We start from the raw sequence: 144,179 nt of genomic DNA, 5'->3' as shown, positions 1-144,179 counted from the left end.
AATTTATTCAATTATAAAAGAGGGTAAGCTGAATTTTTCGAGTGAGGAGTGGTATGATCAGAACAATGAATTGGAAAGATTATTCAGATAACAGGATGAAGAATGGGCAAGATAAGGGATATATTGAAGTCTGGAAGACCAGTTTGGAGTCCAAGTGAAAAGAAATGAAGGCCCAAACTAAGACAATTATTAAGGAAATGTAAACAAGGAAATGAATTCATGGGATATTGTGAAAGTAAAATCAACAAGATATGAAAAATAACCAGATGGAAGGGATGACTCTAAAAAGAAAAAAATCCCATAATAACTGCAAGCAAAGTCGCAAATAAAATAGAATTTTCTTCAAAGAATAAATGAATGTCTAGAAGAAATTAATTAAAAAATTTAAAAAGGAGTAAAAACTCTTGAGGAAAGATTTGGAAGGAGAATAAGTAGTTTAGAAGAGAAAGTTGTAAACCTTACCAAAGGTAACTGACTCCCTGAAAACTAGAATAGCCCAAACAGAAATCAAAGTATCTATGAGACAGCAAGGAATATTAGAAATCAAAAGTCAAAATATTGAAAAATAGAAGGAAATAATGGTATGTCTGATATTAAAAAAACTTATTTGGAAAACAGGTCAAATGGAGACATCATTAGACTAATCATTAGATTAAGAATTATTAGACTCTCTGAAAATCATGATTACAAAAAAACCTGGATACTATATTTCAGGAAATCATAAATTAAAACTGCCCAGATCTACTAGAACCAGAAAGCAATATGAAATTGGAAAGAATCCATAGATTACTTCCAGAAAGGAATTTCAAAAGGAAAAGTTCCAAATCATAGTCAAAATCCAGAGCTCTTACTTTAAAGAAAAGATACTACAAGCATGCAGAAAGAACCAATTCAAATACTAAGGAATCACAATCAAGATCACACAAGACCTGGCATCTTCTATCAAAAAATGAGAAGAAATTTGGAATGAAATATTCCGAATGGCAAAATATGTAGGCATATAACCAAGAATATTTTACCTTGCAAACTGAGTATAATCCTCTAGGGAGGGAAAAATAGACCCTTAAATCAAAAGAGGGCTTTCAAGCATTTTTGATGATAAGACAAGAGTCAAATAGAAGCTTAGAAATGCAAACATGAAAGTTAAGGGAAACCTAGAAAGATGAATAAGTATCCAGAGCCAGAATGAACCAGGTTTCAACCCGCGAGCTCTGAAATATCAGAAGTCATCAGAGATCTAGAAAATGGAAACAATAGGAATCTCTGCTGGTAGCTGCCATATCCACCAAGTCCAATAAAGAGCAAACCCTAACTGCTCATCCAGGCTTATCCTGGATGCTTGTCCAACCTATTTGATCAAGACCCGTCATGAATCTTCAAAGCTGCTGAGACACCATCTCTTTCATGCATCAAAGCAACTCATGTAGCAACTGACTATGCTATACTCAGAAATAAACTTAGTAGGGACTCTATGAAGGAAGGACTCCCAAAACCAGGAAATAGCCCCCTGGGTTGGGGGTTGAGGGAATGTTTAAAGTTTGAACCTATTCTTCCAAGGAGTGAATGAGTTCCCCAGTTTGGGTGAATGTTTTTGTACTTCTGTCCTTAATCTACTTCCTCAGTAAATATCCCTTTGTAAGGGCTTTTTTAAAAAAGTTAGAGGGGAAGGGAAAATTTTATAGGAAATTTTAGACACATTAAATTTGAGATGCAAATAGGATCTCCATGTATAGCTATCTAAGCAAACAATTTGAATATCTAATAGTGGATCTGGGAGAGGTTGGAGGTCTTGGGAATCATCTATACAGAAGTGACAACTACAGTCATGGGAGCAGATGAGTTCACCAATGAAGAATATGTAAAAATGGAAGAGAAGAGGCCCAAGTACAAAATCCTAAGGAACATATACCCTGAAGGACTGAAAAGAGATCAAGAAGACAGAAAACCTGCCCTCTAAAGTCTTATATTTTAACATATACCAAAATGATTATGGTAAGAATTTTCATTTGTTGTTTTGTTTGGAGTAAAAAATTGTTTGACTTTGCTTTTTTGGTTTGGTAGAAAGTATGCATTCAATATTCATTTTTATTAATACCACATAACTTTCAGGCAGATGACTTGAGTGACATCTACCAACCTTTAAACAAACTGAGTTTTGCCAATTCAGGCAATGAGAATAAGGTCAGAAATGTTCTCCTCTTATTTTGCTTTTGTTTAAGTTGAAAATCCATCATCCCTAAGCTAAAAATCAGTATTAGTCAAGAAATTAACTTGAGCATGGTCAACCTTGTAAGTAATGGCAACCTTGTAAGTTATTTTCTTTTTAAATTTCTGACAAGTGTATGAAATGAGTATTTTTGCAATATTGTGTCTGGGGAAGGCATTGTGATATAGTTGTATATATAGTACTGTATGGCAAAGAGGGAAAGCTAGATTCTAATACAAGTTCTGCTGCTGTCTGACCTTGGGCAAATTGCTTAACACCACCCCTTCTAACTTTCAAAAACAAAATTCTAATAATTGAGAATCCACTAAGAAACTTTCCTGGAGAAAGAACTATAACAAAGCCCAAAAGCAGCAACCATAATTCTCCTTCATTCTTAATTTACATGTTGTTGTATCATCATTTAACACTAACTATAAAAAATACATTGTTGTCATAGTAACTACCACATGGCAAGATGCTAAATCATTTTCTGAAAAGTTCATTCTCAACATACATAGAAGCACTCATACACATATACATAGACTTTCACCTTTTCTGAAAAGAGCATAAACAGGTTTCTGCTTTCCCGATAAGCAGTGCTTTCAACAAATACAAACAAGTTATTTTTTAAAATGTTTAGAGTTCTTGGAGTTGGGCCATGTCCAATGTCATCAGTGCTATCTTACATGCTTTTGGAAATGATTTTCTTTTGTTGCCAGGTCAGCCCTAAGGCAAAATTGTAATATAAGCGAAGGGTTTTTTTGTTATTGTTAATCATTATTTTATATTGGGAGATGAGGCATTTCATTGTAAAGAATACATACTACATTTTTTTAAAATAGTGCCCACATTCCAAACAAATCGAGATCAAAATCAATAAATAAGGCTTAAGATGGAATGGTCCAATTTATCTCAGTAGTGGTAAGTGGTAACAGAAAGCAGCAGTTAGTCATAATTGCTACTTTGGGTACAAAGATATAGCAAAGTATAACAAAATTGTTAGTACTTCCTCTTTTCTAAACTACCTTTAAAAGAAATTATAAATAGGATCATACCAAAGTCATGGAAATCTAATACTAACAATCATAATATTTATATAACACATATGTGCCACGTACTGTGCTAAATGCTTTATAATTATTATCTGTTTCATTTGATCCTCATGATAACCTGAAAAGTAGATGCTATTATTATTCTTATTTTGTAGATGAGGAAACTGAGGCAAAGAGAGTAGTTATAGGACTGGCCCATGATTACAAATCTAGGAAGGGTCTGAGGCCACATTGGAACTCAGGTCCAGGTATTCTAACCACTGTGCCATCTACCTGCCACTATGCTATCTGAATGCCTGTTTTATCTATAAACTGATAAGTATTTTGTTTTGGTTTTGTTGCTATGGCTCTTTTAATTAGCAGAGGTACATTTAATTTCTTTTCCAGTTTCACTCTCTGGTTTCTGTTTTTTAAGTATGCCACTGATTGAGTTCATGTCATCTTTGATATATTTTCTGTCATGTTTTTTCTAAGCTAGTTTCCTGGAGATAATGGTTCACTACTATGCCAATGCCAGTATTCCAGGTTATTCATTCCTTCACTCTCAGCAGAATTATGTCCTCTAACAAGTGAACTACCAATAGTACCCTCTGTCCTGCTAGTCATCTTTCCTTTCCCTCCAAGGGGACTATTCACTATCCTCCCCCCACTTCAATCTTACATCTCTCATCATGCTGGTGATGTCCTTGTAGATGATCATGGGAGCAGAGGAAGCGGACCAGAAGCTCTAAGGGTACATCAAGGACCTAAAACTTCACTTGGGCACAAAGGAGTCAAGCCCGCCTCAGAGGCAGAATGGGGAACTGGTGAAAAAGCACAGTTAATCTCTGACCCCTTCTGTATTTCTGCTAGTGGCCCTTTCCTTCATCTTAGTTTTCCAACACCAAACCCATAATTCAACTTTAAGAATCCACATCCTATGTTCCATTTCTATTATACCCATTAAGATGTTAACAGATAGCTAATCTAGCACTGAGCGTAGTTCAAGGAACAACCTCATCTCTAAATATGTCCTTTTTAATAAGGACCCTTGAAGAATGACAGGGGTCAAAGGAATAAAGTTATGATGGAAAGATGACAGATGGCAATGTCTATATTTTAGGGCCCATAGACTCATAGAGTGTTAAAGCTGGATGGGAACTTAAGAGACTGTATTGACCACCTCTTCATTTCGTGTTGTTATTGTTCAGTCATTTCAATCGTGTTCGACTCTTCATGAACCCATTTGGGTTTTTCTTGGTAAAGGTACTGGTGTGGTTTGTCATTTCCTTCTCCAGCTCATTTTACAGATCAGGAAACTGAGGCAATCAGAGTTAAGTGACTTGCCCAGAGTCAAATAGCTACTTAGTGTCTGAGGCCAGATTTGAACTCAGGAAGATGAGTTCTCCTGACTTTAAGCCTGGCACTGCACCATCTAGCTGCTTTTCATTTTGTGTATGTGGAAATCATGGCCCAGAGAGGTGAAATTATTGCTCAGAGTTACAGATTTAGTTAGTAGGAGAGCAGAGACTAGAATCTAGATCTACTGATTCTCATCAGTATTTATTCCATTATTGTATGCTGCCAGCAGGCTTTTCCTGGTGACCCGATCAAATTCAATCAAATTTAGCATTTCCTAAGTCTTCTTCCAATGTCTCAGCATGGTCCATAGAAGCCTCTGTATTGACCAAAGCTACACCCATGTCTTTACAAGCTGGAAAGACTGGGTATGGGTTCCACAAGAGAGTGCTATACAAGTACCTTAGATACAACTGAAACAGTGGAGAGCTATACTTTTAAGAGGCTTCCCTGTTTTAATCCTTAGGCTAATGCTTGCTAGCGACCCTGTCCCAGGATTGTAAATGCAAAAATCATTAACTCATTCCTGAACAATGTTTCCTAGATGAAGAACATACCGAGAATAAGGAGCCAACTTAATTTAAAAAGCCTACTTACCTAAGAACTAAAAAGTTGTGTAAGCTTTCACTTCAGCCATTCTCCAAAGTGCCCTTTCTGCTGGCATCTATCATGTGTGTCCTTATTCTGTTGGAGAGATGAAAAGACCATAGTGTTATCTGCACTACTGCCAGACCCTAGATGCTCTGTTATGGTTCAATCAAATAACTAGAGTTAAAAATCAAGCATAAGAGAAGGTTTCTCTCAGCATCAAAGACACAAGAGTATAGCCAGGATTGATTTTCTTTCTTTCCTCCTACTCATGCTCTTCCTGCAGAGCAAAGAGCCAGGCAGAGTCAATGACACTGCTACATGCTCAGATTAGCAAAGGAAAAAGTAAAAATGAAAAGGAGTCAGAAATGTGGAAGGACTTTTCAAGGCAAAAGAAACGATCCATGATAAAACTGGGAACTAAAAGAAAATGTAGAAAAAGCAGAGAACTCCAAAAATTTTCCTTAAAAGTCTGCAAATTTGGAAATGATAAAAAGAGATAGTATGTCATTTGAAATACAAGGTGCTTTGGAAATGGCATTGGTCTAGATGGGTACAGCTCAAGAGACCTGCCCTTGGTCATTAAGACAAGATTTCTGTGGTCTACATGCTCATCCATTCAGGATCATAGCTTATTGTGCTTGAATTCCCATGACATAAAATTATGTGCATCCATAAAAAAAAATAGTACTAGAACATTCCCTTTGTTGGGCCTCCAATCACACTCCCCTTCTTCCCTCCCCCAGCTATAGCCTAGGGAGATCCTTAATTTGTTTAATCCTCCCAATTTCCAACTTTATTGGAAAAAGGAAAAGCATAAGATTTCTAACTTCCAGTCCAAAATCCAAACACTAGACCACACTGCTGGTGATGTCAGAAATTTTCCATTACCTCTTCATTTAATTATTCAGTGAGTACTTGACTTTATAGCACGTAAGCTAAAAGAATACACCAAATAATTGAGGGGAACAGAGGTTAGTGGAAAAATTGCCTTTGGCTCTTGTGAGAAATCTTAGCAAAGTTATGTCTAACTCTTTTCTACAGAACTGAACCTAAATACCTCTGGCAACATGAGAACTCATGTGAATTCTATGATGCTTTTTCTTCAATGTTAAGGACGTCTTCTTACCTACACATTCATCATCCAGTGTTTTCACTTAGTACATTTTGTTATTCAACCTTTGGAGATAGAAGAGTCTCCTTTGTCATGGACTCCTCACACACACACACACACACACACACACACACACACACACACACACACACACACACACACACACACACACTACTCCCTACCCCCCAAAAAAAAAATCTGTTATGGAGGAAGGAATTAACTGAACCATCTGCTTTTGGCAAACATAGATCTCCAGAAAAGTACTGTGCTCAGAAGGATTTAAAGTGCCTAACTACAGAAAGAATTAAATTAATTTTATACCAAATCATTTCCCCATGTAAAGCTGAAGGGAAGTTTATTATGTAATTCATGCTACTCATTTTTGAGTCAGTTTCTCTCAGGGCCTGTTTTACTCATGGATCATAAGTCAGACACCTTTGGAAACTGCAGTAACAATTTCAGGCATCTAAACAATATCTCAGTGCCCCAAAAGTACTTTGCTTCAGTTGAAAGATAAGCAGAGCATGGCCTTCCTGTGAGGGCTTTACTACATATCTACTGCCACAAATAGACCCACCTGAATTATCATGTAGAGAGGGAGTGGTCCTCATTGTCACACTTGCATAATTTTTTCCCAAGAAGAGTACATTAAGCTTGTTACTAAACTTTCCATTTTTAAGGATTATGTCAAGACACACTGGAGAATTGAAAGAGAACACGAAACGAGGCATTTTTTTTCTCCCTTGTGTCCGAAACAATCCAGAGCCAGCCTACTCAGAATACTAGGTAAAATTAGTTAAAGAGCTATAACTGGTTCCATTTACTCAAAATAAATCGCTTTGTAACCATAAAGGAAGTCATTGTTATAGAAAGTATGCTGAAAGACAGGAAGTAATTCTTTCAAACGCTCTGATCAAGACTTCCAAGCAAAGCATGGGAGAGTATCGTTTCTCCTGGAGTCCCCTATTGCTTCAGGTTCAACGTGTCAGCAGTAACACTGGGAGTATAATGAATTTTTCCTTTCTTCCTCCAACATCTCCTGTCCCACTCAGCTGCTCCTCATTTCTGAATTAAAAGGAGAAGGGAGTGAAATAACATAAATAATTATGGTGACCTCAGAGTTAGGTAGACAGTAAATGTTACTAGTTCATTCCACTAAATCAGGTAGGATTTCAAGAGGCAGAATATTTAGAAGATACTGCAGTTACAGGAAGCAGTTTGAGAATAAGTACAAGGATGAAAGTGGTAGAATCTGACAAAGGAAGTAGCAAGGTTTGCCTAAAAGGAATGGAGGAAATAAAGACAAAATAGATAACTAGGCTGAGTGAGGCTAATGGATGACCCTAAAGCTAAAATTGGCAAGTTTCACTTTATGCAGATAGTGATGTAGGAAACTGTAAGATTTCATAAGTTCATAAGCCCAAACTTCTGTCTCATTCAATTTGGAAAACAGATTTAACAAAATTACTTATCTATTCCTCTTTAGTCTCCAGAACTGAAAATTATATCATTTCAGCTATAGAATGCTCTCAAAAGGAAGGCCCCCTAACAGGTTGTGGCAGACAAAGTTCCACTTGAGGGGACAATATTAATCAGTAAATTGAAAAATACTTAAGGACTAAGATTCACATCAAATTTATGCTTGTTCCCATTAGACCCTAATTATGTAAATGCATTCATAGAGTTCAGTAATGTTATTACTCAAATACACACAATTGCTCAAAAGAAACATTAAAGGCAGACTGAACTATAAATATATGAAACTAAGAAAAAAGCAGGAACCTTGTCTCATATCCAATTGCAGCAGAAGGGAGCTTGGTCTAGAAACTAGCACACCTGAGTCAATTCACATCCTTTTGCATCCCTCCAGATCGGTGGTACCTGATTTTTTTTTTCTTCAACACTAAATTGGATGATAATAAGACTTTTAAGCCCTATGATCTTTGAGTCCTTAAACTAAAGGACCTTAAATAAAATAGGAGTGAGCATTTTCTCAAAATAAAATCCCCCTATCACCTTCATGATCATCATGGGCCCAGTGCAGCATCAGAGGAATAGCCAAAGCACTAGACTTGGACGTTAACACAAAACAAACAAATCTGAGTCCTAATCCAACTTTACTCCTTACTAGTTAGGTGATTTAGATTGATTTATTTAATCTCTCTGTGTCTCAGACTCCTTGACTATAAAATGGGGACAACCAATGCATAACTGAAAGAATCAGACGAGAGAATACAAGACAGTTTGTGTACTTTAAAGTATTGTACAAACATAAAGAATTATTTTTGTTGTTCTAATGTTATTATCCTCAAAACTCATATTTCTGTATATAGTGCTTTAAGATTTGGAAAGCAACTTTCCTCAAAACAATCCTTTGAAGTTGTTAGTGTAAGTGCCCATAGGATCACAGATTAGAGCTGTAAGGGATCATAGAGGTCACTGAGACCAACTGCCCATTTTAAACATGAGGAAACTGAGACAGTTCATTTCCCCTCATCACAAAGTGTCAGGCATGAGTTGAACCCAGACCCTCCTGACTCCAGATCTAGTACCCTAACCACTCTTCCACACTGACTTTCTTTACAGAGGCAGTTAAGTGGGATAATGGATAGAGTCTTGGACTTGGAGTCAGAAAGACTTGAGTTCCAACTTGGCTTCAGACACTAACTAGCTGTGTGCCCTTGAGCACTTAGCCTCTTTCAGTCTCAGTACCCTCATCTTTACAACGTGAATAATAATAACACATGTCTCCCAGGGTTGTTGTGAGGATCAAATGAGATAATAGGAAGGAAGGAAGAAAGAGATGGAAAAGAGAGGGAAAGGGAGGGAGAGAAGAAGGAAGGAAGTACTTGTTAAGTGCCCACTATGTGTCACTGTCACTGTGCTAAGTTCTTTACAAATACTATCTCATTTGGTCCTCAAAACAACCCTGTGAAGTACATGTTATTATTATCCCCACTGTACAGATGAGGGAATTGATACAAACAGAGGTTAAATGACTTGCCCAGGGTCACACAGCTAGTCAGTATCTGAATCTACATTTGAACTCAGGTCTTCCTGACTCCAGGCCTGGCACTCTATTTACTGTGCCACCAAGCTGTCTAGTGTGCTCCCCTTTGTAAGGGGTGAGGGAGAGATAATATTTCTTGTCATTTAATTTAATAAAGACATACAAGTTCACCATACTGAACCTCTTCCCATAGAAGGAAGTAAGGGACAGATCAATAAAAACGTTGCAATGACTGATGAATCCCTAATTGTGATCCTAAAGGAATTCTACTAAACCCTCTTGTGTCAGTCCTTCTCTGACCTATTGGTATATTTAAAGGTACTTGGGGTCTGCTGATCCTTCTTATATTTGTAAACGAATCCAGCCTCCCTTTGTCTACTTATTATTCACCCCTGTCTATTCTGATTTGGTCTATCATTCTGGACGCAGTCAATTTCCTGAGTTGCACTTACATATACCCTTAATTTCCCCAGAACCAGAACAAGAGTAGGGCCAAAGGATGGTGGTGAGTCAGAATCTCATGACTCTTTGTATACTTTTTAAGGAATAAATGATCTTTTGACAGTTTGCGTACAATTAATAAACACTAGAGTTACATTAGAAATGGGTATGGTTATATTTCTGTTCTTTGAATTTCAGAACCAAACTAGTGCAGAGACTATAAGTACTAAACTTGAGTTTTAAAAAAAATATTTTACAAGTAGAGGATGAGAAAGATGTGTCAAGACATTAGTTCCTATGAAAAAGATGAAGGAGTTTTAGTAGACTGTAAGCTCAGTATGAGTCAACATGATGTAAGGTACTGAAAAGGAACTTTAGGTCCTTTTCATACAAAATATTTAGTGCTGGAAAAGGCAGGGGAAAAGTACTTTTATATAAAAGAAAATCATTTGATAAAGGATGTAAGATATTATCACTGTGGAATATGAACATTTTGTTTCATGAAATGAGTAGGAAAATAATTTTTACATTGTTAAAATATATATATGAAAAAGTATGGATTTTGAGTGAATTTTGAAGTCTAGGAGAAAAGATGAACTGTTTATAAAAATAAAGACAAATCACTTTGTGCAAGACATAAGATGATGCCTTTTGGATGAAAACAGTTTGATAGTTTAAAGGGAAAGGAAAAAAAACTTTTATTTAATGAAGTTGGAAAAATTGAGCACCAAAGTGAAAGTGTACTCGCTCAGTTTATTTGCATAGAAGTGTTTTAAGATCAGAGAGTCACATAAAAACATGTAAAATCACATATCTATTTGGAGACAGTTATTATTTTAAAAGGACTATCATTTTATTAGGAAGAATTTGTGAATTGTTACTTTTTCAGTGAAAGATGAGTCACTGAGATAGGAGGCTCTGAGTTAAGCTGTTGAAAAATATATAGGAAGTATAAGAGACAAAGGCTGAGGTTGAAGAAATTGATGGAAAAGAAAATAGACAGCAAGGGGTCATAAAAAAAAGTTCTTTTGGATCTGCGTGTTTGAACAAAAACAGTCATAGGAGCAGTCAGTTGACAGAAGGCTCCAATTGTGTGATACCTGAATGGCGAAGAAAGGCTTAATCTCACTGGACAAGAGTTTCAGTCTGAAATGTTACTCTTCTGGGTTCCTTAGATGAAACCTCTCAAAACTCATGTTGCTATTTGCTGCTCCCTCTGCTTTAGAAGGGAATTGCAGTGAGGGAAAAAAATTTGCAGCTTATTTGCTAATGCTAGATATAATTGGTCAATACTCCAAATCCTGGTCAGTAAAGAGCTAATTATGCTTGTTTGCCTTTTTTGAAGAACTCTGCCATGAGTTCCTGGTAACTGAAGAGTTGGCTGGACTGGGCTGAACAGAAGCACTCACTCTTTTAAGGATAACCACAAACTGAAAGAATTTCAAATACAGAAGAGAAGAGGATTTGTTAAGCCAGAGAATGGTGAGTATAAGGGACAAGAAGCTAACAGAGAAATAATTTTGTTTGGTGAAGATATTCCTGGATGAATCAATGGCATCAAAACCTGAAGAGCAGGGTTGTGGGTTATCCCAAGCACATTGGATTTTCTCCTTCAAATGCCTTGCTGCCAGGTTCCTGCAAGTATGCCCACATATGACTACCTGTGATATTATTTCTTTTGCCTTATTACTAATTAAATGATTATGTCTAAAATCTAAAAGTGTCATTATTCTGAGTGAGTTGTTTGAGTAGGCAGAAACTCAAAACCTAAGATTCTGAGTAGGGAGTGTGTCTTGCACCTCAACAGCCTTATCCCCTAGAACCTTGAAAGAATTTTAATGAAACTGCATGGAAGTAGCTTGTTTCTAGAAACCTAGATCTGCTAGTGTAGAAACAAGTCAAAGTAAGCAAGCAAACCCTGAGAGTGGGTACAGTGTGAAGCACTTCTGTTGAGAGGGTAGCCATCACATGCACCTTGTTATCACATAATTTGGACTGCTCATCTGGGACGTTTTTTCTCAACCCTATCTGTTACATTTTGGAAGCTTTGTTTGCAAGCAATTTATTTTTCCCACTACATAGTCCTTACTGTGGCATGGCAAACAACATAACTATCCTATACTTATCAACTTATCAACATTATCATCCTAGACATTAATTATTAAGAGGGTCAGAGTGTCCAGAGTAAGGGAGCTAACTGTTCCATTATACTCTGACCTGGTCAGATCTTCTCTAAATATTATGTTAAAGGTGGGCATTTAAAAAAAAAACAGAATAGCTATAGCACGTCCAGAAGAGAGCAACCAAAAATGATTGAAGAAACTAGGGATGGAGTGAAGAGAAAATTTGGCGGTGGGGAAAGGCAAACATAACAGCTGTCTTTAAGTATTTAAGAAGCTGTCATGTAGTACAGGGATTAAACCCATTCTATGTGACCCCAGAAATCTCAGGAGCTGCTGCGGCTGGTATCTGGGTCTCAGCGACTGTCACACGCTCTGCTCTTTTGTTCTCTCACCCTGAGCTGCCTCTCCACTGGTTCTGCCTGCTGCTGCCTCAGGTCTCCCCATGGCCCTCCTGCTCTGCTCTACTAGACCTGTGGCACTGTTCACTGCAGGCTAACCTTGCGGAACAGATCCTTTCTGTTGACCTTTCAGTCTGTCCTGGGCTGTGAATCTTCCACAGTCTGTCTATTGGATTCTGCATCTCCAAAATTTGGTCAGATTCTCTTTTTAGAGGTATCTGAAGGAGTTTGTCTAAGAGCTTAGGTAAGTGGTTGCTCTCACTCCACCACCCTGACTTTGCCCTGGCCTGGATTAGGTTTTTTAATCTATTCTCCTATTAGTTTCTGTTTTATAGAAAAGTTCATCCCATTCAAACTAACAGTTATGATTACTATCTGTGCCTTTCTCTCCATCCTGTTTCCCCCTATGTATGCTTTAGTTCTCCTTTCTCCTTTCCCATGCACATTGGAGTTTTAAATTTTGACCCACCACCTCCCTCAGTCTTCCTGCCTTTTGTTAGCCTCTTCTTTTTTATTCTCTTTTTCCCTTACTGCTTCTTCCCTCTATTTTACCCTGCCCAGCCTTTTCTTTCCCCTTTTCTCTCCTACTGCCTATAAGGCAATTTAAATTTCTATACTTTAATGAGTTTGATGTTCCCTCCTTGAGCCAAATCAGATAAAAGTAAATATCAAACTGTGCTCATCTCCCTCCCCTCTTTTTCTCTAATATAGTGTTTGTGTGCCTCTTTATGTGATGTAATTTATCTTTTTCTGCATCTTTCTTTTCACAACTCCCATTACAATCGCTTAGCATACTTTTCCTTAGACACCAAAGGAGAAGCTTTGGAGTTACTATGAATTGTAAAAGTTTTGAGTTAAAAAGTAAAGTTTTCTTGTAATAAGTATGAAGAGGCTCACAACTGATTGTTCAACAGATTAGGCATGAACTCACTGTCCTAAACACCTTGTTAATGTCTTTTTAAAAATATGGTTGGTTGGTTGGTTGCTGTCCTTCATCTTCAAAAGGACCAAAATGACATCACCATGATAAAATGAAATTTCAGTGTGTCTGACTGTGGCTGATCAGATCAATATGAGCTCAAAATGCTCTGCCACAGGTTGGGCACAGATGGTCTGTGTGATTATTTGAGGCGGATATCCCAAATTTCATCATCCTGCATATATTTTGTGCTGTCTTCATTTTGCTTGCTTCAAAGAGAACAGCCCTATTTCTGATGTGGACATGTCATGCTGAGTGGTCTTGTGCCAATGTCTCCTGTGTTGCATAATCAAATCCAAAATTCTTGAAAAAGACCTCCTTTTATCCCTTCTTCTGAACACCATGTGATTGCAAATCCAGTCAAGAGTAAGGTTCACTCATTTCCTCTGACCTCCCCCTTCTTTCCCTCCAAAGTAAAAGCTTTTGATTGCATGGTTTGCCTAATTCACCCCATTCTACATCTCCCTTTCTCCTTCACCTAGTACATTCCTCTCTCACACTTTAATTTTATTTTTAGGTATCATTTCTTCATATTCATCACACATTTTGTTGTCGTATATGCATATGTCTACATATATATGTCATACATATAATATCTACATATATGTCATAATATACATATTTATGTCTACATATGTCTATATGCCATACATATATGTCTGCATATGTCATACATGTGTCCATATATCATACATGTCTATATATAGGTCTACATGTGTCCACATATCGCACACACGCACAACACACATGTCTACACGTGTCCATACATGTCGTACATATATGTCTACATATATGTCATGCACATGCATGTGTGTCTACATGTGTCTATACATGTCACACGTGCATGCCTGCATACATGCCATGCATGCACATATACAGCTACATGTGTTCCTATATAACTTATAGGTGTGACATGTTTTTCTACATGGGTCCACATATGTCATGCATATATGTTTATATATGTCATGCATATACATATATCTCCACGTGTGTTTATGCATGACACATGCATGCATGACATGTTGTCTACATGTGTCTATGCATGTCATGCATGTATGTCGTGTGTGCATGCATGCCATACACACATATGTGTCTACATTGTAGACATATGTAGCGTGTATGTATGGCATGTGGACACGTGTAGATGTGTGTCATGTGTGCGCCATACATGTATGTCATAATACACATGTATGTCTGCATTGCCGTGTGTACATATATGTCGCGCATATGCATGCATGTCTACATGTGTATATGTCTACATATACTCCCACCAGTTTTCTTTGGGATTTCTTACAAGAAGAGATAAGGGAATATTTACAATCACCATTTTATCAACTGGTTCTACACTTTTAGGGCTTTTTTCCTGATTCTTTCCTGAAAGACGATACCTAGGCTCTTTTTGTAATTATGGCTTTTACATAGTCCAATAATTTTTAAATAATAATACACATATACGTCTACATGTGTCTGTGCATGTCACACACGTGTCGTGCTCGCATGTCTTCATACATATGTCATGCATACACATATATGTCTGCATGTGTCTGTGCGTGCAACACATGTATGTCTACATGCATGTCATGCATATACATATATGTCTACGTGTGTCTGTGCGTGCGATACATACGTGTCAGCACTCGTGTGTCATGCATATACATACATGTCTGCATGTGTCTGTGTATGCCGCATATATGTCTACATGCATATGTCACGAATGTGCATATGTGTCTATGCATGCCTTCTTACATATGTCATGTATACACATATATGTATACACATGCGTGTCTGCCTGCATATGTCATGCACGCACATACGTGTCTAGGCATGTAGAGCATGCCTGTCCTCATACATAATACACGCACATATGTCTACATATGTCTATGCATGCAACAATGCATGTCTACATGCATGTGGCATGCGTATACATATGTCTACATGCGTATGGCACGCATGCACATACGTGTCTTGCATGTCTTTCTTACATATGTCGTGTGTGCACATGTGTATACACATGCAACACATGTGTGTCTACATGCATATGTCATGCGCACACATACTTGTCTGGCCATGCCGTGAGTGCATGTCTTCATACATGTGTCATACGTGCACATACATGTCTGCACGTGTCTGTGCATGCAACAATGCGTATCTACATGCAAATGTCGTGTGTATACATGTGTGTCTACATGTGTCTATACATGCAACACACGTGTCTACATGCATATGCCATGCACGCACATACGTGTCTGGGCATGTCAAGCGTGCATGTCTTCATACATGTGTCATACGTGCACATACATGTCTGCACGTGTCTGTGCATGCAACAATGCGTATCTACATGCAAATGTCGTGTGTATACATGTGTGTCTACATGTGTCTATACATGCAACACACGTGTCTACATGCATATGCCATGCACGCACATACGTGTCTGGGCATGTCAAGCGTGCGTGTCTTCATACATGTGTCATACGTGCACATACATGTCTGCACGTGTCTGTGCATGCAACAATGCGTATCTACATGCAAATGTCGTGTGTATGCATGTGTGTCTACATGTGTCTATACATGCAACACACGTGTCTACATGCATATGCCATGCACGCACATGCGTGTCTGGGCATGTCAAGCGTGCGTGTCTTCACACATGTGTCATACGTGCACATATGTGTCCATATGTGCCACGTGTATGTCTACATGCATGTGTCATGCGTGTACATATGTGTCTATGCATGCAGCGCATACGTGGCTCCATTCATATGTCATGCATACACCTCACCAACCTTTGGGGCCCGTGGGTGGAAGGTTCTGCTTGGCCACTGAAGATTCAGTCTCTGAAGCCTGCTTGGAACTTCTCCTCTCGGCACTGCGAGGCCAAAGCAGGGCTGGGCTCAACTGCGGGGTCCACAGTGGGAAGGCCCTTTTGTGAGAGGTTTTCAGGTCCCTCTGGAACAGAAATCTTGTCTTCTCCGTTGTTCTGTGGCTTCTGCTGCTCTGGAATTTTTTGGGAGTTCTTTTTTATAGATATTTTATGGGCTGTGGGTTTGGAGCTAGCGTATGTGTGTCTTTCAACTCCACCATCATGGCTCTGCTCCCCCCCCCCCCCGACCTTTTAAGTAGTCTTTGGCATTTGTGTGTTGAGAAGTCTAGAAGCCCACACAACTGCCAGCGATTTAGTCCCCTGAGGCCTTCTCTAATCCCATCTGTGCCAGCACAGACAGCATTGGTTTGTGTTCCTGTCCCAGACCAGTGAATAGACCTTTCCTGTCAACTTTCCAGGTTGTCTTGGTTTGGAAATTTGTTTCACTTTGTCATTTTGTGGGTTCTATAGCTCTACAATTTGTTTAGAGTCATTTTTACAGGTACTTGGAAGGGTTTGGGGGAGAACTCAAGGAAGTCTCTGCTTTTACTTTAACATTTTGGCTCCACCTCCACAGGTGTCTCTAAATTGTTGAAAACTGTGCCAGTTGAATACAGGCTCTGGTAGACTTTATCATGTTAGAAAGGTAATTATGGTGAAAATAATACTATTACTGTGAAAATCTGAGGCTACTAAACATCAGTCAAACTCATCAACAATAGACTGGCCAGTGGGTGATGAATCCTTTAACATTAAAATTCATGAAATAAAAGCAAGGCAAGACTTCCTAACAATGAAGGTTGTCCAGAAGTTGAATGGACTGCCTCAAGAGGTAAAAGGTTTTCCCTCATTGAAGGTATTCAGTTAGGTAAAATGTTTTCATTGCTTCAATGAGAAATAACCAGCTGAGTCCTAATTAAAGAGCTCAGTGTTTGCCAATCAACAAGTTACTCAGCCATAATTTGGTCTGTGTTTCCATTATTTGAGGCCCTCTTCACTTAAAACTCCCCTTTCAGGTTCCCTTGATATTCTCAGGAAAGTATATTTGTTTAGCTGCATATTTACTCATCCATAAAAGCCTCTACCCACTAAATGCTACATCAGTTTCCGCTACAAACGTACCACAAGTGTTGTTTATAACCATTTTTCCTCTGCTAAGAACACCTTAACCAAAAAAAGCTTTTAAAGGTCTGGATTTAAAAATAAAGAAGACATCTTTAAAAGAAAGTAATGTGAAAGGAATTTTTTTTTCTTAAATTCCTTTTGATAGCTTGGGAAAATAGAAGGACTTTTATATTTTTCCACTCTAAATTTATGTTATATTTTCTGAATTTTTAAGAAGTTTCTTTTTCAAAAGGAAAGATGTTTCAATATATATGCTGGTGTGGCATTGTTTGCAACTCCAGAATCATAATGTCAAGAAAAAAGAAAAGAATATCATTTCTCCTTAACTATTCTCTATGCCTGTCCATCTATCTCACTGTGTCACACATATACATACACACACATACACACATACACACACACACAAACACATACTTACTACATAACTCCAAAATAACCAGTCATAAAGATTTTTTTTTAAATTAATAATCACATATATTTGGATTCTACAGCACCAAATATTCAAATATTTAACATCAATCTACAAATGTCATGAATCACAATCAAGTAAAACCTCATGAAACAATCCAGTTTTACCAATATTACCCAATATGTATCATTCTTGATTGATTAGAAATGTTTCCCCTTGATGCAAAGAGAAATTTTTAAAAGCAAATTTGTCTGGAGTTTTCAGGATCCAAAAAGATTTTGACAAACTAGAACAATAAGTCAATAACAATAAATTTATAGCAATGTATCACAAAGATTACACACTATGACCAGGTGAGTTTTGTACCAGGAATGCAGGGATGTTTCAGTATTAGAAAAATTATTAGCATAATTGACTATATTAATAATAATTAAAAACAATGTAACAATAGATGCAGAAAAAAAGCTTTTGACAAAATATAACACTCATTTCTACTAAAAACATTAGAAAGCACAGGAATAAATGGAGTTTTCCTTAAAAGGATATGTAGCATTTATCTAAAACCAGCATCAAGCAGTATTTGTAATGGAGATAAACAAGAAGCCTTCCGAATAAGATCAGGGGTGAAGTAAGGATACCCATTATCACCACTATTATTCAATTTTGTACTAAAAGTGCTAGCTATAACATTAAGAAAAGAAAAAGAAATTGAAGGCATAAAAATGGGGCAATGAAGAAATAAAACTATCACTCTTCACAGATGATATGATGATAGACTTAGAGAATCCTAGAGAATCAACTTCAAAAACTAGTTGAAGTAATTAACAACTTTATCAAAGTTTCAGGATATAAAGTAAACCTATATAAATCACCAGTGTTTCAATATATTACCAACAAAGTTTAACAGCAAGAGATAGAAAGAGAAATTCCATTTAAAAGAAGTGTAGACAACATAAAATACTTGGGAGTATACCTGCCAAGACAAGCCCAAGAACTATATAAACCCAATAACAAAACACTTTTCACATGAATAACAATTGGAAAAATATTAATTGCTCATAGGTGGGCTGAACCAATATAATAAAAATGCCAATTCTACCTAAATTAATTTATTTATTCAGTGCTATACCAATCAATTTACCAAAAAAGTATTTTACAGAGCTAGGAAAAATAAGAACAAAATTTATCTAAAAGAACAAAAGGTCAAGAATATCAAGGGAATTCATGGGTGTAAAAAAAATGTGAAGGAAGGCAGCCTAGCAAAACCAGGTCGAAACTGTATTACAGAGTCATAATCATCAAAATAATCTGCTACTGGCTATAAAGTAGAGTAGTGAAGAAAAGAAAAAGAAATAGAGTGGTAGATCAGTAGGCTAGATTAGGTAACAAATACATAGCAGGTAATGATCAAAGTATCTGATGTTTAATAAAGACAAAGATCCCAACTTTTAGGTGAAGAACTCACCTTTTAACAAAAGCTGCTGGGAAAATGGAAAGCAGTTTGGCAGACACTATGTATAGACCTACATATGACATAATATACCAAGATCATGTCAAAACGAGCACACAATTAAGACATAAAGAGTGATACCATAAGCAAATTAGGTGACCATGGAATAGTTTACCTGTCAGATCTATGGACAAGGGAAGAAGTTATGACTAAACAAGAGACAGAGAATATTACAGGATAAAAAATAGATAATTTTGGTTTCATTAAATTAAAAAGGGTTTGTATAAACAAAACCAATGCAGCCAAGATTAGAATAGAAGCAGACAACTGGGAGGGGAGAATTTTTAGAACAAGATTCTCTGATAAAGGCCTCATTTCTCAAATATATAGAAAATTAATTCAAATTTATAAGACTACAAGTCATTCTCTAAGGGATAAATGGTGAAAGGATATAAACAGGCAGGTTGTTTTTAATAATATATGGTTTTTTCTCCCAATTACATGTAAAAACAATTTTCAACACTTGTTGAATTCCAAATTCTATCCCTCCCTCTCTCTTCTCATCCCCTCTGAGAAGGTAAGCAATCTGATATGTTATACATATGCAATCATGTAAAACATTTTGTACAAGAAGAATAGGAAAGGAAGGGGGAAGGAAGAAAGGAAGGAAGGAAAGAAGGAGGAAGGAAGGAAGGAAAGGAGGGAGGGAGGAAAAGAAAGAAAGAAAGCTTCAGTCTGTAGTCAGACAATATCAGCTTTTTCTCTAGAGGTGGATAGCATTTTTCATCATGGGTCCTTAGAAATTAACTTAAATCACTGTATTGTTGAAAATAGCCAAGTCAGGGGGCGGAGTCAAGATGGCAGAGTAGAAAGATGCATATACTCTAGTGCTTCCCCCACAGCCCACAGAATACCTGTAAAAAATGACTCTCAACAAATTCTAGAGCAGCAGAAGCCACAGAACAACAGAGTGAAAGAGGTTTCCAGCCAAAGGTAACCTGGAAGGCCAACAAGAAAGGTCTATCTCATGGGATGCTGAGCAGAGCAGAGTCCAGCCCTGGCCATGCAGCACTGGGAGGAAAAGGACCTGAACAGACCTCCAGGGCAGAGCTCCCAGCAAGTAGGGTCCCAGATACCTCAACCCACAAGCAACAAAGAAAGCTCCAAAGGTCAGTGTGGGAAGGCTTTCCCAGCAGGGCCAGAGGGAAATGGAGTTTCTGATGGCAGCAACAGCAGCAACAGACTGCAGGCAGTTATGGTGGCCAGAAAACAACCTGGGTCCATAGTCCAGGCAGTCCAGGCTTAAAGCCTCTGGCGGTAGGAAGCAACAGATCTGAACCTCAGCCCTCCCTGATGGCCCCGCCCCCACCCAAAGCCCCTGGGGAATTGAGCAGCTGAGTCCAATCTCAGCCTTGAACATGATACTGGGAAGAGAAGGGGAAATAGGACCTTCCTCTTGACAAAGGATTTAGAAATCAAGTAACTGGCAGGGGAAATGCCCAAAAAAGGGAAAAAAAAAAATAAGACCATAGAAGGTTACTTTCTTGGTGAATAGGTATGTCCTCCCATCCTTTCTGATGAGGAATAACAAGGCAAACTGAGCTCAGACAGTAGAAGAGTTCAAAAAGAGAGTTAGCAGCTTGCTAAAGGAGCACCAAAAAAATGCTGAAGAAAATAACACCTTTAAAAAGAGGCTAACTCAAATGGAAAAAGAGGTCCAAAAAGTCAGTGAGGAGAAGGAGGCTTTTAAAAAGCAGAATTAGCCAAATGGAGGAGAAGGTTCAAAAGCTCACTGAACAAAATAGTTCTTTAAAAGAGAGAATTGAGTTCAGGGAAGCTAATAACTCTGACATAAATCAAGCAATTAAAAAACAAAACCAAAAGTTTGAAAAAATAGAAGATAATGTGAAACATCTCACTAGAAAAACAACCGACCTGGAAAATAGATTCAGGAGAAACAATTTAAAAATTATGGGACTACCTGAAAGCCATGATCAAAAAAAGAGCCTAGATATTATCTTCCATGAAATTATCAAGGAAAACTGCCCTGATATTTTAGAACCAGAGGGCAAAATAAATATTGAAAGAATCCACCCATCACCTCCTGAAAAGAGACCTGAAAAAAGAAACTCCTAGGAATATTGTGGCCAAAATTCAGAGTTCTCAGGTCAAGGGGAAAATATTGCAAACACCTAGAAAGAAGCAATTCGAGTACTGTGGAAATGCAATCAGGATAACACAGGATCTGGAAGCTTCAACATTAAGGGATCAAAGGGCATGGAACAGGATATTCCAGAAGTCAAAGGAACTGGGATTAAAACCAAGAATCACCTACCCAGAAAAACTGAGTATAATACTTCAAGGGAATAAATGGCCATTCAATGATACAGAGGTCTTTCAAGCATTCATGATGAAAAGGCCAGAACTGAAGAAAAAATTTGACTTTCAAACACAAGAATCAAGAGAAACATGAAAAGGTAAACAGGAAATAGAAATCATAAAAGACTGTCTAAAGCTGAATTGTTTACATTCCTACATGGAAAGAAAATATTAGTAACTCAACACTTTTCTCAGTATTTGGGTAGGTGGAGGGATTAACACACACACACACACACACACACACACACACACACACACACACACACACACACACACATATATATAGACAGAGAGTATAGGTTGTTTTGAATTAGAAGAGATGATATCCACACAAAAAAATAAAAATTAAGGGGTGGGGGAGGAAAATACTGGGAGGAGAAAGGGAGAAATGGAATGGGGAAGGCTATAACTCATAAAAGAGATAAAGAAAAATCGTGTTCAGTGGAGGAGAAGGGAGAAGGGGGGAGGGAAAAATGAAGCCACTCTCTCCACATATGGCTTAAGGAAGGAATAACATGCTTACTAAATTTGGTATGAACATCTATCTTACACTACAGGAGAGTAGGGGAGGAGGAGACAAGTGGGGTGAGGGGAATGATAGAAGGGAGGGCAAATGGGAGAAGGGAGTAACTAATCATTCCCCTCACCCCACTTGTCACCTCCTCCCCTTTTGGGAAGGGACAAGGTCAAATGAGGGAATGAAAATACAAGGGGGGATAGTGTAGGATAGAGGGCAATATAGTTAGTATTACACAACATGATTATTATGGAAGTTTTTTGCAAAATGACACATATTTAGTCTGTATTGAATTGCTCGCCTTCTTAGTGGGAATAGGGAGGGAGGGAGAGAAGTTGGAATTCAAAGTATTAGAAACTGAATATTGAGAATTATCATTGTATATAACCGGGAAATAAGAAACACAGGTAATGGAGTATAGAAATTTATCTTACCCTACAAGAAAAGAGAGAAGATGGGGATAAGGGAAGGGTAGGGTGTGATAGAAGGGAGGGTACATTGAGGGAAGGGGTAATCAGAATGCAAGGTATTAGAGGGTGAGGGGAGGGGAGAGATGGGGAGAAAAATTGGACTTGTTACAAAGTGATGTAAAAGCAATTAGTATTAAAACAATTGACTGAATTAATTACTGAGACTAAATCAGAGACATCTTTAGTTTGGGGAAAAGAATTTTAGTCTAAGTTTCCTAGAGGCAGGTAACCTCAGGTAAAATTTGGCATTGATGGAAAAGTTAAGGTTTTAATGGTAAATTTGATTTTATGATTGTTATTTAATCAGGAACTAGAGCAAGTATAGAAAGGCATGTAAGCCACTTAAGACTTGCCTCAAAAGATGTTCCTTAGCCAATGTGAAATTATAGTCATATCTGAAACCTGGTTATTGAAACTTGCTATTTTAAGATTCCATGGGACTATTAACTGACTGTTCTTCTGAGTCTAACTCCAGGTATGGATAGCAAGAAAGGTGGTCTGAGCCTTCAATCCATGATGCCAGTAAGCCTGTGAGTTGCTGGTATGAACTGCAAAAGGTGATCTCATGGGAAGGGTGGGAGAGTGGCTGTTCAGCCTGGGCTGAGGTAGGATTCTCCTGATCTAGTTTCCCCACTGACACCTGGCAGACTTTAAGCCTGACTGATTGCAAGTTGACAATCTACTCCTGCCTGGAATTGACATGAAGTTGGGGAGATATTGTTTCCCTGCAATGTCCCTACTCTTGGTGGCAATTTCCTATAGTCAAAAAGTTTGTCAAAATAGTCAAATAGGAGGCAAAGCCAAGATGGCAGAGTAGAAAGACACACATATGGAGGCTGCCCCACACAGCCCATAAAATACCTGTAGAGAGGGACTCTCAACAAATTTTGGAGCAGCAGAAGTGGAGAACAACAGAGAGGAGGCGATTTCCAGCCCAAGGTGACCTGAAAGGCCCACAGAAAATATCAGTTGCACCAGATGCAGAGTGGAGCTCAGAACGTGGAGCCCAGCCCAGGCTTGGCAGCACGCACAGCTCATGAACAACTCTCCAGGGCAGACTCTCCAGTCGAGGAATCCCCAGTCCCAGCAGCAGAGGGTCCACAGATCCCTCAACCCACAGGCACCAAAGATCAGTGACAGGGTTTATTCAGCTGGCCAGGAAGGGAGAAGGGCCTTCACAATGGGCAGGCAGCAGGAGTTCTCAGGGCAGCCCCTACAGCAGCCTGAGATCATAGTTGGATTGTAAAAAACCCCTGGGGGCACTGAAGAGCTGAGTCATACCTCAACCCTTTGTAGATGCCCTGAGGCAGCTGGTCTTTGTCTCGCACTGAATGGAGGCCCTGCACCCACAGCTTGACTGAATCCCACCTCCCCAGTGCTAGCTTGATGGAACTGGAGGTCAGGTGCCTGTGGAGAGCAAAGACTCCTAAGATTCTGGGCACAAAAATCCTTCCCTGCACCCAGACCAGTACACACTTGATCAGCAACACAACAATCCAAGACAAATACAAAGGATTCACCAAGGAAAATGCTACCCATGGCCAGATAAAAAAGTGATGCACTCAGTGCAGATTGAAGCACATTCTTTTCACTTACTTTATTTTTTCATGTTTTTTTCCTTTTGATCTGTTTCTTCTTTCACAACTATGAGTAATATGGAAATATGTTTTACATGATAGCACATGTATAACGTACATCAAATTATGTACCATTTTGTGAAGATGGGAGGGGAGTGAGAGAGGGAGAAAAATTTAGAACTTGTATGTGTTTATATGTGTGTGTGTGTATGTATGAGTATATATACACATATATTTACACATTTATATTTACATTTTGCATGTATATGTATGTTATTCCATGTATGTTGCATGTATATATACATATATATACACACATGCACATACACACACACCTTCCACTCTCCCTTTTAATTTGGTTGCATGGTTTGTCCCAATGAATAACTGACTGTTTTACTTCTTCTTCCTTTACCCTCATCCCCATACCATAAGTAGTCAATTTATAAAATTTGTTCTTGTTTCCCTATTCCTCCCACCCCAAAAAAGGTGATCACTTCTTTGATCCAAAGAAGTGAAAGCTTGGAGTTCAATCCTGAACTGAATCTGGCTTCTGTAGAAGCAGAATCTTTCCCCTTAAAGCTGCTATGGCTTTTGACTAATTGAAGAGCTATCAGAGGTACAGAGATCCCACAAGACTGAAAAATAGGATAGATTTTTACCATTAGGTTAAGTACATAAAACCATAGTTATTTATAGGAGACACTGTTTAAAAATTGTTGGAATATTGTTTCCCTTAATTGAATCTCATAAATATATGTCTATGTATTTATTGTTGATCAATTTAGTTAGCTGTGTTGGTTGGTGTACCCAGCCATTAATCCCTGAAAACCAGATGTTCAGAAAGAGAAATGCTCAAGTTTTAATCTCATATTTTCTGTCTAAAATATCCTTTATAAGAATTATGCCCTGTAGGTATTTAATAATGTAACTTCACCATTTTGAAATAATTGTATTAGAATATGCACTTGCCTTCTGGACTTATTTTAATTACAAATATATAATGCATAAAATATTCCAAATTATTTCAAAATATTTATCATCCAATGCCTCAACTTGCAATTCAATTCACAAGGCAAGTTTAATTGTTTATCTGTATATTTATACAATTGTTTAATGGCATATTTCTCTCTCCTTCTTTAGACCTCAGATTTCAATATGACATTATTTCAGAGGAATTTTCTAGAAAGAAGACCTCTGACAGGTTGCCCTGGCTTAGGTTCCACTTAAAAAGACAGTACTAATCAGTGTGTTGGAAAACCCCTAAGCGCTAGGGCCCACATTAAATCCAGCCTTGGTCCCCTAAGGTTCTAATTATGAAAATAAGTTCATATCTTTCACTGATACTATTAACATTTGCAGCGCTTCCTCAGAAGAAACACTAAAGCAATGATGCAGATTGGCACAGGTCTGGAAATGAAGCACACAAACACATTAGAATAGCACACAGACAAAAATTCAAGGAATGGGGAGAGGAAGACTGGCATCAAATTCCAGACACCCAGATTTGCCCTTTACTATGTGTGACCTTAGGTAGTCATTGCCTCTCTGGATTGAAGCTTTCTCATCTGTATGGAAGGAAAGGAGTAAAAGACCTCTAGAGTCCCCTTCCATCTCTGAATCTTATGATCTTGGGCTAGTGACAGGTAGAGATGTATTGGTCATGTCCACAACATAAAAGAGAAATCATGAGAAAATATTTGAACCTCAAGGCCAGTGTGCATTTTCAATCTGGGAATACCATGAAGAAAGGGAAGAAAAGCACATGACATTCATCATATGGACATGGGGAAGGTCGAAGGAGTCTGGAGATCACTGGTGAAACAAAAATAAATGGCAGAATTTACATCATACACAATGGCTAATAGGAATACTCTAATGGATCTGTAACTTGATGGGGATAGGTAGTCCCTCCACAGATACAGGTCTTGGCCTCATTACAATTTAGTAAATGAGTTTTGAGAGGTGTGCTGACTAAAAAAAAAAAAATCACTCTAGGGTCAACCAGGTGATAAGCCTCCTCCAACTCAGACTGGTTCATAAACAACAAATACACAGGCTATCACATACTAGAAGTCTTTCCAACTTGGAGGAATAGATTGGAGTTTGTTTAATCACTAATGCCAGTTCTCTATCTCTACTTGATTACCAAGCATCCCTTCTTCTGAAAGGAAGTCACTTCCCCAATGAAAGATCTCTACCTGCATGAGGCAAAGAAGGGAAAAAGGAGAATATTCACTGGGCAACAAGTGACCAAAGGACTTTAGGCCTAAGAAGAGAAAGGGAAAAAATAAAGGGAATAAATAAATGCAATAAACAACCTAGTCACTTAGTCCTTTGGGAATTACATGCCTGGTAACAGAAATAAAGTCCCTTGGAAGTACGTACACCTAGCAATACTTCAGAAGCACAAGGAAAGGCAGCCAAGTATCATACCTTGTTCCTCTGCCTGCCTAAAATCCAAATTAAATCTTCATTGTCAGATTATAGGATAAAATGAGGGAGAAAAGAATCCCAAGGGGGAAAGATCAGCAAAAAATAGAATATAAATTCTTTGAAGGCAAGGACAGTTTTCATTTTGTCTAGAAGAATGCCTTAAATATAATGATACTAAATAAATGCTTGTTGAATTGTCACACTCCAGAATAGAAGCACAATTCCAAGAATAATAACTACCATTTATATCTTCATTGTTCAGCTGTTTTGGTCAAGTCTGATGGTGATCCCATTTGGAGTTTTCCTGGCAAAGATACTGGAGTGGTTTGCCATTTCCTTTTCCAGTTCATTTTACAGATGAGGAACTAAAACCAATAGGGTTGAGTGACCTGTACAGAGTTACACAGCTAGCAATATCTGAGGCCGGTTTTGAACTCACAAAAAGGAGTCTTCCTGACTCCAGGTCTATCCACTGTATCACCTAACTGCTTTAACATCTACATAGTGCTTACAATTATCATTTCATTTGATTCTCACAACAACCCTGGGAAGCAGATGCTATTATTAGCCCATTTTATAAATAAGGAAACTGAGGCAAATAGCGGTTAAATAACTTGCCCAAAGTCACATAGCTAATGACTGAGGTTAGATTTGAACTCAGGTCCTCCTGGCTCCTCTATGCACTATGGCACCACCTAGCTGCCAACTAGGGAACGATATGAAAACTTAGAAAATCTGATCTTTGATATCATCGGTATATGAAACTCCCAAATGAGGAAACATCTTTTACATCATTTTTTCCTCTTGCAGTCTTAGAGAGATATCCAGACCAGAGGTGTCAAATACATGTCCCACAACACTCCAAGGGATGCTGAACCAAATTAAAATATAATTGGGAAATACTTAAAGTAAGTTTTTGTTGTTCAATCATTTCAGTCTTATCCAACTCTTAGTGACTCCATTTGGGGTTTTCTTGGCAAAGATACTGGGATGGTTTGCCATTTCCTTCTCCACCTCATTTTACAGATGAGGAAACTGAGGCAAACAGGATTAAGTGATTTGCCCAGGTTCACACAGCTAGTTAGTGTCTGAAGCCTTATTTGAACTCAGGAAGATGAGTCTTCCTGACTCCAGGCCATGCCAGGAGTCAGTCTATCCACTGTGCCACCTAGCTATCCACAACAAAATAAAATTTATATTGGGGACAACAAAAGAGATAAAAAATACAGTAAAACAAAGATAATGTGATGTGTGGTTTTCCAAATCAATATGTTCCCTTAAGGATTGTTATGTAAAGATTAGTGGCCCTCCCTTCTATTTTAGTCTGATACCAGTTTTCTAGAGCACTGAGTGGTTACACTATTTGCCTAAGGTCAAAAAGTCAGTATATGTCAGAAGTTGAACTTGAACCCAGGACTTCTTAGATCTGAGGCCATCTCTCCATCTACTACCATCGTGTCTCCTAAAAGTTAAGAAAACATAGTTTCAAGAAACGGCAGATATGAATACAAAAAAAGCATAGAAAGCGATGAAAAGTGAATGATAACTAGAATTATGTGCAACAGCTACAACAACGTAAAAAGAAAGAACAAGAAAAAGAAATCAGAACAGAATGCCGTGTAATTATAATGATGAAGCTCAGCTGGGAAGAAGAGAAATGAGAATGCACCTTCACCCTTGGTACCCAGGAAGATCTGAGTTTGAATGTTTGCCTCAGATACTTAATATCTGTGCAATTCTAGAGAAGTCACTCCAGCTTTCTGGAGCTCAGTTTCCTCTTCTGTAAAATGAAGCAGTTGGAATGAATGACCTCCAAAGTCTATTCCAGCTCTAAATCTTTAAGCCTATGACTTTTTCACAGGGGTGAAAGACCAGGATTATATGTACTATCTAACTCAATTGATGTGTTGGTTAGTTTAGCTGAATTGTTCCATAACCCCCCTCTTTTTTATTCTGTTATAAAAGATAGTTCTCTCAATCAAGGATGGGAGAAGGATGTGCTGGGAAATGAAGGTGATGTAAAAACATTACTAACATTTCTATTTCTATTTCTAGTACTAACATTCTTGGGCAAGTTTTATTCCTCAGTTTCTACTCTGAGTCTCTGAGAGAGGACAAAAGTCTTTGTCCGGTATCTGGTACTGTGAACTCCAACTCTCGTCACCTCAGTTTGTCAACTGGAGGAGACAGTAGAATTCCAAAAAGTAGAAGGTATCTTCAGTCATACCATGCCTGAAAAGCATGAATTATGCATGCTTACCCCTCCTTGAGAGGAAAGCTGGCCAGTGAGCCACTGTACCATAAGTGTTCATGACCAGGTAGGGCTTCCACTCTTGAAGGGAACTGCTAAAAGTCTGAATTACCCTTGTGATGTTGCAATAAATCCATACTACTATGAGTGGTCTTTGTCCTCCGTACAGACAGGCCTTGACCAATGCCCATAAATCTGATGTGAAGATGAGAGCCACTGACTAAGAAAATCTATTACACAAAATTGTTGGAGGAGAACGTGTTTGATACCTTTTCAAAGGTTATCAGAGAAGTTTAGGTATCCCAGGACACTTTTGCCTGTGTGTCTATAAGTATATTTTTCCTGTGTCTCTGTGTTCTCTGGGGATAGCTTATGTCATCTGATCATGATAAATGATTCTGTCCCAAAGTCAGCTACAAGTGTGTCCTTGAGAGTATGCTCTGTGCTATCTCTCTATGAAAGAATCACAAATTACAGAGCCATTACCAGTTGGTCCTTCCAGATGGGGAAAAGGGATACAAAACAGAATAGCTGCTCACACCCCTCAACAGGGGAGAATAGAAATGAGAGAGAAAAGACCAGGAGGTCAACTCATAACATGAGATTCAGTCCTAGGCCAGGTCATTCAGAAGGGACTTGAGGGAAATGGAAAGAAATGGTGAACTCCAGCTATTAGAGAGCTGGATCCAAATCCTCTGTCTTTTATAGACTACATTAATTAATTTTCAGAATATATTAATAATAATTATAATTTAATGGATGCATATTTGGGAAAAAGAAAAAACAAACAACGCTGAGGTTAAACTGTATAAGGCATAAAGTGAAAGCTATTGACCCTGACTCTTTTTAAGTACTAAAAATCTAATAGAAAAGAGACCTGAAAAAATTGTGATTTGGTGGGGCAAAATCCTTGATCAAACATCCACTGGCTTAGATGGCCAGAGGTTAGCTTTCTGACACTAAGATTATGTGAATGTGGAAAATAATACTAATTATATTCATTTATGTGAACTGCATGCCATTTTTCCCTAATTGCCATGAAGCATAATAAATATATTATCATTAGTATACATCAAGTTACCTTGATTATAGCAAGTTTATTATCAATAACAACTTTTTATGTTTAGTTGTATTTTATTACAAAGAAAAAAAAAAGAAATCCTCATTGTCTAGCATGAGGAAAGAAATTCTGTCCAATGCATTTTGTCTCCTGTTGTTATCTTACATGCCTTTGAGCACAAGACTTGAAAGAATAAAGGATATTTCCCAGAGAACTACTCCTTCATTGGTTCAGCTGTTGGGCACTTCAAGGTACCTTCAACAAACTCACATTTCCAACACCAGGGAACCAAAACACCTTCCCACAGATTCAATAGTCTCACAACCTTCTAATATAAAATAAGGAAATCAGAGTAAGGGGGAAAAACTTTGGTTTTGGAAAAAGTTGTTCAGTATATAAAAATAAAATGTTGGCAACTGCTGAGATTGATTTTTCTGATCTTGGTCTGAGAAAACTAAACTGTAAAGCATAACAAGTATGATTTTTCTTGTAACTTTCTCATTTCACATCTCAGAAATCTTGCTTCATAACAATTAACATGTTATTTATTAAATGCCAGTTATGTGCTAGGCACTATATTAGACACTGAGAATACAAAGACAAAAATGAAAAAGAATCTGACTTCAAGAAGTTTAGTCTATTAGCTATTCTCTCCAAGACAATTCTGAAGGACCTATAATGAAAAATGCTGCCCTCCTCCAGAGAAAGAACTGATGGAATGTAAATGCAGATTGAAGCATACTGTTTTTTTATTTCCTTTATTTCTCTTGGACTTTTTTTGTCTATGTTTTCTTTCCCAACATGACTAAAATAGAAATATGTTTTACATAACTAAACATATATAACTTTTATCGAATTGCTTGCCTCCTCAATGAGGGGTCAGGGAAGGAGGGTGGAAGAGAATTTGGAACTTAAAATTGTAAAAATCTAAGGTGAAAATTTGTCTTTACATGTAATGGGAAAAAATTTTTTTTAATTTTTAAGTTTACATGTCTTACAATTTTACATATACTTACAATTTTCAAGTTTATATCTGTGACCTGGGACAAGTCACTTAACATCTCTAGGCCTCAGTCTCCTCATCTGTAAAATGAGAGTGTTGTACCAAAATGTTCCTAAAGTCCTGTCTACCTTAACAACTATGATCCTATGATGCTAAGCATATGCAGAATTTATATAAAATGAACACCAGAGTTTGAGAAGTTACAAAGTAGCCTTCTGATCGCATCTGATGGGATCAAAAAAAGTTTCATGTGGAGAGTAGTTTTTTTTAATCTTAATCTTGAAGGAAATAAGGGATTCTAAGAGGTGGAGATGAGAAAGGAACATGTTCCTGGTACAAGGGATGACCAAAGCAGAGGCACCAAGATGGAAGGAAGAGTATCATGTATAAGGAACAGTAAAATACCCAATCTGTGATTATAGAATTAGGGAAGAGGAAGAAAACACTGTATAACAAAACCAAAAGGATGGGCTGAGGCCTGTTTGTTAAAGGGTTTAAATGCCCAGAATACAAGGATATATTTTATCCTTTGCAGCAATAGGAAGACACTGAAGTTTATCAAGTAATGGTCAGACATATACTTAAGGAAAACCACTGTGACAGCTGGGTGGAATTAAGATGGAAGAGGAAAAGGCTTGAGGCAAAGACAACAAAGAAGAGAACTTTGCAATAGTACAGGTGAGAGGTGATAAAGGCCTAAACTACATCTTCCCTGTTTTTTTTCCCCTGTGTTTTCTTTCTGTATTACTCATTTTAGCACATAATCAAGTACCGAACTCAAGTCTTTCCTGGAACAAGGTCACCTCTCACCTGCAGTTACGTTTCCATAACTGCTTTTATGTAAGTATTCTTATCTCTCCAAACAGATGAGTCCTGGAAATCAGGGGCCAGGTTTTACAGGAGGGGAAAGCAATAACTAAAATGAATTTTCATTTTTTTATATTATGTGCCTCTACTATATTTCATAAACATTATATACTAAAAATGTATGACTACAATCTTAATTATTATGCCTAAATTTTATGTAGTATTCATAGTTTACAAAATACACATAATTACAAGGTGGCATTGATGGTTACTCACATAATCTCCTTCAGCTCTGCAGATCAGGGTCTTAGGAATTCCCACTCTCATATTGATCATTTGCACGGGCCTTGTTGAGTAGAAGTACGGAGTGGGTTCAAGCACTCTAAAGTTATCAGAATGTCAGTGAATGTTCTGTCCTTTGGCTCTGCCTCTTTCTGCAAGGTGATACCAACTCATTGTCAAGGAGTGTGTGAATTTACCCAATTAGAATTCTGTTCTGTAGACCAATCTACTAGTGAACTCCACCTCCTTTCTGCATTTCAGTCTTGTGACCTTGGGCCAATGGAACTAGGATTCCCCAGAAGTAGTCAAACATACCTGGATACTATATGAAGTACTTATTCTTAACATGAAATCAATCAGTATATAAAGAATATACTATAATAAGAGAAAAATGCATAATAACCAAGAACTCTCCAAAAGTTAAGGAATTGCTTGAAGCCTAGGAGTTTTAGGAAAGGTATAGTTTGAGTTTTTAGTTCACAGTTGCACCTTTCTTCCCTCCAGAATCAGACAAAAGGGGTGTCCATTTAACCTCAATATGTGTTTCTCCTAGGGTTGGTCTTTAGATGAATCAACTCTGAACCTGAGACTTATGACATGGGTAATGGAACTTGGGATCCTTGTCAGCTCAGGAAAAGACAGGCGTTCCTATGTTGCTTTCGTTTCTAGCCATCCTATTACTGTAAGGAAACTCTTATACTCATAACTAGCTGCTCACAGAGTAGGATTATCAGACAAAGTAGCTGGCCCTAAGCAAGGAGATGTTTGCTACCACAGTTGCCCTTTTTCTCTCTGACCCTGAACATGGCCCCTTTCTGTCTTCGTGACTCTTCAACCAAATCCCAACCATGGCGTAAGGGAGAAATAGTACCCCTAGTGGTGACTTTGCTATTTATATTTCTGTAGCAGAATTCTAACATGGGTACAGAACATCTCTGATGTTACTAGCCATGTGGAAGAGGGTTGGGACCTTGCTTCTGGAAAAGTCATGATAATGTATAATGAAAGTACCTTGGAGAGACCAAAGCAGCATAGATATTCTCATTCCAGTCTGCTAATCACATGGTTAGAAGAAACTTCTTTGATTGGTACAATTCTTTAACCAGGATTAAGGCCACCTTCAAAAGGTCTTAATTAATCTTTGCCTTTTTCTCATAGAATACTAGTTCTCCAAGTGTGGTCTGAGAATCCCTGGAGGGCCCCAAGTCCCTTTTAAGTCATCTTTGAGGTCAAAGCTATTTTCATAATAACATTAAAGCATTATTAACCTATTAAAATACTCCTCCTTTTCCAACTACATATCCCTATAAGGGTGGATTTTCCTAATAGGCATCAACCAAAATAACTTATCTCAACAGACTGAATGCAAATATGAGAATCCAACTATTCACCTATTAAGTTAGACATTAAAGAGATTTGCTAAAATATGTTAAACTTTGCCACTCTCCTCACCAACATTTTTAATTTGGAAAAAGTTGTTTAGTGAAAAAATTTAGTATTTTAACAAGAAATGGGTTTATTGTGGTTATTTTTAAATGAATAAATATTTTAATCATTTATCAGTGTTCATTTCTAATATAGCAAGTATCAATAGACATAATCAATATAAAATAAAAGCTCTTTGGAGTCCTCAATAATTTTTAAGAGTAGAAAAGAGTCCAAAGACCAAAAAGTTTTGAGAGTCACTGTCTTAAAATGCTCTCTTGATCTGAGTTCTTCACTGATGCTGTCTAGTAAAAGGCAATGCTATATGAGGAGAGATTTTAGGCTTTCCTGTCTCTGAGGCCATGAGGCCCCAAGGAAACAGATTTTGTTCTTTACCAGTCTCAGCATTTGTTCTTCCATTTTAGATGAAAGAGATTAATCTAGAGGTTAATGGCTTCATGAGCTTCAAAAGGTCAAAAGATTAGTTTTGAGGGATTCATAGATTCCAAGAGTCCAAGTCCATGCTGAATTTTGTAGCCTGCCTAGCATCAATGCCTCAGTGAGCAGAAAGTGACTTTCAGGAGTGAATTTCATTATCTGTGACAAGGCTTCATCTAGCAACAATGCCCATGGGATATGAACTTTGGTGCAACCAATGCTATGTAGGAAACAAACTAACTTTGAATCCACTCCCCCCAGAGACCAATCTGGGATAAGGAGAATCTACATCTAAGGCGCTGGTTAGGGGAAATGCTTGTACTTTGGTTCTTATTATATATCAAAGTAAATACATAATTGTAAAAGCTAATTGATATTAAATGGTCAGATGAAATTGAAATACTGATCCAGTCCCTCCTTGGGGTTAACAATAGTAGGGGCTGAAAGAACTAGAGAGAGAAGAAATACTTAAAGACATTTGAGAAAAGACACTTCCAAATCCGTTAGTATACATTAGAAGTCTGAGGGGATGATCTGCTTTGAGTGCAGCAAGAACATACTCATTCCATTGCTAAAATAAAGTGTTTTTTAAAGATATAGTTCAATAAATAGTGTAGCATAATGAATAGAATGTTGAATTTATACTAGTTGTACCTTGGTTCAAATTGATGCTTAGTACCTAAGTAACTCTGAACAAGATACTTACCTTTCTGAACCTCAATGTCCTCTTCTGTAGAATAAAGGAGAAGGGTTGGGCTAGATTGTCTCTAAGTTCCCTCCTATTCAACCTGTGAATAAAAACACCTTTAGCTATGGATATATCCTTACTTTCTTTGGGAATCCTGTTCCATGCTAGATTTAATCTAAGACACTCAAGTACCTGTAAGAAGAATAAACAAATGAATGAATGTGGGAGGAAAAGACCACCAAGGAAATTATTCCTATTCTACTACATTATTCGTCTCAATGCTGTACTATTTACCATGCATAGATTTCTTTTTAAGTGTTGTCATAATTAAATGAGAACAAACAAATGCAAACGAAGGCCTAAAGATAAACATAGAAGTGAACTAAAGAATACAAGACAGCCATTAACTAGAAGCTTTCAAGGTGTTTTTGATCTTGAAGGAACAGCTGCTTTCAGCTTGTGAATACTGCAGAGATGCTGGGATGGATAAATGGACCATGATGTATTTCTGGGTCTAGTCTAGACCACTTTGTTGTTCTACAGACTAAATGAGTTAAACAGATATCCATACCCACTTAATTCTCCCCGTTGTCATTAGCATCCATCTTAATCATGCAAAGTAATTGATTTCATTTACTTATGTAGGCAGTCACCTTGAGGGACACTCTCAGGCTACAGATTTGGGAGCATATAAATGTGGTCAAGTTTCCACATACAGCAATTTAATTCAGCTGAATTTGCATTTGCACCAACATTATTATGGGACTTATGGCAGGTGGCCTAGAGAGGAACATAAATCACCCAGTCAATATTGGGGAAATGGAACACAACCTTAAATGCAACAGAAAGACCAACAGCTGGACCTCTTACGCTTTCTGTGGCTTGCTACAGATAACTTTCAAGTGAGAAAAGGAGGGCAGCTGTCTATGCCCATAATAACAGCCTGCAAAACCCAAACCAATGGAAAATAATTTAGCCACAGTGGAAATTTATCTTCTCAGCAGACTTTTACCAAGCACCTACTTATGTAAGGCACAAAGAAGAACCTGAGAAGGATGTAGAAGATCACTAAATCTGATCCCTGCTCTCAAGAAGCTTACAGACTAGCCTAAGAGATGAGACACAAATTAATATAATTATGGCACAATTCATGTAATTATAATACAATAATATAATCATAATACAATATAATTATGATGTGATATAATGACAAGTGCATGAGAGATTCAAAAATGGTGAAAGTTTAAGGGAGGGAGAGATAATTTCTAACTTGGGGTGAGGGGTTGTTGTTCAATAATTTTCAGTTGTTCAGTACAGTTCAGACTCTTCATAATCCCATTTGGGGTTTTCTTGGCAAAGATACTGGAGTGGTTTGCCATTTCCTTCTCCAGCTCCTCTTATAGATGAAGAAACTGAGACAAATAGGGTTAAATGACTTGCCCAGGGTCACACAGCAAGTAAGTTTCTGAGGCTAGCACTTTCCCACTATGTTACCTAGTTGTGAGGGACAGAAATCTGCAGAGACTTCATAGAAGAGAATTTCATTTGAGTAGGGCCTTAAAGAATGTGTAGAAATAGGGATTAAGAGCAAAGGACATTCAAAGCATAAGGAATGGTATTAGTCAAGGAACAGCAAAGGAAAAATATTAACATTTAGATATGCTCTTTCTGCAGAGAAATCAATTTTAAACACTTGTATAGGGCTTCTGTATAAGCATTCAAGCTTCATTAAAGCATTATTAAAATTATTTAATAAAAATAAATAACTTACCTCTACAGTCCCTGATTACCACAAAAGATATCAGCTGCTTCACTTATATCATTTTTCTCAGTCAATCATATGGTCTACAAGCATTTATTAAGCATTTACTATATGTTAGACAAGGTATCAATGAGGAATGTGTTGATGGAGTTCAGAAATTTTTATATGATTCCCTAACTTGTGACTCTGATTCTTTCTAAACTGCTCCTGCTAATTAGTATGAGCCTTTTTACAGAGATATTTTTAGACTGGGTGAAAACAATACTATCTGCCCAATGTTTGCAAGGCACAATAAAGGCAGCCTCCCAAATAAATAGATTGCTGGTCTCCGTCTTCACCTCTACCTCTTAAAATTCCTTGATTCCTACAAGATTCATCTCAAATATCACCTCCAACATAAGGTCTTTCCTGATTCCTTCCAGCTACTACTTCCTTCTCCCCAAATTTACCTTACACTTATATAAGGATAGGGATCATTCCCCCACCCCAATTAATCACATAAGGTATAGCTATCTTGACGGAATCAATTAAAAGCAAACAGATATTAATAAAGTCCTTAATAAAATTAAAAGGTTCAAAGGGACTTTGGTTTATTGAATGAAACCATGTGGTGCTACATATGACATATCTTGTGATTAGTTCAAGAAAAGTCATGCCCCTTGGGGTTATATATAAAAGAGCAAACTAGTTCACAAATAGTAGAATAAGAAAGGATTCTGAATTTGAAAAGTAAAGATTTCAAGTAGCTGAGAAAAAATAGCTCATGGGGAGAAAAGAGGAAGTACCTTGACCTCTCCCCTTCCCCCTTTTTGTTGTTGTCTTTTCAATCATGTCCAATTCTTCATGACCCCACTTGGGGTTTTCTTGGCAAAGATACTGGAGTAGTTTGCCATTTCCTTCTCCAGCTCATTTTACAGATGAGGAAACTGAGGCAAACAGGCTTAGGTGACTTGCCCAGGGTCATACAGTTAATACGTGTCTGAGGTCAGATTTGAAGTCAGGAAGATGAAACTTGCTGACTTCAGGATTGGCACTCTATCCATTGTACCACCTAGCTGCCCTCCTTTCCTTCTCCCCATCAAAAAAAATTCATCATTTTACTAGAGAGTCTTCACTAGTAGAAGAGCATCCATTTGGGTATAGAAGGGGATACATGCTAAGAACAAAGAAAAGTTCTCCCAAGAAAAGACAATCAAATATCCACAGACAGAACTGACCAGGCTATGACCTTGCAAACTTTGAAAAGTCAGAACCTTTTGTCCACCAGTGTCCACCAGAACTAGTAGCAGTGTGCTTGGAGTGGCAATGGCTAATGGCAACACTTATCTCATGAGCTGAAAGACATACCAAGACAAATTAGACACACCAAAGCAAGACAACTTCAAAATCCTACAATGGTAGCAACTTCAGAGCCCATCAGAGAGCTACACCCTAGAGAAACTTCCTGATGATTCCACAGAGAGAAAAGTACTTCCAGCAACCAGAAGATTTGTATTAAAAACCCTACCCCTTCTGGGTAACCTCAAGAAACCTTAGAGGAGTAGTAATAATCTAACCTCCAGTGAACCCAAACTGTAAGTTTGAGTGCTAGCGGAGATGGGGAAGCAGCTGCAGAGGGCACATTACAGTTATCTTGCATATATTTCTCTATATGACAGCCCAACTTGGAATACAAGTTTCCAAAAATTTAAAAATCAATAACATGCAATGGGCAATGGAGAGCAACATGGCACAATATGTAGTTAATAAGACAGGCTACAATACGTAGTTAATAAGAACTTCAAAGAACAGGGGTAAAAATATCACGTAAATATGTGATAGGTAGAGAAGATGGGCAGGTCACAAGGTGAGGGTGTAGAATGATATGTGGACGGCCAGAGTGTTCCAATGGTGCTCCCCTGGTGTAGGAGAAAATAATAAAGGCCTCTAGCAAATTGAGTGGAAAATTTTTGAGAGGACTCAAGCAAGAATTGCACAGGATGATCTTGTATAGATGGATCATCATCTGTATCCTGGGATGGAACTTTCGAATTAATATGATCATAGGTCCATTTTGTATGTGTGCATATACATATCTATTTATTAACTTAGTCCTTGCATGGAGGCTGTATTTGTGGAAAGGAGTGAACTAGGTTCTTAGGTTAACATTTGTATTAACTGTTTACCATGTTATCTGAAAGTAGTAGTCACTGTTCTCTGGGGACCCAACCTGATAATTCAAGCAGAAGTTGGGGATGCTGGGGTCTTCCTCCTTCTTCTTCTCCTCTTACTCTTCTTCCTTCTATTTTTCTGTCTCTGTCTCTGTCTCTGTCTCACACACATACACACACACACACACACACACACACACACACACACACACACACTCTCTCTCTCTTTTTCTTGTCTCTTGTCTTTCTGTCTCTCTCCCTGATGTGGTATCTCTTTCTGGGTGAGGGGCTCCACTATAAAACACCATAGTCAATGGGAAGGAGGAAAAAGAAATCTGTTCCTCAATGATGACAACAGTCATACTCTATCCATCAAGCTGCTTCCTGCCTCCATTGTTGACAGTGTGCAGAGCAAGCAAGTTTTGCCTTTAAAGACCATGGGGGACATGGCTTAATCTTCAGCCAGACAAAGGCAAGCTGTCATTCCAATTCCATCAAAATTTCTTCACACTTCAAAATGTGATAAAAGGATGTAGGCAGTTATTATATCTAACATAGTAACACCTTGTTACCTCTGGTTATCTACCAATTATTCTCTGTGATTATGTCTACAGGGCTAATGGGAAAGGGGAAAAAACAACTCCCTATTCCCACTAAAAATCTATCATGCACAAAATACCAGAAAAATATTTTGAAAAAATGTATAAATGTCAATAAAATATTGATGCAGAGTCATAGCCAAGATGGCAGAGTAAAGGCAGGGACTTACCTCAGCTCTCCCACAAACCCCTCCAAATACCTTTAAATGATGACTCTAAACAAATTTTAGAGTGGCAGAACCCACAATAAGACAGAGTGAAACAATTTTCCAGCCCAAGACAACTTAGAAGGTCAGCAGGAAAAGTCTCTTCCACCAAAGAGAAAGAGAAGCCCATTTCGGTACAAAATGGCTCCAGCAAACCAGGAAGAGGCCTCCAGGTGACTGAATCATTGGCAGTTGTGGTAGTTTCCAGACTTCTCAGCCCACAGATGGTAAAGCGACTGGACAATTGATCAGAAGGAGATTTACAGGGGTCCCTTTGCTGGCACCAGGGACTGTGTTGCATTGCCTGTACTTAAATCTGGGTAATAGACTTGGATCTTAGGCCCAGTCAAAGGAGGAGCACTAGCACGGCAGAGTTTGTGGCTAAAAAGGAGCAGGGATCCTGGTCACAGTTCTAGGGTGGAAAGGAGTGCTTGTGTTCATTCACAAACCAGTACACAGTACAGGAGAGTAATAAACACCTCTCTCTAGATCACACTACCTTGAAAGAGTCAAAAAATAACAGATCCCCTGAATTACCTCTGAAAACAGTTACACAAAAAGACCTGAAGTTTGGGATAGTGTGCCCTCCATTTGGGAAGCAGAGCCCCACTCTAACATAGAGTTGAATCAAGAAACAAACTAGAAAATGAGCAAACAATGAAAATTCTGACCATAGAAAGTTAATGTGGTGACAAGGAAGATCAAAACACACACTCAAAAGAAAATAGCAAAGCCAAAATTCCTACAATCTAAAGACTCAAAGAAAAATGTGAATTGGTCTTGAGTCATGGAAGAGCTCAAAAAGGATTTTAAAAATCAAATGAGAGAAATAGAAGAAAAATTGGGAAGACAAATGAGAATGATTCAAGAAAATCATGAAAAAAGTCAACAGCTTGGTAAAGGAGGCACAAAAAAAATACTGAGGACATAACACCTTTAAAAAAACAGAATAGGTCAAATGGTAAAAGAGGCACAAAAATTGAATGAAGAGAAGAATGTCTTGAAAAGCAGAATTGACCAAATGGAAAAGGAGATATGAAAGCTCACTGAAGGACAAGTGAAAATTGGGCAAGTAGAAGCTAATGACTTTATGAGACATCAAGAAACACTCAAAATCAAAAGAATGAAAAAATAGATGAAAGAGTAAAATATCACACTGGAATAAAAACTGACCTAGAAAACAGATCCAGGAGAAATAATCTAAGAATTGTCAGACTACCTGAAAGTCATGATGAAAAAAAAGAGCCTAGAAAAAATAGTCTTTCAAGAAATTATCAAGGAAAACTGCCCTGATATTCTAGAACCAGAGGGCAAGATAGAAATTAAAAGAATCCACCAATTACCACCTACAACAGATCCCAAAATGAAAACTCCCAAGAATATTATGGCCAAATTCTAGATCTCCCAGATCAAGAAGAAAATACTGAAACCAGCCAAAAAGGAACAATTCAAGTATGGTGGAGCCACAGTTAGGATAACACAAGATTTAGAGGCTTCTATGTTAAAGGGTCAGAGGACTTGGAATAAAATATTCCAGAGGACAAAAGAGCTAGGATTACAACCATGAATCACCTACCCAGGAAAACTGAGTATAATATTTCAGGGATAAAAAGTGGATATTCAATTAATTAGAGGACTTTCAAGCATTCCTGATGAAAAGACCAGAGCTGAATAGCAAATCTGACTTTCAAATGCAAGATAAAAAAGAAGCACAAAAAAGTGAACAGGAAAGAGAAGGATTTGATAAGGTTAAACTGTTTGTATTCCTACATGAGAAAATTATATTTATAACTCCTAAAAAGTTTCTCATTATTAGGCAATTAGAAGGAGTATACATAGAAAGAAAGCAGAGGCATGAATTGAAAGTAGTGGTTATCTAAAAAAACAAAATTAAGGGATGAGAAAGGAGAATGCACTGGGAGAAGGGGAAAGGGAGAGGTAGAATGGGATAAATTATCTGACATAAAAGAGGCTGAAAGATATTTTACAATGGACGGGAAAATGGGGTGAGTGGGGAGTGGAGCACATTAACCTTACTCTCATCAGAACTGGCTCAAAGAAGGGGCAGAGCCAAGATGGTGGAATAGAAAGACACACATACTCAGGGTCTCCTCCCACAGCCCATAAAATACCTGCAGAGAGGGACTCTCAGCAAATTTTGGAGCAGCAGAAGTGGGGAATAACAGAGTGGATGAGATTTCCAGCCCAGGGTGACCTGAAAGACCCATGGGAAATGTCAGTTGCAAAGGACACAGAGCAGAGCCCAGCCTAGCCTTGGCCATGATGAGACTCTGGGAGGAGGACACCTTGGGGGCGGAATCTCCAGTCACAGCAGCAGGTCCTCAGATCCCTCAACCCACAGGCGCCAAAGGTCAGTGACAAGGTTTCTTCAGCTGACCAGGAAGGAAGAAGGGCCTTCCTACAGCTCCAGCCTTAGGCAGTGGTCACAGAGGCCACATCAGGCAGGCGGCAGCAGTTCTCAGGGCAGCCCCTACATCAGCCCACATACATTATTGGATCATAAAACACCTGGGGGCACTGAGGAGCTGAGTCTTACCTCAGCCTTTTGTAAATGCCCTGAGAGAGCTGGTCTTTGTCTCACACTGAATGGCAGCCCTGCCCATCCAACCTATCTGAAAATCAGCCCCCAGTGCTGACTTGGTGCAACTGGAAGCAAGGTGGCTGTGGAGAGGTAACTGCTAAGATTTTGGACACAAAAATCTCCCTGCTTCCAGATCAGTGTATACACTGGATTGTGCCACCTTGAAGGAACTGAGATATTACAGATTCCCAGAGTATGCCCTACTCTTGACAAAGGACCCAAAAGTCAAATAACTGGTTGGAAAAATGCCCAAAAAAGGGGAAAAAAATAAGACTATAGGAGGTTACTTTCTTGGTAAACAGATATCTTCTCCTACCTTTTCAGATGAGGAAGAACAATGCTTACCATCAGGGAAAGACATAAAAGTCAAGGCTTCTGTATCCCAAACATCCAAAATAAATTTTCAGTAGTCTCAGGCCATTGAAGAGCTCAAAAAGGATTTTGAAAATCAAGAGATGTGGAGGAAAAACTAGGAAGAGAAATGAGAGAGATGCAAGAAAAGCATGAAAAGCAGGTCAACACTTTGCTAAAGGAGACCCAAAAAAATGCTGAAGAAAATAACACCTTGAAAAATAGGCTAATTCAATTGGCAAAAGAGGTTCAAAAAGCCAATGAGGAGAAGAATGCTTTAAAAAGCAGAATTAGCCAAATGGAAAAGGAGGTTCAAAAGCTCACTGAAGAAAATAGTTCTTTCAAAATTAGAATGGAACAGATGGATGCTAATGACTTTATGAGAAACTAAGAAATCACAAAACAAAACCAAAAGAATGAAAAAATGGAAGATAATGTGAAATATCTCATTGGAAAAACAACTGACTTGGAAAATAGGTCCAGGAGAGACAATTTAAAAATTTTGGGATTACCTGAAAGCCATGATCAAAAAAAGAGCCTAGACATCATCTTTCATGAAATTATCAAGGAAAACTGCCCTGATATTCTAGAACCAGAGGGCAAAATAAGTATTGAAAGAATCCACCAATCACCGCCTGAAAGAGATCCAAAAAGAGAAACTCCTAGGAACATTGTGGCCAAATTCCAGAGTTCCCTGGTCAAGGAGAAAATATTGCAAGCAGCTAGAAAGAAACAATTCAAGTATTGTGGAAATACAATCAGGATAACACAAGATCTAGCACCTTCTACATCAAAGGGCGTGGAACAGGATATTCTAGAAGTCAAAGGAACTAGGACTAAAACCAAGAATCACCTACCCAGCAAAACTGAGTATAGGGGGGCGGAGCCAAGATGGCGTAGTAGAAAGACGCACATACACATAGCTCCGAAGCCACAACCCATAGAACAACTACAAAGAAGTAACTCACGGCGAATTCTGCACCCAGAGGCCACAGAACATTGGAGCGAGGGAGATTTCTGTTCCGGAGAGACCTGCAAACCTCTCGTAAAAGGTCCTTCGTGCTGCGGACTGGGCGCCGGGACTGGGAGCTGAGTACAGCCCTGCCGTGGCCGCGGCACCGAGAGGAACAGATCCGAGCGGGCTTCAGGGACGGGATCTCCAGCGGCCGCACAAGTACCTCCACCCACAGGTGACGGGGGTCGGTGAGAGAGTCCCTTTGGCGGGTCGAGGGGGGAGTGGGGTGCCCCCATGGCTCGGGCCCCCTCTGGAGACAGAAGCTGAGGGGCAGCGGCAGACCAGGGCTCTCCAAGCAGGCAGGAGCCTGGATCCATTGTTGAAGGTCTGTGCATAAACTCCCTGAGGGAACTGAGCCTGAGAGGCAGCCCTGCCCTCACCTGAGCATCTGAATTTAATCTCACACTGAATAGCAGCCCTGCCCCCGCCCAAAGCCCTGAGGCTGGAAGCAGCATTTGAATCTCAGACCCCAAACACTGGCTGGGAGGATCAGGAGGTGAGGTGGGTGTGAGGAAAATATTCAGAGGTCAAGTCACTGGCTGGGAAAATGCCCAGAAAAGGGAAAAGAAATAAGACTATAGAAGGTTACTTTCTTGGGGAACAGGCATTTCCTCCCTTCCTTTCTGATGAGGAAGAACAATGCTTACCATCAGGCAAAGACACAGAAATCAAGGCTTCTGTGTCCCAGCCCACTCAATGGGCTCAGGCCATGGAAGAGCTCAAAAAGAATTTTGAAAATCAAGTTAGAGAGGTGGAGGAAAAGCTGGGAAGAGAAATGAGAGACATGAAGTCAAAGCATGAACAGCAAATCAGCTCCCTGCTAAAGGAGACCCAAAAAAATGTTGAAGAAAATAACACCTTGAAAACTAGCCTAACTCAATTGGCAAAAGAGCTTCAAAAAGCCAATGAGGAGAAGAATGCTTTCAAAAGCAGAATTAGCCAAATGGAAAAGGAGATTCAAAAGCTCACTGAAGAAAATAGTTCTTTCAAAATTAGAATGGCACAGATGGAGGCTAAGGACTCTATGAGAAAGCAAGAAATCACAGAACAAAGCCAGAGGAATGGAAAAATGGAAGATAATGTGAAATATCTCATTGGAAAAACAACTGACCTTGAAAATAGATCCAGGAGAGACAATTTAAAAATTATGGGACTACCTGAAAGCCATGATCAAAAGAAGAGCCTAGACATCATCTTTCATGAAATTATCAATGAAAACTGCCCTGAGATTCTAGAACCAGAGGGCAAAATAAATATTCAAGGAATCCACAGAACACCACATGAAAGAGATCCAAAAAGAGAAACTCCTAGGAACATTGTGGCCAAATTCCAGAACTCCCAGGTGAAAGAGAAAATATTGCAAGCAGCTAGAAAGAAACAATTCAAGTATTGTGGAAATACAATCAGGATAACACAAGATCTAGCAGCTTCTACATTAAGGGATCGAAGGGCATGGAATAGGATATTCCAGAAGTCAAAGGAACTAGGACTAAAACCAAGAATCACCTACCCAGCAAAACTGAGTATAATACTTCAGGGGAAAAATTGGTCTTTCAATGAAATAGAGGATTTTCAAGCATTCTTGATGAAAAGACCAGAGCTGAAAAGAAAATTCGACTTCCAAACACAAGAATGAAGAGAACCACGAAAAGGTGAACAGCAAAGAGAAGTCATAAGGGACTTACTAAAGTTGAACTGTTTACATTCCTACATGGAAAGACAATATTTGTAACTCTTGAAACATTTCAGTATCTGGGTACTGGGTGGGAGTACACACACACACATGCACACACACACACACACATAGAGACAGAGTGAATTGAAGAGGATGGGATCATATCTTAAAAAAAAAAAATGAAATCAAGCAGTGAGAGAGAAAGATATTGGGAGGAGAAAGGGAGAATTGAATGGGGCAAATTATCTCTCATAAAAGAGGCAAGCAAAAGACTCATTAGTGGAGGGATAAAGAGGGGAGGTGAGAGAAAAACATGAAGTCTACTCTCATCACATTCCACTAAAGGAAAGAATAAAATGCCTACTCATTTTGGTATGAAAACCTATCTTACAATACAGGAAAGTGGAGGATAAGGGGATAAGCAGAGTGGGGGCGGATGATAGAAGGGAGGGCATGGGGAGGAGAGTGCAATTTGAGGTCAACACTCATGGGGAGGGATAGGATCAAAAGAGAATAGAAGTAATGGGGGACAGGATAGGATGGAGGGAAATATAGTTAGTCCTATACAACACAACTATTATGGAAGTCATTTGCAAAACTACACAGATTTGGCCTATATTGAATTGCTTGCCTTCCAAAGGGAAGGGGTGGAGAGGGAGGGAGCTAAAGAAGTTGGAACTCAAAGTGTTAGGATCAACTGTAATGTTCTTACCACTAGGAAATAAGAAATACAGGTAAAGGGGTATAGAAAGCTATCTGGCCCTACAGGACAAAAGAGAAGACAGAGACAAGGGCAGAGAGGGATGATAGAAGAGAGAGCAGATTGGTCATAGGGGCAATTAGAATGCTTGGCATTTGGGGGGGGAGGGGAGAAAAGGGGAGAAAATTTGTAACCCAAAATTTTGTGAAAATGAATGTTAAAAGCTAAATAAAAAAATAAAAAATAAAAAAAATAAAAATAAAAAAAAATAAAAAAAAAAACTGAGTATAATACTTCAGGGGAAAAAATGGTCTTTCAATGAAATCGAGGACTTTCAAGCATTCTTGACAAAAAGAACAGAGCTGAAAAGAAAATTTGACCTTCAAACACAAGAATCAAGAGAAGCATGAAAGAGAAAACAGCAAAGAAAAATCATAAGGGACTTACTAAAGTTGAACTGTTTACATTCCTACATGGAAAGACAATATTTATAACTCTTGAAACTTTTTTCAGTATCTGGGTAGTTGGTGGGATTACACACACACACACACACACACAGAGCACAGGGTGAATTGAATAGGATGGGATCATATCTTTAAAAAATGAAATTAAGCGGTGAGAGAGAAATATATTAGGAAAAGAAAGGGAGAAACGGAATGGGGCAGGTTATCTCTCATAAAAGAGGCAAATAAAAGACTTTTCAGTGGAGGGAAAAAGAGGGGAGGTGAGAGAAAAAACATGAAGCTTACTCTCATCACATTCGACTAAAGAAGAAATAAAATTCACACTCATTTTGGTATGAAAATTTATCTTACAATACAGGAAAGTGGGGGAGAAGGGGATAAGCAGGATGGGGGGGGATGATGGAAGGGAGCGCAATGGGAGGAGGGAGCAATTAGAAGTCAACACTCAGGGAGAGATAGGATCAAAAGAGAGAATAGAATAAATGGGGGACAGGACAGGATGGAGGGAAATATAGTTAGTCTTACACAACATGACTATTATGGAAGTCATTTGCAAAACTTCACAGATATGGCCTATATTGAATTGCTTGCCTTCCCAAAGGGAATGGGTGGGGAGGGAAGGATGAAGAGCAGTTGGAACTCAAAGTTTTAGGAACAACTGTTAAGTATTATTCTTGCAACTAGGAAATAAGAAATACAGATAATGGGGTATAGAAATTTATCTTGCCCTACAGGACAAAAGAAAAGATGGGGATAAGGGAAGGAAGGGATGTTAGAACAGAGGGAAGATTGGTGATAGGGGTAATTAGATGATAGGGGTAATTTTGGGGTGGGGGGAGGGGACAAATGAGGAGACAATTTGGAACCCAAAAATTTTTTGGAAATGAATGTTGAAAACTTAAATAAAAAAGAAAGAAAAAAAAAGAATTGGCTCAAAGAGAAATAATATACATACTCAGATGGGTGTAGAAATCTATCTTACCATATAAGAAAGTAGGAAAGGAAGGGAATAAGAGAAGGGGGAGAGCTGATAGAAGGGAAGGCAGTTTAGGGGAGGTAAATGTAAGCAAAACACTTGAGAATGGACAGGGTAAAAGGAGAGGGAGAAAGTAGAATAAATAGGGAGAAATAGGATGGAGAGAAATATGTAATTGGTAATCATTACTGTGAAAAAAAATTTTTTTACAATGAGATACTCTGATAAAGACTTCAATTCTCAAACATATAGAAAACTGAGTCAAATTTAAAGAAATAAGCACCATTCCTCAATTGATAAATGATCAAAGGATATGAACAGGCAGCTTCAGACAAAGTAATCAAGACTATCTATAGTCATATGAAATAAAATGCTCTAAATTACCATTGATGAGAGCAATGCAAATTAAAACAACTCTGATGTACTACCCTCTCATCTGTCAGATTGGCTAATATGACAGAAAAAGAAAATGATAAATGTTGGAGGGGATGTGGGAAAATTAAAACACTAATGCACTATTGGTGAAATTACATATTGATTCAACCATTCTAGAGAGCAATTTAGAACTATACCCAAAGGGCTATAAAATCATGTATACCCTTTGACTAGGTCCATATCCCAAGGAGATAAAAAACAAAAAAGAAAAGGACCTACGTGTACAAAAATATTTATAGTAGCTCTTTTAGTGGGAGCAAAGAACTGAAAATGGAGATGTCCATCAATTGGTGAATGGTTGAACAAGTTATGGTAGATGATTGTGATGGAATACTAGTGTGCTTTAAGAAACTATGGGCTCTGATCTTAGAAAGTTATGGAAAGACTTACATGAACTGATGCAAAGTGAAATGAGCAGAACTAAAACATTGTACACAGTAATAGCAATATTGTATGATGATCCATTGTGAATAACTTAGCTATTCTCAGCAATACAATGATTCAAGACAATTCTGTAGGACTTCTGATGAAAGGTGCTGTCCATCTCCAGGGAAAGAACTGGTAGAGCCTAAATAAGATCAGAGATTATTTTTTCTTTACTTTATTTTTCTGGGGTGGGAGGGCTATCTGTGTTTTCTTTCACAGAATGACTTTATGGGTAAGTGTGTTTTGCATGACTACACATGCATAACCTATGTCAAACTGATTGCCTTCTCAATGAAGGGGTGGAAAAGAGAGAGAATTTGGAACTCAAAATTTGAAAAAAGTGTTTAAAGTGTTTTTATGTGTATTACGAAAAAATAAAATGTTCAGATTAAAAAAAAATGTTGGTAAGGTAATTCCTTGCAACTACACCTACTCAAGAGACTGAAATTTTATATAAAATCAGTGCTAGTTAATACCCTAACTGTATTCTGAATCTTGCCATCTTATTGACTCTTAAATAAAAAAGCTTCAGACTGCTTCTTAAGAGGAAAGTAATTAGATTGCTTCTTTATTCACATGTCTAGTTCATCAAGAAAAGAAATACTCAAGTCTCACAGCTGAGTCTCAAGATAAATAACTTGTACCAAGATTCTAAATGAAAAGAAGTCTATTTTTAATGGGTTAGCATTTTACAAATGGTTAAACATTGAAGGTGATAAATATAGTATATTCCCTCTCAGATTTGTGAACTCCATAATTTTTTAGCTTTTTAATTTAATTTCTTGGTCAACAAAAACCTATCTTCTCTATTTCCCACTTCCATCCCAACCAAGAAAAAAAAAACACAATTCCCTTTACCAATATGTATAGCCAAATAAAACAAATTACCCATGTCCAAAAGATTATTTCTTAATCTGTACACTGAGTCCATCACCTCTCTATCAGGAGGCAGGTAACGTTTCTTTGGGTTCACTGGAACTATGGTTGGTCGTTTCATTGATCAGAGTTCCCAAGTTTTTCAAAGTTGTTTATTTTTACAATATTGTTGTCATTGTATAAACTGTCATGGTCCTTCTTACTTCATTCTTCATTACTTAATATAAGTCTTCCCAGGTTCCTCTAAAATTATCCCTTTCATCATTTTTTTACAGTAAAATAGTACTCCATCACATTTAAAAACACTTATATATCACCACCATTTACATATCATTTCCAAAACAAAAAGAGCACTATTACAAATATTTTCATACATAACTTAGTTAATTTTTTTTGCATGGGACTAAACTTCCCTTAATCTACCTTCCCTTTCATTCTCCCTCTCCCTTCTCCCTTTTCCATCCTGTTTCCCTGTTGAGTCAGATTTATTTCTGTACCTAAATATGTGTGTGTGTGTATTTTTCTCCCTTTTTACCAGTTCAGATGAGAGTGAGGTTCATGTCACTTGCTCCTTCTCTTCCTCCTTGCTTGTGTATACTTCTACTTATGTACATTGATTCTTTGAGATAATTTTCCCATCCTTCCTCTCCCTTTTCCTCATCTAAAATATTGCTACTAAATTCTTCTTTTATGAACATCAAAAAGTAATAGAACCACTTCCAGACTCCCTGTCTAATTAGACTTTCTCTAGGACGTATCTAAGGATCTACCTGAGGACAGTAGAGTTAAGAAGGTGTAGCAGCAAGCACCTTGACATGTCCAGGATGTCCTGCTAGCACAGGTTCTTAGCTCTGTTTTTCTAAAAGGAAAGTAACTTTTGAGGTGTCAACAATCTTCTTTAATCACATAAACAGAGAAAATACAAGCAGAGAAATAAAGACCAACAGACAGGGCTTCTGTCTGGCCATAAGCAATACATATATCACAGATCAAAAGACATGTCCAACTATCTGACCATTACATACATACATAGTTACCAGAGAGAGAAGCACCAACATCTGAGTTTCCAAAGCCTGGGGGCTCCTTAACAGCTACCCAGAGTCTCATCTGGCACATGAACCTTCTTCCAAAGAGTAAGCACCTAAGCAAAACCTCATCTCAGAGTGTATACACACTTTTCAGAGCTGGAGGGAATCACAACTGGTGACCCAGTGCCTCATCAGAAATTAATAAAAGATGTGGGCCTTCCTACAAAACAAGCCTCCCCTAATCAAGCTTCCCTTAATGGGCTCCACTTGAGGCCTATTAATGGGTGGGGAAGATTTTTAACGCTCATTAACATTATAGAAGGGACACGTGAATCATCTCCCCGTATTACAATGTAAATAGTTTACCTTGTAAGTCCCTTATGACTGTTCATGTATATTTGTCTTTTTATGTTTGTTTTAACTCCTGTGTTTGCACTTCAAAGTTCCTATGCAACTCTGGTCTTTTCAGGAAGGCTGAGAAGTACTCTTTCCCTTCATTTTTCTTCTGTAGGAATAGGAAGAGAGATTTGTCCTAAAATGTAAGCTTCTGTTTTCAAGATATTAAGGGAAGGAGGGGAAAGCAAAAAATCTACAACAACAACTGATAGGATTATAGGGTTTATATGATAGATTATGAAAAAGATAAAGACAAATTCTAACTCAACAAAGAAACTTAAAAAATTAAAAAAATTAATTAAATTAAATTAATATTAAAAAAATTCAAGAAAGAAAACTAATACATACTGCAAACTGAATTACTACCAGATATGATGAAAGAAAGTAAATTAGATTAAAAGAAGATTTCAATGCAATAAAAAAGAATAGGGAAGAAACAAAAGAATAATTTGCACAAATGCAAAGCAACATAAAAAATTAAATACATCAATGGAAGTGGCATAAAAGTAGTGAAGTAAGGATCCATAAATAATGAGGGGGGATAATGAAGAACAAGCCCAGAACATCACTGAGAAAAAAATTACTGACAATGAAGGATAAAAGTAGTATACTTGGAATAAAAATACTGAAATTCAAATACAAGAATAATTGGGGTTCAGACAAGGTATAAAAAGAAAAAAAGACTTCACATTAAAAGAAATAATTGGATAGTTTCCTAGAATGAATAAGAATGGGGTTAAGGTTAGGGTAAAAAGAATTTACAGGACCCTAACATGAAGACATCTAAAATTTGAATCTCCTAGACACATAATTAACCAACTTCAAAATGTTAAAGACAAAGAAAAAATCCTCAAAGTTTCAAGAAAAAGATAAAATTATGTGTCATAAAGTTCCAACAAGAATGTCCTAAAAATTTTTTCACTGATAACATGAAAAAGATATCAAAGTTGATTAAAAGTGTATTTATTTTCAAAGGATTGACTCTAAAAATTACATATCCTCTAAACTTGAACATTTTATCTGAAGGCAGAGAATGACATTTAAAAATCAAGAAGGCATCAAATCATTTATTGACAAAAGCCCACAATTAAAAGATTTCAAAAGTCATGGGAAAAATCCAGATCAGTTCCCAATAAAAGTTAGCTGCATCTGTGATTAAGAGTATTTAAAAAGTGTGTGATCTTTTGCAAAATAAATAAAATGAGGACATTCAATTAAAATACAATTAATGAAAAAAGAGCAAAATATGTTTAGGCCATAAATTTAAAAAAGGCATATAAAATCTGTATTAAATAATAAAAAGATAAAGGCAGAAAGGAAAATAAGAAAAGTAAAGTTCTTATGTTAAATAAAAAGGGGATCAACCCATAAGGAATCATATAGAGTTAACAGTTTAAAAGACAAAAATGTGGTTCATGAAATGGTTTTACTAGTCAAAAACAGTTATAGAAAAATAAGATTGCTATCAATTCCTGTAGTAACATTAAGAACAGAAAAATTAATAAAATGTCAGAAGAAATGTAATATCTAAAATTAAATGTGTTCTGAGTTCTATTTAAAAAATTAAAAGTTAAAGACTGGGTTAAAAAAAATTCTATCAATATACCGTATACTAGAAACATTTAAAATAAAAGGACAAGCATATGTTAAAATCAATAGGTTGTTCTAAAATATATCATGAAACCAAAAGTTCAAAATATCAGGAATCACATAATTTATATAGATAAAGTCAAATTTAAGCAGAAAACACTGAAAGAAGCAAGCAAAAGTAATTTCATGAAAGGAATATTCAATAGCAATATTTCATTTACATACAAGTAATATTTTAGTTTAATTTGTATATGAAAGATGAACAGCATTCCTAGAAGAAATAAAAATATAGCAATAGTAGGAGAATTTAATATCCTATTATCAGAATATTATTAATCAAGTAAAAAAAGATTAACAATAAATAAACTATTGTTATGAGGTGCCATTTTAATTTGCTGTAACTGATCTATGAAGAAAACTAGAAAATGCACCCTTTTTTTCAACCACACGTAAAACTCACAAAAATTTTAGGCCAATCTTATTAGTGACTTAGAGTAGAAGGAGAAGAGGGGTTGTTCAGAACTATGATTCCATCAGTCTAAGGTACACCTGGTGTGGAAACTACCTTTACCTATACAGTTTGGCAGCTCATCCCTAATACCATCTTAGAGAGTTGACTATGGAGCTAAAAGAAAAAGTGACTTTCCCAGAGTCACAAACCAGTATGTGTTATACCAAGACTTATGCCAGGTCTTTCTGACACCAAGGTCAGCCCCACATCCACTCTACCATTTTTCCACTCAGCAATCACAATTAGAAGGGGAAATGAAATAAAAATTATTAATATAAAAAGAGAAAAATTTTAGATGTTGACAATGACAATACCTGTTTACCAAGGAAACCTATTGCTCTGCACAAAAAAAATTAATTGAAATAATGAGTTCAACTGAATTGCAAGATTTAAGGATAAACTCACAAAAAATCATTCCTATTCTTAGAGGCAAGGAGAAAATGCGATGCATATTGCCAGACTTCAAATCAAAAAGATTTGAGTTCAAATATGGCCTCAACACCTACTACCTGAGTGACCCTGGGCAAGTCATTTCACTTTCAGCCTCAGTTTTCCATTCTGTAAAATAGGGTCAATAACAGCATCTACCTCAGAGAATTGTTGTCATGATCAAAAGACATAATACATATAAAGCACCTTGCAAACCTTAAAGTACTATATAAGTGCTGGTTATTCTTACTATTACTGTTAGTAGTAGTAGTAGTACATACCACTAATACAGAAAACCATCAAGTTAGATGTCAACTTAGGCAAAAAAGAGAAAAACTCACCAAGAAAACAGAATAAAGATCCCACAAATAGAACGAAACGTGTACTGAAAGTTAGTATTTTACACACCCAAGTATAAGGAACTCATTATTTAATACATGTTGAGAATTCTAGATAGAATCATGATGAAAAATAAATGGATAGTCTTAACTGACATCATAATAAATTCTAACTGGATGACAGAATTAAATTTAAAAATAAACTCATAAAAATTAAGGGGGAGTTGAATAATATGTTTATCTCAATTATGGAGGGTAGAAAGAAGACATTACTAGCAACAAGGTAGATGCACATAAAAAAATAACAAAATCAAATGAGTCAATTAGCTAGCATTATTAAGTACTTACTATCTTCCAGCTAAGTGTTGGAGATAAAAAGAAAAGCAAAAAGACTTTTGAAGAGCTCACAGTCTAATGGAGAAAGACAATATGATAATAATGACATACAAACAAGATTCATACAGAAGAAATTAGAGATAATCATCAGAGAAAAGACAACTGAGACTTAAAAGAAGCCAGGTAAGTAAGATAAAAAGAAAAATACAAGTTTGGGGAAAATATTTGCAATGTACATAAGTTAAAAACTTAATCTCAAAAACTGATAAAGTATCAATACAACAGTAACATCCTGTTTCCAATAAATGATGGGTCAAAGCATATGAACACATAACTAATGGATTCACTATTCACCAAAAACTTCTGGGAAAACTGGAAATCAGGGGTTTAGACCCACGTCTCATACAATAAACCACAAGTTGCAAATTAATACATATCCTAGATGTAACCAAATTAGAGGAACAAGGAAGATCTGTTTCACAACTATGAAGAGGGGGAGGGAATTCTTGTTCAAACAAAGAATAGAGAGGATCACTGAAAAAAAAAAAGGAAAATAACAACTGTAGAGTTGCTGTGGAAAGAGAGGAACACCAATGCATTGCTGGTGGAGATGTGAATTGGCTCGGCCATTCTGGATCAAAGAATTTTGAGCCAGAAGATACTTTAGAAATCATCTAGGTCTCATTTTACCAATGCAAAAACTAAGACCCAATGAGATTAAGTGATCTGCCCAAGGTCACAGAGATAGTAAGTATAGCTGACTGGGGATTTGAAACCAGATCCTCTGACTCCAATGCCAGTAAGCAGAAACCAACTCATAGCAGTTACAATTAAAGAAACTAGAAAAGTTTAGACTGTGGATGAGAAGGCCAAAGAGAAGAACAATAGGCATTTTCAAACATCTTAAGAGTTGTCATGTGGAAGAGAAAGTAATTTGTCCTGTGTGGTTGTAGAGGATGGAATTAGGACCAAGTAGTATGAGTGATCACCAGTAGTCACCAAAAGACTGGCTACTAGGTGATGAGTTATTTGACCACAACAAAAAAGACTACAAAATAAATGCTAAGGGGGATGATGGAAGAGTGGGAATGGATTAGCAATAGAATCAAACAAAACCACATGATTATATATAAAACACATATATTTTATATTATATATGTAATAGAAAAGCAATGTATAATTTTAATTTCTATATATTTTACATGTATAAAATAGGTATGTTCATTTTGTCAAAGGCCTTTATACATGTATATATATGATATATTAATATTGTATGTTATGTAACACACATATATTTAAACACAAAAAAAGTATAGGCTTGGAAAAGTCACTATATATGTACATATATACATATACACGTATGCATACATATAGGAAATATTAGAGGTTTTCCCAATAAATCCAGGAGTAAAGTAAGAATATTCCCTAACATCACTATTATTTGACATAGTTGAAATGCTAGCAGTAGCAATAAGATAAGAAAAAAGAAATTAAAACATGGGCAAAGAGGAGATGAAATTTATACCTACTTGTAGGTGACAGGATGAATTATTTAGAAAATTCCAGAGAATCAGTAAAGAAACTGATTCAGAGAATGAATAGCAGCAAGGCAAAACACTCTGAGGGAAAGACAAAAGTTGGCATGTGCTAGGTAAATCAAAACAATGCCAAGACCTTGATCATTCTTTCCCCCCGAATCCTAATGGAAATAGTCCAGGATCCTGAGCCCAAAAGCCTTGAGAATAGCCATGTTTCCAAGTTGGCTTCTGAAGCCATCATCAAAGTGATCAGTCTCTTTATACAATGGAACACTGTCCTCACCACAACCACGCTAACCACTGACCAACTGGTAGCAATGGACTGGAAGGTCTGAGAGCCCTAGAAATACCCCTCTCTCCCAGACTATGCTTTTAAACCAACCACTAACGCCATTATCCAGGAAAGCAACCATTGTGGAGACGGACTTAGCCAGCCTACTCAAAGAAGGGACCTTGAGGGACAGACAAGAGTCAGTATGTGACTGGCAAAGCCATCACCTTGCCCTCCACTTCTTTTCAAACCCTAATGGAAACAGCCCAGGACCCTTAGGCCAGGAATAGCAGTACGTTTCAGACCACACCAGCCTTTCTTTCAGTCTAGCCCTCACAGCTATCATGAACAAAAGCAATCCGCATGAAGACGTAACTCAGCAACTGTTTCTGACAGTGCTGGAGCCCCTGTGTTATCAGAAGTCACAGCTACTGAAGAATTAGAAAGGATCTGGCCAACAGCACTGTAAAAGTCCAACATCAGAAACTGATTTGGTTTTATCAGTGGAAATAAAAATTAAAGGATATGTACTACCATCTGCCTTGCAGGTGAACCTTAAGGACCAGGGGGCTTTCTATCTGAATTGCCCCTGAAACTCCCAATAATCCATCATCTCCCCCATTCGAATGTGAACTTCTTGAGAGCAGGGACTGTTTTACTTTTCTATTGATAAACCAAACTCTTCGCATGGTGCTTTGCACATAAAAAGCACTTAATAAATACTTTTTTCATTCATTCATGTATTCATCAGGAAAGTAGCAGAAATAAAAAATTAATTATCAGCATTTCTATACAGCAACAACAAAAAGCAAAAGGAGAAATCAGGCAAAATAACTAGAAAAGGCATAAAATATACAATGGTCAATCTACCAAGACAAATTCAATACATATAAATACAATTTAAAAACACTCCTTGAAGCATGGAAGCACTCAGATGAAGTCATTGTGTCTCAGTGAAGAAAGCAGAGCCAAGAAAGCAATAGACATAATGACAACTACAACAAACATGAAGGGAACTAAAAATCAAAAACAATATATGAGGAATGTTTTAAAATTATAAAGAACTAGTTTGCCTCAAGAAAAAAAATATGAAAAAACATCTGCCTTTCCTCTTTTGAGAAGTTGGGGGATGCGCTGGACTGAACAATAGAATTAATGTTGGGTTTTTTTTTTCTTTTTTAAAAAAATTTTTTGTTAAAAGGCATACCTCTCTAGGAGGGAAAAAAGGAATAATACTGGGGGAAATCTCGGCAATGTAAAAACAACATATATCAATAAAAATCTGTTTTTTAAAATGTTTTTTAAAGAATGAGTCAAAAATTGGAAGGATATTCACTGCTTGTGGCTAGACTGCATCAATACAATAAAAAATCATGACACCCAAATTAATTTACAGAGTTAGTGCTCTGTCAATTAAACTAAGAAGAGGTTACTTTAGAGTGCTGGGGGGAAATAGCAGAATTCATTTGGAGGAACAAAGGTCTAAAATTACAAGAGAGATAATGGAAAGAAAAGGATGAATGACGAGGAAATAGTATTTCCAATACTTAAGCCATATAATAAGGTAGTAATCATCTCTTGGCCAGTACCAGACAGTTTTGATAACTACTACCTTTAGTATCCGGTATTGCTAAACCTCCTATCTGGTACTGGTTAAGAAATAGACATGTACATCAGTGGAACATACTAGCCATAATTTACAGCCACAAATAACTATAAGTGACCTTTTGTTTGACAAGTGTATCAAATTAAGTTTTGGGGACAAGAATTCATTATTTAAGAAAAAAAATTGTTGGGAAAATTGGAAAGCAGCCTGACAGAAATTGGGCATAGATCAATATCTTATACCATTTACCAAGATAAGGTCAAAAAGGACACATAACCTAGATATAAAGAGAGAAATAGCAAGAAACATGGAACATATTGCCTATCAGACTTATGGATAAGCAAACAATTTATAAATAAACAAGTGATAGAGAGTAAGGTGTAAAATGGATAATTACAATTATGTTAAATTTTAGAGTTTTTATACAAATAAAACAAATGTGGTCAAGATCAGAGAGAAATTCAGGGGGAGGAGGAATTTTATAGACAGTTTCTCATATAAATGTCTCATATCTCAAATAAATAAAGAACTTTGTAAAATCTAAAATAATTTGAGTCATTCCCCAATTGATAAATGACCACAGGATATAAACAGGCAGTTTTCCAACGAAGAAAGCAAAACAATTTATAGTCATATAAAATATGCTCTAAATCATTATTGATTAGAGAAAAGCAAATTAAAACAACCTTGAGATATTTTACAACTATCAGATTGGCTAAAATGACTGAAGTTGGGAAAGTAAAAAATATTGGAGGGACTGTGGAAAAATGGGGACATTAATTCAGTTGGTGAAACTGTGAACTAATCTAACCATTTTGGAGAACAATCTGGAATTATGCCCAAAGAGTTATTAAACTGCCTATATAACCTTGACCTAGAAATACCCACTACTAGATCTGTTTCCCAATAGGATTAGGAAAAAAAGGAAAAGAATCTATATGTTCTAAAATGTTTATAGTAGCTGTCTTTGTAGTGACAAAGAACTGAATGACTGAACAAGTTGTGGCATACGATTGTGATGGTATACTACTGTGCTATAAGAAATGATGAGTTCAATGGTCTTAGAAAACCATGGATAGACTTGCATGAAATAATGAAAGGTGAAAATACGCAAAACCAAGAGAAATGCTGTATACAGTAATAGCAATTATTTTTTAAGAACAACTTTGCAAGATTAAGTCATTTTGATCATTATAAATAACCATGAAGGAAGTGAGGCCTTTTAATGGGCAGGGAAGATCAAAGATCTTATATCTTATATAATTAATATAATTACATATAATTATATTAATTATATATATATATATATATAATTATATAATTATCTTACAGGTAGCCATATCTATAGCCAGGGTTGGGATGGGGGGAAGGTAGAGTAAGGAAAGAAAGAAAGGGAAAAAAAGAAAGTTACATGATAATTTTACTTTATATTTAGTGGGAACAGAAAGTCGTACATAATAGATTGGCAAATTCACATGCAATCATCTTTTTTTCTATTCTACTATGTTATGGAAATGCTTGTTTTATTTCTTAAGTACAGAATAAAATTTTTTAAAGTAATAATCATCAAAACTATTTGGCACTTTTAAAAAAAGAAAAGCAAATCAGTGGAATGAACTGGATAAAGAAAGATCAGAAACAATAGAACTTAATGACTCAATTTCATCTAGTTAAAAGAATGGGTCACAAAATATGTTAATGGTGTTATAGTCAAAGTAAAGTAAACTGAGACACAAAGTTCCAAGCATGATCAATTTATTAGTAAAGTACAGTTTTACCAATAAATAGATCTCAACTTCCTCGGCGAAGCTAAGACTCCAAGTGAGGGGGACAGCTCTCTTTTATAGAATAGGACTTCACAGGCAGGGAACAAGTTATGATTGGTTAAAAGAGCTCAACCTCATGAACGGCAAAATCAATATAAGTGGTTACAGTGCTGAGGATGGGGAACAATACGATTGGTTAGAAATTGGGTATGAGGAGCTAGCAACAACTCCCTCTGTTGACTAAGAAATGTTCATTATTTGAGTCCACCTGCAAGGTTAGAAAGTGGCAGATTTCTTTAGATAACAAACCAATCATCCTTGGCATCCTAGTGATTAACAAGAGAACTGGATTTCTAAACTTAACTCATTACAGGCCAGCTGAATTCTGAACTAAGTTCAGACATAAAACCCTAACTTCAGCAGTTAAAGGACAAAATCAACTAACTGTAAGTAGATTTAATTTTTTTAAAAATAATCCATCTGGTTGTTTCAATGATAAAGATAATGTTATTTTTGAAACACGTTGGATTTGTGGATTGAGCACATAGGATACATAGTAATCAATAATACTTGTTGGTTAGTTGAGAAATAAAAATTGCTTCTAAAAGTCTCAAAACATGATGAAAGTGAGGTATATGGCTTTTTTTTTAACCATTCACATTTTTCTAATATCTTTTTATTTTCATTTTTTAGTGACTTTGGATGAAAAGAGTGGAGAAGGTAAAGAAATATAAAAGCTAAAATAACTGCTTAAGAATGATGAGTCAGTCAACAAGCACACATAGAGTGAGAAGCAATGTGGCTTAGTGGATGGAGTTCACCTTGGAATCAGTAAAACCTGCATTCAAGTTCCACCTCTGACACATATTGCCTGTGTGAGATGCTGGGGAAGTGAATTAACTTTTCTGTATCCCAGGCAACTCTCTAAGACTATAAGTTACAGAGAAAATGCCAATCTGAAGTGGTAGAGAAAGCTACTCACTGGAGACTCACTTCACCAATGAAAATAATAGAATAAATAGCTTTGTACAATAGGTAGGAAACATCTTAAAAAATACTGTCCTTGCCCTTGATGTTTATACCCTAACAGGAAAAAAATGAGACTAAATAAGCAATTCACAAAAATATACATATCTATAACTAGAATTACCAAAACATACTGAAGGGAAGAGGTAGGTCAGAAATTAGACTAGCAGAAAATGAAAGGGGAATAATGATCATCAATAATTAGCATTGATATGTTTTACAATGACAAGCTTATAACCAGCCCTGGAATTTACACGTTGGAAGTACCATTACCACTGAGGTCTCTCCTTCTGACTGTATGGCTCCTCCCAGAATCTCCATTAATGAGGGTGCCCAAGTCAGACATTTCTCTTTCCTCTTCAGATTACATACCAGACTTTCTCTGCCATGTCCCTTTCTGCTTCCTTGTATGTATTGTCTTCCACCATTAGACCATGAGCTCCTTGAAGGTAGAGGCTGTCTTTCTGTTTATATGTTTTCCCAGCACTTGGTACAGTACCTGATATACAGTGAACCCTAAATACATGCTTGTTAACTTACTGACTACCTGTGTGGTCGGTGTTTTTCTCCCCATTTTACAGACAAGGAAATTGAGGTTGAGAAAAGTTAACTGATTTGCCAAAAATCACATAGCTAATAAGTATCTGAGGCAGGATCTGATCTCAGATGCAGGGCTCTTATCTACTGCACCACCTAGATGCCTCAGTTGATGGGCTAACCTTTAGCTATGAAAGAGCAAGATATGATATACCTATCACATTTAGTTCTTCCCCACCTTGACCCAGAGTGATCAGAGGCCCTACTATAGGATCTTCCATCTAACAAACACTCATTAAATATCTGTGGAAGAAATTAGTGTAGACCAGTAGGTCATCAAACTATTAAAGTACCACAGAACTTTGGCATACCTGCTCATTTTTCATACTAAAATTGGCACTTTCCATCCAAACCAATTTTGAAATGTAGCTTTTGAATCCATGCACTGTTTAAGGCTAAAATGATTTACATTACCAGTCACCCAAACTATCTCATGTAACATCTACATCTATAGAGCAGTTTCCATGAAGACTATTTCAATGACATGGGTCTGTTGTGATTTTGAAACTTTCAAGTTGGCTTTTGGTTCAGTCAGGTAAAAATCTTCCGGATAGTTTGCAGTATTGATACAAGGGACGTGTCAAAACTTTTAGCTGCATTGCTTTGAAAAAGAGGTTTGAGCACAAGAGGTTAAAAAGGAAGACATTACTGAAATCTCACATTTTAGGCAGTTCTTTATCAACGATGGAAAGGATCAGGCTGTCTCCACGTAAGCGGTTCGTTAATCAAATAACAATAAGAGCTAACATTTACGTAGTACTTTAAGGTTATCAAAGCTCTTTATAAATATTAGCTCACTCCATACTCACAATGCTGGGAGGTAGGTGTTTTTATTATATCTATTTTACAGATGAGGAAATCAAGGCAGGCAGAGACTTGCTCAGGGTTACACAGCTAGGAAGTTTTTGAGACTACATTTGAACTTTTATGTCTTCCAGATTCCAGGCCCAGCACTCTATTCATTGCACCACCTAGTTGCCTTTTCAATAAAGAAGTTTATTTTAAGGTTTGTTCATATAGAAGAGAATACTGTTACATCCCACTTTTCTAAAATTCAGGAGTTTTAAGTCTTCCTTAATCAACTCTACAATCCTTTATGGATCTCATTAAAGTCTCAATGATTTAAACTACCTTGATTTCACCTTTCTATTTTTTAGATGAAGAATGTAAATGGGCTGAGAAGTTGTAATATTTAAATGAGTTATTTACTTCCTAGAGAAAATGAGCAAAAAAGATGAGTGAAGGATTCAATATACATTAGAAAAGAGACCATCAATCTACTCATTGACATTTATATAGCACTATAAGGTTTACAAAGTGCTTTACATACCTAATCTCTTCCAATTCTCATAACAACCCTGAGGAAGGTACTACAAGAGTTAAGCCCCCCTCCCCTCACATTTAAAGAAACTGAAGCTCCCATCCACACAGCTAGTTGAGGACCAGAGCTGTAAAAAAGAACTGTGCTCCTACAATAGAGGCTTGAAGGGAACAACTGGGACTGATGGATAAGGTAATGGTGAACTAACAAAAGAAGAACCTGGAAGTTATAGGAGAAGCCAAGAGTTTGTGAGGAGTGAAAGAAACAGGGAGGAAGCAAAAGACTTAACAAAGCTTTCAGTCTGATCAAGTAAAATCAGCAACGTAAGAACCATGCCTTAAGTTTATTCAGAAGTCTCTACAGTGACTTTGGTCACATTGGATTGACAAGTAGAAACTGTGGTAGAAAGGATACTATAAAGTGAAAGTTAAAAAGTCATAAATCCAGGGAGTTCTTGAAGAAATTCTCTATTATCCCGAGTTTTAGCAGGGAAAAGCAACCCAAATCTACAATGAAGGAATCTAAGAGGATTTGGAGGGAGCCAGGAAGGCCTTCTATTTTGTCTGGTTCTAAAACCAGACAAAAGCTAGATTTAGTATTCAGTATTTAGGAATACTACACCAAACATCCTCCCTAATCCTGCCCAAAAAGGAACTTGCTCTCTTCTGTTCAGACCTGGAAAGGCAAAGGTAAGGATCATGCTGTTTGAGACATTTTAGCAGCATAGGGAAGTAACAGAGAGCAGTGAAGTTGAAGTCGGAGGAACTGGATCCAAATTCTGCCTTTTTTACTACCTGAGTGGGCCTTGACCATCCTACTCTACTATGTTGCCTCTATTAGGTACAGATTAGGTACAGGGAAAACAGGTCAAGTGACAGCCAAGATCATGCAAAATGAAGAGGCTAGACCAGATGAGGGGTCTCTGCTTAAACTCTTTCCATCACATACCCCATCAGTTTAAAAAAAAAATTTGAACACACAGCCCCAAATTGTATATATTTCTTGTTTATAAGTTATATACTCATACCACTGTGCTAAAAATTAGGTACACTTACAAAAACAGGAATTTTTAAAGGATGGAATAATATTTAATCCTAGAGTTAATTTATTTAACTTAATTTAATCTTAGAGTAACTCCCTAGAGTTACCACTGGCATTTACTGAGTAGGGAAGTGACATGGTCAGAACTGTAATTGAGGAAAATCACTTTTCCCTCTGTGTGGAAGATGGGTTGGAGTAGGGAGAGACCTGAGGTAGGCACAGCCAGTAAGTCAGTCAACAAACATTTTGGGACACCAAGGAAAAGGTATGGTAATGGATTCTGAGAGATTGGAAGCCATTACATATGGGGGCTGGTTGAAGCAACTTGAAGAGCTTAAGAGAAGAAATAAGAGAGGAAATTACATATGTCTTCAAGTGCTTAAAGGTCTCTTAGCTTGATTTGAGGAAATTTTCCTAAGAGTTAAATCTATCCAAAAGTAAAATAGGCTGCCTCAGAAGTGAAGCAGGTCCCTCTCATTAGATGATGATAATCAAAAGAGAGGCTCTTTTCTGCAGAAAGTGTGGCCTCAGGTATGTGTTGGGCTCAGCGGCCTCTGAAGACCCTTTCTAATTCTGAATGTTGTCATTGTTGAGTTGTCTTTCAGTCACGTCTAACTATTCAAAACCCCATTTGGGGTTTTCTTGGCAAAGATACTAGAGTGACTTGTCGTTTCCTTCTCCAGCTCATTTTACAGATGAAGAATCTGAGACAAACAGGGTTGAGTGACTTGCCTTACATAGCTAGTAAGTGTCTGAGGTCACATTTGAACTCTGGAAGATGAGTCTTCCTAACTCTAGGCCTGGCACTCTACCTATTGAGTGACCTAGCTGCCCTTCCAATTGTGAGATTCTGTGTAATTCTGTAACACTGGACTCACCACTGTTCTTAGTTAATAGATAGAACAGAATACTAAAACCACCTTACATTTGCTTGTAAGGCACTTCGCCTCATATGATCCTCAAAACAATCCTGTGAGGTTGGCAGTAAGGACAGGTATGTTACTGATTCCATTTTTAGAGAAGAGCAAACTGAGCAAGGTTCAGAGAGAGGTTAGATTACTTGTCCAAGTCATCTGATTAGCAATTAGCAGACCCAAGTTTATAACCAGATCTTAGTCCCACAGGATCATAGATTTAGATACTGATAGAATCCTAGAGGCTATCCTTCATTTTATAAATTAGGAAACTAATATATCAAGATGTTAAGTGACTTGCTAGGGGTAACACATCTATTAAGTGTCCAAAGGCAGAATTTGAATCCAGGTCTTTTGTCTCCAAATCCAATGTTCTTTCCGTGTTTTGAAAAAAATACATGATACAGATATTCTTTAAAAACATGTTTATTATTTTCTGAAAAGCAAATATTTCTTAAAATAAGTCCAATGAAAGGAGCACTGACAAGTAACTGTGACATTCAATCTAAATCCACAAAGAGTACTGCACAAACCTCAATGCACTTTGCAAATCCTAGAACACTTTTCAGAGTATAATTGTATCCCAGAAATAAGTATCTATAGTTTGTTTTTTCACAGACCATAAGGTTATTAGTAACCCATTTTTTCCTTCTTAACCTGTTATTGCAGAGTCAAAAGCAGAAGCTAAATTCACCCTCAATGAATACAAAGGCTAGTCACTACAATGTATTTCGTCATAAAACAATTGAGTCCTATTTAAATATCCAAGTGTACAACTGGTAGTAAAGGCACCTGAAGTAGGCTACATTAGGGGCAGGAGGAGACAAGGAGAACTGCTACTTTAGTAAGAAGATTATGGTCAGTTTCTAATCTGTGAAGTAATGAAATAATCAATATGCTGAAATTTAAGAACTTCATTTCCCCAGCTAGTCCATCCAGGCTGTAAGTTTCGGGCAAACAATTCCAAACATTCAGCATCTGGCATGATATAGTCTTTTAGAATTTCTGTTAAAAAAAAAAAAGCCAAATATGATTACAGGGGGAAAAAATCAATTTCCTCTCAGCTGTTAAAGAAAAGAAAATAAGAAAATGTTTCATTTTTTTAAAGGACAGCAAATTAATTTCTAGGATTTCATCAACAGGTTTTACTATTTATAGCTGGAAAGTCACTGGAAATCAGTGCCCTTGAGATTGGGAACAACATCATCAGAGCCTTCAACAGTCCTGATTTATCGGTTTTCATTTGAGGGACAAGAAATGAAGATTTCAGCGCCTACACAGGTGACTTAAATTTTTCAATATTGTCAACCCAACATCTCCTGAACACAGGCCAATTTATTTTTTAATCAACAAATCCCATGCAAGGGGAAAAAAGCAGGGGAAGCCTTTGAAAACATCTACATGAACAACTAAATGACACCCAATAGGAAGAAGAGGAAAAGGAGGAGATAGAGGAAGAACAAAGAAGAGAAAAGGAGAAGGAGAAGAAGGAGGAGAAGAAGAAGGAGGAGGAGAAGAAGGAGGAGGAGGAAGAGGAGGAGGAGAAAGAAGGGAGGAGGAGAAGGAGAAGAAGGAAGAGGAGGAGAAAAAGGTGGAGGAGGAGAAGGAGAAGGAGGAGGAGGAGAAGAGGAAGGAGAAGAAGAAGGAAGAGGAGGAGGAGAAGAAGGAGGAGGAGGAGAAGAAAAAGGTGGAGGAGGAGGAGGAAAAGAAGAAGGAGGAGGAAGAGAAGAAGGTAGAGGAGAAGGAGAAGGAGGAGAAGGAGAAAAGGAAGGAGAAGGGGAAGAAGGAAGAGGAGGAAGAGAAGGAGGAGGAAGAGAAGAAAAAGGTGGAAGAGGAGGAGAAAAAGGAGAAGGAGAAGGAGGAAGAGAAGGAGAAGAAGGAGGAGGAAGAGAAGAGGAAGGAAGAGGAGGAGAAGAAGAAATATTTATAATTGCGCTTACAATGTGACAGGCACTGTACTGTACACTTTACAATTATGGTCTTATTTGATTCTCACAGCAACCCTGAGAAGTAGGGGCTATTACTATTCCCCTTTTACAGATGAGGAAACTGAGGCAAACAGATTAAGTGACTTGCCAGGGTTATACAGCTAAGTAAGTATTTAAGGCCAAATCTGAACTCAGGTCTCCCGGATTCCAGATCCAGACCTCTGTCCATTGTGCCACCTAGCTGCCTACACACATACACACACACACACACACACACACGCACACATATACACATATGAAATTATGCTAAAGGATTATGCATTCCCTTAGTAACTCTGGGGATATCTGAGCCTTTAAAAACAACATAGCAATGATTTTTAAATTATATTTTTTTTCAATTGCTATATCATCATGATGTATGAGTCAGAAAGTTTGGGGGATAGGGAGAGGGGTATCAGTTGAGCACTGACTATTAAATATTAAATCAATGTTTAAGATACGTAGAATTTGTTTTAGCTGAGATTCAGGTTTCAGGACAATCTAGCAAGGGTTGGTTTGCAGAATTCTAGTCTCTTCATAAATAAACAATTAAATGCTGCTCCCCTCAGAAGAGATTTCCCAAGAGGACTGGAAGACAGTAACACTATCACTCTTTCATTTTCTTCCCCATGAATCCTTGCCCTACCTGTCCCAAATCACCTTTAATGTGGTCTAAGGTTATACTGAAAGAAGCAGGTATTTTGGCTTTTTTCTTCTGTACAAAGATAGAATAAAATCCAAAATCTTCTCAGAGTCAGCCGGTCCATACATTTACTAAACTGAGAATCCAATGGGGTGAAGAACCCTGTACCAGAAGCCAAGTAAGCAGGTAAAGAACCAGAAGTCTCAGGTCATCAAAAAGCTGAAAATCTACTTGAGAAAGGAGACTTGATCTTAGAAAGGAAAAATTTTCACAATCAGAATCTATGAACCACTTAATATTCACTCAGCTTCTCACCTGGAATGGTATACCACTGAGCACTGTTATATTTTAAACACATCTATGGCTTCTTTTTCCCTCCCATTCCAACAGGGAATAAGAAAAAAAAGAAATAAAGAGCAGTATTCAGATGCTATTATACCATGTCTTTTACTTTATTAAGAATTTTGTAAAGACATTAGGAAAAATTAATAGAAATACATAACTTATTAAGTTAGTTCAAATGTTTGAATTCTAACCTCCATAGTTATAAAATGGCATCATTTAGAGGGAAAAAAATCAAGATGTTCTTGGTTGGCTGTATTTATAACATTAGCAGATAATCCCCAAACAGCTAATCATCCTCCTTCATTCCTAGCTGGAAATGTAGTCAGAGTTAGAGAAAACAAATGAAGGTCTTCTCTGTCCTCATGTCTGTCCCCCTCAGGTTCTCTTTGTCCATCCCATCATCTTCCCTACTCTTTCTTCTGATGGCTTGCTCTGAACTCAGACAAAAAACAAACAAAACAAAAACAATATAGAGAAAACACTAGACCTTAATTGGAAAATGATAATAAATTATTTGTTACCGCTATTTTAAAAGGCCAGAAGGCATTTAAACTCTAAACAGGAAAGCATGAGAGAAACCACTTAAAGGATTACTAGTCAGTCCCAATGACAGTTGCTATGTAACTCCCAAGGGTCTCAGTGACCTTTATCTCTTCAGCTCTCTGAATTAACTTTCTAAGTATCTTTACCAGTAGACTTTCTCTTGCTGGTGGGGGAGCACACTCCAGAACAGAGAGAACTGATCTCAGTTCTCAAGTGACTGGAGACAAAGGCTCTCAAGTGGAACAAGTGAGAAACAACAGGCCACATTTGCTTCACGTCACAAGGAAAACCTGCAATGTCAGTAATCCATCTTGAAAGAACAAACATTTCTAAATGTACAAAATAGATGTGTTCTAGACAAGCTGACTGAAAAGCTGAACTTCAAGTGTAGAACCATATTTTCCCCATTAATTCACATTTTAACAGATAACAAAGTCTACTCCCTCCTAAATTCCACTATTGTATACCATACTGCCAGCTCAAAAGACTAAACCATGATTTGGTTTTTAGTAGCATAAAATCTAATGCCATTATAATCCTATCACATTTTAAACTTTAGCTCATAATACTGCATCTAATTTTTTTTTACATTTTCAGGAGAAATTATGATCAAGCACCGAGTATCATAAATAAGGGAGAATATGAACAGTAAAAATACCTGCGATTCAAAATTTTTTTAACAATACAAATTTTTTTTACTGAAGATTAAAAGGGTTGTCAAGTTTTCTAAACTGCATTTATAATACCATTTTCATGTTTCATATTCATGTTATCTTTAAATTTATGGGAGGAAAACATTCTAATCTTGAGAATACAATAAAAGTACCCCATGTAAAACAGAATATTCTGCCAATTCTACTGTAGAAGAAAATGTATCTTTATCATTTCATGGAAGATACCATGAGTTAAACTAAAAGAAAAACGTTCTGTTACTTGAATCAAAACCTGGAGGGAGAAAATTTCATTTTATGTATTTGCATAAAACAGTGTCAGTACATTTCAATGACATATTAAAGCTGTGGGTACTAAACACAGAACATGTATCATCCAAACCCTTACGGTCTTGACTCCACAGTTAAATCATCTGCAGGAACCTGAATGTTGCTTTTTGATGACTTACTTTAATTTGCACCTTCACTAGAAGAATAAATCTTTATAATACTAACATATGAACTTTTAAGAGTAGCACGAAATAAGATGAGAGTAGCCATAAATACTAATGTTTTTGTCATTGTGACTACTTAAACAAAATTTAATCTACATGAGTCATCCAGATATTGTTGCAAAACTTTCAATTTTAAAGGACTTTCAAAAATCATAGTGTGGTTCTGCTGCCATCTACTGAAAAACCTGAAACATTGCATTACCTACACCTTGCCACTACAGAGCTTTTGATGATTCTCTTTTATATAACTAACCTGCATACCCTACTTTTAAGTCTCCTAAGACTTTTAGTAACGATAACTCATTTTTTTTAAAACTAATGATTTTGGTTATTCAGAAATATCAGATTTTTTTTTAAAAGCACAGAAGTTTTCATTTTGTAAAACTGCAGCTGTAGGAAAGATACCACAAAACTCCTGGCATCCACTAAGGGAGAAAAGTTCAAAGGGGATAACTACTTATTAGACTTCCTTAGGTTGAATACAAAATAAGTATCAAATTCTCCATACATTTTAAGTTACTCTTCATTTTAAGCCACATAGGTATGTGTTTGGGGAGGGGTGGGGGAGGGACCTATATCACTTGGAAAAAAGGAAGGCAATAAACTATATACGAAAAAAACTCTACTAGTTCGGAACAATCAGGCAGATGTCAATGTCTCAAAAGAAATCTAGTAATACATAAAGAATCCTCTTTGCAAGGAACTAAATATTATGCAGACCCCTGGTAAGGTTTTCTCCTGAATTGTTTTATAGCACAGACAGCCTCAAAATTAAACATGTTTTCATGGGGGAAAAAAAAACTGTAAAGCAAAATGTCATATATTGAATCCCATTTTCCCAAGTAATGTGAAGTATAAAATCAGAAATGCACTGCTATTTTTCTCTCAATGGCCTGAATATAAAAATGTTGTAAGGTATGGTTTAGTGGTAAGGAGTTATCATAACCCCACAGCAGCATTATGACCTGTACGGACTACAGAACATACCAGCAATTCAGTTAAACATACCTCAAGAAAACTGTCCTCTTTCAAAATAAGGAAATAAAATAAGTAAAACCCAAAGCTTCTACAGAACAGCTAGACAACTCTGACCACTTCTCTAATGGCCATTTTGAGTACATTTCAAAGGCAGCCTCCACAGACAAGTGCAAGATTTGAAGATCCTTCAGACCCTATTTTATCAACTTCTCCATGCACAGATTTTTTCAATATTGGTTTTACTCATAGGATTATAATACGGTAGAAACTATGCTGGATTTTAAGTCAGAAAACTTGGGTTCAAATCCTGGCTTTGCTTCTTTAATACATGTGTGACACTGGGCAAGTCTTTAGAATTGAAAGGGACCCTCAGATAACCCTGGTGGTAACTACCAGAACAGGACTATAAACCCAACTCCCCAGAGGTCAAATCCAGTGCTCTTTTCACTATACCATAACCAATCCTATTTTTAAATACTTTAAAATCTTTGAGTCATTTAAATGCCAAACTTATGATCTGTGACTTTAAGGAAAGCCCAAACAGTATAACAACAATAATATAAACATACCTGTAAGAGGTGGCTTGTGTGAATGAAGGGTACAGGGCACACTGACAATTAATTTGTGGTCTGGAATTGGAAGTACTTTCATCTCTGGGTTTCTATTTTTAAAAGAATGTAAAAGTAAGTTACATCACCAAGTCTAGTGTTTATATGTACAAATTTTAGGCATCATGAATTTTTTTCATCTTTTCTTGGTGGGTATTCACTCCCCAACAACTTTCCTTACTGCAGCAGCACTACTACCACTAAGGGCAGCCTTGATGGGGAAGAAAAATCATAAAAATTTAGTATGAAGGGTGTATTTAAAAGGATATAGGAATGGAACAGGTCACAATTAATCTTAACCCTTCTAAAGGAAGCCTTCCATGGTTCTTCCCCCACCCCTTAATTTATGTGCCTTCCTGGATTATTTCCAATTTGTTCTTTCCAGAGCTTGTTTGTACATAGCTGTTTGAGTAAAGACCATCTTTTGCCTTTTTTTGCATACCTAGCACTCAGCACAGTGTCTAGGACATAGTAGGTGTTGAATAAATGTTTAATGACAGGCTGAAATGAACTGATAATATTTTTACTCTGAAGAATAAAGTTAAGGAAAATCTTCAGTTTAAATATGTAGAACTTAAGGGCAGTTAGACTCAGGAGAAAACAAATATAAGAGTACATGTGACAGAAAACTGTAACAGAAAGTTATCTTATTCTACTCATTCTCAATTTCCAGGTTTTCAAATATATACAAATTAAAAGTGAGATTGACAAGAATCAAGAGAAGCATGAAAAGGTAAACAGGAAAGAGAAATCATAAAGGACTTACTAAAGTTGAACTGTTTACATTCCTACATAGAAAGATAATATTTGTAACTCCTGAGACTTTTCTCAATATTTAGTTAGTTGAAGGGATTGTATACATATAGACAGAGTACACAGGATGAGTTGAATAGGAAGAGATGATATCTAAAAAAATAAAATTAAGCGATGAGAGAGGAGAAGGGGAGAAATGGAATGAGGCAAATTATCTCTCATAAAAGAGGCAAGAAAAAGCTTTTTCAATAGAGGTGAAAAGAAGGGAGGTGAGAGGGAAAAAGGGAAACTTACTCTCATTACATCTGGCTTAAAGAGGGAATAACATGCACACTCAATTTGGTATGAAACTATTTTACACTACAGGAAAGTAGGGGAAAAGGGGATAAGTAGGGTATGTGGGGGATGACAGGAAGGAGGACAAATGGGAGGAGGGGGAAATTAGAAGTAAACACTTAGGGGAGGTACAAGGTCAAAAGACAGAACAGAATAAATGGGGGGCAGGATAGGAAGGAAGGAAATATAGTTAGTCTTTTACAACATGACTTTTATGGAAATCTTTTGCATAACTACGCATATATAACCTATATTGAATTGCTTGTCTTCTCAGTGGGGATGGGTGAGGAGGGAGGAAGGGAGAGAAGTTAGAACTCAGAAACAAATGTTAAAAATTGTTTTTACATGCATCTGAGATAGGTAATGGGGTATAGAAATCTATCTTGCCCTACAAGAAAACAGAGGGAAAGGGGATAAGAGAAGGGAGGGGTGTGATACAAGGGAGGCCAGATTGAGGGAAGGAGTAATCAGAATGCATGGTGTCTTGGGGTTGGGGGAAAGGAGAGATGGAGAGAAAATTTGGAACTCAAAATCTTGTGGAACTGAATGTTGAAAACCAAAAATAAATAAATAAAGATTCTAGGAAGGAAAAAAATGGGAATTACAAATAAATGAATGAATGAATGAAAAGTGAGACTGACTTTTGCCTAATAAGAAACTTGTACTATAACAACTATGAAAAATACTTTTCTCATACCTTAGTGGCAAAACAGTTTTTCCTTGAATTCTCCCCAGTACTAAAGCTTCATAAGGCTTTTTGTGTGGAGAATCTAATGGGAACACAAATTCTCCAGACCTGGTGATCTGACAAAGAGAAATAAAAACGTCAAATCCACAAATGTATTCTGGTACTGGAAAGAAAAAGGAGTATTTTCTAATCAGCTAATCTGAAGGACCATTATATATGACATACATAGTTCCTATTTTTTTATGGCAATGTGTTCCTAAAAACTGAAACTTAAAGCAAAATATCAGAAAGTGAATCATATTTTCCTCATAGGAACAATTATAATTTCACTTCTGATTAAAAACTCAGTATCAAATAAATTACAGAAATGACAAAAGCAAAGCCAAAACACCTGTAAACCTCAAACAAATAAAAAGGATGCATTTAACACATAAAAAATTAAATATATCATAATCTTACATGTCTAAAATTAATAAGATAAGTATAATTAAACAATTAGAAACAGCTTCTTTTACCTTAGAATAAAGAAGGGATTAGGGAAATTATTTGGGTGGATTATTTTGCCTTCAAAAATCAATGTCTTATCCCTCTTAAAGATTTTAATTCAAGGTTTCAAAAGCATGAGCTTTTAAAAATCTAGTCATTTTTTCATCTTTTCTCATCCTCCCTCCACCAACAACTCCATCAGCACCATCCTCCCTACCTCCACTCCCTACTGCCACCATTCCTCTAGCACTAAGGGAAACCTCGAAATAAAAAGGAATTGGCACAAAGGCTAAAGTGGAAGGGGCGAGAGGAACTAGCCTAATCCCTGCTCCATCTACCATCACCCACAGACTGAGAGAGAAATAGGTTTTAACAAGACAATGTTAAATGAGTGAAGAAAGATTACAAATAATTGGTGATGATAGTCAAAAGATGTCACCTGAGTAAATAAATCATAGAACAACTTTAGAACTTACTTTTACCCAGTGCCATTCAGTAAGTGTTTCCACAGACCAATAGGGATAAAGCTCATCCTTCACAAACTGTAGGTGCTTTTGTCGATTGGTGACCCAAGTGATCACAAGACAGTTTGGAGCAGCCAGTTTGGGGACAGGTATTTGTTTTATTTGCCAAGAAGATAAATAATTGTACCTACATATAATTTAAAAAAATATTTCTGCAAATAAAGAAAAATTTGGTAGGAAGTAAAAAACAAGAACTAAACAGGGAACTCTGTATAGAATTATGCCCATCTAAAAGAAGGCTTCAAAGTGCTAAATATGAATCAACAGTGACATCCAGTGGACACATTCCTGAGATAACAATTTTTGTCTATTTTCCTTTTTAATACAGACAGGCTTTTTTGCAAGTGATTTTCATTTCTTCTAAAACTACTGTAATAATTTTGCTGAAACTTATAAAAGGTACTTTCAAAGAATGTTAATGGCCTTGCTCTTCTTAACAGGGCTAACATACAGTTTTAAATATCTTGTAACTTTTACTCAAGCTAGTGTCACATCCACACTCATTCTCAGCCTCCCAAGCTGGAAAACTGGAACCAATTTTTACTCTTTCCTTTCATTCACTTCATTAAATCCAATCAGTCACAAAGTTTTGTCTATTCTTCCTTTGAAATATCTGTCAATTTCACTTTTCCTTTTGTAACTCATTAGACTTTCAATTTGTATTGTTACCATACTAGGCCAAACTTTTATAACTCAATTTATTGCATTTGCCTCCTAGCTAGTCTGTCTGTCTCTCACTGGTCTTCCTTCCAATTAATCCCACATACCATTTCTTTGGTTTTACCTTTCATGTTCCAGAACTATCAATCATAGCCTGCTATATAATACTGAATCTAGACTCCTTCACCTGGCTTTCAAGGCCCTCAAAAAATCTGCCCCTGTTCTGGCTGATATCCTACTACACTCCAACACAAAACTTCTACTCCAGTAAAATGGATCTCACCCTAACTATGCTATCTTCATGCCATCACTAATTGTGTTTTTTTCCTTATCTAGGAAACCCTTATCCCTCTTCTCTGCAGAAGCATATTCTACCCAGCTCATGTCCTACTTCCTCCTTCATAAGGGTTTCCCCAATAAATCCTCTCAGTCAATCTCTCTTGATTCTAATTCCTTCACTACTTATTATGGTGCACACTGAGCAAATCAGGGGCACTGAACAAAAAAGGGGATGAGAATAAGCATTTATTCAGTGGCTATCATGTTCTAGCACTGTGCTAAATGCTTCATAAAATGTGACCTACATTACTACATATTTTCCTATCTCCTAGTTATCTGTATGGCTCAATTTAAGATTTTATTAAATATATTGTCTTATCTACCATTTTATGTATGTATGTCTTTTCCCCATATCTAGATTGTAAGGTCCTTTCAAACAAGACCCACACATTATAGTTCTTTTGCACTCCATAATGGTTAGGCCAATGCTAATCTTAAAATTGTTGTTGTTCAGTCTCAGTCATATCTGACTCTTCTCCACGTCATTTGGGGTTTTCTTGGCAAACATACTGAAGTGGTTTGCCATTTCCTTCTCCAGCTCATTTTACAGATGAGGAAACTGAGACAGAGGATAAGTGCTTTGCCCAGAGTCATACAGTTTGCAAATGTCTGAAGCCAAATTCAAACTCAAGTCTTCCTGACTTCAAGCTCAGAGCTCTATCCACTGCACCACTTCGCTGCCCTCTTCTCTCTATATCCATATGCAAATAAGTCACTAAGTCTTTCAGTCATCTCCAATTCTCCCTGATCCCATCTGGGGTTTATCCTGGAGTAGTTTGCCATTTCCTTCTCCAGTTCATTTTACATGAGGCAAACAAGGTTAAGTGACTTGCCCAGGGTCATATACCTAGTAAACATCTGAGGCCAGATTTGAACTCAGGAAGATGAGTCTTCCTGACTCTAGGCCTTGTCTGCGATCCACTGCACTACCTAGCTACTTCCACAGCATCTCTCAAATCCACCCCCTTCTCTTCATTAATATAGCCATCACCCTACTACAGGCCCTCGTTACCTATCACCTAAACTTTTGCAAAGGTTCTTAACTGATCTCCAAGCTTCCAGCATTTTCTCTCTAATCCATCCTCTTCAAAGTTTCCAAAATAATATTCCTAAAATATAGGTCTGATCAAATCACTTCCCTGCTCAAAATACTCTGGTGGCTCCCTATTACCTTTAGGCAATACAAAATACAACTTCTCTCTCTGGCTCTTAAAACCACTCATGCTCTAGGTCGACCTACCATCTGAGACAATATATCATACTCCTTCTCATTTATTCTATATTCCAGGCACACTGATCTACTTTTCCCTTACACATGGCATCCTACCTTTGAGTTTTTGCACAGACTATATGACTCCCCATCTCACCTTCTGGCCATGTTTGGAATGTAGTTTTTCCTCACCTCCTTCTCCTTTCATCCTCAGTTTTCTTCAAAGTTCAGTTCATGGGTTATCTCTTATACAATTCTCCCAGTTGTTAGTTCCCTGCCTACCCCATGAAATTAACTTCAATTCCAATATTCTCTTAGTGATGCTGTATGTCTGTGAATCATGGAAAATACCATAATCTCATAGGATTATAAGATGGTATATTTAGAGCTTGCAAGGACCTTACCAGTTATTTTATAGATGAGAAAACTGAAAACCAGAGAGACAATGACTCATTCACAAGTAGTAAAAAGAGATGAGAATCAAACCAATTCAACTCTAAAAACAGTGATCTCTCCACTGTAGTAGGGTGCCTCCCCTTAATTCTTAAAAGAATTAAAATTACAAATAATCCAAAAGGCAATGGAAAATGAATTATAGGCATAAACACATTATCAATGACAACTTGGACCCAAGAAGTGGCCAAAAAGGCATTTTGGAGAATGACTATACCTGAAAAAGGAAGTAGACTGATCGCATAATGAGAATGAAACAAAAATGGAAAATCTGATTGGCAAACTAGTAACCCAGAGATACCAAAAGAATACAAGGACTCCAGCACATTGGTTAAATTTTCTACGGAGGAACTATGAAAAATACATACATAGGAATCCCATATGAGGAACAGATAAAGCCTTTGAAGAAGTATCCACTCTGATGAAATTACAAATTCAAAGTACAAAAAAAGACAAGTCTAAAAGCATAAATAAGAATTAAAAGTTTGAAAAGCTATTCATTATTATTAATGATGACTACCTTTTTGTAAAACTTTGGAATGATATTAACAATAAATTTTGATAAATAAATTTCTACAATATACCTTTTGCTTCTTTTAACGGATTTGTTCTGCCATGGTGGATCAATCACAATTACATCATATTTTTTCCCATCTGAAAGCAAAAGCACAACTTCAGGAGAAAAGCTCCTGTGTGGTAATCACAGATTATAAATGTGAAAGCCAAACATCATAGTCAAACTGAAGCACATTCAACTAGACACAAATATAACAGACAGAGTATTATAGTACTTAATCCAATAAACTACATTAAGAACAATTTATCTAAAAAGTCAATGGTTACTTTACATGGTTATGCTCTCTGAGATGTTATAGTAATTTCCCTTTTTGCTAAACTGAAAATAAGGGGAGGAAGAAAAATACTCTTTTGCTAAGATCTTTTTTTTTTCTTAGCTGCTGATAATCTGGTGAATCAGATCAGTGTCTGCTCTCTTTGTGATTTCTAGATGGTCCATTAGTTTCAGCAGTAGTGTTATGGCATAGTCACTTCAATTTAAAATATCTAGTAAATTACCTTTGTAATTTAACTCTCAGACTTTATAGCATTATTAAGTGCACATCAGACTGCCAATTGGCATTTTCAAAAGGTTTTTAATTACTTGGCTAAGTGCTAGTTGCTTTATCACTTAGAATTTTACCTTTAAAATGCTCAAATGAAAAAAAAAAAAAAAATATATATATATATATATATATATATATATAAGGCTCAATTCCAAGAGGATCCTAAACCCAGCACTTTCAAACAATGGGGTTTAAAATTCAGATTCTTTGCTCTACGCAGAAACACCTCAAGAAATTCAAAGCAACTGTTTAATCATTCATTTACAAGTTACATCAACATTGTAAAAACGAAAAATTTTGAAATAACTAAGAACTCCAATTAGTCATAATTCCAGAGAACCAATGACAGAATGCAACCCACTTCTTAATAGAGGTGATGAATTAAATGAGATATACACTTTTGGATCTGGCTAAAACTGTGTTTTGCTTGTGTTGCAAAGGTTTTGTTTTTACTTTTGTTTCGGGGTTTGTCTTTTCCAGCAGGAGTGAGGAGCATGAGAGTGGGAAAAAATAAATGACAATTTTTTAATTTAAAAAAGAAAAGAAAGAAGAAGGAGCTGCTAGGTGACACAGTGGATAGAGTACCAGCCCTGCAGGCAGGAGGACCTGAGTTCAAATCTGGATTCAGACAGTTACTAGCTGAATAACCTTGGGCAAGTCACTTAACCCCAACTGCCTCTAAAAAAAAATACAAAAAAATTTAGAAGTTATATGTGAAAGGTGATTATTGGCTTAGCAAATAATGCTGAAAATATTTCTATCTCTTATAAAACAAAGTTTAGTAAAGTCACTTATTTATAATCATTTATACTCTGAATACCAACTTTTATGGGGAGTGTTTACTCTTTTAAAATATTGTAACTTTGTCCAAAATAACAGAAACTACCATCTGAAGCTATCAAAAGTTTCTATCTACAGAATTTCAGAACAAGATTAAACGAAAAATTCAAATGGGAAAAATATTTGTGGTCCCACTTCTTCACAAATGTTGACCTTTATTCAATTTTATACAAAGCAGACTGCTTTAAAGTCAATAATTCAACTTGTGAGCTATTGTATTCTATCACAAAATGGAGGAGATATTCCTTTCAGAAAAGACCATACATGTACTTACAACTCAGAAGTGGCTGTATACAAGAAAGATCAGACAAGAGGAAGCTGCTTTTTGGTGGCAACAGGTATTTCTGTCCCATTAGAATAATCATCTTTGTAAAGTTTGAACTGTTTTGGGTAATGCGTGAAAATATATCCTGTTCTGGAACAGATACATCTGCATCTATCAGCTGCACTGTATCATTTTCATTCACCAAAGGCAACTGTTTAGCCATGTCACATAGTTCAGCCAAACCACAGCTATCAAGTCCCAGAGTAGCAGTCTTGTTATCATTGTCCAGTTTTTCTGAATGTGAGTAAAGAAAACCACTTTTCAGGCCTTCTTGGACTAATTGTGTGGTGCCATCCAAAATCAGTCCCCTGATCTGAAAGGGAATAATAAAAATATGTTAAGGAAACAGATTTTGACAATGATTTTATTTCTACAACAATTCAATTCACCTACATTTTTTATATTGTAAATATTTAGATTAAAAATCAAAGTACTTCTTGAATACTGGAAGAAATAAGAAGAATATGGGAAACTTCATGTCCTTATTTTTTTAATACATAAAATTAGAGTAATAAGGTTTGGCAGCTGGTCATTCCCAGGTTCCACAGGTAGGGGGTGAAGGGAGACATGGGATGGGAACATGAAGCTGCCTTCTGTGGCCTCTCTCCTACCTCTCCTCCTAGGAACAAGTAAGAGGGTGGGAGGACAAGAACTTGATCAAGATCTTTGGATAATTTGAGAGTAATAGGGAGCTGGGCCTAGAATCAAGAAGATTCATCTTCCTAATTCAAATCTGGCCTCAGACATACGCAAGCTGTGTGAACCTGGGCAAATCACTTCACCCTGTTTCCCTTAGTTTCCTCATCTGTAAAATGAGCTGGAGAAGGAAATGGACAATTACCCCAGCATCTTTGCCAAGAAAACGCCAAGAAAACCAACATGAAATGACTTAAAATGAATAAAACAACAAGAAACAATACAACACTTTTATTCTCAACAATATGAGAGTAATAATAACTTAATCCAGCCCTAAGCTGTGATTAATGAAACTCTGCTGTTTAAGGTTAAATCTTGTGGACTATAATTGATATTATTCTGAGTCTGATTCCAGGTATGATCATCAGGAAATGTCACTGAACCAATGATCTATAATGCTAGCATCCCAATGAGCATGACATCTGTGAACTTCTACCAGTGGATATCTATCCCTGGAGAACACTGGAAAGAGGTAGGAGGGCAGGGAGGAATAGGACTTGGGAAGATTAAGGTAGAACCCCCTTGGCTCAGTTTCCACCTGGTAAATTCTGAGCCTGGCTAGGATACCCTATGAATACAATTGGCTGTTCACATGATTCTTGCCTGTAATTAACACAGAGGTAGAGGGGCAACTTCCCCTTACTATAAGTATGTCCCTCTTTTTCCTTTTATAGAAAATTTCTATAATCATAGAATGTTTTGTAACTGTGGCAATAACATTTATTATTAAGAATCAGATACATAAATTCATTTGACACTCCTGTACAATACTATCTACAGGACAAAAAAAAATCAAAGAAATTATAACAACTAAATACATTATTTGTTATAATTATCCATTTAGCATTTTTTCCATATTTTGTAACAAAATCTGAAAAACACGTTTGATGGGATGATGCACTCACTTTATTGCATCACCACCTATTTCTGCTTTTTGGTCTACACAACAGAGTTTCTAGGCAACAAAGTAGGTTCCAAAAAAAATGAAAAAATACTTACAGCTTAGTTAAATAAGTCTTCTCTTTCTTTAATTCCTTTGCCAGACCTTTCAAACAAGTGGTCTTTCCTCAATACCTCCATATCCTTATTCCAAATCTTTATAATATGGTTTCTGCTCTGAACATATACTGGAAGTATTTTCTTCATAAAGGTCACTAACCATCTTCATCATGCAAATCCAATAGCCTTTTGTACTCACCAAGGCGTAATGCTCAGAAAGCTGGCCTCAAAGCCAGGAAGAACTGGGGTCAAACGCTGTCTCTGGTACACAGTAGACAAGTCACTAGGTTACTGTCTAAGACCACATTACAGAGAAAATACAAACCTCCTTTGAGAGAGTTGTTTTCTTTATTTTATTTCTCACTTAGGATTTCCCTATACAATAAAATCATGTCCAGGCCCTGTCCTCTATAGGCTAATATTTAATTATTCTCTAATTGCTTTATCTACTAGTGCTGTTGTTCTATGACATGTTATGTTCCTTGAAGACAAAAGCCAGGTTTTAAACATGTCTCTATCTTCTACAATACCTACCATAATTAAGGGTTTACAGTAAGTACTCAATAATTGGTTTTCTCTCTTCTCATTCTCCTTGATCATTTTATGGCCCTTGACACTAGGGGCAACTTAAAAAGAAAAAAAAACTATAGAAAAGAGATAAGAGGGTACATAGCAAAAAAGGTCATGGGATTGTTAAAACAAATTTTTAATAATTTATACTTTATATAATATATATTTAATAATTTATATATAATATATTGATATATTTGTATTTTAATAATTTATATTTATATTATAAAAATTTATATTATAAAAATTTATATTTTATCATTTATGTTATGTAAAAATTTACATAATTTTATATAGTTTTATGTTTACTTTTAAATTTTGTTTGAAGTCATTTGGAGTAATAAACAAAATGGTGGTCTTAAGTTGAAAAGATGTGGGTTCAAATTTCAGCTATGATACCTATTATTTGTCTGATCATGGACAAATCCCTTACCTACTTGAAGCCTCAAATTTCTTGCCTATTAAAAAAAAAATTCTGAAGATGGCAGAGTAGAAGCACAGACCTGCTCTAGCTCTCCCCCCAAAGCCCTTAAAATACCTATAAAAAATTACTCTAAACAAAATATAGAGCAGCAGAAGCCAAAAATGACAGAGTGAAACATATTTCTAGCCCAAGATGGCCAGAAAGGACAACAAGAAAGGTCTATTACATCAGGCTGAGTGAAGCACAGCCCAGCTGTGGGGCCACACGGCACAGACAAGACTAGAGCAGGCTTCAGGACTCTGAATCACAGGCAGTTGCTGCAGTTTCCAGATTTCTCAAGCCATAAATGCCAAAGACAGCTTCAAAGGTCAGTGAGAAAGCTATTTCACCTAGGTGAGAGGTGAGCTTGGTCAGACCCCAGCCCCAGCCTCAGGGAGATATCATCTACTGCACTGTAGGAGAAACCACTTCTGGAGCTCTCAGCCTACAGACCCTGGGGGAATTGAGTGGCTGATCTGGTTCTCAATCCTGAGTGACAGTCCTGGAGTGAGAAAGAGCACTTGCATGGCACAGTTGGTGGCAGCTGTGGAGACAGAATCCTACTCACAGTTGCAGGGCAGAAAAGAGTGCTTTTGGTTGCTCACAGACCAGAGTACAGGCCAGGAGAGTAGAAAACACCTCTCCCTTCACTATGCCACTTTGGAAGAACTGAAAACTTATAGGTCCCTAGAGATATCTCAGAGAACAGGTGCATAAAACTTCTGAAGCCTAGGGTAGTATACCCTCTACTTGACAAAGGACCAAAAAATCAAGTAATTGACTGGGAAAATGCCCAAAAAGGGGGAAAAACAAGACTATAGAAGGTTACTTTCTTGGTGAAAAGTAATTTTCTTCCATCCTTTCAGATGAGGAAGAGCAAAGCATACAATCAGAGGAAGACAGAAAAGTCAAGGCTCCCACATTCAAAGCCTTCCAAAAAAATATGCAATGGTATCAGGTCATGGAAGATTCAAAAAAGATTCTGAAAATCAAGCAAGAGAGGTGGAGGAAAAATTGGGAAGAGAAACGAGAGTGATACAAGGAAATCATGAAAACTGAGTCTACAGCTTGCTAAAGGAAACCCCAAAAATGCTGAAGAAAATAACACCTTTAAAAATAGACTAACCCAAATAGCAAAAGAGGTCCGAAAAACCAATGAAGAGAAGAATCCTTAAAAAGCAGAATGGCCCAAATGGAAAAGGAGGTCCAAAAGTTCACTGAAGAAAACAGTTCTTCAAAAATTAGAATGGAGCAGATGGAAGCTAATGCCTTTATGAGAAATCAAGAAATTATAAAACAAAACCAAAAGAATGAAAAAAATGAAGACAATGTGAAACATCTCATTGGAAAAACAACTGACCTGGAAAATAGATCCAGGAGACATCGTTTAAAACTTATTGGTCTACCTGAAAACCATGATCAAAAGAAGAGTCTAGACATCATCTTCCAAGAAATTATCAAGGAAAACTGTCCTGATATTCTAGAACCAAAGGGTAAAATAGAAATGGAAAGAATTCACCACTCACCTCCTGAAAGAGACCCCCAAAGAAAACTCCTAGGAATATTGTAGCCAAATTCCAGAGTTTCCAGGTCAAGAAGAAAATGTTATAAGCAGCCAGAAAGAAACAATTCAAGTATTGTGGAAATACAATCAAGATAATACAGGATTTAGCAGCTTCTACACTAAGTGATTGAAGGGCTTGGAATATGATACTCCTGAGGTCAAAGAAGACAGGATTAAAACGAAGAATCACTACCCGGCTAAACAGTATAATATTTCAGAGAAAAAACAGAATTTCAATGAAATAGAAGTCTTCCAAGCAATCTTGTTGAAAAGACCAGAGATGAATAAAAAATTTTACTTTCAAATACAAGAATCAAGAGAAACATGAAAAGGTAAACAGGAAAGAGAAGCCTTAAGGAACTCATTAAAGTTGAACTGTTTACATTCCTACATGGAAAGATGATATATGTAACTCATGAGACCTTGAAAGTATTAGGGTAGTTAGAGGGAATATGCACACACACACACACACACACACACACATACACACACACACACACACACACACACACACACATATATATATATATACATAGACAGAGGGCACAGGGTAAGCTGAACATGGAGGGAGAATACCTAAAAAATAAAATTTACTGTTGAGTGGAATGTAATAGGAGTAAGAAAAAGTGAGAGGTAGAATGTAGCAAATCATCTCACACAAATGAGGCAAGAAAGAGCTTTTACAATGGAGGAGAAGAGCAGGGAGATGAAAGGAAATAAGTGAGCCTTACTGTCATGGGATTTGGCTTAAAGAGGGAGTTGTGTAGCATATCACAAACCAACTGCATATGGAAATCTATTTTACCCTGCAAGAAGACAAAGAGGAAGGGGATAGGAGAGGGAAGATAATAGAAGTGATGGCAAATTGGGGAAAGGGATAATCAGAAGCAAACACTATTATGGGAAGACAGGTCAAGGGAGAGAATGGAATAAATGGAGGGCAGACAGGACAGAGGGAAATGTGGTTAGTCTTTTGCAATATAACTTTTATGGAAATGTTTTGCATGGCTACACATGTATGACCTATATTGAATTGCTTGCTTTCTCAATGAGGGTGGGTAGAGAGGGAGGAAGGGAGAGAATATGGAACTCAAAACTTTAATACTGAATGTTAAAAACTGTTTTAGCACACAACTGGGAAATAAGATGTACCGGCAATGGGGTATAGAAATCTATTTTGTCATACAGGAAAATAGAGGGAAGGGAGATAGAAGGGGGAGTAATAGAAGGGAGGACAGACTGGAGGAAAGGGTGGATAGGGTGCATGCTGTCCTCGGGTGGGAGGTGGGACAAGATAGGGAGAAAATTTTGAATTCAAATTATTGTGCAAGTGAATGTTGAGAACTGAAAGATAAATAATTTATTTTTTTAATCTAAAAAAAATAATAAAATAAAATAAGAAACTTTGAATTCCAAAAAAAAAAAATTCTACCAGGGGAGGACTTTCCTTATAGACTATGATGAGCAAATGAGATAACATATATACAGTACTTTACAAGCTTTTGCAAAGTGTTATATAAATGTCAGTTATTATTCATATATTTAATGTTTGTTTTGGTGAGGCTTACTAAGATGAGAATTCTTTTCTAAAATATATTGCAACACTTCATTTAATTATCATTCACATTAAAAAAGCCATTGAAAGAACAGATGCAGGAGTGTGGAGGATGAGGAAAAAGCTATCTCATTTGTCACTGGGAACACATACTAAGTGTTCCCCCATGCATTTCCCTGAATTCTACCATAGTCCACCTGCCTTCTACCTTCTACATACAAAGGGGAATGAAAGACAGGGAGATGCACTTTGGTCAGGAAAGTAACAGGAATGATGAGTGAGGCATCAGAGGAATCAACTGATATGTTCCCAATTAAGAACAATGGCAAAGTTAATTTGATTTGGTTAATACTGCCAGAAGTTTGCTTGTGGGCTTTTTTGGGAGGCAAGGCAGCGAGGAGGAAGGGAAATGTTAAGCTATAAAGAATAATTTCAAACATAAGGGACTTTAGAGGTCATTAGTTTGACGTTCTACCCCATGTAAGAATTTACTCTGTAATATCCCTGAGAAATGGTTCATCCAACCTCTGTGTAAGTATTTTCTGATTTAGAAAATAAAAAACAGCTGCAATTCAATTAATGCAGCTTCATTTAATTCAAGCTATAGTAATAAATATTCACAAATACTAATGTAATCTGAAATGTAGAACATCATTTGAATGTTCTGCAAAGAAGTCCATTATGTCACTCTACTAAATTTAAGCTGACAAGTCAGAATCAGACCAGGTCAGAATCCTTGACTGTGAGAATAAATGCTTATGCTATTTGTTGGTTTATTTCATTTTGCATAAAGTTTTCATTATAATTATTAAATATTTGAAACTTACTTTTGTATGGTATTCCATAGCATCCAATTCACCTTGATTGAATGCAATAGATCTTTTGCCTTTCTAAAAAGAAAATAAAAACAAGAAAAAATTAAGCTAATGCATCAGGATGTTTTAGACGTGTAAAAGCAATTTCTTTTGCTGCATTCCCTTTTTTTAATTGCATATTTTAGTCCATACTGGTGATAACTATACACTTATGCTAAATAAAGGTAAAGAATTTGGACTAAAGTATGCTGTCCCCAAGCAGAAAACTAATGAATAAAAATCAACAGCACAAATCACAATAGGTCCCAATGTGTCACCTGATGATATTTTATATATGTGTATATATTATGTATATATACACATATATAAAATATTTAAGTATATTAAGAAGCTATATCTAACAAACTATAACAATACTAAGTCTATTTCTTTTATCAGCATTAGCACTAGAAGTACATAAAGAGAGTGGGCACTGCACTATAACAAAGACCAATTTTTCCTGTCAATTAGCATATATGGTTTAATTATACTGAGTTTCCTTCTTTTTCTCAGTCAATGAAATATCTAGATTTAATTTCACCGTAACAATATCAAGAAAAATTCAAGCTTCATAATGTTTCTATTTGTTGGTGTAACAGTTACATACAAATTATCTATATTAATAAACTCTAACATACTAATCACACTTGGCATCACTAAAATATCCTAGTTAGCAATTTGAATCTACCTCACTTTGTTGGAATTATGAATGCTATTTTATAATAAGGTCAAATAAACCAAATTTATATTTATATTTATTATTATTGAATCTATTTTGCCTCATTAGTAAGACAGGCCCTGAAAGAACTTATTAAGAAAAATCTATTTATATTAATTCATGCTACAATATTTCCAAGACATAGAAAGATAAATCCATTCAACATATAAAGCAGGAATAAATATAGCCTATAAGGGAATATATTAGATTCAGTCAGGAGACAAGATTTCTACCAGTGGTACATACAACAACCTGCAAAGTGACCTTTAGTCCTATATTTTTTTCTGTAAAAATAGGATAACAATAATCTTTCTACTCATGGCTTCAAGATGAACTTTTCTCAATCTTTAAAGATTTACATATTGATTATCAAGTTATTATCATTGCTCCTGTACTACACTGCTATCTCAAGGAGTTACTGAAGGTTGATTGTACATATGACTTCCATGTTATTCGGTGCAATTCATTTCAATTAGTATATGACTTCTATTGTTCCTAACTTCTTGAAAAATGTTAAGACTTCTAAGCCTTCAAGATTTGAATTCATCAAGAAAGAAAACTTTTCTGAAAGTCTGTACCAAATCTGTTGGCTGCTTTTGAATTAAACATGGTCATCTGATTTTTACATCTCGGCCTCTTTACACAGTATTACACTACTTCTCAACTTAGCTTCTTTTGTTCTTTTTTGCTTATTTTTCCTGAGAGTCAAAAGAAATTATTTGAGCTATTTGAATGGCAAATTATTTAATGTGTAGGCAACACATTTTCTTAGAAGACTTCATACCTTCCTAACCGCAGAAACTTGGTCTTTAACACATTCCTGCTTCTCATGATTGATACTGCCATCCTTCTGAGTCTCCATTTTATTTCCTTTCTGGAATGCTGTGCAATCAGCTATTGTCACATGGGGTTTAGTAACATGAAACAGGTCAGCGCGAAATGTATATTTTTGCAGTAATGATTTATTTTCTCTTTCATCAGTCCCTGGTTTTATGGCAGCCTCAGAGACCGTAGATGTAGCAGAAAGTTCAATAGAGGATGTAGAAGTTACAGTAAGAGAATCACAGTGGGGAGATGAGATGGGTACAGCATTACTGGAAGTTGGTTCATGGTGCTGGCAGAGTTGGTAATCAATGTTATTGATGAAGGCAAGATGATCCAGTAGCCATCCAGATGACAGCTGGTGCACAACAGACATAATCTTCTTACGAAAGGCTTTTAGAAATGAGGAAATGAAGTTTAAAAACAATTTTTCAGATCAAAATTATAATGTTCCTAAATTTCAGTAAAAATATAAAATCACTTTATGTGAGATAATTTATTATGATAGTATAGAAATGATATCTCTACCCAAAAGAAAATTTGAAATTCAATCGTATTACACGTGGCAGATTCTGAGGAAAACTTTCAAGTTACTACTTACAAACACTCACTGACACAAAACTTTCCTATAAACTCACTAATTCTAAGTTTTTTTCAGCCATATTCTATCAAGGGTTGTTTAAAACCTCCTTCTATAAGAGACATTCCATACCATTTCTGGAAATCCATTTAAGACTTTCATTTTCTTCATCTCTCTATCACTTCAATCCCCACCCTGGATCCCAAAAGACAAACCTATTTTCCAAAGAAAATATTAATAAGTATACTACTTTTATAGCATTTTAAGGTTTACAAAGTACTTGCTCTTCAACAACCTTGTGAAGCATATAGTACAAGTATTAATATACTCAGTTTATAGATGAGAAGATTGCTATCTCATCAGATACAGATCAACCACAATTCCAAAGGACTATGCTATTCACCTTCAGATAGCAAGCTGATGCACACAGAGTACAGACTGAAACTAATTTTTTTTTTTGCTTCATTCCCTCTTTTCTTTTTTTGAACATGACTAATGCAGGATATATATATTTGTAATAGATATTGTTTTTCTTGCTTTCTCAATGAATGAGGGTGGGGAAGAGGACCAGAGAGAATGAAAATCTGAAAGTAAAGTAAAATTTAATTTTAAAAAATTAAATAATTTTATTAAATTGAGGTTCAGATAGGTTAATAACTTGCCTAGGGTCAAACAGTTAGTAAATATTAGAGCCAAAACTCAAACTCAGGTCTCATGATTTTAAGAACAGTGTTTCCCATTCTATCATGCTACCTCTCACTCTACTGAAAAGACACCTAATCTTTGATTTCCAGTGACCATGTAGTAAAGGTAAGGTAGAATGCAATTGTGAAGGCACATAAAGAAACTTTGAAAAAAATGATACAATGCTTTCTTTTTTCCAGATAATCACTTCCCTTCTTTGGAATTCTTCTTTTGATCTGGGAAGGGGAAGGGCTATCCTTAGCAGAGGACAGGGGTGGGAAGGTAGGGGTTAGGGGGAGAGGAGTGAATATGGAATCTAACCCTAAAAAATGGGAAAGCAACACAGGAATCCTAGGAAAGACCAATCAGAGCTGACCAACTTACTCAAATTACAACTCCAAAATGACTTCTATTAGAGACACTTTCAGAAGTATGTAGAAATTCTGTCCATCTTTGGACCTTTCTCTAAGAAAAAATGTTAAGAATTAGTTTAATCTAAATTAATAAAATTGTTTCTAGCAGACTTGTATAGGCACAAAGAAAAATTCTATAATCAATTGAAGGTATAGTTAATAGCAATCTAGAACAGAGATCCTACAGTCTGTGTTTTAAGTATCTTAATAACTATTTCAAAGGAATTGGTTTGCTTTGTAATATATTTCATTTTATGCATTTAAAAACATTATTTCTGAGGAGTCCATAGGCTTCATTAAAGAGTTAAAGAACCATAACATCAAAAAAAAAAAAGAAGAAGAAGTTAAGAATCCTTATTCCAGGAAAAGAAAGAGTTTTCTTTTTCATTCTTTTATTCAGAATGGCTCATTGGGTAGGGAAGTAGGGATGGACATATTCATAAATGAAAATGGGTAAAAAACAAAAGCTAACAAATTTTTTAAGAAAAGTATATAATGATTATAAAAAGTTGGTATAGTCTTATGAAGATACCAGACTGATCTCATTTTCTTCTTTTTTTAACCCTTTTTCTTTTCAAGTCTAATTTCAATAATTTAATCATATTGAATTAGCAATCTTCTCTATGCAATTTGGAACTAATCTGTCACTGTTTCAAACTATTCACTTGACTGGACATTGACAAACTCTATACCATGCAAGGAAATTGAATTGCTTTCACTTGAAATCTCTTAGGAAGATTCTGAAGGTCACCTGGCAGGATAAGGTCCTTACTCAAACTTAAATGCCAAGCACAGTTTGCTTCAAAGAGCACAACTACGATGGGCTGGCCATGTTGTTCAAATGCAAAATGTACACTTGCCAAAAAGACTATTTTATGGAGAATACACACAGGGCAAGCATTCACATGGTGGTCAGAAAAAGTGATACAAGGACACTCTCAAGGTCTCCCTGAAGAACTCTGGAATTTACTGTGAGACATGGAAGATACTGGCACAGGACCGCTCAGCATGGTATGACCACTATTCTCTATGAGCAAAGCAGAATTGAAATAGCTGCTCAAAGGAAATGCAGGAAGCACAAATTTAGAGTATCCAACCCAGATATTCACACAGACTGTTTGTGCCAGACCTGTAGTAGAGCATTCTGAGATCTTTCGGTCTGATCAGACACAGTCTGACACATTGAAATTTGACTCTAGCACAGTGATGTCATTGTGGTCCTCATCAAGAATGAAATACGACAATCGTACCACAGTGTTAGCCAAGTCTTTTAAATAATATAATTTTACATTAATCAACCTTGCCAATTCCACCTTCATAACATCTCCCTTAAATGTTCCTTCTCTCTCTCATTTCCTTCTTTGACAGAGTTAGTAACAGATTAAGGTAGTGATCTCCAAAATGGAAACCACCACAGCCTTCCGAGAGGCTGAAACTTAACTCCAAGAACAGCTCTTAATCAAAAGCAGAGAAAGAAGATGGGTCACAGCTCACCCTTCCCCAAGAAAGCCAGTTGTAGATTTGTCTCCAACACCACAAATCTAACCCATTTACATACTGCAGCTCAACTTTCCCCCATTCCACCCTCCCCTACAAAAAGCCTCATGGCTCCCTTCAACCCCTACATTGGCCCCTCCAGGTGGTCATAACCAAATTCAACCCATACACTTACAGCAGCTACACAGACAAAATTTTCCCTCCCACCCCCACATACTTCCCTAGGATCACTTCACCAGCATCTTGGCAGGTGGAGTATGTGTGCTTTTGGGCAGTGGTTGTTGAGTAAATTCCCTTGCACGTACACATACACACACACACACACACACACACACACACACACACACACACAGGTTTTTTCAGTAGGAAAGAGAGGGTAGCACTAGACGAACAAATATGAACAGGCTGTAATATGCATCACAGATCTCATTACATTGGTTTTCTCCAAAAAAAATGCAAAATAAAAAAAAAACCCTCCCTTCTTCTAAACATCTGTACTTCCATCCCTCTCTACCCCTAATTTTTTCCTCACTACCACCTTTCTAGTCTCTTAGGTTCTCAGCCTCCTCATTATCCTTCACTCTTGATTCTAAAGAAACTTCTGTCTTCACAATTACCAATAATTTCTTAACTGCCAAATTTGATGGTCCATTCTCAAGACTCATGACCTAGGTGGGCCATGATAACTGTCCAAGTATATGAACTACGCAAGGAAATAGACTAATTTTCACTGGCCCCAGAAGGTAGAAATAGGAATGATGGATTGAAGTTTCAGAGAAACAGATTCAGACTCAGAATAAAGGAAAATAACAATTAGTTATCCAAAAATGGAATGAGCTGCTTTAGGAGATATTCCCTGGCTAGGGGTCTTCAAGCAATGGAGACTGTATAAACACTTGTTAAGGATGACACTGCGGGGATTTTCAGTCATTTATGGATTAGACCACATGGCTTCTGAGACCCCTTCCAACTCTAAGATTCTACCACCCCAAGGGACTATTTTTTAGAATCATAACATTTCTACCCTGAAATGGACCTTTACTAAATTTGATTACACATATCTTGCACCTACAAAGTTTTTTTTGCATGTTGTCTCAGACCTCATGAGAATGGGAGTAACTCCTTCAGGTTACGGATGAAATTTTTTGCTAAGTGGCATAGTGGACAGAGACCAGGACCTAGAGTCAGGAAGACCTGAGTTCAAATACAACCTCAAATACTTATTAGCTGTGTTATCCTGGGCCAGTCATGTTGCCTCAGTTCACTCAACTGTAAAATGAGGAAAATAACAGTACCTACTTCACAGCGTTGTTGTTAGAATCAAACAAGATCACATTTTTAAGTGCCTGGCATATGGTAGGTAAATGTTTCTTCTCTTCTTTCCCTTTCAATTCTTCTATCTTCAGCACTTAGCATAATGCCTAGCACATTACGAGCACTTTCTTAATCCTTGTTGAACTTCACACAATATACCCAGATAAGCTCCAAACGGTAAATAACCTAGATTAAAAATGGTTATATCATAAACAAACTAGAAGCAAAGGAGAAATTACCTTTCAGATCTATGGACAGGGGAAGAACTAAACAAGGGATAAAAAGATTCACAAAAAATAAAAAGGATACTTTTGCTGACATAAAATTTAAAGTTTTTGCACAAATAAAGCCAATGAAATTAAAACTAGAAAATAAAGAGATACTGGGAAAAATCTTTGTAGTTTCTCTGATAAAGGTCTCATTTCCAAGATATATAAGGAACTAATTCAAATTTATAAGAACAAGAATCATTCCCATTTGACAAATGGTTAAAAGACAGAAGAAACAAGCAGTCCTCAAGGGCAGAAATTCAATCTAAAGCCATGGAAAGAATGCTCCAAATCACTAATAATTAGAGAAATGCAAAACAAAACAACTATGAGGTTCCACCTCACACCGACTAGATGTCAAAAATGACAAAAAAGGGAAATTGCAAATACTGGAGGAGTTGCTAGAAAGCAGGTACATAGTTTCACTCTAGGTGGATCTATGAATTGGTTCAATCATTCTAAAAGCAACTTGGAACTATGTTCAAAAAATAATTAAACTGTGTGTACCTTCTGACCTAATGATACCACCATATACCCCAAAGAGAGCAAAGAAAGAGGAAAAGGTCCTCTACATACAAAAATGTTTGTAGTAGTTTTTTGTAGTGGAAAAAAACGAGAAACAAAGATAGTGCCAATCGATCATGGAATGGCTGAAAAAATGATGGTATGTGAATGTAATGAAATATAATTGTGCTATAAGAAATGATGAAGAGGACAATTTCAGAGAAATCTGGAAAACCTTGTATGAACTGACACAGAATAAATCAAGCAGAACAAAGAGCAATTTCTACAATAACATAATTGTAAAAAAGGAACAATTTTGAAAGATTTAAGAATTTTGGTTATCATAATTATCAAACATGATTACCGAGGGTCATGCCAAAGAATGCTACCCACCTCCTGATAGAAAGATAATAAGACTCAAGGTACAGATCCAAGACATGGTGGGTTTTTTTAATTTGTTTTTAAATATGGTCAATTTAGTAACTTACTTTGCTCAACTATGCATATTTGTTACAAGGGTTTTTTCTTTCTTTGGAGGGAAGGAAAGAAAAGGACAAGTTGGGAGGGAGAAAAAATATTAATTAAAAAAATAAAACAAAATTAATGCTTGTTGACTGAAAGTTGATCCCTTGCGTATACTATCTCAGAATTATACTTGCCAGACGTGCTCTTTTCAAGACCTTTCTCTAGACCTCTTATAACCCAGATTTAGGTTAACCCAATGTCCTCGAGCAACATGCTATCTTTTTATTTCTCTAAAAATGGTTCCTGAACTTTGGGATACACCCCAACAACCAAACCATTTGATTCCTAATTAAGATGTCACCTAGCTAATCCTCCTCATTTTATATATGAGGAAAATAACCTCCCAAGGAAGGCAGATAGCTTGCTCTGGATCACACTGCTGGCTAATGGGAAGGCTAAGACTAGAACCCAGGTCTCCAGAAGCATAGTGTAGGGAAAGCATCCTTCCATCTGGAGGATGGAGCCCACTGCAAATATCTACCTGCATGATCTTAAGCAAGTAACTTCACCTTTTCTAGTGAGAGCCAGAGAGGACTTCATCTTGAGGTCAAACCCCAACAGAAAATTAATATCTATCTAAATGCTTTCCTCAATAATTAAGAAACTACCCCCTAGTCATACTCTACACATCCCAGAGATTCTGAACCCTTGGTGATCATTATTCAAACCTCATTCCCACATTCCCACTATCTGATCCCTTATTCTCATTGCCCTCAACCTACCTCCTCCCCAATATATTCTAAGACTACTCACCTTTACCACTGTACCCTCTGGAATACTAGGCAACAAACTTGGTTTCATCTTAAATCTTTTTCTTTCCAATTTCCTCTATCCTGGGGCTCTCACTGAAAGCAGGTTCCCTCCTGACAACAGACTCCTTGGCTTCCCTTTTTAAGACTCAATGTACCTTCTTCACTCATTCCCCTTGGCTCACTGCTCAAAGCTGGAGTATTAGAATTCCCCATTGCCACTTTCAGGCTCTTTCTCTATCACCATCACTCAGTAACCTCAGCTCCTTCAAGGTTCATTCAATCATATTTACCACCCAGTCAAATTCTGATAGCTGTTGTCCACAGACCTCCAGGACACTTTTCTTTCTTTCTTTCCTCAATGAGTTCAGTGCCTGGCTCACAGTCTTTCTCTCCTCCTCAACGCCTGATCTTATACTAGGGTATTTCAACTTATAGATATTCCCTCAAGTAACAAAATATAACAGTTCCTCACCCTGCTCAATTCACGACCCACTACTCCACCCCACCTCAGTCACACACAAAGATAGTGATACCCTTGATCTTGCATCACCTGTAATTTCATTAAGGCTCCATTTCCATGTTCATGAACTCTGAAATTCCCTTATCTGATCACAGTCTATTGTCATGCCACCTTTTCTTCTGCTTTGCAATCCCAAATCTTATTCTTCATCCATACCATGACCTCCCATTTCTCAAGCCCTCAAATCTCTCCCAGGCTATCACCCCGGCACTAGCTACACTGTCCTTTCCCCACTGCCATCCAGACATCAAGGTGGTGCAGTGGATAGTGCATGAGCCTGGAGTCAGGAGTTTCAAATCTGATCTCTGACGCTTACTAGTTTCATGGCCCCTGGCAAGTCATTTAACCTCTATCTACCTCAGTTTCCTCTGTACAACGGGGATAAGAGCACCTACCTCCCAGGATTGTTGTGAGGATCAAATGAGATGTTTGTAAAGCAGCTAGCAGAGTGCCTGGTGATTAACATTAATAGTAGGTGATTAACAGACGTTTGCTCCCTTCCTTCTCTCCTCAGATACTGCTGCCACCCTGGTTCAGGGCTTCTGTTGGCTCAAGCCTGATCTATTACAAAAGCCTGCTGACTGGTCTGTCTTCAAGAAGTCTCTTCGTACTCCAGTCCATCCTCACTCAGCCATCTGTAGCCTTCCTAATACACACCTGGTTATGGTACACCACCACCACACACCTCCTTCCCCCAATAAACCCCAGGGACTCCTTATCACTTCCAGGATAAAACAGAAAATCTTTTTTGGCATTCAAAGCCCTTCCTAACCTGGCCCCTTAGACCTTACTTACTGACACTGGCCCCCCTGCTGTTCTGGACCCAAAACTCTTCATCTCCTAACCCTGGGCATTTGGGCTACTCCTCAGGTAGGGCACTCCCTCCTCCTCTCTGCCTTCTGGCTTCCCTGACTTCCTCCAAATCTCAGCTAAAATACCACCTTTCCTGATTCATTCAAATGTATCTGGTTTGTTCATAACTGTTTGCACAGTCTCCCCTTTCAGACGGTGAGCTTCTTTGCTTTGTGTCCCCAGAGCTTGGCACAACGTCCTGCACGTAGTAGGCGCTTAAAACAAGGTTGGACTAGACAACTCGATGTAGCTTTAAACCTAGGTCCCTCTACGCCCAAATCCAAGGTTTTTTGCGTTTGCATCACCCACGCGTGTCTTCCCACGCTAGGGAACGCTTCGGGTGAAAAATGCTGATTATTTGGAGTTGTCCCTTAATTTGAGGGGGTACAAGGAGGCAGACCGTGGTGAACGTGTAGACGGGTTCTGGGGCCTCCGGAAGTAACGTGGGGGGTACCGCTCTTTGTGCCTCATAAAGCGCCTGTCAGCACCCTGGACTCAGTGGTGTCACACACACAGACACAGACACAGACAGACACACACACACACAGACACACACACACGGCGCCAACCACCACACTTCCAAGCCCCTACACCTCAAGTCCACAGGAGTGCGGCCGTACCCCCAACAGGCCTCCCCTTCTCTCCTCAAGCCAGAAAAGGCGATAATCCTCCTCTAAAGTATCTCAGGGAATCTGCATCACCGTACAGTGGAGCTGGAGAAAAGAATCAAGCACCCCGTTCACAGCAAAGACGAGAGATTTCTTTCTCTTCCTTCAATCATGGGCGCAGCCATATTGCCGTACGGAAAGGGGATTATTTCCGGGGCCTTTTTCCTACTCTCAGCGCGTAGCTCAGAGATCCGCGCTCAAGGGGGCGTGGCAAAGGAGCCCGTCCCGCTGCGAGCGAGCGAGCGGATAGGCGGGTAGAGCGCGACAGCGACTAGCCGAGCGCCTCCTTTCAGACTTGAGCGTAGAGTGGGCGGAGAACGCACGCGCGGAGAGCGCGCACGCACGGAGAGCGTGCGCGTCGCGACGTGATGACGAAAGATGCCGCGGTGGTTTTAAAAATTCGAAGTGGATAGGCGGTAACCGCGCTGGAGGCGGCGGTGCTTGTGGGCGCCTAGAGGACCCGCCTGGTAGCCAGCCCCGGTGTCTGCCTTACTGTTAAGGTGTAAGAAGACTGCCAAGGTAGGAAGCCCTTTAAAAGCAAGCGGAATATTTCCTATTTGATCCTGAGGGTAGAGCAGTGATAGAGAACCGAGCTTTAGGAAAGTCCTGGGCCGCTGGGGGCGCGGGGGCACGGCTCGCGGGGACGGCTGCAGGCCTGGCGCCGCGCAGCCGGAGGTGTGGTGGGCGCCGGCCCTGCCCTGCCTCGTACTCCCTCCTGTGGCTTCACCTGCCTGAGGCTCAGCTTCCGGTTGTGTCCCAGGCGCGAGGATCCCGCCGGCTCGTCCAGCTCTGCCGCAAAGCGTTGTGGCCCTCACCAGAGACCCCAGAGCAGAACACGGGACAGTACGTGAGAACTAGCTGGGTGGAACCTGGATCCTGGCTTGAAATGTCCAGGGAGGTGGAACGTAGTCTTCTAGCTACTGGAGACTGGAAAATGTCTTTTTGCTTTATTCAACTAATGTTTACGTGAACATTACTGATACTAATCAATTGTCAAGCCTTTTATTAAGAACCTACTACTGATGTCCTAGGGACACAAAGGCAAAATTGAAACTGGTACTGCTTTCTGTTTGTGAGGGAAACAGGGACAACATCAGTAAGTAGCGACAAGATGCAAGTTAATTTGTGGGAAGGACACTAGCAACTGGAGGCTTTCATGGAGATGGTGGCACTTTGGAGGGGGTGTCTTAGAGTTAAGGTGAGAATGGAGTGCATTCCAGGCATAGAGGGGGGCACAGCCAATGCAAAGGCACTGAGAGAGGAGATGGAGTATTACGTGTAAGAAAGAAAGTCCAGGTTAGCATAACTAATGTGTAGGAGAATTGGGGTAATATGTAAAGGGAGTAAAGATAAATTGAACGCATGTTGTGAAGAACTTTAAATACCAAACAGGAATCCCACCTTTGAGGGATAACATTAACCGACAGCTATATAGCACTTGAAAATTTGCAGTTTACATATGTTATTTCATTGGCTCTTCGTTTATTGTACAGTCTAGTAGGAATTGAGAAACCTACTGTAACAGTTAAAAGTTAAAGTAGAGTGAGGCAGAAAGTTCCAAGCATAATCAATTTATTAATAAAGCACAAATTTACCAATAAATAGGATCTAAGCTTCCCAAGCAAAGCTAAGACCCTGCATGAGGGGAACAGCTCTCTTTTATAGTTTTGGATAGTACAGAAAGTAGGAAGGCTAGTATCGTAAATGGAAGAAAATAGGATTGGATGGACATTCAGAATGAAAGACAGCCCCCTCTTTCCCTCCTTTATCTAAGAAATAATCATTGTTTGAGTCCAGCTGCAGCTTCAAGGACAGGAACAACAAACCAAATTTCTTTCGATAACAAATCAGACATCCTTGAAGTATAGCTTGATGGTATAACGTTACTGAATTGGACTCCCTGGTGTCCATCTACCTCCTTCAAGGATAGCAGATTTCCTTAACACAAGAATAGAACATTATTAACAGAACTGGATTTCTAAACTTAATTCATTGTGAGATAGCTGAATTTATTAAGTTCAAAGACAAAGGGACAAAGAATGATGACACTGGACAGTTAAAGACAAAATCAATTAACTGTAAAAGGGATTTTAAAAAGTTAATCAGTCTGATTATTTTGCTGCTCAGTAGAAAGGTATAAAATGCTGTGATGGTTCTGAACAAAGATAATTAGGGTTATAGAGATTTAGAGGTAATTAGGGCAGCTAGGGCACTGTAAATGCTAGGTAAAGAACTGTTGACCTAGAGTATGTGGAGAAGCATTGTATGACTTGAAAGGTGCCATACTGGAAAGAGCTTTGAATGCCTAGGTAAGGAACTGAAACAAAAAAAAAGCATTTGAAATCTCTTCCTCAAAAAGGCAGAAGTCAGCAGTATGAGGAACAGATTGAAGTGGGGCAAACTTATCAGCAGTTAGAAGGTTGTTGAAGTAAATTCAGACCCAGAATGGTAAGCATCAGAGCTAAAGTGGTAGCATTGAGTGATCAGGGGTGAGACATTACAGAAGTCAGATGAACAGCACTTAGTCACTTAAAAAAGCCCTGGATAAAGGGAAGTAGGAAAGAAAAATTAGATGGAGGTTTTGTGCATGAGAGTCTAGGTAAATAGAACTCTCACTGACAACAGCATTTTTTTTTAAGAATGTTGGTAATTGCTTCCACGCTTATTACTTTGCCTCCTCGCCTCACCACCCCTCACCCCAGTAACATTTATTTCATTTACTCAACTCACAGAGATGAAGCGCAGTTCTATTTCTACTAGTGCTCCTGGCCGCCAATCTATGCAGTCCTTGAGATCACAGGACTTCAATAAACAAGGTCTTTATACCCCACAAACGTAAGTATCCCTGACATTGATCCTTGTTTACACATTTTAGGGTTAAAGGGAAAGAAATCTGTATAAGCAGAAAATTCTGAAAGTGAAGGTTATATTGTGATGAGTGGCAGGGATATAGAATTAGAAGGCTTGCCTGCTGTTCACTTCTTACAACTCCTTTACCTGTCTTGGGTCAGTGAACACTGAGCTAGATTTGGTGTCATAAGGAGATGTTGCATCCATCTCATCTGTCATCTAAACATGAGAGTAAAAACTTAGATGCAGTTTATCAAAATATTATATACTATGTCATTTAGATTATGATAAGAAAGACCTGGCATTTACTCTCATTTAGAAGAGATAATGAAATTCTGTGAATTTCATAGAAAAACTACCTATGTGCTCCTAGTTGCTATGCCTGTAATTCCTATAATTGCCACCAGGTGGGTGAGAATGTTTTGAATTTTGGTTAGTACTTCACTCTACAAGCCTGGTTAGTAGTGTCTCAGAGTATTTATCACACCATTCTTTATTGCTTTTTCTATAAAAATGTCATCACCAGAGTTACAAAGCTTGGCTTGTGACAACCTTACATTCAGTAATTAGATGACCTTTTCCATATGGTCTGCAGTAAATTGGCATGCATTCATTTAGCACACTTTTCATATCAACATATTTAACAATCAGACCAAGATGAAAAGTGATGACAATATGGAATGTTATCTCAACCACTTACTACCTGTTTTACCTTCAGTAAGTCACTTATCCATTTATTCTTCATCTTTAAAATGGAGATGACAAGGGACTTTGGTCAGGATGGTAGAGTAAACGTAAATGTAAATGTTGCAGAAAGTATAAAATCATGCCAGACCAAATAATGATGAGGAAATAGTCATCCAACGACAGGTCACAAAAGGGGACACCTAGAAACCTAAGAAGGGGATCCCAGCAAAAGAACATGGATGAGGCGAGCACAGCACTAGGAGGTTTCCTAATTCCCATACCCTCAAGGAATCCTCCTAGTGCTGTGCTTGTCTCATCCAGTTCTTTTGCCTGGGATCCCCTTCTTAGGCTTCTGAGTGTCCCCTTTTGTCATTTGGGCCTGGTTGACCCCAGGATAATCAAGCATGCCTAGCCAGAAGACTAGGGAGATGAGGTAAATATCCCCACAGTGTAAGCCACAATAGCTATCATAGCTCCTAGGGAAAAGGCAGGGGTTAGTCTGCTGGCCCTAGGGACTCTAAAAGTTTTCTGCTCCAGAACAGAGCCAATCCTGACAACCTCAAAGAGCTTAGTGTTCTAGATGTAATGCTGTGTATCCAAAGCTATAGGTAAACCTGGGACCCAGCAGCACTTTATGCAAAGAAGGTACCTTTGGAGGGGTGGGCCAGTGACAGAACCTCAGACAATATGAATCAAGACCAAACAGAGCCTACCGTTACATCAGCATGCAACCAGTTGCGGCCTAGCCCTGACAAAATGTCCCACTGCAAGGGGGAATGAATAAACAGATGTCTAGGACACAAGCCTACAAGGGAGTAACTGCACAGCACTTATGGGCAGAGCTACAAATAGTTTGCCCCCAGATCTATTACAGTTCTTGGAAGAGATGAAAGAAGATAAAAAAGGATCTTATAAATGAAATAAGAGCTCTATAGCAGTGGTGTCAAACTCAAATAGAAACACATTTCTGTAGCTGCATGTTGACTTAGAAAACCACTTACTAACATCTATGTTGTGTTATATTTTCATTTACTTTGCTAAACATTTCCCAGTTTTTAATCTAGTTTCCTAAAGGCTTCTTGCTTGGCTTGCAAGTTTGACACCTCTGCTTTAGAAGATAGAATTAGAAGGAGAATAAACGGTTAGTACAGGAGGCACAAATTCTTACTCAAGTAAAAGACTTTCTGAGAATGAGCTAAAATAAATAAAGGAATGAATAAACAAATACATGATTCTGTTAAAAAGAATTATTGAAATCAAAAGACAGAAAAAATAGAAGAAAGTTTAAGGTATCTCTGATCAAAAACAACTGACCTAGAAAAAAGATCAAAGGTGATAATCTAAGAATAATCAGAGGTATCAGCAAAAAGCTTGGATACCATATCCAAGAAATCATAAAAGAATATTGCTCAGAACTATTAAAATCAGAAGGCAAAATGAAAATAAAATTCATACTGGAAAAAAACTCAAGAATATCAAGAACCAGAACTTCCGAGTTAAAGAAAAAAATTATCTGCAGACAGCTTTGAAGTACCAAGGCACTACAGTCAGGTTCATACACTGTTTGGCAGGTACCATTTTAAAGGACAGGAGAGCTTGAAATAAAGTATCCCAAAAAGGCAAAAAAAAAAAACAACTTACAGACAAAAATAACTTCCTTTGCAAGACTAGAAGAGGGGGAGAGGGGAAGCAGCGGTGGGTGGGCCTTTAATGAAACACAGGACTTCCAAGCATTCTTGATTTTTTAAGAAGAAAAGAGTTAAATAGAATATTTGAAACACAAATCCAAGAACCAAGAGAAAACTAGAAGGGCAAATACTTGGATCAATTGGAAGGGACTATATGTTGAAGAAGTATTCACATTCTGATATTCAGGAAAAGGACAAGTGTCCGCTCAAAATCCTAATGTCTTCAAAAGTCGTAGTGTTCAGTAAGATAAATAAAGGGCCTTGTGGTTTTGTTCAGTTTGGATGATCTTAAATAAAATAAGAAAAGGAATGGGAAATACACTAAGGAAAAGGAGATCGAACTTAGTATTTCATATAACTGAAGTATATGAAAGAAGGAAGTGGGTATAATACGCAAGCTAGGTGGCTCATTGGACAGAGTACTGGGCATGGAGTCTGGAAGACCTGAGTTCAAATCCACCTGCAGACACTTAACAGCTATGTGACCCAGGGCAAGTTATTTAACTTCATTTTGCCTCATTTTCTTCAACTGTAAAATGGGGATTTAAAACAGCCCCTATCTCCCAGGGTTATTGTGAAGATCAAGTGAGATAATATTTGTAGTGTTTAGCACTATATGCCTGACACATAGTAGCCATTATATAAATGCTTTTTCCCTTCCCTATGCCCTAATATAAACCTTATTTTCCCCTGAGCTATACAAGAGAAGGTTGAACAAACATAAAATCTGCTGTGGAAAAAACATCAAATTCAAAAGGAAATTAGGTAGGAACTGTGGAGGAGGAGGAGAGATGAGTGAGAGGGGAAATGGAGATACCATTACATACAGGATTAAAAAAAAAGTGATGATAATACTTACATTGTCCTGTTGTAACTGCAAAGTGCTATATGAATATGATTTAGTATAAAATGCTTATTCAACTTCAATCCCATAAGGATCCGTAATTTCGTAAGTATAGGTATTTCTTCTGTCATTGTAAAAATCACCAGGTGGCCAAAATTCTGGTATGAGCTTTTTTTCAAATTCAGCTACGCTATTCCTCGAAGTATTAGCACAGTGTGTCAGAGGCCATCTCCAATTGTCCTGATCTATATCTGGCCACTGGAAGCAGATGGCTCTGGAGGAGAAGGTGAGTCTAGTGAGTTTGCACAGCCCTCCCTCACTTAAATCCAATTCACTTGAAAGTCATGGCATTACCTTCCTGATGTCATGGTTCTCTTCGAGAACAAAGGACAAATTTCAAGATTTTCTAATTTACTGAAGTTTGCAGAGCTTTCAAGAATTCACTATTGCTTCCATGCAGGATTAAAATAGGGAAGGGGAAGGGAATAAAAATTCATACAGCATCTACTATGTGGTAGGCACTCTGCTAAGCCCTTTACAAAAATTATTTCATTTGATCCTCACAACAACTCTATAGGATAGATTCCCATTTTATATTTGAGGGAACTGAGACAAACAGAAGTTAAGTGACTTGCCCTAAGTCACATGGCTGGTGAGTGTCTGAGGTCAGATTTGAATACTGGTCTTCCTAACTCCAGGCTCAGCTCTTTTATGTACTGCACCACTTAGCTATTTCTAAAATAGCACTAATTTAAGCAATAGAAGTATTGATTAAACACCAATGAATAAATATTTGTGTATACACATGTGTGTGTGTTTCTATAAACTTAAAATCCTTCTCTAAATTCTTTGTTCTCACAAGTATGTTATATGCAAACACTTAGGGATAAATACTTCATACTAAGCTTGATTGCTTTAATTCAGTCTTAAGTTTTACTTTCTGTTTTCCCCATTTAGAAATTCTATACTTCTGGCTATTTTAGTTTGTTGTTTTTTAACCTATGTGTTGCAAAAAACTTCTTAACAAAACTTTAGTCATTTTAAAACTAATACAGGTTCCTACAAAAGACAGTTCGTGAAATTATATCAGAAGTGAAAAAGTGGTCAGTGTCATTTCTTTCTGACAGTCTGTTGTATGTTGTTAAGTAAGAACAGTTGCATCCTGATGAACAGTGAAATTGCATTTATTTCTAGAGAATTTTGTTTTATAGAGTTTTAATTTCCTTTTTCTTAAAGCAAAGAAAGACCAGCCTTCTGGAAGTTAAGTACAAGTAGACTTACACCTGGCACATCCACTTCTGAAAGGAAAATCAGCTTATTTGGTAAAAGGTAATAGTAATATTGGCTTTTTTTCTTTCCAATCAAATGTAAATTATTTATCAAATATGTTCTACATGCTTGGCACTACATCATGGTTTTGAGGATCCAAAAGCAGTATAAGACACAGCCTCTGTCTCACTCCCCCAGCCCATCCCGCCCTCACGTACACAGCACAAAAAAAAAAATTATAGCCAGTTAATCTGTATAAGGCTAAAAAGGTAGGTTGCAGCCAGATGATGTAGGTCTTTAAATCCTAAAATGAAGAGTTCTGTTTTAATGTAGAGGCAATATAAAGATCATGTAAATTTAGTAGGACATTGATGTAAAATTTAGGAATACTAATGTAACAGCTGTGTAGAAAAATGGATTAGAAAGGAGAGAGACTGAAAGCAAGGGGCCTATAATAGCATTAGGCAATTTTGCCAGTCTAGGACAGAATGGTATATTCCTGAACTAGGAAAGAAACTTGTGTAACTAGAGATAAAGGGGTAGAATATGAGAGGTATTGCAAGGGTAGTATCTACGGTAGATGGCACATTAGACATGGATGCTTAGAGAAGGAAGAGCTAAGAAAAAGTCCAAGGTTGGAATGTTGGGTGACTAGAAAGATGGTGGGTGATGCCATCATCAACAGAATCAGAAACATGATGGAGAAATGGATTTGGGGCAATATATTTAGTTCTGTTTTGGACATGTTGGGTTTAAGATAACCTACAGAGCATCCAGATGAAGATGTCCAGCAAACAGTAACAGAGAGAAATTAGAACTGGATGTATAGCTTTACCGGTTGTCCATGTAGAGAGTCGTTAAAACCATGGTAGCTAATGACATCACCAAGAGAGTGTGAAAACACAAGAGGTTCTAAGAAATAGACTTGAGAGAAGCTTTTAACAGGTAGAAATAGAAACAAGAGAAAAGCATCATGAAAAATACAGGAAAAAGAGAAGAGTGTTCAGGATAGGGCTGACAATGCAGAGGTGCTGAGGTGTCTGGAAGGACAGGAAACAAGAAAAAGCCATTAGATTTAACATTAAAGAGAGACAGTAGAAATAGGATTTCAAAGGGCTAAAGAATAGAAAGTGAAGAGATAGAGGACAGGAGTGTCAATAGCCTTTTGGCTGCAGAAATGGAGAAAAATAGAGAAGAGCTTAAAGGTGTGGCAAGGCCACAGAGTTTTGTTTTTTGTATTCATGATCGCTGATACCTGAGCATATTTATCCAAAGCAAAGATGGAGGCAGTGGATAAGGAGAGACTGAAAATGACCAAAATAGAAAGAGTGATCAAAGAGGCAAGCCCCCAGAGATCATAACTAATAGCTAACATTTCTATAGCTCTTTAAGGTTTGCAAAGCACTTTAACATATATTAACTCATTTAATCCTCAAAACAACCCTGTGAAGACAGTACTATTATCCGATTTTTTTACGGATAAGGAAACTGAGGCACAGCAAGGTTAAATGATATGCCCAGAGAAACATAAGTAGTAAATGTCTAAAGCAGGATTTGAACTAAGATCTTTCTGACTACATATCCAGCACTTGATCTATTGTACAATCTAGCTGCCTATCTAGTATGTCAGTAAGTGCATGAAAGACAGTAGCTTTTAAACAGTTATAATGGTTTATTCATAAAAGAACATTTAAGTGATTTTTAATGGGAGGGTGATCACATGTTTCACAAAATTATATGAAATAAAAGGTATGTTTTGCCTTCCGCGATATTTTTCAATTGCGTCCTAAATAAGAGAAATCTGGGGGAGGGGGGATGTTGTTTTCTAGAAAAAGTTAATTCATTCTTTAGTGCTTTGAGAATTGAGAATTTAAATTACTGGCTTATTATTCATTTAAAGTTTTGATAAACGTTATTGAAAGAAATGTATTATTTGTAGCTCACAGAAAAAGCTGAATATTCATCATTGCTTAAGAAGGGATCATTGCAAAGAGGAAAGAGCAGAAAAGAGAATTTATGGTGTAGTGGAAATAGTGACAGACTGAATAAGATCTGGGTTCTGGTTCCAGTTTTAACTCACATAATGTAACTTTGGATAAGTCATTAATCTCTGCTTCCACATTAATAAAATCTGGATGCTATGGTCCTTCCAAAATTCTAAAACACTTTGATTCTATAATATCTGACAGGTAGGTGGCAGCAAGTGAAAATGAAGGATAAAATTACTTTCACCTAAAAATTAGCTTCAGTAAACAATTCAACAGACATTTATTAAGTGACTACTTTGTACAAACCACCAAACTCAGTACTAGGGATATAAAGTCAAAAAAAGCAGTCCAAGGGTGAACCAACATCAACACAGATAAGTAAATATTAGGCAAGTTCAAAATTGAGATGACTTAGCTAGAGGAAGGAGGAGAAGGGTGTGTCAGAAAAGGCTTTCTATAGGATGTGGCACCTGAGCTGAGTCTTGAGGTAAACTAGGAATTCTTGGAAACAGAGGTAAGGGAGGGAGTACATTGGCCATTATCATTATGGACAGCCATTTCAAAGTTACGGTTGTCTCAGTTTCCTCATCTATAAAATACAGATAACAATGGCACCTAAGCCTCAGGGTTGTGAGAATGAAAAGAGATGATATTTGTAACATGCTTTGCAAACCTTAATGTGCCAGTTAAATTCTAGCTATCAATAATGATAATACTAATGGTGATGATGGTGTTAATGACATTTGGTTTGGAGTCAGGAAAACCTAAATTCAAATCCCATCACAGACACTTACTGAAAGTCATTTATTCTTTCTCAGCCTCAGTTTCTTCATATTTAAAAATGAGGTTCATAAGAGTACCTACTGTACATGGTTGTTATAAAAATAAAATTAGATACAGTATGTGCAAAGTGTTTTGTGAACCATAAAGCACTGTAAAAATGTTAGCTATTTGCCTTTCGGTCCAAGCTGTAGCAAGGGGCTCTGTGCAGGCAGCAGCGAGTTCCTCAGCTTTTGGCCCTATCTCACCCAGTTTTCTTTCCAATTCCAACACCTTTCCTCTTGGTGATGACAACAGAACAGGCCATCTCCTTCCCCAAGGACTTCCTGGCCGCTGTCTCCAAGGCGGTGGGGGCCCCCATCGAAAAAGCTAAGCTCCTATTGCAGGTACAGCCTGCAAGTAAACAAATTGCTGCAGATAAGCAGTACAAAGGCATAATGGATTGTGTAGTCCAAATTCCAGAGGAACAAGGGGTGCTTTCCTTCTCATGTGGTTACTTAGCAAATGTCATCAGATATTTCCCCACCCAGGCCCTTAACTTTGCCTTTAAGAATAAGTATAAGCAGGTGTTTTTGGGAGGAGTGGGCAAGCACACACAGTTTTGGAGATATTTTGCTGGCAATCTTGCCTCTGGTGGTGCAGCTGAAGCCACTTCTCTCTACTTTGTCTACCTCTTGAATTTTTCGAGAACATGCTTGGCAGCTGATGTTGGGAAATCTGGCGCTGAGAGAGAATACAAAGACCTGGGAGACTGCCTTGTAAAAATCACAAGTCTGATGGAATCTGTGGCTTGTATCAAGGTTTCAGTGTCTCAGTGCAGGGTATCATTATCTATAGAGCAGCCTACTTTGACATCTGTGATGCAGCAAAAGGTATTCTTCCAGATCCAAAGAACACTCATATTATGATAAGCTAAATGATTGCACAATCAGTGACTGCTATAGCAGGTGTGGTCTCTCATCCCTTTGATAAAGTAAGGCAGCAAATGATGATACAGTCTGGGCACAAAGTATCATGTACACTGGGACAATTGACTGCTGGAAGAAGATTGAAGATGAAGGTGGCAAAGTTTTCTTTAAGGGTGCCTGGTCCAGTGTTCTTAGAGGCATGGATGGAGCTTTCATGCTTGTCCTGTATGATGAATTGAAGACAATAATCTAAGCACATTCTGACTATGGAACCAGTGAATATAGGTCATGTAGAATGCTTAACCATACTTAGCATTTTGGACTATTGACCTTTAAGAAATTCCTGTTGTCTTTTTATTCAGGGCAGATCATGTTTGTAGGGGAGCCAGAAAAAGCTCTTAGAAAAGGGACTCATTTTTTGTGATCCATTATTCATACAGTGGAACTGATGATGATTCAGTATATTGATTATTGGTTTCTGGGAAAATAACAGTTTCCATGGGTCCAAGGAAGCAGATGAATTTAGATCATCTAGTTTAAATGCTCTTTTGTAGGACCATAAATTTGTATTCAAGTATTTATTTTTTAAAAATCGTGTCTCTCATTTGTAGTTAAGCACTATATATATTATTTTGCACAACTAACTATTTGGCAGTTATGATGATCTGTGTTAGGCATTCTGCTGTTAATAAATACACAGAAGATTCTAAAAGAAAAATGTTAACTATTATATTTAAGAGGTTCAACAAAAAGGAGTTTGTCTTCCTTTTAAAATCTCTGGCCAGTTAAAAAAAGTAGAATTTGCTAGGATGGCTAAGGAATAATCTTCAGCCATTCTACTGCAAAATACTTCTTCAAAAAAGCAAAGATTTTTAGAGATGAAGAGAAGGGGAAAACAAGATTAAAGAGGAGCAATACAATAATTTTAACGCAATCCAACTCTTCTGATGTGAGAAAAAAGCCTGTCCTGGAATTTTACGGAGAAAATAAAATGTGAGCAGTTACGAAAGATAAAATAGATCATTTTGTTTAAATTAAATGCAAAAACTTTTGTACAAATTGTATCTAGGATAAGAAGGGAAATAAACTGGAAAAAAAATATTTGTGTCAAAATGTCTCTTATGAACGTTTGATATCCAAGATATATAGGACCAAAAGCCATTCACCAATAAAGTGGTTGAAGAATACAAACAAATACTTCTAAAAATAAAAGCAAATTAACCATATGAAAGAGTACTCCAAGTCACTAAAAATAAGAGTAAATTATATCAAAACAACCATGAATTTTCACCTCATACTCAGCAAATTGGCAAAAAATTGCAAAATATAAAAATATTTTATGGAGGTTTGTGGACAGATTAGTATACATTCTTGTGTATGTATATGTGTGTATACATATACATACATACATATGTATATGCACATTGTTGGTGGGGTTGTTAGTCCAACCATTCTTTAATAATGAATTTGGAAATGTGAAAATAAAGTGACTAAAGTGTTCACATACTTTGACCTAGCTATTCTACTGCTAGGAGGACATTGACAAAAACAAAGCCTCCACAGACACCAAAATATTTACAGTAGCACTTTTTGTGGTAGCAAAGAACTGGAAGCAAAGTAGATAGCTATTGTTTGGAAATTGCTAAACCAATTCTGGTCCATTATTTCTTACGACACAGTAATATCCTATTGTAATCGATGAGCATGATGAATGTATGATGAATGCATGGCCAGTCTTATACAAACTGATGCAAAACGAAATAAGCAGAACCAAGAAAACAATTTCTGTTAGGACTCCAGCAGTATAAACAAATAAATAACCACAACCAAGGAATTGAAACAGTGCTCTGAAATTATAGATATAAGAAGACACCTCACTTCACACTCCTTTTCTAAAGAGTAAAGTAAGATTGTACTTTCTCCTTTTTGAAATAGTTCTAAAATTCAGAGTTAACTTCTAATAATCTAGATTTGGCTAAGGAAATGTACATGTAGAGGAAAAAAAGAGACCATTTTTACTACTTTTATTTATTTCCAGAACTAGTGGACCTGGATCCCGGAACAGTCTGCTTGGTGTATTTGGTGGCACTGAAAAAATCAAAGACCCTAGACCACTTAATGACAAAGCATTCATTCAGCAGTATATTCGACAACTCTATGAGGTATTCTGCCAATTGATGTTTTAAGTTCCAACTGTTAGGAGATTTTTAATCAGCAAATAGTTTATTCTATTAAAAAATAATAACAATTCTTATAGTTTCTTGCAGAAAATGGCTATGCCTGTGGTATATCCATGAAATCTCTACAAAGTCCTTCTGTTAAAGACTTCCTAAAGATCTTCACTTTTATTTTTGCATTCTTATCACCTTCTTATGAGCTTCCTGATAGTAAGTTTGAAGAGGAGGTTCCAAGAATCTTGAAGGATCTCGGGTGTGTATGTTTAGTTTTTCATTGGCCTAAAAATATAAGAGGGAGAAACATTCAGAGCATATAGTTGCACCTAAACAGTATAAAAATTATTTAAGAATATGAAAATAAATCTGGCTGCAAACATCATTACATACTTAGTCTATGGGAATGTTGAAGAGAAAATGTTTACCAAAGTAAATTATGAATGAGAGGCACGTGGCATAGTAGAATGGGAGTTTACCTTGATCTGAGACTAGGGTTAAAATCCTGGATCTTTATGACCGTGGGCAAATTGTATGAACTCTCAATTTATGTCCAAGGCAACAGGAATAAAAGCATAACTCTATCTCAGCCAAAAGAGTTCTCAAACTGGGGGTCCACTATGTTGATGAAATCACAACTGACTGTATTCAGCTTACCCATATGCTTTTGGACAGTATAATACCATACTGTTATAATTTTTTGTTCAAAAAGGAGGTTGTAAAGCTAACCATGATGCTCCCATAGTTTACCAACATTTTTCTCTCCTCTTAACCTCCACCTCATAAAGTCTCTCTCATCCTTTATGATACAACTCAAACATAATCCTTCTCATGAAGCTTTTCCACAAGCTACTAGCATCCTCCCTTTGTATGTATTGGTACAGTATTTGCTCTGCTAACATATTCAAATTAGTTTTTGATAATAAAGTGGGTTTGAGTAAAGAACAAATAACTAATTAGTTAAATAAAGAAGCTTGTGGCTGATGAGTCATTCATTCCAAATTATGGTAGTTCTAGTGTAATGAAACCCCCATCCCTAGTTATTCTTAAGGAATTCAGTACCTATTTCACCATCTCCTTGTCCTCCTCAAATTCTGCCTTTATACTTGGATTTTAATCCATTTAAATACTCCAAGGTCCCTGACATTCCAATGCCTCAGCCTCCTTAAATTAAGTCCCATGACCAACTCCATTCTACTTCATTCATATATAGGAATCATCACATGCTAGATCTAACCATTATTCATCAGTGTTCAACTTCCCCACTTAGGAATTCTGACATTCCCCTTTCTGACCATAATCTCCTATCATTCCACTTCTCTGTTTTTTATCCTCATCCCAGCCTCTAATTTTTCTACTTAGTACCTTCTCAGACTTCTGAAATTGTACCCCTTCTTTGATTTCACTTAACTCCTCCAGCATCAGCCCAGTAATCAATCATTTCAATTGGACACTCTTCTCTACTCCTGAATCCCTGGTCCCTTTGTCCTGTTGCTTCTTTCTCTTTCCAAACCTCAGTCCTGGATTATTCTAACTTTCCCTCTCTTCTCATATTCAAGCTGCTAAAGTAAATCTCACAACTATGCTTCCTAGGTACATTAGAAATTCATATTATGCAGCCTCAACTGGCTCTGTACTGCAGCAAGTAAGCTGTCTAAGACTGACTGATTTCGTGTCTCATCCCCCAGAAAAGCTATTACAAATCTTTGCTTCCCTCCTTAAGACCTCCACACTTCTCCCTTGCCTTTCCCTTTCTCTCAGCTGAGATTCTTCTTTCCTCCTTTACTAAAATTTGAGATCTTTTGATATGGGGTCCCTCTTATCCTTTTCTCTTTATCTTGACTTATCTTGACATGACATCACTTTTTCCTCTTTTCAGTCTGATAATGAGGTGAACCTTTTTAGAGTCCATCCCTTCTTCCTGTGCACTTGACTGTATCCACTCCTCTGTTCTCCATCAGATTGTATCCTAAAGGTCTTTTCTCAGTCCTACCCCTTCCCACATTATGCACATTTGTCTCTGTTGACCGCCCTCTCTAGATGCTCCTCCTTTCTGGATTTCCATGGCACTACTTTCTCCTGATTCTCTTCCTCTCTTTCTGATCCCTTTCTCTTTCTCCATTCTCTGTCATCCATATCATAATCCCAAACTGCTTACTCCCTGGAGTTCTTTCTTAGACTCCCTATTTCTTCCCTTACATACCCTGCCAGTGACCTCTTCAGCTCTCATGGCTTTATCTCTTCAGACCACCTGTAGATCTAGCCACAATTTCTAATAACAGGAGAAGAGAAGAAGTGACAGTAACTAGCATTTATATAGAGCTTATTATGTGCCAGGCATTATACTAAGCACTTTATACATCTCTCATTTCATCCTCACAACAATCCTGAGAGCTAGGTATTACTATTATTATTCTCATTTTTACAGTTGAGGAAACAGAGTCAAATAGGGGTAAGTGACTTACACAGTGTCACCCAGCTAGTCATTGTCTTAAGTCTGGATTTGAACTCAAATCTTCCTAACTCCAGGTCCAGCACTCTCTCCACTGCACCACCTCTCCCCATGGGGTCAGTGCCAAATTACTAATTGACTATTGGACGTATCAGAGACATCTTAAACTCAACATGTCCAAAACAGAGCTCATTCATTATCTTTCCTTCCAAACTTGCCCCTTTTCCAAACTTATCAATTTTGTCAAAGATGCTCCTGATCTTCTACTCACCCAGTTTTGCCACTTTGGGTTCATCTCTTCAGCTCTCACTTCCTCACCTCAAATACCCAAGCAATAAGTTGCCAGATTTTGTTTCTTTATCTCTCATATCAGACTCCTCTCTACTCACACAGGTACCACCTTAGATTAAGCCCTCCTCTCCTCTTACCTAAACCATCGCAATGGCCTCTTATATTAATCTCCCTTCCTTAATTTTCTCACCATCCTACACACTGCTACCAGAATAGTTTTCCTTGAGCAAAATTCTTTCCATGTTATTTCTTCACTCATCCAACTCTAAACATAAAATCTTCTGCATAGTTTTTAAAACCCTGTACAATCTTGCCCCTATACATTACACCCCTTCCAGCACTTTATGATTAGGCTAAAATGGCAGTCTCTCTGTTCCTAATATATATCTCCTCCCTCTGTGTTTTTGCACTGCCCAGACCCCATGTCTGAAACATTTACCTCATTTACCTCCACACAATCTTCTGTATGAAAGCTTTTCCTAAAACCCACAACTGCTGGCACCTTTGCTCTAAAACTCTCGTGTTTAACTATTTGTATATATTTATATTTATTTATTGTATTTTTATACTGTATATATTTTATTATAACCTTGTCTCACCTATGAGAAAGTAAGTTACTTGTGAGTAAAGACCGTTAATTCTATATGTTTATATCCCCAGTACCTAGCACATAGTAGGCATTTAACAAATGCTTGTTCATTAATTGGTTTTTTTATGAGATGCTTATTTTATCCACTCTTATGTTTAATGTATTAACTACATTATTGTTGCTTTTATAGGTATCCATTCACTTTACCAAAAAGCTCCATGTATACAGTGGGAGCACCTCATACATGGCCTCATGTTTTGGCAGGTTTGAACTGGCTTATAGACTGTTTTAAGGTATTGTTTGATTGAATAAAGTAAGATTAAAACATTTGCTTTTTAAAATATAGGGATATTTTACATCAGATAATAAATAAAGCAGAGATTCACAACTGTAGCTTTACCATGCCTCACCTCAAGGGGCATAACAAAATTTTAATTCCAAATTAAAATTTTAAAAATCATTTAAAAATGAATTAAAACTAAATAGAAAGGGCACATATCATTTAGTTGAAATGACTAATTTTTTTCCCCACAAAGTTTTCTATTCTAAATTCTCTTACCAGAAAACATAACTTAAACGTTATCTACAAAAAGTGAATTATTTTACTATAACCATAACTCATATTTCCACCTAGATATATAGGTGCCATAATTTGAAGTTACATAAATGAGTAATTTATTTTAATGTTAAATATTTTTGTAGAATTGTTTAAAAAAAAGAAAAATATAAATTTTTTAACTCTAAAATATTAAAACTTTATATTTCTCTCATTTTCATGCTTGAAAGGTTATACTTAAATAAGCTTTCTGAGTCATTGCAATATAAACTATATTGGGGAGGAAAAGAGATTTCTTTACATCAGTACTTTAAAAGATATGTCATTTCATTGAGTGGGTTCTCCTTATATAGATTGATATTTCAATCTCTGTGTTTTATGATTTCCTGAAAAAATCATCTTCTGGTAGCCAGTCTTATGGTGATTAATCTCTTAGCATCTCAACATCTAGGTGACAAAGTTGACAAGGTGCTGGACTTGGAGTCTTCGGGAAGACCTGAGTTCACATTCCATCTCAGCTGTGTGACAATGAACAAATCAAAACTTCTCTCAGCCTCAGTTTCTTCATGTGTAAAATAGAGATAATAATAGTACCTACTTCACAGGATTGTGGAGATTTAATGAGATAGCATGTGAAACGCTTTGCAAATCTTAAAAGTCCCTATAAAGTTAGTTACTAGCTACAAATTCTGATCCACAGGGAACATAGAGAGTCTGTTGATAGGTTGATAATTGAAGCCTTGAGTGTTCCTCTCTCCCTCTTTACCCCCTACCTCCAATCCCATCCATGGCTATTATGAAGTAGAACCTTAGTGGAGGACCAAAATTAGTACTCTCAAAATTAAATGTCCAAGGATACCAATGAGTTGCAGTTATAAGCCCTAAATGAAAATTTGCTGTAATTTTCCACCCAAAATTATATACATTATATTATCAAACTGATTAATGTCTCCAAAAGTTGTCAAGATTTTTGTATTGTAAAATTCAATCTGGTTTTTAGTTCTGAACTAGGCAATTCACCCAATTAAATTATATCTTGAGTCCTACAAAGTCATCCATCTAAACAAAATTATTGTAAGCTCAATACCTCAACTTTGTACAGAAATGTAACACTGAATTAAAATATATTATTCCTGGGAAAAAAAATTATTTGGAGAATCAGTGGTTCAGATTTCAATTTTAGGGTTATAATTTCAAAAAGAGTTCTAGATTACTGACTTTGTCTAAATTATCAAGTGTTAAACCATATAAACTTGATGTTACAGTTTGATCAGCCAAATTATTAAACACCCTTAATGTGCCAGGCACTCAGTTCTATGCTAAGTAGACAAGTAAAATGAATAAAACAAAGGAGAGACAAAGTGTCCTGTATGAGGAATAGAAAGAAAGCCAGTTTGTCAGGATCACAGAGGAAGAGGAGCAATATACAGTGAAAGTGGAAAGATACATTGGGGCCAGTTTCTGTAGTGCTTTGAAAGCTAACCAGAGAACTGTATGTTTTATCCTAGAGTCACCCTAGGAACTTGGTTGATGAGCAGAGTCATATGTTCAGATTAGCCCTTAATGAAAATTACAGGAAGACCAATTAGGAAGCCATTGAAATAGCCTAGACAAGAGGTGGTAAGGGCCTGAACTAAGGTGGTAGCCTTGTAAGAAGGGGTCAGGGGTGAGCAGTGTTACAGAGGTAAAAGCAGATTTGGCAATTCATTGGATATTTGAAATCAGGGAGAGAAAGGAGTTGCAAACAATGCTAAATTTGTGAATTTGGAAGACTAAAAGAGTGTTGGTACCTTCAACAGAAATAGAAGATTTTGGAAGAAGAGTAAGTTTGGGGGATGGATAACGCCTCATTTTAGATATGTTAAATTTGAGATATCTCTGGGACCTCCCATTTGAACTGTCCAATGGTAATTGAATCTTAGGAAGAGACTGAGAATGGATATATAGATCTATGAGTCATCAACACAAAGATGAAAATTAAGCCCATGGAAGCTAATGAGGTCACCAATAATAATAATAGCTAACATTTATACATCGTTTACTGTGTACCAGGCACTGTGCTAAGTGCTTTACAATTATGATTTTATTTGATCCTCACAACTTTAAAAGTTAGGTGCTATTATTATTCCCATTTTATAGATGAGGAAACAGGCAAACAGGTCAAGTGACTTGCCCAGGGTCACACAGCTAGTAAGTGTCTTGGGCCCACATTTTAACTCAGGTCTTCCTACTCCAGCACCTGTACTTTATCAATCACAGTTTCTGGATGCCCCAAGAGGGAGAATCTAAACAGAGAAGAATAGAAGTCCTAAGACAGAGTCTTGGGGAACACCTATAGTTAGGAGACATGATCAAGATGATGAATTAGAAAAAGGAGATGCAAAAGACATGCTTAGTAGCTTAATAAAAAAAAAAAATCTTAAATTAAGAAAGTTATCTTTTATATAAAAGATTGTACTAAATTGAGAGATCCAGATTATAATCCAAAAACTACAATGACTGTAATATTTTCCTAGAACCATGTTTCTTATCCTTTCAATTGCTTTGACTTCACTTAGTGTTAATATGTTCCATTTGTTGCTTAAAGATATTGAAGTTTGATAATATAGAAGAAAATTCTGCTAACGTAAAACAGTTAATGTATACTGATACCTATCCTTAACCAAAAAAACCTTAACTTTTCAAAACAAAATTCAAAAGTATTTCCTGCAAAATGCTAAACACTTGGTATACTAAACATAGATGAGGTGAAATATGGGAATATATATTGTCTTCTATTGTTAAGAACATTAAAAATTTGCTTAGCCACTTTTAGGTCATTATCTGGTTGGCATTTCCTAAAATGTAAGCAAGGAGATAGTAAGCTAAATTTTGTGTGTGTGTGTGTGTGTGTGTGTGTGTGTGTGTGTGTGTGTGTGTGTGTGTGTGTGCGCGCGCGCGCGCGCACTTTGATACATGAATAATAAACAACGATTCAGCAAAAGTTGCAAATAAACATTGTTTGTAAGGAAATCTTTCCATTCCCATTTGTTCATCATAGCATTTAGTGAATTATCCCTTGTTAGTAAGATTGCTTTAATTACCCTGGATTCCTTGTTAAGATAGTAATTCTTGTAATTATGTGTAGCTAATTAAAATGTTGTTAATGAAGCCAGGGTTGTGAATTTAGTCCTCCTCTCATAGTGTACTCTGAAAAGAGCAATGTTAGGAATAACACAAATTTATTTTTTAGATCTAATGCTTTGTTTTAGAAAAAAAATTTAAGAAATGAATCTGTTAGTAATGTATGAGAGCAGCTAAATATTTTACTGTGTCCTATTTAGCTCATTTTTGTTGGCAAACAAAGTTCACCCTCATTTGATGATGGACAGCCCTGGGGAGGAGAAAGTGAAGATGGAATAATGCATAACAAGGTACTCTAACCTCACAGAAGTTGGGTTGTTTTTTTTTTTAAGAGTAGGCGTAGTGTTAATGAACTGAATGTGTCATCACATAAGAATTAATGTAAATTCTTAGAGGTTTTGTGTTCTTTCTGAAATACTGATGTATACATATTAAACTAAAATGTAATTAAAGAATGTGATGCACAGTGTCTGACACATAGCACGTGCTACATAAATATTAGGTTTTATTATTATTGAATAAGAAAATAAACTCAATAGTTAAGCAATTTATCCATGGTCACAAAGCTAGGTAATGTTCAGTAGATTTGCTCAAACTCAAGTCTTGTGACTCTTGTTCCATTGTTCTTTCCCATACCACAAAAAGCTTTCATGATGGTTTAGGCACTAGAAAATGGATATTTTTATTATCTTTACTTATTTTAAAGTGACAAGACCAGTACTAGCTTTGCTATTTTAATAAGGCCTATACTAGCTTTGCTATTTTAATAAGGCCTAACACTATCATGACAGACTGTTCCCTACATTTCGTGCATCAAATTCAGTGAATCTGCTTTAATAGTCCCCATTGTAGTTGTAATGAGACCAGGCTCACCAGTTACCATAATTAAAGGGAAATACTGTTCTGTATGTATTTCTAATTCTCACCACGCATCTTATATGGTAATGATCACCTGGAGAGTATAGCACAGTATAAGTCATCATTACTATTGACCAAAAAACAACTAAACAAAAGAATTTCCTCAATTATGCATATAGTAGGGATAGAAGAAAAAGTATGTGTCCCAGTAGTGGGTTAAAAAATGCTCAACCTAGTATTGATTCCTGCAAGATATCACTGACATGTCCTAAAGAGTTGTGTTGGACTTGCTCTTTTGATTCCACACTAAACTCTCAATGAATGAAGATAGCACTTAACTATGTGCGAAGTACTGTGCTAAGCACTGAGGATACAAATAGAAAAGAAGACACCCCCCCACTTTCAGCAAGCTCACATTCTAACAAGACAGACAACACACATAGAAAATTTTATGTACAACTCAGATGGAAAAGTCCCATGGCTTTAGTGTCCAGGAGCAAAGCAAGTGTTAATGCCTCTTCTTTAATGTCAGTATTCCCAGGGCTCTTGGGTTCCAAGTCCTGGGCTGTCCCCATCAAGTCAGAAGAGAGATGGTGATCAAGGTGTGATGCTCTTAGTTCAGTACCTAACACAGAGTAGGTGCCTAGTAAATGCTTCTTTCCTTTCCTTCTCATTCCCTACCTGCCCTGTATCCATTTTAACACAATTACCCTTCAGCATTTCATACTTCTTAATCACCTTCCATTTCTTTGACCATTATTCCAAGGACTAACCCAAAGGAGGATATTTTTGCTTCTGATATCAGTTTTTAGTAAGAAATCAAAGCACATAAGTATGAATAAATCTGTAAAATTAATGACATAGGTGAATTTTCTTTATGTGTTCTTAAATATGTTCCTATTAGTGTGTTTGTTTTTTATTTAATTAATTTAAATTGATACATTCCACAAAGGAAAATAGTAAAATAGTTAGCAAAGAAATTGTGACTTCAAAAGAAAAATCCATTTCCCTCTTTTACAGTTGTTTTTGGACTATACTGTAAAATGCTATGAAAATTTCATGACTGGTGCTGATTCTTTTGAAGATTTAGATACAGAGTTATATTCAAAGCTAAGTAAGTATTCTCCATTTCTAATATGTTAAAATTTGCTGTCTTGTACTAAATACTGAAATAACAAAACTTTTTAAACTACAAATATACCATCAAAATAAATCTTATGTATGTAGGGATTACACTTTTTAAAAGTAAACTCATTGATTTTCATGCTTTCCTTTGGGGAACAGATGGTATCCTCATGCCCTGAGGTATAATTAAGTTGCCCAAAGTCTTTCACACATTCTCTGGCAGATGAAAACATAAGTTCTCTGACTTACTCGGTTTATCCATTTGATTATTCTCCCATAAAACTCAATCCACAGTGTTTATTATAAAGATTTAGTGAGTTTCTTTTACTTCATATCATTACTTATGTTGAAAAACCAGTTTGTGTAAAGGGCAAGTATAGATCTGAATGCCGAAAGAGTTTGCTTCATCAAACAGGTAAACTCTTGAAAAATGATGAAACCATTTCATAATAACTTACTCTTGGGAGAGATACATTCCTGGCCTGGATTGATGTGGTTGTGCACTGTTTCACTTAGGGAAGAAAGCAAGTTAGATCTTTTTGAAAAGTATTTACCAAAAGGATGGAGAGTAGAGAGCAGTCAATGTCCTAGTAGATATACTATAAAATTTAATACAAAATGCAATAATTATTTTTGAATAACTAATGGTTCATATTAACTATATTTGGGGTTTTATTTCTTTTCAGAGGACTTATTTAATGTAGATGATTGCAAGTTAGAATCTTTAGCTTCAGAAAACAAAAGGCTAACTGAAGAAATCGCAAGGGTGGAACGAGAAAAAGAAAATGAGCCGGTTGGTAAACATACCTGTCTCTAGTGAGATTGTACACTTGGGAATTTAAACCAAAAAACTCTTAGTCTCTCAGTTCTTTTTCATCTGATTTGATGCTTTGTCTTTTTCATAAAGAGATGTGTTTTTAAGAAATTTTATTTATAAAGTTTTCATTAAGATAAGATTGAATCTCTTGAGAAAGCAAATTGCTTTATATTCTCTAGAATCCGTTTGTCCTTTGTGTGATGTAGCTTAGACTACTGAGATCTGTCACTGATACAAAATTCATGTACCTTTACTTAAGGCCAAAAGTAAGTCTCATGTTTCAGTATGGAGGTCCTTGGTGGTTGCTGGGAAAAGAAGTAATAAAAGGATTTATTTTTTGTTTAATGTCACTTTCTATGCTGGATACTTTATATAAATTAAAAGCATTATGTAATTACAATTTGATACCTTAATCTAGATAGTTGTTTGTGTGTATTTAGCTGTCTAATCAAGACATTTTTGAGGTTAAAATTAGGCTATGAACTTCACAAAAATAATATAGTTCTCAAGCGCCAAGAAAATGAGTACTTTCAGTTCTCCCTGACTTTTAAGTTTCTCATCTCATTATTTACTTATTAAGAAATCCTCCCTTAATAACTCTATAACATCACAACATTTGCTTATTTCTAACAGTAGAGTCAAACATTATTACCTTGATAATAGATAGTGTTAGATTTAGAGTCAGGAAGACCTGAGTTGAATTCATCCTCCTTTTCTTTGTGCCTCAGGTAATCCTAGCAGGCATCGCCTGAGTCTTAAATAAGTTGTGATCTGCCTTAGTGGTTGAAGTTCCCACACTGACAAAAATTGGTTCTTTTGAGTATTCATATTTGAAATAATTTTGGAATAAGATAAACTGTCTCTCTTTTGTTCATACATTTAATATTCTTTTCTCCTAAAGAATCGTCTAATATCACTAAGAAAAGTAAAGGCATCTTTAAAAGCAGATGTTCAAAAGTACCAGGCATATATGAACAACTTGGAGTCTCATTCCAGTATTCTTGAGCAGAAATTAAGCGGTTTTAATGAAGAGGCTCCTGCTATGGGTAAGGTCATATATTAGATGTTACAAGTAGCCACATTAGTAAGTACTCAAGTATTCACATTTTCAGTGACAAAAACATTCCAGTCCAAGAATGTAGCTTTCTTTTGTCCAAGATATTTTTTTCTTCTGACTAATTTCCTGCTGACCTCCCTTATGCTGCAGCAACTGGTGCTTCAGGTTCAGCTACTGTTTTACTACAGCTGCCTAACCACTTCAGGTCTCTGAGCACAGGGCAGAACAAGACAAAGAATAGCACTTGTAATGGCCTTTGGCAGGTGGGTAGGTAGACACCTGTGTCCTGCTGCCTGAAAGTATGTATTCTTATTCTTGTCCTGTTGTCACCAGGCAGCTGACTGGAGAAGAGGTGGAAAGTGAGATGCAGAGACAACATACTTATCTCCTGCTTCAGAGAAAAGAAGCCAGAGGACACAAATACTAACCTAGGGTTGAAAAAAGCCATGTTGGGCTGTCATGCCATTGTTGCTGATTCTTGACTTTTCAGCTGTGTTCTTTTAAGCCCCTTTGTTGTGGGTTAAGGATAGACCATTTCTTTTAAGAAGTGGTTGGAATAGTATTTATACATATTAAGGATGACTTCTCTGGAGTATTTGTCATCCACTGAATCTGAAAAACTGCTAATCACTCTTGATATGACATGTTGGCTCACTTGGTGATTTTGTTTTCTTAAGTCAGTATGAAGCTTACTATAAAAATATACTTTTTTGGCATGCACATTTTAGTTATATCCCTTATTGGTATTTCAAAAATAATACCATTCTTCCTATTACTCTGATGAGGATTTATTTGCAGAGTCAAACAAAAGCCAAAAGACTTAGATAGATTTAGAAGGTTATTTGCACTACTGAAGTAGTCTACCTTTTCAGACCCACTCATATTTTAATTGAGGGCAGCTAGGGGGTATAGTCGATAGAGTGCCAGACCTAGAGGGGGAAAGACCTGAGTTCACATTTAGCCTCAAACACTGTGTGACCTTGGGCAAGTCCCTTAACCTGTTTGCCTCAGTTTTCTCATCTATAAAAATGAGCTAAAGAAGGAAATGGTGAACCACTCCAATATCTTTTCAAGAAAACCCCAAGAGAAGTCACAAAGAGTTGGATATAACTGAAAACAACTAAACAGCATCAATAATACTTTAATTCTACAGTTCTGTCTTTAGAGGTTTTTTTTTAATATTTAATCATTTTAAGTACTTCCCCAGAAATCTTATAATTCAAATTACTCAAGGCTGTCAGTGACAAAAAATAAATAAAAATGTTTTGTATTTCACAGCAGGAGTCAAGATATAGCCAGCATTATTAAGTGATATGACATGTAAGTAATACATAAAGTGTTATACCAATAAATTATTTCTTTAACTTAGTATAGAACTCAACTTATTTATCTTGTTGGTTCTTCTCTGATATAAATTGATCCAGTGTTGGATTTTTTACTGAGAATACATAAAGGCCAACATCATAGCATACTATTAGCAGTTTTAGGTCATACATGTCAGTGTTAGAGAATTGATTTGACTAGAAGTTTTGCCAGCACATTTTCAACTCCTTCAGTTGCCATCTTCTTTTTAGTAATCTGTGTAACTTCAAAAAAGACCAAAAAGATGGATCCAAGATGGTAGGGTAAAGGCAGGGACTTCTCTGAGTGCTCCCAAATTCCCTTCCAAACAACTTTAAAATAATACCTCAAAATGTATTCTGGAGTGGCAAAATCAACACAAGAATAGGGTAAAACAATTTCTAGCCCAACACAATTTAGAAAGTCAGTGAGAAAAGTCTTTCTCACCAGGGTGAGAGTGAAGCAGTCTAACATAGACCATGCCCCAGCTGCAAGCTTTGGGACTACTGAATCCATAGCAACAGCTTCCAGAACTCTCAGCCCACAGATGGTAAAGGGGTCAGATAATTGCTCAGGAAGATATTACAGGGGACCCTTTTGCTGGCACTGAGTGTGGGGACTGTGCTGCATTGCCCACATGTGGTTCCAGGTCATAGTCCCAGGGAGAGGAACAGCACTAACACTAGAGCTTGCAGGGACCCTGGTCACAGTTACAAGGCAGAAAAGAGTATTTGTGATTGCTCACAAACCAGTGCAAATACACCTCTGCTTAGATCATAGCTCTGAAAACAGCAGCACAAAAAAACCTGAAATTTACCACAGTCCCCTCTCCACACTAGGAGCAGAACCCAACTTAAGTATTACAGTTAAAAGTCAAGGAATAAGCAGGAAAAATAAGCAAAAAGATCCTGACCAAAGGAAATTATTATGGTGACGGAAGATCAAAATACAAACTCAGAGGACAACAAAATCAAAGGAGCTACATGCAAAGCCTCAAAGAATAATGTGAATTGGTCTCAGGAACAGAAAGAATTTGTAGGAGAGCTCAAAAAAAGATTTTAAAAACCAAATAAGAGAACTAGAGGAAAAAATAGAAAAGAAATGAGAGTGGTGCAAGAAAATCACGAAAAAAGAGTCAACATCTTGGTAAAAGAAGTACAAAAAAATTACTAAAGGAAATAACACCTTAAAATTCAAAATAGACCAAATGATAAAAGAGACACAAAAAAATCCAATCCTTAAAAGGCAGAATGGACCAAAGGAAAAAAACATGTACAGAAATGAAGAAAAAGACTCCTTGAAAATTAGAATTAGCCAAATGGAAAAGACAGTATAAAAGCTTAGCGAAGAAAATAATTCCTTAAAAATTAGAATTGGAGAAATGAAAGCCAATGACTCTATGAGACATCAAGAAACAATTAAAATCAAAAGAATGAAAAAAATAAAAGAAAATGTGGACTATGTCCCTGGAAAAACAAATGACCTAAGAAATATATTGAGGAGACATAATTTTAAATTATTGCACTACCTGAAAGCCAGGAACAAAAGAACCCAGATACCCTATTTCAAGAAAATTATCGAGGAAAACTGCCCTGATATCCTAAAACCAGAGGGTAAAATAGAAATTGAAAGAATCCATCACTCATCTCCTGAAAGAGATCCCAAAATGAAAACTCCCAGGATTATTATAGGCAAATTTCAGAGCTCCCAGGTCAAGGAGAAAATATCTGAGGCCAGATCTGAACTCATATCTTCCTGACTACAGAACCACTGCTCTATCCACTGTGCCACCTGATAGTCCAATCTGATTAAAACAAAGAATTTATGGAGGGTATGGATATATGAAATACAACTAGAAATATAAGTTGGAGCCAGATTGTGGAGAAAGAAAGCAACAGACAGACACCTTGACTAGAGTGGTGAGAGTGGGGTGTAAAAAGAGGACAAACACGAGATATTATAAAGGTAAAATTGACTAGCTTTGACAAATGACTGGATATAAGGGATGAAAGATAGGGAAGAGTCAAAATTGCTGAAGTTTCAAGCCTGGGTGATTGGGAAGAGGGATAAATTTAGAAGGAAAGGTGGAGAATTCAGTTGAGAAAGGTTAAAGTTCTTTTTACCCTGTTTCTAGTCAGATTACATGTAATGTAGTCTTCTAGGTGTCACATTTTGGGAAAGAAAATGATAAACTAAAGGGATTCTAAAGCAGGAGTTATAAACCTAGTAATCATGAACTTTAATTATGATAACTTTATTTCAATATAATTTGTTTCCTTTGTAATCCTTTTTATTTTATACACTTAAAAGCATTATTCTGAGAAGAAATCCATAGACTTCACTGGACTGCCTGTGTTAAGAGTCCCTGATCTAAAGAAGAGTAGAATTATAAAGGGCTTGAAGATCGTACTGTATAAGGACCCATTCAGAAAAGTGGGAATCTTGAGCTGAAGAGTGGTGGGGCAGGGGAGAAAACTAGGAAAGAGATGGTTGCCATCTTCACATATTTGGAGGTCTATGTTGTGGAAAAAGGATTAGAATTTTCATCTTGACCCCACAAGGCAAAACTAGGAATAATGTTTAAAAAGTGTCAACAGAGGCAGACTTAAACTTGATATAAGAAAAACTTCCTAACAATTAGAACTATCTAAAAGTGGAATGTGCTAACTCCAGAGACATGAGTTCTCCTTCATTAATAGTTTTCAAGTGAAGCCCAAACAACCACTTGTTTGCAATATTGTAGAAAGAATTCTTAGTCAGGTACTGGTTGAGCTAGATGGTCTGAGGCTCCCTCTGACGGAAATTGTTTTGAGTTTAGACATGTTAAATTTGAAGTGCTGATAGGACATCCAGATGGAAATAGCAGGAGGCTATTAGAGATGCAGAATGAGGATTCAGTATAGGGACTAGATCTGAATATTGTGTGTATTCATCCTTCGTTGCCAAGACCATGCCATCAGAGAAATGATGACATGACTTGCACTTGACTTTGTTTTGAGTGAGGGAGGGCTGTGCAGGTCACCAGCCTCACTTCTCCTCCAGAGCCATCTGGATCCAGTGACCAGATATTCATCAGGATGACTGGAGATGATCCAGGATGAGGCAATTGGGGTTAAGTGACTTGCCCAAGGTCACACAGCTAGTGAGTGCCAAGTGTCTGAGGTGAGATTTGAACTCAGGTCCTCCTGACTCCTGCACTGGTGCTCTGTCCACTGCACCACCTAGCTGCCCCAGATCTGAATATATCTATTTGGGGAATCATAAAGTTAATGATTGAACCCATAGGAGCAGATGATGTCCCCGAGAGAGAGAGAGTAGATGAAGAAGAGATGAATCAAAGAAAGCCCAAAGGGACCCAAACTTAAGAGACGAAGTGTTAGATGATAAGCTGGCAGAGGAGAGTGAGAAGAGAAGAAGCAGTCAGACAAGTAGAACTAGAACCAAAGAGCAAGCATGGAAGCTAAAGGAAAGAGAGCATCCAGGAAGAAGCAGGGGGCAGGAGGTCATAAAGAGTATCATGCAGAAAGGTAAAGGCAGATAGAGACTAAGAAAACTCAGACATATTTAGCAATTTACAACTCTTAAATATTTCAATAACAGCAATTTCAGCAGAGAAGTGGTCAGATTGCAAGGAGCTTAGAAGTTAATAAGAAGTAGATCAGTTATGAATTGTCTTATCTAAGTGTTGTGTAATTGAGTTCTAGTTGATTGATAGTAAGGACCTAAACAGTGTAGCTGCCTAAGGAATCAATGAAAATTCCAGTGAAATGAGAAATAATTTTCTGATTTAAGTGTAAAAAGAATATAGAAGCTCTCCATTTGACTTACTACAGAGCGTTATGGTACTGTAGATTGTAAGCTCCATCAGGGCAGAGACTGTTTCATTCTTATTTTTGTATTCCCAGTGCCTTGAACAGAGGATAGATACTTGCAAATCAATGCACATGTCTTATTTCATTAGATCCTGATCCCATATCTGAGGTGGGATCCCTGTTTTCAGTTAATGAACCTAACATTTAGAGAGCTTCACACACATAGCCATGATCACAACTAGAAAGAGCTGAAGGTAAGATTCAAAACAATACCTCTCCTCACCCCAAGCCCAACATTCTTTCCATTAAGCTGTACTTCCTTGCATGCAGAGCACTCTTTTAAACATTAGAATTACGTAATGTCAGGGAGAGGCACTGGACCTGTGATTTCACTGCTATAGGGAACTCCTGGATGAGGAAATTCACAAGTGTAGGTTGGCACCTTTCTTGCAACTTAGTCTTAAGAGAGTTACCCCGGACACTAAGAAGTTAAGTGACTTGCTCAGGGTCTCAACAGCCAGTATGTGGGAGAGGCATATTTTGAACCCAGGTTTTCTTGAATCTGAGGCCAGCTCTCAATCTACCATACTACATGACCTTTCAAGCATAATAAATTAGATGTAAACCAATTATTTTTATTCTGAAAGTGAGTAGGAAGATATCGTTCAATATGTACATAAGTATTTGCTTGATCCCCAGGTTTTCATCAATTTCTGGTGCGTAAAATGAAGTCAAATACTGCTGTTTTCAGTTGGTGGGTGATGAATACAGCTTGAAATTGTAGATCTCTCTAAATGGGGAATCATGCCAATAAGTAAGTAGTGACATTATCATTTGGTGAATACAGGAAAGTTAACCAATATTTTCCTTAATACAGAACTAGAATTAGAAGCAGTAAAGCAAGAGAATGCCCGGCTGCAAAGCATTATTGATATCCAAAAGTATTCAACTGCTGACATTGAGAGAATACATCACGAAAGAAATGAAATCCAGCAAACTGTCAAAAAATTAGCCACAGAACTAGCGACAGAACAAAAGCAGTTATGGAATGAAGAATTGAAATATGCTAGAAGCAAAGAAGCGGTATGTTGCTATTGCTATTGCTGACTGACAGCTAATTAAGAGAGGACTTGAGAGGCTAAATTGCTCTTTCCAGACTCCAGTGGAAAGGGGTAGAGCTCTTCAGCATGACAATATATGAAATTACATTTGGCCTTGAACTATTGTATAATAATACTCCTCTTTTCCATTGGTAAAACTCAAACTTCTGAATAGCCAAAAGCCCAGAACTGAGGCAAAAATGGAGAACTCAATACTTAAGTATAAAAGCTAGGTACTGTCTTCTTTTTTCAGACAGTAGGCCTCTCTAATGTCACTTTTTATGCAACATTAGAAAACCAACACTGTTGGGGTACTGAAATTTTTTTTGTATTTGTATTTGCTTTTTATATGCTTAAACTTTTTTTTTCTTTATAACAAACTTTTCATAATGAGTTCCTGCTTTAGGAAATAGGATAGAGAAAATAACAACTCTTTTCTTGATAGTTAAAGATAGTCATTATGATCATCACTACTTGGCTTGTGACATAATAATGTCTCCAGAAGGCTATTGAGGTATGTAATAAGGCTATTTGCCCTTATCCTCAGTGGCTGTCAGGCATTTCTGACACTTCTATGTATTTTCCTGTACAATATGAAAAGTTGCCTGTGTATAGGTGTGGATGAGTCTTTGTGGCTGTCTCTAGCTATAGACATTTCATATCTGGTCTTGCTTCTGTAATTTCATTTTTCCCCAAATTGCTTGTATTGTTCACTTTCTTAAAAGTAACAGAAGACAGAACTGAAAGTTGCCAAAGGAATCCTGATTATCAAGGATTATGTATAAACTTAAGTCAATTGTACTCTGTGTACAGACCCTTGAACAAATAGGTGCCTTGATGTATTTGTCTGTGATAGATTCAGGAGTCTGAAAAAATAAAGATTCACATTAAAAGATTTGAAGGCAAACTTCCTTACAAATAATCTCTTCTACATGCTATTTAACATTACTTATTCTACTAGTTGGTTTTATTTAGGTAACAACTATATTTTTTTAAAAATGCAGGTACCCCTAGGAGCAGTAAGGCAGTAATAATTGCACTGGGAATAAGGACACCTGGGTTCTTGTTTTGGCTTCAGATTAGTCATGTGATTTTTTTCAAATTAACCTCTCCAGGCCTCAATTTTCTCATTTATAAAAAGTAAAATGTTAGATCAGATAATCTCTAATGTCCTTTCCAGCACACAAAATCTGTTGTTCTATCAACCTAAGATCATATACATTTTAACTATTGAACTTTTGATTAGCAGAAGGCAGTTTTGGCTTATGCGAGGGAAAGTAAAGTTTTGGGCAGTCACAGACTAACATGAAAACTGTGAAAGTGAATAAAGGAAGGGTATAAAAAGGGGAGCAGTACTGGGCCCAACTCACATGTGGCTAAGTTTGTCACTTTTCTAGGGCCCACCCTTGAGAGGGGAACTAAGGAGTCAAAGGCATGTTCTTTGTAATGGTTGTTTTATTTATGTAAGCTAAGGAATGACAGCAGATTACTGAGGCTACCATAAAGGAGGTCATAGGACAAACAGCTAGAACATGTACAGAAGTCTGTTGTACAGAAGATTGTTATAAAGATTGTTATAAAAGCCATATAAACCTTAGTAACCCTTGAGAGTATCACTGTTTAAAACAGCATACTAACTAATGACTTTTTTGTTTTTCAATAAATTTTTATTGACGCCTTCTTTTTCTTACATCACCATAGTTTTCCCCAGGATCCTTACCCCTCCCCCAAGAGAGTCATTCCATATAACAAATAGGATTCTTTTTAAAGTGGGGGGAAAAGAATCAGTACAACTGATCAGTACATTGGAAAAAGTCAAAAACCATATGCAAGGTGTAACACCTATGGATGTTCAACCTCCACAAAGGAGTGGGTTGAAGGTGTCTTCCTATCTTTTCATCTGAGTCATGCTTGATCTTTATAATTTTGTTTCATTCACTTTTAATTTTCTGATATATGGTTCCTTCCATATACGATGTTGTAATTATTATGTATATTATTTTCTTGGCTCAGCTTACTTCACTTTGCATCAGCTCATATGTTTTTTCATGCGTCTCTTTATTCAGTACATGTCGTTTCTTCCAGAACAATATTATTCCATTACTTTCACATACTGTGATTTGTTTAGCCATTCCCAATTGTTGGGCATCTACTTGTTTCCAATTCTTATCTATGACAAAATTATTTACTTTTTTGATTTACTATGTTGCTAGGATCTATTCTAAGAGGGATCCTGACATGTTGCTTTCATCTGCTTTAACATGTTCAGTTTTCTAAATAATTGGTAGTCAACAAAAAGTAAAATATACATTTATTAGGCAGTGATGATTAAACAAAATAACTATAGCAAATTGTTGCTTTGGTTGAGGCAGGTAAGAGTAGGATTAAATTTTTTGTCAAAAACTGCTTAAAATTTTGGTACATAAAAAACTGTCTGGAAAATGCACTTAGCCAAACACCTTAGAAGAAATAAAACTTATAGTTTTTCATCGATGCATTTGAGATGCTAACGAGTTATCTAAAAATAATTCTCTAGAATGATTTTCTTTTTAGAATCATTTGTAATCACATAAATACTTGTACATTATAGACACTCAGTGAAGTTTCTTTTATATGATAGCAAACCAAAATAATAAGAGTACTTAAGAGGGCAAAGACATTATTTGTTAGCTAATAATTGTAGGAGAATTATCCATAAATGAGCTTACATGATTGTATATTCTTGCCTTGCGTATTTTGTAGCTGGTGCTACTTTTATTTACTTATTTGTTGATTTGAGTTAACAAGTTACAAAGGGACAGTTAAAAGACAGTGAAGAGAATGCTCATTTTGTGCTGTTTTGTATTATAGTGTTGCTTTGTTTCTAGATTGAAACACAACTTGAAGAATATCACAAACTTGCTAGAAAATTAAAACTCATTCCAAAGACTGCAGAGAATTCGAAAGGTTATGACTTTGAAGTTAAATTTAATCCTGAACTTGGTACAAACTGTCTTGTTAAATATAGAACGCAAGTCTATGTGAGTATTGATGTTTGTATGTTTCATATGAGGTTTTTAAATTTTATGTACTGTTAACACTTTTTTGGTAAGCTGAGACTCATAAATGAGACCCTTTTTAGAAAATGAACAATTATACTTTATCTGTGAGTGTAAGAGAAATTTTTTCCCTGATTATACCTTAATCTTCAAATAATACCTAAAAAATGTTTTCCTTTCTATCTACCCCTCTGATTATTAATGGATTTTGGTTAGTTCATTTATAAGAATATTCTTTCTTTATTCAACAGATACTATTCATGACATAGACTGGTTCTAGTATAGAAATGTTTATTTGGATAAAGACAATAACTATTATAATTGAAATTCTACTTAGTGTTGGTATTTAGTGACTTTTTTATTTCTGTTTGGTTTAAGAGTGTTTGCATTCTCAGTTCATACACTTTCACACTATTAGCATGAATTTATCTTTATTGCTTTAGCAGAAGAAAACGTACAGAAATGCAATAGATCAGTCTTCAACCCAAGCATATAGGTTTGGATGACTTTTTAGCATATAGAGCAAATCCTTTCAAATAAACTTAGGATGGAAAAAATAATTGATAAAAATCAAGACTTCTCAATTTTAAATTAATCTGATTAGCTTAAGAGATTATTAAAATATGGCACATTTCTGGAGTTTTTATATATTGAACAGTTAACAGCTTTTTCAGTAGACACAAGGTCATTCAAAAGTAATGACACTGATTTCCACAAACACCAAAAATGAAATTTCCTGATGCCGTTATAATCATACTTTATAAACAAACTTTTTTCCCCATGTTTTGTAGATACCACTTAAAGAGGTCTTAAACCAATATGAAGAAAGAATAAGCAGTGTTCAGCATAAAAAAATGGGTTCAGAAGAGACACTAGAACAAGTAAGTTAAGAAGATAAGTCTTCAGAAATAATGACAATAACTCATGTCTGTATTGCACTTTAAGCTTTACAAATTGCTTTACTCACAACAAGCCTGTGAGGTTGGGATATCAGAGGCAGTTGCTGGAAATAGAAAAAGCTTCAAATGAATGATTAAACAAGTTAATTCTGAAAGCAATTTTTTTTTAACCACATCCCTGATGGCATTAGTAAAGGGTGAAAAAACATTCTCCAACAATGCATATCATCACCTCTTGTATAAATTATAGAGAAGTGGAGGTGGGGGGGTGAGGTAGAGCCAAAATGGCAAGGACTTGCGTGAGCTCTCCCCCCAAACCCCTCCAAATACTTGTGAAAAATGACTAAAGAAATTCTAGAACAACAGAACCCATAAACAAACAGAGTGAAATAATTCTAGCCCAATAAAACCTGGAAGATTGACAAAAAAGGTCTGTTGCACCAGCCTGAGAGAGGAGTATAGGGCGCATCAATACAGACCAGCCCCAGCAAACCCGTAGCAGGCCTCAGGGGACTGAATCACTGACAGCTGTAGCAGTTTACAGACTTCTCAACCCCCAATTGCCAAAGACAACTTAGAAGGTCAATAGGAAAGTTCTGTTCTACTTGGGTGAGAAAGGAGTGCAGTCCAGCCCCAGCAAACCAGAACGAGGCCTTGGGAGTGACTAAATCAGCAACAACAGTGGCTGCTTCCAGAGCTCTCAGTACACAGATGGTAAAGGAATCAAACAACTGGTTAGATGGAGATTACAGGGGTCTCTTTGCTAGCATTGAATTAAGACTGTTGCTTTGTCCTTACTTGGATCTGGGTCAGAGTCCTGGGTGGCAGTCCTGGGGCAAGGAGGAACACTGTCATAGCAGAGCTTGTGGCAGCAGTGGAGAGGCAACCCTCCTCACAGTTACAAGGCAGAAAAGAGTGCTTTTGTTCACTCACAGGGCAGTGCATAGGCCAGGAGAGGAGTAAACACCTCTCCTTAGATCATACCACCTTGGAAGAACTGAAAATTTACAGGTCCCTAGAAGTATCTCTGAAAACAACTACACAACCCAACCCCTCAAGCTTGAGACAGTATGGCCTTCACTCTGGAAGCAGAGGCCTACCTTAACAGAGTTTAAAAGTCAAGTAACAGGGTAGGAATGGAATGGGAATGCAAACAATGGAAAAAAACTCAGACTATAGAATCTTACTTTGATGACAAGAAAGACCAAAACATGTTCAAGAAGAAGACGACAAAGTCAAAGCTGCTACATCCAGAGCCTCTAAGAAAAATATAAATTGGTTTCAGGCCATGGAAGAGCTCAAAAAGAATTTTGAAAATCAAGTAAGAGAAGTAGAGCAAAAATTGGGAAGAGAAATAAAAGTGATGCAAGAAAATCATGAAAAAACAAGTCAAACAGCTTGGTAAAGGAGACCCAAAAAACATGCTGAAGAAAATAACACCTTAAAAAAACAAACAAGACCAAATAGCAAAAGAGGTCCAAAAGGCCAATGAGGAGAAGAATGCCTTGAACACCAGAAATGACCAAATGGAAAAGGAGGTTGGAAAGCTCACTGAGGTAAATAATTCTGTAAAAATTAGAATAGAGCAAATGGAAGCTAATGACACTATGAGAAAGCAAATTATAAAGCAAAACCAAAAGAATGAAAAAATAGATGACAATGTAAAGTATCTCATTGGAAAAACAACTGACCTGGAAAATAAATCCAGGAGAGACTATTTAAAAATTATTGAAATTTCTGAAAACCATAATCATAGAAAGAGTCTAGAAATCATCTTTCAAAAAATTATCAAGGAAAACTGCCCTGATATTGTAGAACCAGAGGATAAAATAGAAATTGAAAGAATCCAGCAATCACCTCCTGAAAGAGATCCCAAAATGAAAACTCCCAGGAATATAATAACCAAATTTCAGAGTTGCCAAGTTAAGGAGAAAATATTACAAACAGTCAGAATTAAACAATTCAAGTATTGTGGAACCATAGTCAGGATAGCACAAGATTTAACAGCTTCTACATTAAGGGATTGGAGGGCTTAGAATATGTTATTATGGAGGTCAAAGTAGCTTGAATTAAAACCAAGAATCACTTAACAAAACTGAGTAATCCATGAGGAAGAAAAAAACGGACATTCAAAGAGAAATGGAAGACCTCTCAACCAGTACATAAGGATCTCTGCCCATCTGCATATTGACATAGAAAACTATAAATTACTATTATCTCTGTGTTGCTGTATTTTTATTTCTTTTGCTAAATGTTTCCCCATTATATTTTAATCTGATTCAAGCAGTACTCAGAAGTGTTAACCAGCTGCAAATGTGGCCTGAGTTCGATATAGTGACTTGCCTAGAGAAAGAACTTGAAACCAAGTCTCCCTAGCTCTCAACCCACATTTTCTATCACACTAAAATCAACAAGCCATTTTATTTGGTATATTTAAAGGAGGGCCTAAAGAGGAAGACCAGGTGGCTTAACTAAAAACACCCAAAGGAACATGATATAAGAAGAATAAGTAAAGGATATAAGTGTAGTTATCTAGTGAGACCTTCTCACTGGGGTTAGGATTTATACCTCCACAATAGGACAGGCCACCAACAACCCTCCCACCTCACTTTACACACGTAGACAAGGACTAATAGATCCAAATCAGAACTAGAAAGAGATGCAACCTCTAGCAAAACTGGTTTCAGAAAGAGGGCAAGTTCTTGATGATATAGGACTCTTGAGTCCATTTCTGCAAGTAGCCTGGGCATTATTGCTGTTCTGGTAGGTCAGATTTCCCACTGCTGAGATCCCAGGCAGGGAAGTATCAAAGAGTTAACAAATTGGACATTTTTACCCTGGAATAGAAAATCACTTGTTTGGGGAGCCGAAAAAAGAGGTGGTCCAATGGAGAGAAGAAAATATGCTAAAGAATGTTTTGTGTCTGTGGCAGAAAGTCACACAATTTGAGAGAACAGCCATTTAGTCTAAACTGTACACAAAAAGGAATCTCCACTGTGACACCTTGAGGTGACCTGGTCTACTTTCAGATAATTATATGAGTAGAGAGGAGGGATCAGATACAAGAGATATTGTGAGAGTAGAAACAGCAAGCTTTTGATCATTGATTGAATATGAGGTGAGGGAGAGGGAAGAATGGAGGGCAAACCTTGGGAGACTGATTAACTGCTTAGTCATTGGCTAGGAGGGGGACTTAAAATTGTTAACATCTTTTGGTGATAGTTCTGTTGGTTTTTATAACCTAAGATTTATTCTTGAAGGTGAATACAATGGTGAGAGAAGTGAAGAGGAGTACAGAAATGTTAAACAATGAAGTCCAAAAACTAAAGGATCTTATAGAACAAAAAATTAAGGTAAGAACAAATATCACATTACTGTTTACAGAGACTTTATTCAAAATGGAGGCAGCATAGGGCAGTGGATAGAGTTGGCCTTCGAGCCAGGCAGACCTGGGTTCTAGTCCAATCTCTTCAGCATACTGGCTGTGCAACCCTGGGCAAGGCACTTAACTTCTCAAGGCTTTGGACAATGCCCTAAAATTCTGCATGGGTAGAGGGAATTTCCTCATCTGGGAATTCCCTATATCAATGAAATCACAGGCCCAGTCCCTGTCACTCTAAATTAGGTTATAGTTGATTGACTAGTTATATACTTCAGTGCCTGAAAAGTAAATTAGAAAATAAAAAGATAGTAAACTATTGCTTTTCTACTCTTTCTATAGCTATAGATATCGATATAGATTCATATAAAGGTATACATATGTCAATATATACATATATCTATATATGTAGGTATACACACATGGGTCTTTGATGTCATTAATACAAGTCTTCCTTTCAGAAATGCAAATCCCAGCACATCTATACTTGCCCATCTATTGCAATGCCACCATTGTTATGCCCTTCCATTAGTTATCCATATGAAATAAGAGACTTTTCCTTGATTAGAGGCCACTAGTGCATTTTTTTCCTTTCCACAAGTCTTACATTTCACAGGTGGGAGCCAGGCTTAGAATCTGCAACATCACCAGGCTAGAGACTAAACATTAATAGATAACCTCTTCTTTACCTTAATTACTAGAAACAGATGTTAAAACTAAGTTCTTTGTCCCAGTTGTTATTGCTATCCCAATGGTATTGTATTTTCATATTCTGATTTCTAATATTAATTTAGAATAATTTCTACCTAAGTACAACATGGCATATAAGAAAATATGGTCATGAAAACCAGTTATTGTAAGGTCAGATGCAGGAATAGCAATGGACATGACACTTTGAAAATTAAGTGGATCAAATAAAAGTCAAGGGGCTTGTGACTTACTCAGGGTCATATAACTAATAAGTGTTATATTCAAATTCAGGAATTTCTGATTCCAAGTAGAGTATACTTTGCAAATTGATATTTTTACATTTAAGACCCTATATTTTTCATTTATATTATTTCTATATGGAATAGGAATCTTACCATCTTCAAGTAAAAATTAAAAATCTAATTTCTAGAGCAAGTATCACACAGTTTCCTAGTATTAGAAACTAGAATTACCACTGAATAAATATTAGACAACCCTGCTGTAAAGAAATACCAGAATCATCTTGTCTTCTAGAATATAGAATTCCCAGCAGAAACTTTGACATTATAACAAAAGCAACATTATAACAAGTGTAACAGTATGTAACCAGGGCAGGTACAAGGAAAATAGTTTTATTTCTGTAAGTCTTCATTTTTAAAAATTACTTGAAATAAATATGTAAAATGCCTGTCATTTTAAAACACCATAATTATGACTTTGTCCTTGAAGGAAGCTGAAGAGAAAGACAGAAAATGTACCGCTGAGGTGGAGTCCCTGGATAAACATAAACATTTGCTTGAAAGTGGAGTTAACGAGGGCCACAGTGAAGCCATGAGTGAATTGGATGACATTCAGCAGCAGTAAGTTCACCTTTCATTCAAATGAGGTTTTTGTGATAAGGATTCCAATTTATGTGAAGATTTGAACCTTTTTAAACTGATAAATAGTGTAGATGGTATCAGGAAGCAGGAACCTGTAGCAAGCAAACTATTGAAAATGTAAAATTAAACCCATTTATTTAGCATGTGGGCTCATTTTCCTATTTGCTACTATCAGGATGTTTATCAAGAAAAAATATATAATTATTTCTTAGATAATTTATGGTATCTAAGCATAATATGAGAATTTTCATTTAATTAAAATAATTTAAATTATTGAGTAAAAATTTACTTATGCCAGCCATTCCTTCAAACTGGTGGAGTGAGTAATGACACATTCAAGAGGAAAAATCCTCAGCAATACTAAAAGAAAAATTAATTGACAAAAATGTATAAGCAGAAAAGACTCTAATATAATGAATCTCTAGAAGGAAAAAACTACACTGCTAGAAGACAACTGGTCATTTACCACAAAGTCTAAAGACTCACAATAAGAGATAATAAAAGACCTGGCATCTCTGAGATTTGAGATAAGAGCACTAAAAGGAATCAGTCAGTAAAACATCATATGTCCAATAGGTAACAACATTCATTGCAAGGCAAGATGGAAAAGACAAGATGGAAAAGACAAAAATGAAGCATTCTGTGTCCTCATGGAGCTTAGAGTCTACTGGTGGAGACAAAATGAAAAGTAGATAGATGCATAGAAAGAAAACTACACAAACTAAATGCAAGGTAGTTTTGAGAGGGAAGGTATTGGCAGTTAGGAGAATCAGGAAAGATTTACTGTAAAAGGTAGTTTTTGAGCTAATTTTTCCAATAAACAAGGAAGTCTAAGAGATGGAGGATAAGGCATTATATTCCAGGTATGAAATGTTAGCCGGTTTCATCTGAAGCCTCATTTCATCAAAATAATCCTTTTTTTCCTAATTACTTCCCTATCTCACTCCCCACAAAAGCTTTTCTAAACCTTCTCTCCTCAAGCCTCCCACCTCTTCCTCCCCTCTCCTTTCAATGGAGGTCTCACCTTCTACTTTACTGAGAAAATTGAGGTCATTCGATGTGAACTCCATCTTCTGCTGTCCTCTTCATCCTGAATCATCTGGCAATTTTCAGTTCTGTCTTTTTTTCCATCAAGAAAAAGAACAGTAGAAACTATTTGGGGGAAGTTGAAACTACAGAAGCCAAAACAGTGTGTGAAGTATCTATGGAGTAAAGAGATGGTCACCAAAAAAAGATTCATCTACAACCTAGACACAGATATCTTTCCATATTGTACAAGCACTGTAAAACTATAATTTTATTTATATGTGTGTGCGTGCGTGTGTGTGTGTGTGTGTGTAACTGTAAAAGAGAAAATCCTAGGTTTCAGTACTGCTTAAAAGCCTGGGCCAGACCACTGAGTAAAAGGGCAAATAGTCCTACACACCTCAACAGCCTTAAGACATCACTATCACAAGCGAAGTATTAGTGATGATCATAGTGACTGTCTTTATCCATCAAGAAGTATATAACATTAAAAGCTTGTTATAAAAAACAATTAAGTCATTCCCCAGTTGATAGTCAAAAGATATGAACAAGCAGTTTTCAGAGAAAGAAATTAAAGCTATCTATAGTCATGAAAAAATGCTCTAAATCACTGTTGATTAGAGAAATGCAGATCAAAACAACTGAGGGACCACATCACAGCTATCAGATTGGCAAACATGACAAAACAGGAAGATGATAAATATTGGAGAAGATGTGGGAGAGTTGGAACACTAATTCATTGTTGGTGGAGCTGTGAGATGATCCAACCATTCTGGAAAGAAATTTGGAACTATGTCCAAAGGGCTACAAAAATGTGCATACTCTTCGACCCAGCAATATCGCTTCTAGGGCTATATCCCAAAGTGATCATAAAAATAGGAAAGGGTCCTGCATGTACAAAAATATTTATAGCAGTACTCTTTATGGTGACCAAGAACTGGAAATCAAGGGGATGTCCATCAATTGGGGAATCGCTGAATAAATTATGGTATATGAATGTAATGGAATACTATTGTGCTGTAAGAAATGATGAACAGGAAGACTTCAGAGAGACCTGGAAGGACTTATATGAACTGATGCTGAGTGAAAGGAGCAGAACCAGGAGAACATTATACACAGTCACAGCCACAGTGTGTGAGGACTATTTCTGATAGACTTAGCCCTTCACAGCAATGTAGGGACCTAAAACATTCCCAAAGGACTCGAGGCAAAATGCCATCCACATCCAGAGAGGGAACTATAGAATTGGAATGCAGAATGAAGCAGACTATTTTCTCTTGTGTAAAAAAAAAAACAAAAGCTTAGTCATATAAAAAGGTTTTCTACAGAAGCTCAGTCCACCTAGGATACCCCAATAGTACTGAAAAGATGAGGCTTTCTAGTTTTGAATATAAAGTGAAGTCAAATAGGCTTTGTTGTCTGAAAAAGGGAATGTAGTACATGGACTTCATTTTTGTTGGAGTTGAAAACTTTTGGTGGGCCAAGGAGGAGGCATTTCTGGGTTTTTTACTTCAGAACTGATGAAGTCTCCAAGTAAGAAGTATACAGAAGTAGGTGTGCTCACAATTAAATGGCTTGATATGGATAATAAGATAGCAGAGGAGACTGAGATGAAAACAAATGGTGGATGGAGAACTCCACGAGAAAGTCATGTTATGGAAGCCTTGAGAAGTGAGGAAAAGGAGGGTCAGTAGCTCTTCTAAGGCACCAAGGAGGATGAGAGCTAAGAAAAGGCCATCAGACTTGGCCTGTGATAGATCCTCTGATAACTGTGGAAAAGACTATTTCATTTGAGTGATGAGGTTAGAAGCTAGGTTACAAAAATTTGAATGTAAGAAAAGGCCATTGAGGGCAGCCTGTGTAGATAACATTTTCTAAAACTTTGTCTGAAAAGGGGAGAAGAGATATAGGATTATAGTTTGGAGGATGGTCAGATCTGAGGAGTTTTTTTGTTTATTTTTTAAGAATAAGGAAGACATGCATATTTGAAGGAATTAGAGAAGGAACTATTAAATAGGAAAGAGTGGAGGAATAGAGGGAAGGATAATTGAGGAGATAATCTGCTGGAGAAAATGAGAGGGGATAGAATTAAGGGTCCATTTAATGGAGCTGGACTAGGCAAGAAGAGCCATCTCTTTATCAGAGATCTCTAATCTTTGCCTCTGAGGTTACTTTGTTTCACTAAGTATGCATCTTCTCATAGCTATAATTAGAATGTAATAATGTCCTTGTGGGCTGGAACTGTTTTTGCTTTTGTCTTTCTCTGCCCTGGCTTATCACTGTTCCTAGCATACAGTAAATGCTTAAGTATATACCTATTAATTTACTGAAGTAAAAGAGAAGAGAAGGGGGATCCTGCAGGTTGGAGATGCAGAAAAGAAAGTTCTAATACTTAATGACCTCTTTTCCACAGTATAAATAAATAAATAAGATCCCCAAGAGAGGCTAAAGGGAGGAGAATGGGTGATATGGGAGGTTTGAAGAGGGAAGGAAGGAAAGGAAAGGAAAGGATTCACTATGTGCCAGGTATTGTGCTAAGTGCTTCACAAATATTATCTCATTTGATGTTCATAATAACCCCAGGAAGTACATGCTATTATTATCCTCATTTTACATTTGAGGAGACTGAGGCTGAGAGAAGTTAAGTGACCTGTCCAAGGTCACATAGCTACTAAATGTCTGAGGTCAGATTTGAATTCAGCTCTTCTTGAACTTAAGCAGGATTAAAAAGATCATTCTGGAAGATAAACATGAGAATTGACCAAGTAGAAAAAAAAATGGCAATAATCTCTATGAAATGTGGACTCTGAAAAATGTAGCAGGAATATAATTCAAATCCTACCTCAGATATTTTCTAACTAGATGACCCCAAGCAAGTAATTTAATTGCTGTCTGTCTCAGTTTCCTCATCTCTAAAATGGGAATGTTAATGATACCTGCCTCCCAGGTTGTTATGACAGTCGAATGAAATAGCATTTGTTTAGAAGGGTTTTCTGAGGCAAATGGAATTAAGTGACTTACCCAGAGTCACAGCTAGGGTCTGAAGTAGGACTTGAACTCAAGTCCACCCGACTCCAGGACCCATCCTCTATCCACTGAGCCACCAAGCTGCCCCATGAGATAGTATTTGTAAAGGGCTTTGCAAACCTTAAAGGATTATATATAAATGAGAAAAAAGTATAAATTTTTATAGCAAAACCATAGCTGTATAAACCAAAAAATTTTGTCTAAAACCAAGAAGTAGCATTATTTATAGTGCAGAACAACTAGAATCTTTCTCAGTGAGATAGAGAGAAGGAAAGATAGCCGCTGTCATCATTACTATTTAACGTACTACTAGAAATGAACTTAGCAATAAATCAAGAAAAGAAATTAACAGGATAGACATTAGCAAAGGAGGCAAAATTACCTCTATTTACTGATGAAATTATTTATTTAGCAAACCCTAGGAAATGAATACAAAAATTAATTGAGACGATTGATAATTTCAGCAAAAGTGGAAGGTGCATACCCACACACGCACCCCTCTCATCCCTACCTCACAATGATCAGCATCTCTGTATGTTGCTAAAAAAAAAAAAAAAAGTAGGAAGAAAAGATAGGGAAATACCGTCTGAAATGATAAAATGCTTTATTTTGCAATTAACCTACCAAGATTCATATAGTACTTAAGGAAGACTTAAATTAGTGTTCATTACTAGCTGCACCAACGTAGTAAAAATAATATTATTATCCAAATAAATCTGTAAGAGGTTCTTTATAGAATTAGTCAAAATAAATTTGGGAGTACAAAAGGTCAAGAATAGCTAGAGAAAAAATAGAGAAGGAATACTAATAAAGTGACTTTTCTGTCACTAGTTCTTATAAAACAGCAATTATAAAATTGTTTGTTACTAGATAAAAAGAAAAATTTATCAGTGAAACAGATGAATAAGACTTGGAAAGAAACAGATATGCTGTCAACTCTTTGATAATGGGTCTTTACCATTTTATAACTTTATAACTTTTTTATTCAGCAAAAACTGCCAGAAAACCTAGATAGCAATGTGGCAGATATTAGGATTAAAGTATAATTTTTGCATCGTATACCGCAATTCCAAATAGGTGAATGTTTATATACAAGTCATACTGTTAAAGAGTTAAAAGAGAAATGGTGGCATCATGTTAGGTCAGTTGATTTTACTTAACTCTGCTTCAAGGGATGACTCACCATGGGATTTGGTGGCAAAATTTGGAAATCACTGTGATGTAAAGTAAAGTTACTAATAAAACTTTTTTTTTAATTATAATAAAGCCAAAAAAGTGTTAGAAAGGAAATGACTAGCTAATTTCTTAACTATCAATAGGGGGTGCATCTATCACTAACAGATGATATAGTAAACTTAGTTACTTTGATCATATAAAAATAAAAAGCTTTGCACAAGTAAATCAACTGCAGTTTTATATATGTGTGTATCCATAAAATACACACACATACACATATTTCCCTTTAAGAGAATCAAAAGTGAAAATTTATATTCTTATGTGGTTTTTATTACATGATATGTCTAAATTTATTTCCATGGAAAGAATTTGGTCAATTATAATGGAATCCAATATGAAAATATGATAGTTTTTTAAAAGGGCATTAGAAGGCATCACTCTACTTTTTCTCTGTATTGATATGGGTTCCTCTTTTTTTTTTCAAGTAACAGGTATATTTTATTAATCTGTTCCATTGCTTTCCTCCCTTAAGCAAATTAAAATATAAAAACAAACCTGAATACAAATCCCTCAATTCATATTTATGTAGTCTGGCGAAACAAATTCCCAAAATTTCAATCAGTACCAAATTAACTCCTTTGAATAGTTACTGCTTTGTAATACAGTTTAAGATATGACACTGATAAATCTCCTTCCTTCCCACTTTTTTTTTTTATTAATTTTATCTTTTGTTGAGAGTAAAGTGCAATAAGAGGGAAACTGAAGCACCTTTCTTCAAACAAAATCAGCTTATTAACAGTGACACATACTGTTAATAAAGTGGGTCAGGCTGGCCCCCTCATTCAGGCCAGCAATCTTCATGAGAAGGAAAAGAGCATTTGCAGGAAAGGAGTGGGTAAGAGGTAGTTGAGGAACCTTCAGATTGGCTGAAGCTGGCTAAAGTGGGTTGGCCTTCTGGTGTGGCTGATCGTGCCCCTCTCTGACAACAAAGGACCATTCATTGCTTTATGGGACTCAACCATCTCCTGATTAGAAAATTAGAACCACCTTAATTAGGATTACCAGGTTATTTGTCCTCTTGGGGAAGATCAAACCTCCCCTAATTACAGAAGGACTACACAGGACAGAAGAATTGTCTTTGAGGAAGGGACTCCAGCTTTAGCAGGTCAGTTGTTTACAGAAAACAGAAGTCCCCAGTTAAATTGATTAGCAAACAGACATCCCAGGAGCTAACTATAGCTACACTCCCTTTCAACCAGTCCTTTAAGCCAATTCAGACTGGGAAAGACTGCATATTTGAGTAAGGTAAATTGAGGCAAATGCTGACCATTATAAAAATAAATACAGTATAAAAATCAATTACATTATAAAATCAATACAGTAGAAATCAAAGGAAATATTAATTGCTATGCTTTCACACCTTGAGATTCATGACTTTTTATTCTACCACTTTAATTCTTAAATTATTTTTTCTAGCTCTATACAATATTATTTTGTGATTTTGATTGGTGCAGCACAGAATAACTAAATTTAGATAGTATTATTTTTATTATGTTGGCTCAACCTTTAAGTCCTTACAACCTCCTAGGAACTGGTTCAAATTCTTAGATGAATTAAGCAAAACTTTTATTCCACAGATACCAGCTGGTGTTACAAATGACAACTGAAGAAAGACGAAAAGCGAGCAGTTACTTACAGAAAATCCTAGAAATGGTTGCAACCCATATTGGATCTGTCGAAGTAAGTAAAAATTTGTTGGAAACACTGAGATCTTTCTGAATTTAAAATTCCTTTGGCTAAAGCTCTATTTTCCTATTTTAAAAATACTTTAAACTCATTTGTCTATTCTACAAAAAGTTTCTTCTGCACTAATTACATTCTGTGCTTGTCTGTGGCTTCATTTGTAATCATAAACATTACAGACATTTTCAAACTGCTGCTTCCTTTCAAACTGCCAAATCTGTCTGCACAGTGATAGGCACGAAAAACAACATCCAACCGTTACAGATCCCTGGGTTTAAATATATAAATTAATTTAACTCTTAAGGGTTTACTAATTAATGCTGAAGTTCTTGGTGGTACATTTCAAATCTTTTGAGATTTTCTGTATATCCTAAGTTTATTGAGAAAGAACAAAGCTAGGACATAATAGTTAATAAATTATGTCTTCATTCAAAAACATTTCGAATTAAACTCATTTTCCTTTCTTAAAAAAAAAACTAGATTACTAGACTAGTTGATCCCCAAGAGTTTACTTAGATTTTAATGCAGTCTTAGGTGAAGTCCCTAATACTATTCTTAAAGATAAAATATAGAGCTGTCTCCCCAGCAGTCATACAGTTAAGTGGGTTCAGAAGGGTTTGAGGGGCTGGAGTCAAAGAACTGCCATTGATGGTTCATTATCAGCTTATAAGGAGGGGATTTAGTGACACAGTCTTGTAGTTTGCCCTTGTCCCTATTTTATTAGGCAGGGGATAGCTATCACAAGACAGGATGCAAACAAAAAGCCACAAAAACCCACTGGTTTCAGCGGGTTAAATCTAGTAAGATTGTAATAAAGTCTCATTTTTGAACTTACTGTTTTTACTCAACTACAGAAATAGGGGTAAGCATGGCTAAATAAGAGTTCATCTGAAAAAATCTGGAAGTTTTAGTGAACTAAAAATTCGTTCTGAGGTAAAAGTGTATTAAGGAGCCAAAAAAAATTTCTGATCTTAAATTGTTTTAATATAAGCATGGAATATAGGACTGGGGTAGAAATAGTTCCTCTATTCTCTGTCTCAGTTAGACTAAAGCTTGAGTATGATGTTCAGTTCTTGGCACATAACTTCTTATGAAGGAAATTGTTCAACTGCAGGAAATCTAGAAAATTATCTGAGGATGGAAAAAGAATGAGGAACGCGTTCACTATTCAAGTAGTTAAAGGGCTATTATGTGAAAGAGAAAGGTGACTATTCTGCTTTACCCATAAAAGGCAGAATTATGCATTAAAATTCCTAGAAATTGGCCTGCCTTGGAAGTAGTGGAGAGTCTTCATCTCTACCCAACATTAGTAGTCTTCAAGACGAAATTCAATGAACACTCGGGTAGGTGATTGTAGTATGTTTTCTTGTTCATTCACAAATTAGATTAGGTGACCTCTGAGGTGTTTTTCAATTCTTTAGTTCTGTGAAATCAAAATGAATGGTCAAAGGTTGACCAACCAGTATACAGAGACATAATTTGTAAAAGTTATTGATGCAAAATAAATTGCTAAAGCCTAATAGGAAATATTTTTTCATTGACCTATTTGGAATCTAACTAGAGTTATTCTAAGACTTGTTTCTTCAAGGAATATTTTTGTCTTCTGAAGTAAAACATATTTCTCTAGGCTGTATGTAGGCCCTGATATGTCTCCCTTCCCACAAAGCACACTCTGCCCTTATATATGATTTTACACACCAGGCTCCATTTCTCCATCTGTCTTGTAGAACATGTTTTGGCTTATTGTTCTGCAAGACAAAATGTTTAACGATAACTTGTGTTTCTTAAGGAAAGGAAAAAACTGATTTTCTTCTAGGGCCTCTATTTTGAAGAGAAATCCAAGCCAACTATCCTTCATTCCCCTCCCAGCTGGACTTTAGATTCCATCTTCCCCTCTCTTTTCACCTCCCTTTTGTGTGTTGCCTCGCCCCATTATAATGTAAACTCTTTGAGGACAGAGACTTTCTTTTGCATGTGTGTATGTGTGTGTGTGTATGTGTGTGTGTGTGTGTGTCCCTTAGCACAGTGGCACTTTATAAATGCATATTACTAACCTACCTCATACTTTTAGAACTAAATTATCATAAATTGAAAATATTAGTAAAAATTTCATTGCATCTTTTTTAGGGCTAGAATTGTTTTTTTCTTCATCAATAATTTAAAACCAACAAATGAACAATTTTAATTTTTTTCCTTCTAGAAGTACCTTGAAGATCAGATTGGTAGGGTAGACAAAGAGTGTGAAGAATCCATTACTGAAGATTTCTTGGAAAATATTAAAGAAGTTGTGGACAAGTACAAAAAAAAAGCTTCTGTTATCTCTTCCAGTGAATGAAAAAGAAATGCTAATTATTGTGTTACGGACAAAGACTTAACTTTTTAAGATGTCAACACAAAATCTGTTTTTATGAAAAAGCATTCATGACCACTTAAATATTTGTTTAAGTGCCTGCTGACAGTTGTCAGTGTGCATCATGGGTGGGAAGTTAATTAGAATTTTTACCCAACCTGTATCTTCCATTAATTCTTGAATTTATTTTCTAAGTGTTAACCTGCCAGTATATGATATTTATTCAACTCTGCTTATTTTTGATGGATCTCCAAAAAAACTATTGAAGGACAAAACTTATATTTGTATTTATAATAAAAAGTGTTCAAATGAAAAACCATACACTATGATACCCTTCAGAAATTCAACAGGAGGAAAAAGGGCAAAAAGCAAGTATCAAGAAAGATTTTCTTCTTCATCTATGATACTATATTCAATTTAGAATTTTTATATTATCCACAAATATGCCCACTGTGTGCATAGTATTAGGCACTATAAATGCCAATAGGGCTTAAGCTATTAAGAATCATAATTCTAAGGAAATTAAAACCTTTAGTAGAAGCCTTATGATTCTAAGAACTAACTGATCTTCCTCCAAATACTAAAATATGCATGTATCTAATTTACAAATTAGATGATAATGCAATTGTGCTTAAGTTTTTGTTTCTATTCATCACCTATGAATCTGAATTCTCCTGTGGCTTCTTTGAATTCATGTTGGCCATACTCTCTTAGGACATTTATTCTTAGTGTCTAGGTTAATAGAGCTCAATAATTGCCTGTTATATGAAGAGCTCTATCTCATTGTACTGAGTAGGTAGCCCTAATTGGGTCTGTGATAATAAAGTTTGTCAAGTATGTTCTATTGATGTAATGCTTTTAATGTTCAAATACTCAATTTGGCCAAGGGGATAATTCCATTCAGTCATTTATCCATCACTTATCACCAGCCCCACTCCCATCAACCAGGAATTCCACATTACCTGTATTAGGATTCTTCAGGGTCAGATTGATCTGTTTCAACAAATGGAAAAACTGCAGTGTTTTAAAGGATTGATTGAGAGTTGCCACAGTCTCTTTGAACACTATAAACACTCACCTCTACAGCAGCTTTATGAAGTTGTTCAGCCAATGATCTCCAATCTGTGTAATGTCTGGCCTGGATAGCTTCACCTCAAAACTCAGACCATCAGCCCAAATTTGAGAGCACCTACCTTATAGTCCTTAATGAGGAGTATCTTTCTAATGCCACATGGGAGGTATCCTTGTTTTACTATAAACTCGTATGCAGCTGTGTATTTGTGTGTGTGTATATATGTGCTGGGGGAGGGAGGAAAGGAAAAAGTGTTTCTAAATGTTTTTGGGATTTGAAGGTGAGCTAACTTATCACTTTTAATATCTGAAATCTAATTAAGTAAAAAAGTAATATACTCAACACTATAACGAAATAGAATGCACAGATAAAAAGGCATTATTAAGCATTTCTGTGCATAGCACTGAGGAAGACAGTCCCT

General features: G+C 36.8%; 2 protein-coding genes, 1 long non-coding RNA gene and 1 pseudogene across 9 annotated transcripts; 2 read left to right on the top strand and 2 right to left on the bottom strand.

Annotated features, from left to right (window-relative positions):
• Positions 1-5,197: 5,197 nt before the first annotated feature.
• LOC140501103 (uncharacterized) lies at positions 5,198-34,555 on the bottom strand. Its single transcript, XR_011966066.1, has 3 exons — positions 34,442-34,555; positions 31,867-32,024; positions 5,198-5,280 (listed from the first exon to the last, which is right to left on the bottom strand). It is a non-coding gene; the product is annotated as an uncharacterized lncRNA (long non-coding RNA).
• A 29,223-nt stretch (positions 34,556-63,778) lies between these two features.
• Positions 63,779-94,434, bottom strand: METTL4 (methyltransferase 4, N6-adenosine). Of its 7 annotated transcripts, none has more exons than XM_072604325.1 (10): positions 94,210-94,434; positions 87,242-87,322; positions 85,556-85,986; positions 84,027-84,089; positions 77,302-77,665; positions 75,651-75,720; positions 72,357-72,531; positions 71,404-71,510; positions 69,579-69,670; positions 63,779-64,373 (listed from the first exon to the last, which is right to left on the bottom strand). In XM_072604325.1, exons 3-10 carry the CDS (start codon positions 85,967-85,969, stop codon positions 64,228-64,230), a joined length of 1,431 nt encoding a protein of 476 aa, XP_072460426.1. In that variant the 5' UTR covers positions 85,970-85,986; positions 87,242-87,322; positions 94,210-94,434; the 3' UTR covers positions 63,779-64,227. The 7 variants fall into 7 exon arrangements, with proteins under 7 accessions (XP_072460426.1, XP_072460427.1, XP_072460429.1 ...); XM_072604326.1 differs by having other exon boundaries at positions 94,124-94,265; XM_072604329.1 differs by lacking the exon at positions 63,779-64,373 and adding an exon at positions 66,401-66,755 and having other exon boundaries at positions 94,210-94,391.
• A 28-nt stretch (positions 94,435-94,462) lies between these two features.
• Positions 94,463-143,528, top strand: NDC80 (NDC80 kinetochore complex component). Its single transcript, XM_072604324.1, has 17 exons — positions 94,463-94,690; positions 96,904-97,006; positions 101,477-101,569; positions 107,224-107,347; positions 107,443-107,615; positions 110,879-110,981; positions 114,568-114,657; positions 116,246-116,339; positions 117,037-117,143; positions 118,069-118,213; positions 124,255-124,460; positions 127,345-127,497; positions 128,307-128,396; positions 131,675-131,767; positions 133,213-133,343; positions 140,231-140,333; positions 142,537-143,528. The coding sequence occupies exons 2-17, from the start codon at positions 96,906-96,908 to the stop codon at positions 142,669-142,671; spliced, it is 1,941 nt and encodes a 646-aa protein (XP_072460425.1). The 5' UTR covers positions 94,463-94,690; positions 96,904-96,905; the 3' UTR covers positions 142,672-143,528.
• Positions 104,480-105,533, top strand: LOC140501102 (ADP/ATP translocase 3-like; annotated as a pseudogene).
• Positions 143,529-144,179: the final 651 nt, after the last annotated feature.

Source organism: Notamacropus eugenii, chromosome 4 (assembly GCF_028372415.1).
Source record: "Notamacropus eugenii isolate mMacEug1 chromosome 4, mMacEug1.pri_v2, whole genome shotgun sequence".
NCBI lineage: Eukaryota > Metazoa > Chordata > Mammalia > Diprotodontia > Macropodidae > Notamacropus > Notamacropus eugenii.
This window is presented reverse-complemented; position numbering and strand designations above follow the sequence as displayed.

What these genes read in the sequence shown, in the direction of transcription:
- NDC80 (XM_072604324.1), top strand. Translation starts at nt 96,906, where the DNA reads ATGAAGCGCAGTTCTATTTCTACTAGTGCTCCTGGCCGCCAATCTATG. An exon ending in ATGGAATAATGCATAACAAG is followed by an intron (nt 114,658 to 116,245) that starts GTACTCTAACCT and finishes CCTCTTTTACAG; the next exon opens with TTGTTTTTGGACTATACTGT. An exon ending in ATGCTAGAAGCAAAGAAGCG is followed by an intron (nt 124,461 to 127,344) that starts GTATGTTGCTAT and finishes CTTTGTTTCTAG; the next exon opens with ATTGAAACACAACTTGAAGA.
- METTL4 (XM_072604325.1), bottom strand. Translation starts at nt 85,969, where the DNA reads ATGTCTGTTGTGCACCAGCTGTCATCTGGATGGCTACTGGATCATCTT. An exon ending in CTATGGAATACCATACAAAA is followed by an intron (nt 77,666 to 84,026) that starts GTAAGTTTCAAA and finishes ATTCCCTTTCAG; the next exon opens with ATCAGGGGACTGATTTTGGA. An exon ending in AAAACTGTTTTGCCACTAAG is followed by an intron (nt 69,671 to 71,403) that starts GTATGAGAAAAG and finishes TTTTAAAAATAG; the next exon opens with AAACCCAGAGATGAAAGTAC.